Source organism: Chlamydotis macqueenii, chromosome 1 (assembly GCF_036417535.1).
Source record: "Chlamydotis macqueenii isolate bChlMac1 chromosome 1, bChlMac1.mat, whole genome shotgun sequence".
In the NCBI taxonomy this organism is placed as follows: Eukaryota; Metazoa; Chordata; class Aves; order Otidiformes; family Otididae; genus Chlamydotis; species Chlamydotis macqueenii.
The window spans coordinates 4,392,556-4,536,734 of record NC_141556.1 but is presented as its reverse complement, the minus strand read 5'-3'; the positions used below and the strand labels follow the sequence as shown (position 1 = coordinate 4,536,734).

Genomic DNA, 144,179 nt, shown 5'->3' with positions numbered 1-144,179 from the left:
CAAGAAGGCATGCAAAGCTTTATCTGTAGTAGAGAGTCAAATGGGTCAGGACACCTTCTCTGTCCCCCAAGCCCACTGGCATGGGCTGTCTGGTGTCCAAGCCAAGAAAGACACACAATGACAGACCAACCTCTCACATGCTAAACCAGCATGGAGAAGGTACATGTGGGACAGTGAAGAGGTCTCCACAGAGCTGGTAGTTGTGGACCGTGGTGGGAAGGATGTTATTCTAGTCTACATGCTGAAATAATTACAGAGAGAGGATGCCTGTGTGCCTCTTCTCCATCACGAAAAGAGATTGCATGCCAGACTGTGCTTATTTACCAGCACAGAGCCAGCATAGAGTTGTTCACGAAGGAATTGAATTTCATCCATGGAAAAAAAAAAAAAAAAGACTGAAGACTCCTTTTTCTTAAAGGTACAAACAGAAAGTCTGATTTTCAAGGAGTGGCTTTGTTCCTGCCATCTGCCTTTCTCCTCCCGTGCTGTGGGCCACGCGTGAGGGTGGGTTCATGCTCAGATCATCTATTGTGATCAAGGGGACACCCCTGAAACCCCCAAGATGGAAAAGCTTGCAAGTGTCCTTCTGCAGGAGGCATATAGCTGCATTTGGGGTGTCACATTTTTCCACCTCAAACCAGCCCTCGGTGGGCCCAACAGATAAAGCTTTGCCACAAGCCATGATACAGCTCGTGTGACAATTTTTTCTTCTGAGGACTCGAATGCAAACGTTTGACACGTGTCTGGTTTTCTAACCACAGAAACAATATCTTCTTCCTCTGGGCTCCGTGGGGAGGCAGAGGCTGGAGGGTTTCTCATTCTTCTCTCACCTCCCCTGACTCATTCACGCTCAGAGATGCTTGGGCAACAGCAAAATAAACTACAGCAGAAACCTCCTGAGCAGTTAGTCTGTGGTCTCCCAACCAGTCCCAGCTACACTGTGGGGCCGTGGTCCATGGGGCTCTGCAGGCCCAGCTGCCCCAAGTCCTGGTGATTCCACAGCTGGGGTCTACTCACAGGTTCCCATCTTCCCTCTCACGCGTTCATCCCAGGGAAAGGTAACGCAGAGCACAGCTGTATATTGGGGTCTGACAGGTGCTACTGAATCATCAAAAATAGTGTAAAAGGAAAACAACAAAAATGTGTACCCCTACCTCTTTTCTTTTTTTTTTTTCACTTGCCACAGGAAATAGGCATCAAAGGACTGTTCTGAGGCACCCGGAGAGAAAGGTGAAACAGAGCTGCTTTCATAACCAATTCACTTAGTGATTCATGATCTTTTGCTTTTCCTAGAAGGAAAATCAAAAATTAGGGTATTTGTTTATGAGGAAGCTAAAGAAGAACCACCCTCAGGGAGGCCTGGTCAGAGGATTTCAACCCTGTGGAAAAGTCTGTGATTCAGAGCATTCCTCAGACCTAAGGAGATTGAAATCCATTGCTCCACATGTCCAGAAGAGGCATTGGCTTGTTAGGCTACAAGGAACATATGGGAAGAGAGCTGATGCAGCACAGCATCCCATCTCAACCTCTTCCATGGAGAGAAGCAGTTCCATGCCAGCCAAACAGCCCAAATCATTTATGGCCTGCAAGGACTCAGCAACCACTAAGCTGCCATGCCCAAATTGGCTGTGGTCATGTCATAGAACCAGCTCTTCCATGTTCCTTGCACAAAGACATCAGATATTTCTCTTGGCTCTGGAAATCGAGGCTTGCAGAGTAGAAATGAGAGGTGACCATCACAGGAGGGACATTGACTCTCAGTCCCAGGCTAAGGTCCTTCCAGACCTTTGCAGCCACCATGCCAGGTGGGGCTGGTTCAGCCTAATGCCGAGTATGATGAGAAGCGGTGACTGAGCCTGGTGGAGGTGGGTTAGCAAAAGACAGGGAGATGGGCTCTGGCTGATGAGTGGGAGTGTGCGAGGAAGAGAATGAAAGGAAAAAATTAGATGCCCAGAAGTACTCAGCAACTTGGGCAGAATTCAACAAAGAAACTCACGCCTCTAAAAAGAGAAGTAAAAATGTTAAGATGTTCCATTTCTGCTTTTCCAAAGTGAAACACCGGGGCTTCAAGCAGCCTGTTTCCTCTGAAAAGTGGAGCTAACTGGGAAAACTAACAGATGGGGGTTAAATACTTGGGAAATAAAAGAAGCCGCTGAACCTGGGAAGGAGCAGAACATTCAACCTGATTTAAAGTGACCTCCTCTGGGTTGCTTTGTTGATTTCAGACAATGCTCCTTAATGCCTTCCTCCTCTGAAATCCTCTCTCACTCCCCTCCCGTATTTTTATTTTATTAATTTCGCCTACTGAGCCCAGTAGTTAATGACCACCCCAGCTCTGTCCACGTCTTAACTCAACTCAAACTCCTTTTCTTTGCTGCTAGAGAGGCAGGAGAGCAGCTGAGAGGTGAAAGCCCTCCTGCACCTGAGCCTTGGTTCTCAGAGAGCACGGAAGAGGGAGCAGTCCTCAGCACCACCGACATGGCAGGGCTGGGGGTGGTTGTGGTTTTGTTCAGTGTGGTGCAGAGCCCTACTCCTTGCTGCTGCACCACGTCACCGTGAGCCGTGCGATGAGGAGATGCTTTGGAGAGTCACTGAGTGAGCCCGGGATGCATTGGCAAAGCAATCAGAAGGAACCTGCAACGAGACAGCTCTTGTTCAGTAGTGACTTGGAGCTAAGTAATCCAAAAAAAGGTCTATGTCCACTTCAGGTCCTGGTTATGGCTGCACTCCTGGATACATCAGGCTTATCACAAAACCTCCTTGAAATGCAGTTCTGAACATATTCCTTTCCCAGACCCATATTTCTGTAATATCAATAGTACAGTGACAACAGTAACAAAAGTCAGCACTAACAGAAAGCAGAACTTCAAATTAAGAGAAGTATTCGTTAATTATCAAGGTTTAGTTAAACAGTTCAGTGAGATTCTGGAGTCACTGGCCTTCAGATCTCCAGTGCAATAATTGCATTGTTGTTGGTGGTGATGTTGGTAAATACTTGTATTGCGGGAGGCTAATCCACGTAGTTCTGCTTGTGGAATGTGGTGAATATTGAAAGGTTACTTATATGAAAAAAAAAAACAAACTGATAAAGTGGTGGAAGAAAAATCCATGTAAAATTATTGAATATAAAGCCACAACTACAAGAAGTCTCTGAACAGCAAGTCTTGCTCTGACCTACTACCGATTTGACTTGAACTCTTGTTTTCATGCACCTTCTTGGAAGTGTTTATGGGCATCTTATCTGTATTACTTCTGGACAGCTAATACCAGGACTCTATAACGAACCTTTTCAGCTTCTGAAAAGTTTTGAGAAGTCTTGCATCCCATGTTGGTTAGATATTATGACAGGGTAACTCTCCACTTGGTTATTCCAGCTGCCAGGTCATGTTTGTGGAAACATATGGATATGTCCTTGAGAATGAGGTGATCTACCAACACAGTTTTCACAGATGTTCACCTAATCTAATAGTACTGTTCCACAGTATTTGTGTAAGCACGTGCTATACTCTTGAAATCAAATAGCCATCCACATAAACTCTGTGGTACACTTCATGAGATGCTTCTAGGTAGTACTTGGCTCCATAGACAACCAGACATAGCAGGCAGGGATGGAAACACCAGTTGTCACTAGTATGGGTGGGACTGGAAATTTCTTACTACATCCTCAGCTGTGCATGGAGCTTCACGATGTCAAGTTCAGGTGTCACAGTTCTGGCTGTGCTCTGAGGGAAATGTCTCCCAGTTTTTCCTTAATGCATCCTAACCACATTGTCAAGGGTTAATTCTTGATCTGCTGATACTTTCTCTTTCTGACTTTTGAGTTCCTCCTTACCTTCACACTCTGATCTCCTATCAAGGGATCTAGCCTCCCACAAAGCAAGAATTTATTTTCAATCTTAGATTGGTCAAAAGTCTTCCGTATTTTCAGCTTCTTTTGATAACAGCTGTTTTAAAGCATCACTCTCACATGTCTTGTCTTGATGTGGAGTGCAGTACTCCTTCCATTCCTGCTGCACACTTTCATAGTTAGCTTCCTCTGCCTGAGTTAGCTGAAAAACATCAAAAGCACAAAGTGTTTTCTAGCCAGTTGCTCTCAGAAGTAAAGCAACTTTCTGCTTGTTTTCCTTTCTGTGGCACACTTAACATGGTGATACAAAACAAAGCAGTGTCTCCCCTCTCTCCTTAAATGTGCCGTTCATTTAGGGTTTATAACTGGGATCGTCTTCCAGGCAGTGTATTACTACTTTTCATTAGTTTAGTTTACTCCTTATACTATGAAACGTTCATTAATCACTCCCAAGGACTGTGCCAGGGCCTCACTTTCTTCAGAGTCTGAGTTTCAATTATTTCACATTGTGCAACCACCGTGCTTTCGTGCATGAGAATTACTGTGCAGTAGTGTGTTATCATACATTAGCGGCTCCTGATTAATTATCTGTGTTTCTATGTTTATTTAGTTCATGGTATCTTGCCACAAATGCAAAGCTCTTTGTTCCCTTTATTTAGGAGTAAGCTGACTGCAGCTACCTGAGGTGTCTTGCTCCTACCTGCTGGTTTTTGGTAAATGTGAAGCAGCTATATCTCCATGTTCATCCTACTATGCAAAGAATATTGCTTTCAGGACAACGGTTCCCATTGTTGGTGAAAAAATGTGTAAAAGCCACTTGGCATATTGATTGGCTTGTAACTGTTTGGTGAAAAGAGATTCGTGACCTGACTTCTGTTGCTATGTGTACTAGGCATGTACATGAGATTGCCACCAGAATAATGTTTAAGCTGCCTGCCAGCCCTGTCAGCCAATAAATCAGGGGCTGAAAGGCTCTACAAAGTTTGCAAAGCTGAGGATAGTTTCATTCCTTCAGGCATCTTCCTATTCCTCTGTCCCCACGGAGTTAATCTTCACAAGGACTCATCTCCTGCACATTGCCCAAGATCAGAAAAGCCAACAGTGTTTTGGGAAGCTTCATTTTTGGGTACACAGCATAAGAATCTTAATAAAGCCTCATTCTCAGGGGATGAAACTCAGCCTTTCGCAAAGTTTGTCCCTGTTGTACACTTATCTTGTGAGTACAAAAACCCACCAGCAGCTCCAAAAAATTTTTGGAAGTCCTGTCCTAAGAGGACTGTTTGAGTTTCCTTCTTCTTGTCTTGAATTTCCAGAGTTTGAACTCTGTTTTTCCAGACATCTTCAACACAATCAATTTGACTTCAGGTGGACATGTCTCTGACATTTCATGGCCAATCTATTTCAATGCTCGTTTAAATATGACCTCAGTGCTAGTGATCATGTCTATTTGATGTTGCTACTTCCTCTCTAGGGCCCATTCTTCTGAAACAGAACATCACCCATGATATTAAGATCAAAAAGGACAAATTCTTTCCTATTATCAGGAGAGAAACTTCATAAAGTTCAGTAAGTAAATGAGTCGTTTGCACATGGAAAGAGATTTTTCGTGCACTGCCCCTTTTTCTTGTTGCACCATTGCAAAGGCATATTGCAACTAGTCTTGGGATTTTGAACTCAGGATTAGCTCCTCACAGGCTAACAACAAACTTTTGCTAAGCTAGCCATAATTAAAACTTTTTTTTTCTACAACGTCCAAATGCACAGACAGTCTTCTAACACCTTTTGTTTTCTATGCTGTTGTTTGGTCTGTGACTCAGATGCGTAATTTCCATTAAATGCAATGTGGGCTGAAATGTTACGTAGCCCACTGAAATGCGCTGTGCTTCTCATCTACGGTAATCACTCTTATTTGTGCTGTACAAAAATATTTACAGAAAAACATAAGGCTAGGCTCATAGGTGGTGCAAGTCTATGTTCAGAGAAGTGATAGAATCACAGTAAAATAAGATCTCAAGAGATGACCTCCCCCATCATCTGTTCCAGGGTGGGATCAGCCCTACCTATTTCAGTTCTTTATAGAAATTTGCTTAATTACTCATTAAAATCTCACAAAAGTTTTTGTAAACGTGCAAGTTCACCCAACTTGTTAAAATCTCTAGTGATGGAGCATCTGCAACGCGCCTGCTGCAACCTCTTCAGAGCTTCTTGGCCACGGATGGTGAAGCGTTGTCCCCAGTGCCTGCCCCAATCCCCTCCTGCTGCAGTTTAAACCCATTATTGCCAGTCCTGTTCCTGTCATTGGAGACAGCGAACACATATCACAGAAACACCCTTCAGAGTTTTAGCGTTATAACTACCTTCAGTGTGGATCCTTTTTTACAAAGGAAGAATATAGAGTAAGGCATCACCTTTTTCCTTGTAAGTGCTTACTATCAAATAGGGAAAGGAGGGAGAGGGAAATGCTGGAACTCTGAAAGAGCAAGGTAGTGTACTATACGCTACCCCATAATACCTCTTTTTAAATTAATATATCTGTCCTGAAAACACTTGAACAGTTTTATTCCAGTAAGCTTGTGGACACGAAAATATTGCAAAATTCACTCACAGAAACATATTTCTTCTTTTTTTTTTAAGGATTATGGGCCATTCATGGGCTCCAGGGCTGATTTCTAAGGCCAAACAGCTGAAGTCTGAATTAATCTTCATATTTCTGCATAAATACGCTGGACAAGAAACTTCCCTTGAATTATTGCCTTAAAAAAATAGGAAGAATATTCCTACTTAGTTAAAAAAACTACATGAGTAACAGGTTACCAGAATGTGCCATTCTCCAGGCAATTTTAGAGATCGCATCATCAGTTTTATTTTGGCATGCCATGCTGTCAAACAGTCTTCAAAAATTTCACACTTGAGATCCGCCTCAAACATAAATTCTCTTTAAGCGCTGCATTTCAGGAGCCTGACAAAAAAAAAAACAGAGTCCAATGTGTTCTAATGAAGTTCAAAAGAATGTACAAATGCGTATACATACATGTATGTGTATATGTATGTGTATATATATATAAAAATTTTGCAGTTTGAAAGCCAAATTCAGTTTTAGAAAGTCTGTTCACTGTTTTTCTCTCTGTAAAGGAAAAGATGAGTCAATCACTAAGCCAGTGTTTGGGCCTGAATCTCTCCTCCCCAAAGGTGGCACAAACAGAAGCAACCCAAATAAATTATTCGGAGTTACATCAGCATGAAAGCAGAGCAACTGCGAGAAGAATAACCTTCTTCTGTGCATGAAGCTGGAGAAGTTTATTTTAGTTTCATTTATTCCCAGGCTTTTCAACTGGGAACGTTATTTATTTTTTTTAAACTTCATATGGTGTAACTTGAGGCTGCTATAAAAACTCCCCTACTCTTTTGAAAGCCAGGCTTCCTTTTTCTTTTGTAGCATTTGTAACCCTTGACTGTCTCACAGAAAATGCATTCCTCAAAGAGTTCTCACAAAAGTGATTGATTTGAGGTTGGTTTTCAACTTGATTGTGTTTTGTGTGACAGGCAGTGTAAGCAACATTGACTTAATCTTATCATCTGAGGCATGAAAAAACAGCAAATAAATTAAAGCGAATTACTTGCATTTGCTGCAAGCATTCACAGCTGTTTGTCCGTACGATCAGTTTTTTGGACTCATTGGCCCCACGTCCTGCAGGATCTGGGAGCCATATCTACACGGCTTTGCATAAGCCTGGCCCAGTTTTACTCTGTCTTTTTGGATCCAATGCAGCCCATGGCAGCCCAAGCTGCCAACAGATATCCAGAACTCAGCTCACACTGAGCATCGTGTTGTTACGCTGCACATTAGCAATCCCCAAAATGACCTCTGTCACCTTCCTCCAGCTACATCCCTGCACCGTTTAGGCCTTTTCTTATGCGGCTGGGATACACCCACTCTGTGGACCATATGCAGCACCACATAAGGGTAACTCAGGGAGGACAGATATTGCACAAACCTTTGCTGTGTACCTGCAAAGACTCTTCTAGCACTCATATTGTGTTGGCTTTATAGGCGTCCTGATGGCTCCATCATGTTTCAATCTATCCTCCGTTACCTATCACACTCCACCCATGGCCCACATCAATATTGTCACCTTGACATACATGGACCTGTTGATAATAGCTTCAAAAAGAAAGTGTAAAGAGGAGCTGGAATGAGATCTAAGCACATCCAGAACTGCAAGTCAGGCTTAAGTGGTGGTCAAAATAAAAAAAAAAATCTTTTGACAATCTTGTGGCACACGTGTCTGGCAGTTGTGAAGCCAAGACTTGGTGCTCCTCAGCATCTCGGTCCCAGGACGAGTGTCTGGGCTGAGCCAAGGAGATGGGGGAGCTGGGGCTGGCCAGCTGCAGCCCTTCCACCTGATTTCAGTTCAGACACATTGCACAGCAGACACAGGAAATCGCCACCCAAGAGCACAAACCAAAATATCTTTAGTTTCATTTTAGCAGTCCCAAAAGGCGACTGATACTCATTAAAGGTATAAAATTCAAAAGAGTGGGAAGAAGAGACATCTTTACAAGAGATGGAGTTGGCAGGAGCGTAATGAATTATCCTCTCCATCCCTCTATCACAAGGCAAGATCAGCTCTACCCAAGACTTTCTCAGTAAATGTTTGTCTAAGTTGTTTCAAAAAGAAAAAGAAATATTAGAGTTTACATCCCGTCCACATGAAAGCTATTCCAACACATCATTAAAAAGCATTAAAGCTTTTAAAAAGCATTAAAGCATCAAAAAGCTTTTCCAGTGTTTAGACTATTAATACGAGATGAAAAGTTCAATAGTATTTCTCAGTCACAAACTCTACAGATGTTTCTCTGTAAATGTTGTCACCGTAGTATCATTTCTTTACTTATTATTATGTTACTAGGATTGTCTCCTATGAGGACAGGCTGAGAGAGTTGGGGCTGTTCAGTCTGGAGAAGAGGAGGCTCTGGGGAGACCTGATAGTGGCCTTCCAGTACCTAACAGGGGCCTATAGGAAAGTCAGGGAGAAATTCTTTAGCAGGCCTTGTTGTGACAGGACAAGGGGTAATGGTTTTAAAATAGAAGGAGGTAGATTCATACTTTGTATTAGGAAAAAAAAATTTTACAGTGATGGTGATGGAACACTTGAACAGGTTGCCCAGAGAGGTGGTGGATGCCCCATCCCTGGAAACATTCAAGGCCAGGCTGGATGAGGCTCTGGGCAACCTGATCTGGTTGGAGATGTCCCTGTTCCTTGCAGGGGGGGTTGGACTAGGTGGCCCAAACTATTCTATGATTATATGATTCTATTTCAACTGCAGTGAAATCTGAAGATCTCAGATTAAGGTCAGGACAAAACTGAAGCAAACCATTAGTTCAAACTATCGATCACAGCTATCAGTCAAACCACAGCCATCAGCCAAACTGAATCAGCTCTTCTTGGGACACCCTACACAATCAAAGGCAAGGTCAGCCCAGGAAGCTGCTGGGCCTATCTTTCTTAAAAAGCAGTGATTCAGAGAGGAATTAGAAAGTGGGTCCAAATGCCTAACATAACCAGCCCCATCTGCCATTTCAGGCCAAAAATGTCTTATCCTCAGCAGACACAGAGAAGAGATACACCTCTTTCGTTGCCATTATTGGCTTATTTGAAAGTTGTTGGCACAACAACTCTGTGAGCAGTTGTTGCTTTGCTGCTCACTTGTCTTGATCTAAACGTCCTCGGTAGCTTCCATCCTTTGCCATGGCCATGTTCCCTACCCCCTAATCCTTGTTACCGTCCTCTAACCTCCTCCTCAAAAAACCTTGGAGCCCAGCTGGCACCCACTGCAGCCAAAGAGAAGATGACCTCTAGATGGTCCAGCCTTTGAATAAAGGATGCATTAAAAGGGCAGCATTTCCCTTCACATGGAGTCTGTGCTCAGTGGGACTTGTCCATTGCATCCAATCTGGCTGCATTTCTGCTGTTCAAGCAACAAACTAAGCTTTGGTTGAAGGCTTTTCCCTAATATTTTGGTTTTCTCTTTAGTTCCTGTTGCTTTGTTTTGTTTCTTTTAATCTGTCATCTCAGGATGATTCAGAAACTCACAGGACCCTAAGGGGATTGCAGCCACCAGGATTTATTTGCTGCAGCAGACCTGGGAGCGGCACAAAGCATCAAGCTGTGTGTTGTGCTGTGTTTCAGATCTCGCCATCTCTTCCTGCCCGTTGCTCTGGTTCCACCAGATATTCCCATCCCTGGAGCAGAGTTGACTGAATCAATGGCAAGACTGGTCCTGATCCTGCTAAATCAACCCTCTGCACCGCTTTAACCTATTCCAGCAATCTCTGTAGTGAAAGCCACTGGTCGGCTGTGGGGGAAAGTGGTGAAACCCAGAATTGTCAACTTCTGAGATGTTTGTAGTTCAGATCCACAGGTCTGAAGTTTGTCAACACGAGGTCACTGTTGGAGGGGCAAAGTGGAACCAACAGAGTAAAACTACTGTAAATTTTCAAATGGACACTTATTTTGAGGCAAGTAATCTTCTCTTGTAGAGTACGCCCGTGAAAGCAGGTTAAAGTCGAACCAAAATATATCAGCCTGCCAATGAAAGAAATGCATCTTCCCAGCAATTTGTATTGACAAGACTGCCTTAGGTGAATCAGCTTGGTAGTCAATGGCATCTCACATCTTTCAACCTTTGCATTGAGCTGCTCAGTCACAGTCTTTTCTCTCTTTAAAAAGAAAAAGCAATGTTGGGGAAAGATGTCAAACCTTGTATGACTTCAAATAGTAGCTGGAACACAAACAAGTTTCTACTTACAAAAACCTTTCTCCAAAAGACTTCTAAGCTGGACTTCTATGTCCACAACTTGTTTGTTTGGTTTTTTTTTCCTCCTTAAATCTATCCATTGCTTTAATAAAAAGATCACCTCTCTCTACAAACCTTGTGTTACTTATATCCTCAGGACATCAGGGCTACAGAAACACTCCTATTTAAAAAGTCAAATGAATAATACATTAAGAAGGGTCTCTCTGTAAATATGTCTTTCATGTCTTGTGTTTACTTACTTGTAAAAAAACATGAAAGAGAACTTTGCTTTACAGCTCTAGAGAAAGGTGTAGAGAAGGATGACAAAGATGATAAAAAATTGTGGAATAGCAGCCTATGGAGAAACAATTAAATAACCTTGGACTCATTTCCATGCTGAAGAGGTGACTGAGGAAGTACGGGAAAGGTCTATCACACTTCTATCCCTCTCCTAAATGGTTTTTGTTCTTTGACATCAAACAGACAGACTGCAAGGAGCATTCCCACAGCAACCTTCCTGGCTCTGTAGAGGCTGTGAAATGAAAGAGGGACTGGGAATAAGCTCAAGGGGTGGACATTTGCTTGCAGGCTTCACACCCACCTTTTATTCCTTGCCACATCTGTGGTCTGAAGACTCCCTTTAGATGTTGAAGTTGACTCCAAGTTCCTTCTTGCAAGTTACGTCTGTTTTTCAAACATTACTATCCCGTGTTTCCAGCCACTTCTGGCTGTGCTAAAACAATTTGGCCATGCAAACACTTCGGTTCCTCAAGACAGGCCAGTGGACCCGTGTAGCTGATTTTTCTTTAAGTCCCAATCATATTGTGCCCAGTGCCTTAAGGGGAGTTGTAATCCTCCAGCAATGGAAACAGTTCATTATAATAATTAAATCAGTGCTGTATCCTCCACATCACACCACTGTGCAGCAATTTAAGCCGCATGATTGCCAACTTTGCTTTCATGGAACACTGGCTTCAGGGGGCGGTTACAGAGAAGGAGTTCAAAAAATCCCTTTCAGCAGCTCTCATGAAGTCTGCCAGCATCTGGACAGCCCACAGTTTCCTCATTCTAAAACAACTCCCGCACCAATATCAAATTTTCATTTCCTCGAGGGGGAGGGAGGCCAGTGGATGTTTTGGGGATAGGAGGAAACTGGTGTGCTTAACTAGAACGTAGGAGGTGGGTAATCATAAAAGATCGTGGTAAAAATCATCAGTGAAAATACAAAAGAAGACAGAGTGTTATCTCCACCAGACATGATCAAGAGCATTGTTTGGATGTCTTGACAAATGTTTTGCCTTCCAGGAGAATTGTGCTGCATGTTTTCAGTTTACAACTGAGAAAACAATCATATTTCTAACTGCAGGTTGAAGAGGGACATATGAACCCAAGTCATATCCTGCATTTTTGAAGAGCATCAGATAGCCTTTGAGTGAGGGAGTTTGTATGAGTCCCTTCCACAGAGTGTCAACTCTGAAAGCTAATGATAACAGGTTACAGCAGGCTAGAGTCCAAAAGTGTGAGGAAACACCTGGAGATGAACATTTCGATGAAGAACACAGATTATGTTTTAATTGCCGCCTATTTTTCTGTATTTCAGTGGAACTCTCCTAAATCAATTATTAATCAATTTAATTCCCATAAGAAAGAGTCAAGACTTGTTTTATTTACCCCAGCTAAGATGCATGGGGCCGGTTGAGATGCCCAGGGTATCTAAGACATCCGTGTAAGGCTGGCTTACACACAACCTGTGCCTTTCTGGACATGTGGCTAGAAGCTCGTGTGACAGCACGGTACTCAGGCGCGTCTGAAATGGCACTAGACACCTATGGCAGAGCAACTGTCTGGCACCCGCAAAGTCCAGGCAGCATGCTACAAAATCAACTCAATTTTCTGCCAAGAATGTGGCATTTAAGTGCAATCCAGCAAGCGATAAGCCTGTAAATGTCGAGAAAAGTTAAAGAGCAGTCTGGCACTTCACAGCCAACCAACCCGTCCCCAAAGTGAAGTATTTGACTAACTTTTATTTTAAGCTTTTCCTTAGCAAACATAGCATATCTGAATACAAATTATCACAAAGATCAAGATGTTCATATCTGAAAATATCTCACAACAACTGTCTGCTTTAACCTTTGCATATTTTACATATTTTTTTCCTTATAATCATATTTCATTCACTAAAGGATTTCAGAAAGCACCAGAAGGCAATGCTTCTATAAAGGGTATCTGTTAGAGCATAATATCTGCTATAAAATGTAGCTGGGAATTATTAGAAAGTATCCTGAAATAAATATGATCTTCATTAGCCCTATGATAATTCAGAGGATCATATAATTTTGAAACAAGAAAATATATGCAAATAACATCTGTCTCGCACTAGAAAATTACCCCAAGCCTGGAAGTTCGAATCTGGATCTAGGTCTTACACCTCATGAAGTGTCAAGAACTCCAGGCTTGGGATCTTGCTGAATAAAACATCAGAAACAAATGAGAAATAAGACTAACAGCAGCACAGATCGGTCCCAGCACCCAGGGTCTCTGACGAGCCCAACACCAAGTCAGGTGTGGAGGCACAGGCATCAGATAAATTCTGTGATCGGAAGGAGGAGATCATACATCAAGTCTCTAACAGCTGCAAGAATTAAACACAGATGTGCTATAACCATCCAGTGGTCCTTTAACAGTATAACTGATATTTCTGTCCCATGTGTTCAGTGTAGCAGCCACTTTGACCAGGGACCGGGTGGGATATGGTGTGGACAACTAGAGGTGGATAGCCACTTCTCCACAGGAATGGGTTTACCTGGGAAGTTCACAGGATTTCAAATCCCTCCCTTTCCTTCCCCCATTAGCATGCTGGCAGAGCAGATAGATAGTCTTATATCACATTGATTTGCACACCATGGATTTACACCAGCCTGCATCTGTTCACAGGAGATATTTATACCCAAAGGAAACAGCACTTTGGGGCCTAGAAATGACACAGACTGGGGAAAAAAAAAAAAAAAAAAGTGAGGTAAACTTCTTGTATGTGGTGTCAGCTTGGTACCCATGGAGAATGAAGTCCAGCCTGGAACCTACTTTTCAAAAAAGGTGTGGAACAGAAAAGTGGCAAGAAAGATCTCAGAGGCTGAAAAAAAACATATTCTACAAGGAAAAGTAGACTGAATTGGAGCAATTTAGCATTAACAGAGACAAATTCTAAGCTGCCAAGTGTGTGCCAAGTCTCTGAAAGTTACTAATGGCAAATGAACTAAGGAAAATCATAATAGGCACAACACACAGTAGAGCTTCCTTCAATAAGGAAGTATTATTCTCAACCTCCCACAATTTGTATTTCCAGGACTGCATAAGCCAGAAAGGGCCTACTGGTTTTTAATAACCCTCCGGGGATTTTTATCCATGTATTTTCCTAAGTGCTTTTTGAAGCTGCCTAAGCTTTCGGTGGTCACAACATGCTGCAGTGAAGGGTTTTGTAATTGAATCACAGGCCTTGCACACTGCATGATGAACTACACCTGCATGTTTCCTTGAACTTATTTCTTTCATATAATTTGATGATAATTTGATATTCTTGTGCTGGAAAAGACTGTGGGCAATCATCTCCTACATGTTGTCTCAATGGCACTCATGATTTTATAGGTCTGTGTTATATCACAGTATCAGAGGTCAGAGGCTTCACTTGCATTGTGGTGTGTTTGAGTTGGATGTTAAGGAAAAATCATCTTTCTAGTGGTAAAGAGAAAGAGATGCTGAAATAGATTGCATGGTAAGAGGAGTGAGCTTGCTTGTATATGTATCGAGAAGGCAGACAATCAATGATGTTCATGGGGCGGTTTATCCGACTCTGAAGGACATGTCCATGTTCAGTCAATTAAATTGCACTTTAAACTCCTCTGACTGTTGACAAGATCTCCAATGACAACCATGGAGCCTTAGCAGCCTCCTCACAGGGAGTCAGCTAAAGTTAGGGGAGAAGCATCCCACCCATTTGAGTCAACCCGGGCAAAGAAGGACTGCCGAACTTCCATCTTTAGCAAAACTGCACCAATCGTGAAAAGCTACCGAAATGCTGCTACAATTATTTGAATTAATGCCTTCAAATATCTGCTTTTCTTCTGTGTTTTTTGATGCCAAGAGCACATAACACCAGTTCAACTCCCATATATTCTTCTGACATTGCAAATTGTGTAGAGAACTGCAAACAGTGGCTACGCTCTACCAGGTCATGGAGTAGAAATGAAGCCAAGACACTGAACTGTGGTAGGAAATGATAGTACCACTTGAGTTTCCTTGTGCTCAGAGCCCTGTAACAGATACTTTCCCCCTTGATAGTCTATCGCTGTGGCTTTGCCCACCAGGATGCTTCCTCTTATCCCAAACTTACAGGAACTTGAGGGATCCACAACTGGCCCCCTCCTCTCCCAGTTGTCTTCAGCATCTCTTCCATTTGAGTTTTGCCTTTCAGATCTTCCTTAGACCCCAGGCCAGAAACCCTCCAAGTTCCTGAAGGGACAGCCACTGACCTCAGGAGGGGTTGGCTCACCCAAAATTACTTCCATGGTGGAAATGACTAAAAGACCTTGGCTTTGACAGATATCAGCAGCTCAGCCAAAACACAATTGTCCTTAGCACTAAGGACATACCTGGATTCCACAGGCCAAGATCTACATGAGTATTAGGGCTCCTAAATCATAGCTACATTAAAAGCAGTAGAAAGATGAAGTCTCAACAGTTCCATGTCTAAGGCCTCCCACGGAGCTGATTCCTCAGTCAGTGCAACCACTATAGCTAATTCAGTGTCAGATGGCTAACTCACCATCTCTCCATTCCTTCCAGATACCTTTCATTACCCCTACATCTAATTAGCTAGATCTAAAGGAATGCTAAAATAAAATTTTTCATGGATAATGACCCCTCTTAAATCTATGTACCATAATACTGGCAATTAATTTGAACAGGCCATTTAAAAGCTATTGTACTGAACTCAGCACAAGCCCAGCTGACAGGCAAAAGCCTTTTATAACCTGGTACTCTCTGCACTATCATCAATTATCTCCTAATTAAACAACAAAATTCCCTTGCAATGCCCCAGTTAGACATCATTACTAAACATTTTGCCATCACTTAGTGGATTAATGTGGCTAATTAAACAGCTTGCATCATGGAGTCAAAATCGTGGCATGACACTTGAAATGAGCTGTGCAAATCTCTATAAATTGTTGTAAGTCAAAACCTGCTTGGCCTATATTGACAGAAAGGATTATTTTAAAAGTCAATAGCTTTATACTGCTATTGTTGGGGGGTTTTTTTCCATCCTGGGGGAATAAAAGCAAAAAACTCCCCACAAACTCCAATAACAAATTGCCATTGGAGATGTTGGCTTTTGCATGTTCAAAGAAGAGACAGCTTGTTTGCTCAAAGGTTTCAGGAGGATGAGAGTGTGAGGGATTTACAACAAGGGTTTGATCAAAAATCTCCTCAAAAAAATTCCATCAGTGATGAAATCTGAATCCTTCAGCTTCACCTATGTACTTGTTGGGAGGACCTCACTCCATACTGGTGCTCAACCTCACCTGTAACTGGGAACTCCTTCTGAAACTGCTCATATGCCACTATTTCCAGTAGAGAGTTTGGGGATTATTTCTTCCCATTAGCAGGCTAACCTGCTGCTGAGAATCACCAAGCCCAGGTTACTAGCGCTATGATTGTGTGAATATTGCCAAATCCAGTCTACTTCCAGGAAACTTGTGGATTTGCAGGTTCAGCCTCAGCAGCTGCCAGCTTCCAGATTGTGATGCCGCTGCCGCTTTCCAGTTGTTGCTCAGCAAGCATCCACCTTGTAGGATGTCTATTCTGAGTTATACTCTTCAGATCAACATCTATGGAAAGTCATTAAGATCTATTTAACCCAAAGGGAGAAGATTTTGAGTTGCAAACCCATATTGCATAGCGTACGTGTGTGTCCCTACTGACCCCAGGTGATTAGCTGGAGTTAGACATCTGAGACTGAAATTTCTCATAACAGCATCGGGCACAACGGATTCCTAATCCCCAGTGAGGAGCACATCACTAGTGAAATACTAATAATTTTTAATGGAAGACCCTCATTCAGGACAAAGTCTAGTGCTGGCATTTTCTGTTTTCAGTGGCTGAAAGTATGAAAAAAGCTCTTTTAGGATGTCTGAGATTCTTCCTTGGAGCTGTTCTGGGGACTGCTCAGATGTTCCAGTGACTTTGATGACTACGTTGACACTCAAATCCATGACAGCAAAGGGCAAAGCCAAATCACTGTTCTTCTACCATAGGAAGAAGTAAACCAACAACCTGCCAGTGAAAAAATATCTTAGAAAAACATGGTTAGGTGATACGCCAATAAACATCACGCTAGGTATTTTCATGTCCTGAGCTATATCTGACGATGCGCGGAGGGTTCAGATCTGTTTTCAGATAAGACGGTCACAGTGAAACTGAAACTCCCTGCATGATAATCAGTTCTTACTAATGTCAAGGATGTTGCCCGAATTATTATAAAATCTGAGGCACCTACCAGAAGCAAGTGTGCCCAATATTGTGTTGTCCAGTGGCATTTTACAAATACCCATGAAGCAGTTGGCTTACACACTCTCCATCAGGAGGCAGTCATTAAATCACTTGTCATTTGCAGGTGAAGACCTTGATTTTTCATTTTATCTGCCCTACTGGATTGAGCAGCAGCTGCTCTGTTCTTCTCTTTGTGTCAAATTGAGCTACAGAAGGATTCAAAGCGAAAGTCACACTCACACATGTATGAAAATGATCCCTTTGGTTTTCCTGTGGTCTACAGCTTGATCACCATACTGCCTTGGAAGACTGATTGACACACGACTGCATCTCTGGCAGGCTGGATGAAGGTATCCTGGTTATCCATCTCTATTCTGCTGTGATCTTCAGCATGGTCACCGCTCTAGAATGCCACCGCCTGACCCCAGACTAACACGGTCATATGTCACATGAGTTAGAATAAAACCTACTCATGTACATACAAGCACTTCCTGCCTTCCTTTCAGCCTCACGTACATCGTCATCCTCTGCTTATTATAGTGCCCAGTGCCCAGTCACAAGTGATCGCTTCCCCTTTCTCCCCGTACACTGCGGAGTATTGCACAAACAGAGAAAAGCAGTCCCTACCCAAACTGAACAAATTGGTCACAGGGAGGGAAAGCACATTATCTGAGCAGGGTGTACGAATGCTTGCTGAGAGGCTCAGCATCAGTCTGACAGAGAATAGGTGAACAGCCATGTGCAATAATAAAAGTGACACCTCAAAGTTTAGGTTCCAGGAGGAAGGCCAGATCCAGGACACTGTTAGTGAGCAGATTTGCAGTGTGACTTAGACAGTGGTACAGCTCCTCCAACATGCAGGTGACAGTCCTCTGCTTGGTCAGGGGGAGAGCTAGCACTGTCTCTAGTGCAAGGAACCTGGAGAACAAAGTGCGATGTTTGGGGACACTTGGGCAGGTTAGAAAGGAGCAGCCACCTCCTCCGCAGCCCCACAGTTCTCAGCAGGAACAGCAAAAGTAAAATTGCATCAGTTCTATTTAAGTGGCAAGAAATGTCTCTGGAACATCAGTCTGGGCTGGTGCTGTAGTTCTCAATCTTGTACCCTTCCTGCTCCACATATTCCAGATTATCTCCCCAAATAGACATGCACCTCCTGAAAGCTCCCTAGATTGTCTCTGCACATGTCTGTCTGTCTCTGCAATTTTTCTAATTTTCCCTTATGTCCATAAGTCTTCTCAGCTGGGAGACTGATGGTGACTCAGACACAGTGCTGAGGCACTGAAGCAAGGATTAAAGGTTCAAGCATGGAAGAGTCAGTCTGTCTACTTCCATGCTTTTTTCACATCAGAGAGGGAAAAATGGCTGTACAATCCTGAAATATTTTCCCTGGCTCAGCCATGTTGATGGTATCACAAAGCATGTTCCCTCTGTTCCAGTATCTGGGCAAGTGCAACAAGAATATTTGCAAAACCGACAGTGAGACTGTTGGAGAATGCAAATATACGCATGTATAAATACTCACATAGGTAGACGGGACACAAGGTTCTTCTGTTACTGCAGCTCTCCTTTGTTGTCTGGGCATCTCTTTTTTTTTATCTCTAAGCTGCTGCCACCTCCTGTTTGCCCCGTGGCTGCAGATGACTTGTCCCTCTCCTTGGACTTTGACGCAGGCACCTGTGGCGATATCCCGGGGTGTCTGGGCGCGTTGTATATATACGTAGGCTCTTTTGACAACCTGTGTAGGTGACGCCCTCGCTACAGCCCTGCACCTAAACATTTCTACAGCCCTGCATCTAAACATTTCTGCAAATTACACGTGGATGTGTATGAATATGGGTTTGCATGCATGAATATCTTGCCTTTTGTTGTTTGTATGCCTTTAGATTAATGCATAATGGTTTCACTATTCTAAGATTTCTGACTCTTGAAAAGTATGGTTTTTTGCTCTTTAACTAAGCTCTTAGCCTGTAACTTACATTACTCACTTAGTAAACCCCAAACATAGACCAGTCCATTTAACTTTTGATTCCAGCCTTTTCACTATCTCGCTTTCTCCCACAAGCACATTCCTCCTTGTCCCCAGAGATTCAGAAGAAAAAAAACCCCTTCACTGACACTGAACTAAAATTATTCAAGTATTTCTATCAATCCAGACTTCTAAAATGATTGGAGGTGTGCCTGCTGTGGTTTAAATGAGCACAACCTTGCTCAAGTCAATTAACTTCTATTGATGTACACGGATCTTTGACTTTACCATCTTGATAAGTTGGATCTGAATAAGACTGGCAGTTCCTCATGAAATTGAAATTTTACATGAGTTTCAGAAGCCAAAGATACAATTCCTAAAGGGAATATATACTGCCTTATCATCACAGTTATTATTCAGCATTCATATTTCACTAGCACCTTGGTATCAGCCATGGAGAAAAGCTATAACACTAGAACTTGTCCAGACCTGTAGAAGTGACAATTGCTGTCCCAAAGAGTTCAAATCAAAAAGAACTGAGGGAAGAGTGGGGCACTGCTAGAATTGAATTACAAAACCAGTTGCACGGTCTTCAAAATCCTAAGTGTACTGACATGACCTTCCGATTGCAATATGAAGCTGATTTCCCATTACTGAACTTGCAATGGCCTAAGAAATAACGTGAAGTGAGAGTTTGTGCAGTGACGTTTTTAAACAGGCACTGACTTTTAGGGAAAGCCCACAATGAATATTAAGCAAGCCCCTGCATTTCCTAGGGTTGGTGGGTTTCCTTTCTCGGTTATGTGCGGTGACCTTTTAAAATAATTTCCGTCACTGCATGATTCCTCTGGTTCTTCAGCCTAGTTCGTTCTGGGACTTCAAGAGAATTAAGTGTCTTCTGTGGCTAATAAATGGAAGCCTGGATTCCCTCACCTGGAAAAGGACTTTTGACACGGAAGAGTGCTCAGCAATTATAAGAGCATTTGAGTACAAACCAAAGGCATAAATGAAAAGAATTGCTGGTTTCAAGTCTTGCTTTTGAGGCATTTAGTGTTACAGTACCTTGATGCCTTACAGAGCACCCAGATTAAGACCAAATCTGCAAGGCTGTACTGAAAGATAAAACACAAAGCCCTCTTATTACCTAAGTCCTGCTTAAGCCTTCAAAATAGACTTCAAGTACAGCTGGAGTGCTGCACTTACCTCCTGCTTGGGGGACTTTCCACGATACAGTCACTTAATTTCAGGGTATGTCAGAGCTTTTTCTTACATGTCCTGAAGGAAGTCATGGGCCAGGATAAGCCACTTTGGATCAGACAGCAGAAAAGCGATTGTAGTTTCATTTTTCCTCTCTGTCTTTTGTTTTTCCTCTCGTTAGCAGGCACTATCAAGTAGGCTTCCAGTCATCTAATCCCTGCTCAGAGCTCTCTCTGAGAACCACGTGAAGCCGGAGGTAAAATTATTCATATACTCATGTTTATCATTGTCCGGAAAGCAAAGAGTTCAAACCAAATCTGCCAAAGACAAAAGAGATTGAGCTACTGCCGTGATGACCTACTTTTAATAAGTGAACCGTCCAGGACTGAGTGGGTGGGGTGAATGTGTCAGGTCCCTGGAGCACAGCTGGGAGATCTCCTATAGCAAAGGATGCTCCAGGGTCTTCTCACCCTTCAGATACTGACCTCTAAACAGAGACGTGACTAGATCACAAAGAACTGGCATGGTTTTCACGTGTTTACCAACACACAACAGTAGCACTGAAGATGCAGCAGCCCAGGCTTTATCGCATGCCGGGGTCCAGAGGACTTGTAGTCAGTTCTTAGGTTATCCCGAAGTTTCATTTTCACTGCTGTAGGGACAAGGACTATCTATGAAGAAGAATGTGGTCTAATGCAGATATCAACTTCTTGATATGATCTATCAGCCCTTCCTCCCTCACATCTGTACTGTCACAAAGCAACTCCTTGAAATAGCTAGAAGAGCTTGTTTCAAATGAGCTCAGATATTTCCGCACTGTACTGCAAGGTAAGCAGCAGCACCGGCATCCCCGAAACCAACACAACTGAGGCAACATCCTCTGTGCTCTCACCTACCCAAAGCAAGCATCCTTGCTGTGTGCTTCCCTGAATCACCACCACGCTGTATGCATGCTCTCCCTGTCCCCTCATTGCAGCCCTCTCATCTTCCCACCCTTCATGGCTTAGACAGGGTCCTGGAGATCACCTACAGCATTAATCTGTCCTTAATTCTCTTTTTCCTCCTCTGTCTCCTAACTTAAGTGGGGAGTTTTCGGTGCTTGTCTCTACCCTGCCAGACCCCTTGGCCACAGAGGACAGAAGGATCACACAAAGAAGAGAGGTGTATTTCTAAGGGGTTGATGGAGTGTCCTTCAGTCATTCCTAGGAAAGTAATAATGAGCAGTGAGCACACAGCCAAACCACAGCCATGAAGAGCTTGGGGATGTCCCTTTTATTTCTTCCCTCACTGAAATCCCATTTCTACTCCTGCTAGCAAAGCTGTAGACACTTTGGTACCTAGGTGGGTACCTAAGAAACCGTTGACTGTGGCCAGTGACAGAGAGGACCATTGCTTACCTTACTTTCATGCACCTTGCTAATATTTGACTTGCTTAGGACATTGCTTCAAGTTCCTCCTCCTGATCCTAGCTGAGACCTCTGTAGAACCTCTGAGGACCAGCTCTCCTGGCTGCCAGAGATGGCCTGAGGACACTTGGTTTTCAGAGGAAAGCTGACACATTTAACACTGTCTAATCTTGTTTTCTTCTATGCTGCTGAAAATTGAGTCCATCATGTCTCTTGCTGGCTGTCCCAAAGCTGTGGTCATTGATGGAAAAAGTATCCTGGACACTCAGCATCCTCTGGAGAATGGATGCTATGGTGGAAAGCCATCATTCTGAGAATTTTGTGGCTGTGATACAAAGGATGTGACAACGGTTCCCTTAACAAGAGCCTGATACGTTTCCATCAGCCAGCACTGATGGTAAATGCACTCTCATCAGATGTTTTCATAGCACTGAGAAGAAAAAGTTTTGACTTTTCACCTTAACCACTAAAAGAAAGCAAGCCAGCAAACCCACTCCTCACCCAAAATATCCACCACAAAGAAGTCAGGTCTGAAATGTTACCGTCAGCAGCCTTGGCTCTCCCCAGCTTACATTAACTCTGCAACAGAGAAGATACATTTCTGGGAAATTTAGAAGGAGCGTGCACACCACAGCACCCATCTAAATAACTCATTATTAGCAAAATTTCACTGGGAAATAACACCGTCTGCTGGCGTCCTTGTTTCTTTTGAATAGGCTGATTCAAAAGAATTAACAGGCCAGGTCATGTGAGAAACACAGAGAGAATTCAGAGAAATAGAACAAAGACCTTCATGGGTCATTTTTGCCTCATGCCTGCTCCTAGATAGGGTACAGAGGAGAGGTAAAAAATACAGAAAGGGCTGGGGTTTTGCTGGCCGTTCCCATCTGGGAGGTGGCACTGGTGCAAACCAAACGCAGGAGGTATATCAGTGCTCATTTTGTGGCACCAAGAAGGCTGCAGCGTGGCCTCAGCACACAGTGGAGTGGTGGGACGGCGGCAGAGCATCCCTGATGGCTGCTCAGCATCCCCGTGTTGGGTCAGCAGGGAGGCAGAATGGGCTAAGTCAGAGTTAGTGGGCTTAGCCCACGACAGTCTTCGATCTCTTCCTTGGTTTCCCGGCCCCATTTGCTAAACCACCTATGACTTCTCTCAAAGCCTTTCTTGGAAAAAGCACCACTGAGATTGTGAAGACCACTAATGAGCACCTGCCCATGCTTTTGGTGAGAGTCCCCTTGGTGCTTACATTTCCACCAGTGGTTCTGTGCACATCTACCAGATAGCACAGCTCCTGAAATCTCCTCCTTCGGCTAAGTCTTCACCAACTAGACCTACTTCTGACATTAATTCATGCCATGTCTTGGAGAAGGCTCTCCAATAGGACAAATCTCCACCTTTTCCCTTGCCAGGTCTTATCTGTCCTTTCTCAACATATGCCTTCCAGACAGGTCCAGGTGCAAAAGATACCTTGAGACAAGATGCCTGGGGACTTATAACATCGGGATGTGTGACTGGTTACCCAAGAGCTAGACATTGCCCTTCTATGTCTCTACACTTCAGTCCTGTGTCTACAAAAGAGTGAAAGTTTTTCCTTTTTAGACCACAATAAAGACAAATACATTAAAAACTATGAGGTGCTAACATACTGGATGTGAGACGTGTGCCTCAGACAACCTGATCTGTTGGGCTTTCCTCCTCTAGACTTCCCCAAGTAAAGGAGGCTATTTGCTGCCAGGAGTTGATCCCTTTTAGGAGTTCATACAGCACCCACGGGGTTTCTGTGTTGGACACTCAGCACTTCTGAAATACTAGTGACAATCTGCTTTGAGTTACTGCAGAGTATAGCCCAGGATCAAAGTTATCAGGTAAAACTTCTCACCTCCTTACCGTTACATGAGCCAACATTCATTTAAGATTAAAATCTGCATTATCATCACAGTGTCTTATTGCTCTTTCTGACAAACTCTTCGGTTTGAAAAATAGGAATCTGTGGCTATCTGTCTGCTGGAACGGCATAGATAATAAAAAATAAAATAAAAGCCAACCAACCAAACAAACAAAAACCAACCAAATGATTTCTGGACTCCTGGGAAGAGAGTTCAAACCTACCATGAGTGCAAGATCACTAGATCAAATGCAAGAGCCCTTACCAGCTGGGCTGCTGGAGCCCATTTATTTGAAGGAGGTGACTATGTCTCCAAGGAAAACATCTGCCCCACCTCAGCAGGCATTATCAGCATCTTCTAGCCATGATGCTTATCTCAGATTTCAGTTATGCTGCAGCTTAAATCTTGGTACAGACATCAGCCATGGGAGGACACCATGGTGTGAACTGTCAGCAGCAAGGCTCAAAACCCAGATCTAAAACTGAAAAAAAAACATATCATTTTCAAAACAAAAAAGCCCTGCCCAGCAGCAGCAGCAGATCAATCAACCTCCCAGTCATCTTGTCTTTAGAGTACCCTCTAGTGGGGTGCAAGTTTCTGTGATGAATACCAGTGCAAGTTACAAAGATAAATGTGAGCACACTTGAAATCCTGCTGATCTCTTAACCTCTGTGAGTCTCCTGGGTAACGTCTTCTGCTAAACCCAACTGAACTTAAACTAATATTCTTTTAAGTGGGAAGACAGTAAATACAGGGTATATGTAAATACACTACAGAGCCCCATGTCATTTGGTTGCCCAAAGAAGTCATGGATCCTCCATCCCTGGAGATATTCAAAAGCTATCTGGCCAAGGTCCTGTGCAACCAGCTTCATGTGGCCCTGCTTGAGCAAGGAGGTTGGACAACACAACCTCCAGAGGTCCCTTCCAACCTCAACTGTTCTGTGATTCTGTGATTTTACATATTACTACTGTTGCTTTTCCTTCGTTTTTCCCCATGCAATTAATTGATGTTATCGAAGGATCTAGGAATGGCAGGACACGTGTGCCAGCAGTTCTGCAACCCCCAGGCTGCCCAGTTTTTCTCCAAGAGTGGTCAACAGCTAATGCTCAGGTGTAGGAACAGGCCAACCTTGGAGCTGGCTTTCAGTGATGCCTGTTTCAGGGAGAGTTACTAGAGTTGGTGTCTGTGCAGAAGCCGGTGAAGGGGTATAGTTTTCACACAAGAAACGAGGGACTGCTCTCCAGGAAAGGGGAGGACCTTTAGCTCACAAATGACTTTGTATTTTTCTAGCAGTTTCAAAGCACCACACCTCTCACGCATTGTCAACTAGAGCGTGGGGTCACACACCACGAACCTTTTGGCTATGGAGCTGGCTGGGGAAGTTTTCACCCACTCCCACCCCTCCGCCACCCACCCCACCTCTTCCCCTCTACTGCTGTGTTCACTCAGCCCTTCACGCAGCCATGCCCTGAGAAAATTATGCCTCTTACAGGCATCCTTTTGGTTTTTTTTCTTTTTTCTTTCTTTCTTTTTTTTTTCTTTCTTTTTTTTTCCCCCCCAGTTTTGCTTTGCTTGTTTTTCTTAAATCCAGCCTGCTTTGCTGCTCTGGCTGAGGGCACGGTGAGGCCATCAGTTGAGTCAGCAAAGCGAGGAAGCCATAACCTGGGGTGGGGAGGCAGGACACAAGCAGGAGGGAGGCAGAGTGTGGGAACCAGCCGATGAGGGCAGGCAGCAACTTTGTTTCCCTCAACCTATGCCCTAAAATGCATTTGATGCATCTGCTTAAACTGATTATTTTGAATGCCACCTGCTGCTGACAAAACATAATATTGAGCCTGAAATAACTGAATAGGGACCGAGGAAAAGCTTTGAACCTTTACAAAATCACAGTTGAGCAAACTTTATGGATTAGAAATACATTTTGCGTTGTATGTTTGGTTGGTCCTTGGTATGAGACTGACAACTCTTGGAGGGTACTGCAACAAGACTAGTGCTAAGACCAGCATCGTAATTGATTCATAGATTGAAATGGACAATACATACCTCCAGTCAAGGAGTTCCAAGAAAGTAAAATCAGACTGGACCTTGTAGAGAGAGTCTCCCATAATTACTCAGCCTTTTCAGGGAGATATGCACTGTCACACAGTGTTTTGCAAGATTTGCTCACTACATTTCCTGTCCTCTTCTGCGGAGGCCGGGGAGCTCCCGAGTTGGAAGTGTGTGACAGCCGAGCAGGCAGATCTCTCTCAGGAACAGGTGGTTCGGGTGGTGTCGGACGCGTCATATAGTAGAAGTGATGAAGTGACCTCTCTGGTACTTTCCAACAAAAAGAAAAAGCCCAGTTTTAGTACTATTTTACCGTCAAAAATTACCTAACCTGCTGTATTTTCTTCTTTATTTTTCAAGGACATTGACTCATTAACTGAGTTTCAACCAATTCAAAACAAAGAGTATTTTACCTCCTTTTGCAGCAGCTATTAAACATGTTCCCTAGTTATTTTATTCCCACACCTCATTTAAATTAACAATAAACTGCAAATAATCGTCCTTAAAAACCAAAAACAGAGACCAAATACTTTGCGAATGAAACTCTTCAGAAAGGCCCATTGCCCAGGCAAAACGCTCAATCAGTTTAATTTTTTTTTTTTTTCTTACTGAAAATGTGGGTGGTTTTCAAATACAGGAAAGAAAACACGATGGCTTGTGGTGATATTTTCCACCAGAAAGATGCAGCTTTAAGGGCTTTTGGTTTCCAAATACCTACACCCACAGGAGTGGCCTTGTCTGTTGTAGAAGGCAATGCCTGATTAGCCGAACAAGTCAAGTTAAGTGACAATAATAACATACAGCAGTTGATGCGTGTTTCAGTGGAAGCTCTGTGTCAGCTGGGTAATTAATACGGCAGCTGCCTCCCAGACTACGGCACTGTCGGCTTTAAATATGCAAAAGTCTGGTGCGAAAAACAAGGGGAAAATCTGTTCTCCATGTCCCTGGTGGGTAGGATCTGGTTGGAGATGTCCGTGCTCCTTGCAGGGGGGTTGGACGAGATGACCTTTGAAGGTGCCTTCCAACCCAAACCATTCCATGAATCTGTAACATGACTTTGTCATTGCACAGCCAAATGTTTTGCTGCGAGACGATGCAAGCTGAAGCCTTTTTCTGCCCCTACATCAGAACTAAGTGGTGTGATGCACTGTTTTGTGTGTGGTACACAGAAGCTAATCCCGAGCCTAAATATTTGCAGATCTGTGATATTTCCTATAGGCAAAGTGATCCTCATGTAGACCACTGCTGTGTCATGCTCTGTCCCTCAGGTGGGAACTCACATAAAAACTCTTCAGTTGGGTCTGTTGTGACAGACGAGAGGTAATGGTTTTAAAATAGAGGGAGGTAGATTTAGATTGGATATTAGGAAAAAAATTTTTACACTGAAGGTGATGGAACACTGGCACAGGTTGCCCAGAGAGGTGGTGGATGCCCCATCCCTGGAAACATTCCAGGCCAGGTTGGATGGGGGTCAGAGCAACCTGGTCTGGTTGGAGATGTCCCTGCTCCTTGCAAGGGAGTTGGACTAGATGGCCTTTAAAGGCCCCTTCCAAGCCTAACTATTCTACGATTCTGTGATATGGCAGGGGACAATATCAGTGGGGCCAGGGAGTGCAGGAGAGACCCTGGGGCTGCATCGCCACTGCCGATACGCCACTACGATGCCAGAAGCTTGCACTCATCCAGTCTAAGTACAGGTGGCTACGATGGTCCTCCTACCACCATGATCCTGTGCAAATTGTAGCAACAGCATCAGCAACCAGTGGAACTGAGTATTTAAGCCTGGGATGGGTATGCATGGGTTTTTAATTATCTATATCTCACCCTCACTTGGGGTGAAAGAACCTCTTCTGCATGCTTTTAGTATCAACACCACACCCCACCTATGCCCAATACAACGCACCCTGATGCAGACAGGAAGGACAGATATGTAAGTTAATGGTATGTGAGCAATTAACATACAAAATTGTCTGCCTCATGAAATGTCTTTTTCTCTCCTGCTGGCAATAGGAACAGGTATAGTCGCCTCAAACTGTTCCAGAAAATAGGAGAGAACCACTCTTTGAAATAAATTAATTTCCTCTGATTTCCAAAAACCCAGCAGCCTTTCCTTTCGCCTTGCTTTGCCTCCCCTTTCTTCATTTTGATGCATAGTTTACATTTTAGGAACCAGCAGCAAGGGAAAAATAATCACAACGGTATTCAAAGAGCCATCCCAGTCTGTTCAAAGTGGATGCTTACAGGTCCTAAAATTTTTAAATGCCTTATTTGGATGATCTCAAACAAAACATCTCTTCTACAGGTCTGGCAGCTGGCATGTTCTGCACCTCTAATGGTGCATTGACCTTTTAGAGAAACACCATTCCAGATTCTTCACCAGAGTCTTAGGATCCACAGAAGGTACCTGAATCTGGGACCTGGCCTCATGTCATCTATGGGTACGTGCTTCACAGGGATAGCGTGCTTCTGTAGGGTGGGGGGATTTTGCACGATCTTCTCCGAACCCCTTTGTCACCCACACTTCTGGGGTTTCCTTTCCTTCTTGTTGCTCCTCTCCCAGGTTCCCAGGCCAGTGTCCCCCTCCAAATCCCCCTGTCCACAACCCCCAGCCTCATACTTAATCTTATGGCACAAGAGGAAGCCACGGGACCAGTGGAGCTGAGAAGCAATCCCAGGGGATGTCCCAGGCAAAACCCACCTCTGACACCCTCAAGTCCTGAAAGTGGTTTAGGAAGAGAGGAAACGGCCTCAAGTTGCGGCAGGGGAGGTTTAGGTTGGACATTAGGAAACACTTATTTACTGAAAGAGCGGTCAGGCACTGGAACAGGCTGCCCAAGGAAGTGGTGGAAGGACCATCCCTGGAGGTGTTCAAAGAACGTGTAGACTTGGCACTCCAGGACATGGTTTAGTGGACATGGTGGTGTTAGGTTGGTGGTTAGACTAGATGATCTTGGAGGTCTTTTCCAGCCTTAAACATTCTAAGATTCTATGGTGCACTGAACAGCTACCACCTGGCCTTCTTTCATCCAACAGCCTGGTCCAAGGTTGGGCCTGCCTGGAAGAGAAATGTTTCAAACACCTGTGGCCAAGAACATAACATGATGGGACAGATGAACAAGGAAAGACTTCCCTGCTGACTTCCCCTCTGAATCCCTCAGCAAGACGGCCGGCTAGCCACAATGACAAGGCTCTGCATCCTGAAAAAATTCCGATTTTCCTCATTATTTCATTCTTTTGGGTGAGGATTTCTTTGCAGCCATGGTTTCCATGACCGCAAAAGGGGGCTCTGTGCACACAGCCCCCAAAAGCAGGGCTGGACATGATCCTCACCTGTCCCTGTCCCCCCCAACCCCAGCCAGTACCAAGCCCCCGAGGATCGGGCCCTTTGGGGGTGGGGGGGGGAACACGGGAGGAGGCCCGGAGGGCGGAGAGGGGGATGCGGTGGGGCGCGGAGCGGGGTGGGGCCGAGGAGGAGGAGGAGGAAGAGGCGGTAAGGGCAGCCCCGGCCGCGGCGGGGCGGCGGCTGCGGTGGGGAGCGCTGCGCCGAGCCGAGCCGAGCCGAGCCGGGCTGGGCTGGGCTGAGCCGAGCTGGGCTTTACTGGGCGGAGCCCAGCCGAGCCGGGCTGGACTGGGCTCGAACCGTGTCAAAGCCGAGCTGAACTGAACCAGGGTACCCTGAGCCGAGCTGAGCTAAACTAGGCTGCGCCGAGCCGAGGTGAGCCGAGCTCAACTGAACCAGGCTGCGCTGAGCCGAGCTGAGCTGAGCAAGGCTGCGCCGAACCGAGCTGATCCGAGCTGAACCGGGCTGATCCGAGTCGAGCTAAGCCGAGCCGATCTGAGCGGAGCCCAGCTGAGCCGAGGCGGGCAGGCAGCAGGTACTGGGCGATGTGTTTGGGACCGGGGGGAGAGCGACAGCGAGAACATTTGGGGCACTCCTTGGTGCTGCTGGCATCTCCTTTTACCGGGGATGCTACTCAGCAACCCCTGCTTCAGCCATCGGTTCTTGTTCTGTTACGGGATTTTAAAGCTGCCGACTTGCCATCTAGCCGAAGATCCCTCTTTTATTTTTTTTCTTAAATAAGAGTTTAAAATTACTTTCACGTTCTACACCTTCGCGAGTGTTTGTGGTTTCACAATCACATTTTCCTGCCTTTAAAACAGTGTTGTTTTCTCCCATGTGCCTTCATGCAATACAAAGAGGAGGGGGAAATGAGAAAAACGATGAAAACCGACTATAACCCAAGTGTTATTCAACACAATAAACAAACTGGGGAAAATATAGAGGGAAAATACTTTCCTCTGCTAGGTTCTGTGATGTTTTGTAGGTGTTTCTTGGTTACAGCAGAATGCAATCAGGCAGCAGATAGAAGTCTAGTTTTAGGGGAGATATTGTTCTCAGTAGCCAGGTATATAATTTCCGGATGGAACTGGTAATATTCTACAAACTAACTCTGTGGGAAGTTTGAAAGCAGATTTGAGCGGTGAAGAGAAATGAACTGTCTCCATCCCTCCTCCGCTGCGTAGCGTTGTGAGCTGCATTTCCTTTTGAAGGAAGGGACTCAAAAACCCAGCCGGGCTGCTTGGTCTTCAGACTTGGGTTGTGTTCCCTGCATGCACGTTGAATGCTAATGAAGTTAAACTCTTGGGTGTAATCGGATCCTTTTTAATTGTAACAGCAATGCAAGTAACTAACTTCTCAGCCGTACTTTTCTCTAGTCTCCAACGGTGTGACACTTTGTAGGGGTGGAAAGCTTTTTACTGGCTCTTTCTTTAATTTCCACCGATGAAACAACAGTAGCAAAGAAAATGACTTCAGCAGCTGAAAGCCACACAATTGAGTCATGCTAATAGCAGATTATTTAGTAGGGTTACTCGGGCAGGAAGAGATAAAGTTTCACTGAACTTGCTATTAAAAAAAAAAAAAAAGGGGGGTGGAGAAGCAGAACTATTTGCAGTGAGTAGGGCAATGCTCTGACTTTTGTATTTTTGAACAGCCAAATCCTTGAGGTCCTGGACCTTTGTTTTTTTTTATTTTTTTATTATTATTATTATTATTATTATTGATTGAAGAAAGGACTCCACATCCCAGTTGAGGCCACCAGGCATTTCTGAGTTTCTGGGGAATGTACTTTGGGAGCTGAGTCGAGGGACCAGCATGGAGCACCTCCTCCAGGGAGGTTCCCGTCCCACCTGGTTGCGCTGGAGCAGGGCTGCATTCAGCTGGAGGTATCAGATGGCCTCCTAAGCTGCTTTCCCAGAGCTCATAGTCCCACTGAGTTGCCACTGGCTGAATGCCTGATATGAGAGTTGAATCTGGATCCCAGTGTGGGGATCTGGGTTGTTGCCTCTGTTTCTTCTTTGGTGTCTAGGCTGTACATCAAAGAAGACTTTGAAGTCCACCAGCCAAAACTCCCTGAGCCATACTGAATCCCTCATTCTCCTCACGTGACTTTTTGGCCAACCTCTGTGAGGACACATGGTGAATGAAGGAAGAAATGCTCAGCCTGTGCAGAGGTTTCTGAGTTGAAAGACTCCCTGCTTTAAGCCGAAGCCAGTCACACTGGCATAGGCAATGCAGAGCTTAGACTTTCTCCCCACTTCTAGGTGTCCTTTGGGATTTTTGTTTTCAAAACCCTATAAAGGATTCAGATCAGGATTCCTATCTTGAACCTCCATCCTGCATCTCAGTGGGCCCCTGTGCTCAGGCTGTTCTCATAGTCCCACTGCCACACTGGGTAAAACTTTTCTTTTTTTTTTTTTTCACATCAAAGAGAGCTATGAACAGAGGGTTATTACACTGCCAAGGTGGAGCTAACTAGTTTTTTTTTTTCTGCCTCAAATGTGTTTCCTCTCAAAGAAAGTCACTCACTTGACTTTCAGAGCTTCTCACGGATGCGCTGTGTGCCTCACCATCACATCAGAGCTGGAGGGCCTCAAAGAAAAGGTTTAGAGGGAGAGACAAGGAAGGAGGGATGGAGGGAAGGAGAGCCCCAGCAGCTTAGCTTCCCAGCATGACAAGTATTTATTTTGCCTCCTTGGGATCGTTTTCAGGTTAGTCTCTGTATATCCTCCTGCTTTGTTCTGAAGAGGGTGGTGTGGTGAATATAATTTCTGATGGCAACTTTTTGGTTTCTTCTCTTACTGGCTGGGTTTCATTGCGAAGAGCTCCGCAGCCGCCTAGGAAGGAGGACAAGTACTAACCACCTTCCCAGGCTTTGTCAGGAGGGCTGCTCTGTAGGAACTGCTCTTGGCTTTTTATGTATATGTTTGTGGATCTAAGTTAAAACACTTTTGGCTGCAAATTCTACTGTTTCTTCCCCATTTTGCTGAAGCCAGGATTTGTGTAAGCAAAATGTTGTTCTTTGCCTAAGCTTTGAAAAAGTGATTCTCAAAATAGAAAAGGAAGAGAAAGTCAATACAGTAGCATGAACATCCAAAATTTGTATGTGTGAAATCGTCTCTAGTACTAACCAGAGCTTTGATCCGGTCATCACAGGTACCTACAGCTTAGCGTGCATGCACAGTTCCCTCACAGGGTTACTCACGTGCCATCCGCCCATTCTCACACAGAAATGTTCGCTGGATTACATTTCTGATGGAGATTAGAAGGCAGTCTGTGTCAGCCTGCGCGTTCACCGTGACAGGTTGTTTCCATTCCACGGTGTTGTTCTCTCTTTGTCTGCACTTGCATCCTAACCAGAGCATCTGACTCCTGGTTGTAGGCTTGACTGGAAGGAAAATATTGGCAAAGGCAGTGTAAACTGCAAACCCTTCTCTCTAGCCAATTGCAAAGTGCTTTGTGTATCGTTGCTTGTTTGTGCTAATTTTGTGATTTATCAGGCCTGATGGAGATTTTTAATTTCTCACCCCCAAACAGATCACATCCAACAGCAGAGATAACGTTTATTAACTTCGATGATGTGTATGGAACAAACCCAGATTGCTTTTCAAATCACGCACAGCTGTTTTAGCAATGGATAATTCCTCTGGTTTGTCTTGTTCCTTGTAGCAACACCATTGCTTTGGAGCAGCTTGCAGGGGCATAACTATACCATCCCGTTTTGGGATAATTTAAATTCCACCTATGTATAAGAATACTTTCCTGCGTTTGCTCCTCTTGGGCACAAATGCTGAATGGAGGAAGTGTACGGTTGTATAGGACGTACCCAGGGCGGGATGAAAAGAAAATGGTGCAGCTTTCACGTAACCGTACCTTGTCTCTCTCACCGCGGTGCCATGTGTGTGGTGCGGATGTAGGGTTCAGTTATCTCTCAAGTGAATTTCTTGATACTTATCTGAGCCATACAGAGCCCTGAGATTTACAGGCGATAAACTCTACATAATATTTTCCTGATTTTTGTGAATGGTCATTTCCACAGCACGTTTGACCTGTTTTGGGCTGGATTGCTTCGCAGTAATCAGCTGCCTCGATATTATGTCTTTCAATTTGCCTGGCATTCATTCTAAAGAAGTGTATCCCCTTTTCCTTATTATTGTCAAGTACAAATGTCCCATTTATCTGCAGAAGATACAACACAGTCAGAGCATATGCATAGGAAATACCAACCCTAAAAGACAAAAAAAATTCCAGTTGATAAATGAGTGAGAACAGGGATGTTATGAATTTTGCAGCCATCCGTGTATCATACTCAGCCTGATTATGTTGCTCCTGTAACTTCTGTTACGTCTACTGAACTTGCCATTTCATCAGGGAAGTGAAGGAGTCTTAATGCTGAGACCATTTTAGGGCATCCTCACCCTGTCAAAGGGAGGAGAAGGGCCAGCGGGTACAGCTCATTCTGTGAGCACTTCGTGCTGTATCCTGTGTTTCTCGTGCATGGCCAAGTGTTTTGACCTACAGAAGTTTGACTGGCACTCTGTCACTAAGCTGCCGAGTGCCTGACCTGCATGTCAGTCTGGACCTGGCTATAAAACAGGGGTAAAACCTCCACGCTTTGCGTAAAGATTACAGAGAAAGTAGCTCTGAACTGCCTGGGAGGTGCTTGCAGACAAAAAGCGGCGTCTCAGCCAGCAGAACAGTGTGAAAAACCTCAGGATATGTACAAACCAGGCCGTGAGCTTCACTAAGCAGTGTTACTGGGGCTGTGTGTAGAATTCAAATGAAACAGAGCAGAAAAAAATGTTCTGCCCCATTATTTCCCATTCTGTCGCCCAAGGCCAGGGCACTCTTGCCCTTCCGTCGGGAGATGACGCCACTTCTTCAGGAGCAAAAGAGACTCTTAATGGAGAAACTCTATCTTTCAAGGCTTTTTTTTTTTTATTTTTAATTTACATCTCATCAGTAATGCCTGATGAATACCTGAGTTTAGAAAAAGATAAAAGCCCTACATCTTATCCCCACTAATTACGAACTAGAAAAACAGAAAAAAAAGCAATTAGAAGAAGTGTATTTTGGTGAGAAATATGTATCAGTTTACAAAGTACTGGTGCGTTGAAATTGTCTCCTAGCATAGACAGGCCATCTACAATGATGGAAAATTGAAACAGTTTTTGTCCAGGATTGCCAGACCATGAACAGTTAAAGGAAATAATTTAATGTGACATCAAAGAGAGGTGCCTATAGCGGATCTATATCTTCCATGATATGTAAAGGAATTCAAAGGTGGCGATAAAAATCTTTCTGTACTTAGCACATTATAATTATCAGCAAACATGACAGCAGGAGGACTCTCTTCATAATTACGGCTGCCCTGACCAGGAGCTAAGGATGAGATAGTGCATGAACGTGTAAAAGAAGTTGATCCTAAGGAGTTTACAATGTACGTAAGAATGAGTTGTAGCAAAGGTAGAAAAGCCTTGTACATATGGAAGTAGAAATGGTGAAAGAAGGAGATGGAAGGAAGGAGGAAGTCTTGCAACCTTGTGAGTTGCAAGGAAAAAATTTTTTACAGTGACTGTGGTGGACCACTGGCACAAGTTGCCCAGAGAGGTGATGGATGCCCCCTCCCTGGAAACATTTAAGACCAGGTTGGATGAGGCTCTGAGCAACCTGATCTGGCTGGAGATGTCTCTGCTTCTTGCAGGGGCATTGGAGTGGATGGCCTTTAAAGGTCCCTTCCAACCCAAACCATTCTATGATTCTATCACAGCTCTTTATGGGCATAGTGACATGCTCCCAGCTAAGGTGTTAGAAGAGCAAGGTCTAAGCTGGAAGCTTCAGGGTTACAGGTTCAGTTGTTTTTAGAGGATGAGAGGAATAAAGGTGTTTTCCTTTCCAAAACACAGAAAATGTTCCCTTTTTTTTTAGTTAGTGGAAGTAGTTTGTCCACAACAAAAATTTTTTTATTCTGAATGCTGTATTTTGTGTCATAGGAATTTAGTTAGAGATGGTACACGCTGTTCCGTTCAGTTCATTTCCTGGAGCTTCCAACATACACCATGACTTCTTTAAGTGGTGCAGAAAGGTGCTGGCTCCATCTCCAGAGTACCTGGCAATCGCATTCATGGAAGATGTGGTCCTGTAGATAAACCTGGTTGACTGAAAGAATGAGGATATTAGGGAAGCGTATCTATAGTTTCCATGAGGTGTTATGATAGACTGGCTGAATCAAAACATTCCAGACTTTGCACCTCAGTTTCCTAGAGGAAAAAAAAAAACATAACTTATCTTCAGAAATTTTTTTTTTCTTTTAGTTGGAAAAGTGGTTCTATATCAAATATGATAGAATTTTCTATGGCAATAAAAAAACCACTGACTCACCATCTGCTGCTCATGGAGAGTTTTATCATTTAGAAAGGTAGGAAAATTATGTTTGAAACCGGTTTGAAAAGGTCATTACAGGCACTGGTGGTAACATGGGAGGAGATGTGAGTGTGCCTGCAGAAGTGGATCACTGAGTGGAGGAGGAAGGGTAGACCTCAGACTCCTCACGACAGCAGTCTGGGGCAGGAAAAACCCTCTGTAGACAGACAGCCTGAAAAGAAGGCGCTGGTTACAACGAGGTGGTTAGAAGATAGATAGGTGTATGGTGAGAGGTGGGTGTGAGGCAGGGGGAGGCTCGTACATTCCTCCCTACTGCAGAAGGGTGAAGATTTAAGCTAGAGATTCACCTGTGTTTAGGTCTAGCACATTTTACAGAAGTGCTCTTCAGTGTTCTTGAAACTTTGGTCCTTTCCTTGGCTTCGTTAGTATCATTTCTGGCCATGAGGATTCCTGATTACACAGCTTGCCAGAATGACTAAGATGAGAACATCCTTGATCTTGCTCCTTGTAAGAAAGATAAGGACACCTCCAGAAAATGTGTCTGGAGCAGAGTGAGCTAGTTACCTCCTGTTAGGTGATGTATGAGGCATAAGATCTTTCCATCTGTTTCCTCTTCATGGAAAGGAGGCCTTATAGCCCCAGAACCAGAGCATATCCACTTGAACTCTGCCATAATGATCTAGTTTGGGATGTCCCTGCTCCTTGCAGGGGGGTTGGACTAGATGACCTTTGAAGGTCCCTTCCAACCCTAACCATTCTATGATTCTATGAGTCTATAATGTAAGCGTGACTTTTCCTCAAACTCCTACCTTACGGACAATATGGAGCTGCTGTTTACTTTCAGAGTGGATGGTGAGGTCTCCGAAAATCCAGGCAAACTTCGTGAACCCAAATGTTCATCTTATGTAGCTCAAACCAGTTCCCAGTCCAAACTAAAGCAATGGTGCATAGTCCTTTTTCCCCAGTGATTTATTTTCCTTGCTGGACAATTTTTGTTGTTAAGCAAAGGACTGAGATCTGCTTCCTGCTCTTTCCTGCTGGGCAGGATGTACAGCTCCACCTGATAGTTGGTGTGAGCCTCTGGATGTGTCCTGAGAGCAAGCGTGTCCCATTCTTTATTGTGTGTCTGGAGTTACTGGCTATGCTAATAAAACAACAGGGCTGAGCACTGTGCTGCGGTCAGCAAGACCATTTAAGTGTCAGCACAGTCCCAGGTCTGGTCATGGCCTCTTTGAGCAGAGCCCTGGCAGGCGCACTTTGAGCGGTAGCTTGTGGTAGGAACTGTTCCCTGTAAACAGGATGGACCAGGATCTTTCAAGGATGGGAGACATACCTAAGGTTTTTTTGGTTCACTCAGTGTGGGACATGCACTGCTGATCTCAACAGTATTGGCTTCACTTCACAAGATCAAAGTACCTAGTTTGGGTTTAGTTGAACCTTCGTGACCGTCACAGGACGGAAAGGAGATACGTCCTTGCCCTTAGGAAGGGATGTAGCTGTAAAGGGGTAATGAACCTAATGAATTGTCCTTGTGTGCTGCATATGGCAAGTTTTGAAACTTAGAAGAGGAGAGAAGAAATGGCTTTCCCTGGTCACCAGCATGGACCTGCTCCTCACCGCTCTGTCTGGGTCAAGTGTTGTGGACTCAATCACAACCCTAAAAAGTCATCTATGAGGGCATAGACTCCTCTGGACTCCTCTGTTTCTTACCTTGATAAGCATGAGGCATTTGAAAGATCCAGTAACAGTACAGCAGACAACTTACAGCCCAAACAATAGCTCTAAGTCAAACACAGATTCCTCTTCTGTCATAACGCCTGGAAATGTCATTGCAGAGCAGACACCCGCCCAGGCCAGGAGATGCAATTCCTCCCTTGTATGCCATTGCACCATGTGTTTTCTGGAAAAGCAAATAAACCCAGTGCATCCCAACAAGCAGGAGGGCTGTCGCACCACTGTAAATGCACGCATTTGCTGAGAGTGTGGATTTAATGCAGCTCATCTCGGGGATGCGAGGATCAAGGGTGAAAGAGCATGTATTCTGAAAGCAGAATGGCTGTAGGGCTTTGGCTGACTCATTGTTTTGTGAAGTTATTCTGGGGTTCTTTTTTTTCTGTGCGAGAAGAACCCCTCTAACAAATGTAATCATAGATTTGGACTGACAGTAAGGTTGTTCTTGGGTTTGGCAGGTGTATATTTGTCCCTCTCTGTCCTCACGGATGCAGTAACTCACCACTTTGAACCCAGTTCCATCCTTGGGACCAAGCACGCAGCAGCGGTATCCTCACCATGAGCTAAATGTCTCTGTCTGAGAGTCCAAATTTAACTTTAACCTAAATAAACTGCCCGAGTATGTGGCCTTAATTTTATTTATTAATTTAAAAACAAAACAAAAAAAAAAGAGAATTGCTAGTGGCAGCAGGATTATCTGCAAACACACGCTTGTAAGGCTGGAGCAACTTCCCTGAAACGTGCAGGCTTGTTGCAGCTTTGCCTTGGCACAAGAGAAGTCCTAATTCACCTTGGTCTTTTAATGACCCCGTGATTTTATAAATAGCAGGTAACAATCTACAGGGATACTAGTGACACCACAGCCAGCAACGGGATGGCTGTCACATTAACGAAAAGGCCAAGCTTTGGAGTTGTCTAGCTCTGCCGATCCCCGTGAACCTCTCTCCGGACTTGTGCAAGTGCATTGGGAGCAGAAACTTAACTTCTGTTTTGTTTCAAAACTAGACTTGCATATGATTAATTTTTTTTTACTGGGATCCAAGCTCCTTTTCTGCTGAGGAGGTTTTTTGATGTGGTCATTTGATTTTGCTGTGGAGTTTCTATGTACTGTCGAGCCTGCCGCTCTTACGTAAATCAGCAGTACAAGTCAGGAATGGCTGCGGTGCGAAAGAGTCAGTCTGAGCAAAAGAGGAGGCATTTTGGGTCCGATACGCTGAAAACAGAAAGAACAGCTGAGGCTTACAGAGATTTGTTCTGACTTGTGGATGGGATTTAGACAAGGTCGTACCCGACTTATCCACGGAAAACAGAGAGACAAATGCTGCTGTGGGAGTCACCGTTATTTGTCTCGAAGGACTGTGCGCGTGTTGAGAGCTGAATTTACCCAGGTTTTCCCCTCCCACCCTTGCTGTAACACTTGCTATTTGTTTTAATTTATAACCTTGGTGAAATAGTAAAATATATGCATCCTCCAGCTTCCCTTTTCAGCTCCCCTGTCCTCTCCTCCCCCTCGTACGAGGGGAGGGTGTTTGTCTGGGCAACTACAGATATTGTGATTAAAACCTTTGAACAAATTAGATAGAGAAGGTCTCTTGAAGACGGCTCTGTTTCCCCCTGTGCCCCCCTTCGTCAAAGCAAAGTGTTTCTCTGTAATGTACATTCTAGTAAAATTAGAAATTGGTGCTTTTACCAAATCTTATCATTAGAAAATTTGTTTATACTGCTTATGTCAGTTTTTCCAGTTTCTAGTTATTAGCGTTGTCCTTCTGCCTTATTTATAGACGAGATTCAAACCTGGTTGAAAGTAAAATGAAAGTTTCAGTGAGTTTTGGTTCAGAATCTGTTGTACTTTGGCAAAGTTGTAAACCATCACTGTGTCTTCAGCTCATTCATCTCTCTCTGCAATACATGTGCTAGTTCATTTGGGTCTCCATGCAGAAAAAGACCCATAAGCTGATCTCTGAATTTGCTTAACTGCTGGCAGGTGAGACACCACAGCTGGGAGCCATCTCCTCTTGTCTCAGAAACCTAAATGCCAGACAGACATCTCCACCTGAACTATCTGCCTGGTCTCTGTCGGCTGTGGGGAGAAAGAGGCGTTTGAGGTCACCAGGCATTTGACCCATTTTAGTCAGCTACATGGAGATAATGGAAATTGAAAACCCAGCAGGTCTCTTTCTTTCTGTCATTTATGAAGGGAGCCTGGGGTGAATAGTCCATATGCAGATGCATGTGGAGTAGGTAGTAGAGTGAATTTCTAAAGTTAGGTGTCGGTAATCCCAGATGTATGTTGATTTGTTTGGGCAAAGAGGGGAGGGAATGGGACCTCCAGTGCATCAGGATCAATAGATGGACCCATACCGCTGTGGGAGAAGTTGTCATACAGTAGTTCCTGGGGACCCGCAGGCCCTTTTGGCAGAGGACTGTCCTGGTTTAAACCAGGTTAAACCACGACCATGTTGTACCACAACAAGGAACTTGGTAGCAGAAGCATCACCAGCTACAGCCCCATATGCTTATGGTCCTCTCTTGCTAATCACACAGAGGGAGGCCGTAGTGGTGGATGAGGAGGGAGCAGAGGGCAGTGGCATGGTAGACAAGGAGGACGTGGTGTTAATTAGTTGGGCTTTGGACCACGGTACTGATGTGACCCTCTAAATTCAACCCTTTCAGGGAATGCCATATGTGCTTACTGAAGTCCTAGTAGCCACCAATATGCCTCTTCATGGACCAGCTCCCACTTGCACAGCTGCTGTGGCTCTACAGTTCTGTGTTAGACAACAGCTATGCTGTCACCTCAGAAAACGGATTTTTTTTCCTTTTGGGAGTGGTGGGGAAGGGATGGTGACTGATTGTAACCTTTGTCATCTCTAGAGCAAAGCATTGCCTTGATTTCTTTGGTCAATCCTTCCTTTTCTGTGAAAGGGACCCAATTTGTCCAAAATGAACAATCATCTGTTGCGTCTTGACAAATGCTGCTATGGCTGTAACTCATACCATCATACAGAGGTGACGCAGCTTTTGAGCTAGTCCCTGTCTGAGATTTTGTGAGCGTGCCAGGGCTACCTGTGCTATTGCAACCGGATATCTGAGTGCATAACTGAGATTTTCTCTGGCCCGTGGTGCACGCAGGAGGGACAGCACATCTTCCTCGCGCTCTGCATTGCTTATCTGAGCTAGGAGAGTGGTTCTGAGGTGAACCCTGCGTGGTTCCTGGGGGTTGTGAGCCACAGTAATACTGAGACGTCTAGTGTAGGATGGACTGAGCGTGTGTTTGCTTTGTGTGAGGCTCTGTGCCACCTCCTGAGCTCAGGCGACAGCACGAGGCAGGGCTAGTTAGTAGGGAAAACAGTGTGAGTTTTGGGGAAAAGGGGGGCAGATATTGTCTGCACGATCACAACTTAGCTCTTCACACAGATGAACCAACCCAAACCTGAAACCAAAACCAAAACAAAAAACTGATTCTCTGGCCTAAAACAAATTTGGCCTGTGTTTTGTATTACATTCTTCCACCCACTGTGTGTCCTATATCCACCCAGTCAGGGGGATAACTAAGGGCAGAAGCACAGAAAGAAACTGGCAGACAAATGACCTCTCGGAGAGTTGGTGTGAGCTAAGTGGTAAGTGGGGTGGAAAGATACGAAGAGGCAGAGATGGGCAGTCTCTCAGGAACCCACTTGAGGCTGTGATGCTGAGAACAGAGCACCAAGCTATAAGTGGGAAGAGGGCTTTCAGCCTACCTACAGCCAGAGCATCTTTATTTAAATAGAATTATAGTTTTAAATTTACTCTGGTCTGACTGAGGAAGACGGAATGATGTGTCAGAGTTTATTTAAGGAGGTGGCTGGAGTCCAGAGGCATTGGGAGTGGGAAAGACACAGAGGTTGGTGTTGCGATGGTGTTGACAAGAGAGGGCACAGGTGTGGCATCTGCAGAAGGAAGCCCTGAGATTGATGGAAATTAAAAAAAAAAAAAAAAAAAAAAACCTCATTCAGGATCATTTTGATGAAGCTGTGCAAGCGAAGGCTGTTGGAGCAGAGAACGAAGGCAGAAGCTGCAGGTTTGCCAGCTTCTGCTGTGCAAAATAATTCTTTCTGCTTTTAAGTTGTTTAAGAACAAACATGAAATTGCTAAGGTGTGGAGAAGACTGAATTATCTGAAATATCTGTAGCAATGTTCCTTGTAAAGCTTGAGCTGGGCCAGGTGCTTACAGGGGTAGAAATTCCCACAGACTTACTGGTAGGACTGCAGGGAAAGGAGAAAGCAGTTGAGAGCTGTGGTCCAGGGCTGGGATCATGCTGTTGATGTGCCTAAAAATGAAGTTATCTGGCAGTCTGGCATCTTTTTGCAATTCCTACCTGCTGTGCCTAATAGGAAATGTACAATGCTGGAAAGGAGCAAGGCGAAAACACTAATTCTGCTTAAATAATAGAGCGAGCTCTGGAGAAACATGGGACAATCCTAGATCAAAATTGGTTTCCTAAAATACATCTACAAAGTTCTTTGTGTCACACAGAAGTACAGTGAGAATGTCCAATGTGGACTCCAGTTACAATCCAAGGCTCTTCTGTGACAAATTTATCCACGTTTTTTGAGGAATATGTGGTAACACCAAGCACACAAGAACCTTTGTTCCTGACAGATGGCTAGAGAGATACGTCAATGATGATGTAGACATAGTTTGCCAGGAGGCAGAGGGATGAGAAAAATGCTCTTTTCCAGGCCAACATTTCTGTGATTCTGGGTCCAAATACCCTTAGCAGATTTCCAGATAGATGACATACCTCTACTGCTGAACAAGGTTAACCGTAGGCATGAAACTCTGCCTGGAGAAGGAAGGATGTTAATATGTCCCATTATGGTTCTGCACCATCCTTGGGACTTTTTTTTTTAAGGGAAAGGAAGTAAAAAATAGGTGAAGATGGTGGCACTGGCAGGAAGTTCAGTTCATGAACGACCATCCTGATACAAGATGGTGAAGTATTTGAAGCAACCTCCATCTGTGTCATTTAAAAAAAAAAAAAACACTAAAACAACAAAATGTAACAAAAAGTCTGTGAAACAGTGCCAAAATCTTACAGAAATACAGGAACTACTGGGCTAACGAACAGGAGGCCAAAGGAAAAGAGATATTGTAGCTGCATTTCAGTTCAAGATATTTTTATTTCCCTCATTACATTGAAAAGCTCTATGACAACATTTTGTGTGCGGTGTGTAAAAAAACTGGGCACTGTTGCTTGAAGTTTGTCCTGTGTTTGTTAGAAGGCAACTAAAACCTAAAAAAAGGAGTCAGTATTAAAAATTAAAAATAAATACAACAGGGATAATGACTTTGAAAGCATTTATTTTGAGTTTGTGTGGGCCAAGTGTTGCCAAAATTGAATGATACAGGAGATTAAATTAACTAGAAGCTCCCTAGGAAAATAAGAAAGGAAAACCAATAAGTTGCTTTTAATAATCTGAACCCAAATGTAAAAAAAAATGCACAAAAAAGAAAATAGTTACAAAGGTGATTAAACTGAATAGTTGTGTGTGTTTCACACAAAGCAAGTTTGCTTTCTTTCATGACCAGATATCACAAATGTTCATTAAATGTGTGGGGGGGAAGGGTTATGACCTAGCTTCAGGGCCAGGATCCGGAGGGGTTTATTCCCAATAGAGATTTGGTGGGTTTGCTCTGCTTCTCTTTCCAGTTTGTGAAAATAAGACGGGTTTATCTTGAAAAGTCTTACCTCTCCAGAGGGAGATAAATTCACATTGTCTACCGGAAAACAAAAGGCATATCTAAAAGATTCTCCTTTTGATGGGAGACTTTGTCTCCTGTATGAGGAAATTATGACAGGAGCTGGGGTGACAGCTCATATGTGCACTGCAGTTGTCTGCACACATTCATGTGAATTCGCCCTTAATCTCTTCACCGACAGCAAGGCCATGGTTTCCCAGTCTCTTTATCCCAACCAAAATGCAGTTGCTGCAGACCATCCCCCATGTCATCATTCCTGCTTAGCGCAGGCCCCCGCATCCGTGCCGTGTCAGTCAGATCAGGGAATGGATGCAGCTGCAAACTCCATTGTTAAGGAAAGAAAAGAAGAAGATCCCATACCGTGCACAGATGCCAAACTCCTGGAAGAGGTTGAGAACCTGCAGTGTGAAATGAGGTGGAAAGCTGAGCTGCATCTTTGGACATAGCCTGCGTTTAGGTCAGGTTAAAGCAATTGTTATGCGGAGACCTAAGGATAGAAAAGCACAAATTCCCTGTTTTTAAGACCCAGCTATACATGTGTCTGCTAGAATGGCTGTAGATTCCGTCCTAGAGTCCATGGACGTATGCAATGACCACTGGCATTCTGAGCAGCAATTTTTCTGCAGTTTCCCCAGTGGGGCAAATACCAACCATTTCACAGCTGCAAATCTGTTTACCTGGATTAATTCCACTGTAGCTAAATCACGTATAAGATCTGAAAATAGACCTGAGGCTCCAGTCTTGTCTTGTGCGCAACAAATGCAACAGGAAGAAACCATGTGAACTTATCAGAGTCCAAACAGCTGTGTTTGTAGGCTATATTTGAGACCAGGTCCTGTTACAGATACACGCGACTTGTTCTAAAAACAGCATCGCAAGATGGCCCAGAGACTTTTAAAGAGAAATGCCCACTCCTGTGCCTGCCATGGGCCCCGGAAAAGTTTGCATGGAAAGCATCACCTATTTTTGAAATCAAGTTGTTTCATGAACTTTTGGGAGGCACTCTAGTTGCCATTGTAGTTGCACTCGAGCTGCCATTGTACCAGTCCCATCAGAGACTGCTGGTCCTGCTTTTCCTCACCCTCTTCCTCTGTCACCTTTGTGAGATGCTGCAGATGGGGCGGTATGGAAAAAGGGAAAATTAAACAGCTATGCAAATTCCCCTCCTTTTCCTCCTCCTCTGATCCACACACTTGTAAAAGGAAAGGGAGAAATGTTGGGTGGCACTCAAGGGGTTTCTGAACTTTCTCCTTTATGACCAGGCTGGTTTGATTTCCATGGATATAACAAGTGATATGGGCACCCAAAATGAAAGTCACTCGAGAGTTGTTTAGATCCCTGTTCCCTACTCCATGGTTTGTGGCATATGAGTCATCAGAGGGCAGAGATAGGGACCCCAGTCATTGCTGTTGGCATTCGGTGTCACCCTTGAAATCTACAGGAAGACCCTGAGGTGTGTTGAGTTATGCTCGTGTGCAGGTATCTACCAGCTATATAAACAGATCTTTGCAGGGTCAGGACCTGCCTTTTTGGCTGGGAGATGCCTTTCAGGGGGTGAAGGAAAGTTCATGCCCTTCAGCTATAACTCCTAGTTACTTTCCCTCTTGGTGATGCTGATCCTCGGATTATTAACTCATTTTTCATGCACAGTTTTGCCTTAAAAAGGGAAGAGAACTGGAAAAATTCCCTCTGACCTCTTGAAAACAAGGGTTTGATGACATTAGGAAAGCAGAAATACTTCCCCTCCCCTCTCAGCTGGCCCTCATTCAATAAATTGCCATCTTTACTGCATTATGCACGCATCCATTTTCATTCAGCAACACACGAAATCATAAATCCTACTAAAGGCAGATGTCCTCAACACAGTTCTTCTGCCGACTAGGAGCAGGAGCTCATGTCTTCCTCTCTCCTTAACCACAATTGATTAAGGATATTAAGGAGTTCATTACTTCCTAGTATAATCCAGGAATTATTTCCATATGTTGCATTATTCTCTGGTGTGGGCAAAGCTCCCTTGTGCCAGTGAAGCGGGGTGCAGCGTCATTGAACCCCAGCTACACTGTATTTGGTGCTTTTTTGGAGGAGAGGATGCAGGAGAGAGGCCCTTTATAGAAAGATGCATTTCATCCTTAGTTTTCAAATAGCTTCCAGTATCCTTTCCACAGGGAAATTAAGCAGGCGCTCTCCATACCCATTGCAGCTGCTTCTAGTGTTAAATTAAACTGCTGCTGTTACAGTGAGCCATTGCTGAAGCTGGGTTTTGTTGTTCCTTAATTGTTTATGGCTGTGGATGCAAGCCAAGTAGTGATCCTGTAGTGGCAAATGCCGGAGATATGACCTGGAAAACAGATATTTGGGCCAAAGCCAAGGTGGTTTCAGGAAAGACAGTGGGAAAGAAGCAGGAAACCAGTTATCTGTCTGATTTATTGGGCAGAGTGAAGAAATTCACCCCAGGGCAGAGTGCTCACACGACGCTAGTACAACAGTAAACTCTGATTTTAGCTAGCTTTTAGCCAGCCTTTGCAAGACTTCTATGGACAGCTGTTGATTTGCTTCTGCTGACACTAGATATGCCAAACTTACGTGCTTTGCAGCTGGGTAGAAAACCCTCGACTGTTTGCTGGTGGCTGGAGAACATCTCACGCAATAGACTGGTTGATGTCAAGCATAAGTCTTTTAGATCTGATACAATGCAGGGGATTTTTTGAAATTTAATGTTTTGAGGAATCTGATCAAAACCAGATCTCTGCAGTGGAGCTGCTCCACGTGAACAGATCATCCCCGGGCATTGCCCTTTGCTCTCAAAGGAGAGAAAAGAGTTCATCATATGCTAACGGAAGGGTCTAAAATGGGTCCAGCTCATGATCTGAGGGTGCCAGTTTCTCTCCGTTCCTCTCGCGGAAGCCCAGGTAACTGCCTCACGTGAGACACAAGATGCTGTAGACATCTAGGATTAGGTGAGGTCTGTCCCACTCATGTTTTCACAGAATCACAGGCTGGTTGAGCTTGGAAGGGACCTCTGGGCGTCATCTTGTCTGGCTCTTCTACTCAAGCAGGGCCACCTGGTGCCTGTGGCCCAGGACCATGTCCAGATGGCTTTTGAATGTCTCCAAGGACGAAGACTCCACAACCTTTCTGGGAAACCTGTTAATTAAGTTCTTGATTGCACAGAGCCAAAATAAAGTAATGCACTGGAGAGGAGAGAGATGGTGTCTGGTATTTAAGAAAAGTTTTAAATGTCACTGTTTAGGTAGCAGATCCACAGATTGGAATATGCGTCTTGTAGCACATCCAACCAGAGATATTGGGAGCGGTGATGTGAGTATTTATCAGGACAAAGTGCCTTCACAGTTTTAACTGTGTTGTAACTACACTGATTTCATTGAAATGTGATGAATGCTAGGCTCAATCTTTTAGCCCTGATTTTGTTTCTTTAGTTCTTGGGCCAATAGTCTTGCTACATTTTGGTGCTGAGGAGTCATCAAAAAACCTTTGGCTTCCTTTGGCAACACTCATGTTCTTAGGTGCCCAACATGTTCACTAGTAATTCTGGCTAGCACTCTGAGTTTTTCAAAGTGAGTTTTAAAAGTCTTCGTAAGGGAATGCTTTCAGCCCTCCCTCCACTTCTCCCTCCCATCCATGGAACAATAGGCTCTCAAAGCCAAGGGTATGAGAACTGAGGATTAGGAAGAGGATACATAATTTTCTCTTGCCCAGTAGTCACCAGAAGTATTAGTGGGGTGTGGTATAGGCAGAGAGAATACATCTCCGTTCACACAAAGAAGATGCAGATATTTTGGTTGTTGGCCTTAGTCTTTGGGTCTTGTTAGCTTTCCACACTGATGGTACATTATATAGAAAACATGCAACTACTTGGATTTCCTTTCTGCTGCCAGAGACCCTTTTATTTGTTTTTCCTTTTGTCTTTAGCCTAAGTACGCTTCTTATTTTTTGAAACAAAGGAAATGGCTAAATAATTACATCAAACAGAGGAGGGAAATATATGTACATATATTTCTTCCTGTTAGAGATTTTTTTGCTACCAAATTTGATCAGATATCTCTGTTTCTGTCAGTTCTGGAAGAAATTTTTAGCCTTTTCATGCCATGGACCACTCATAAACTATTCATTGTACTATTATGCAGTGCCACATATGCCCCTCTTCATAGAGCAACCTGTGCCTGTATATCTGTAGGTCCCTTCCAACCCTAACTGTTCTGTGATTCTGTAATTCTAAATGCAAGTGGCTTTCCAGAGAAAGTTCATCAGGCACTTGGCTATCGTGTATCCATAACACCCTTCAGGGAGATGCCATCCTCACCCAGAGAAGAACAGGATTGTCCTAATCTTCTGCATCCAGCCCCAGGTGGTGCTTTGCCTTTCACACTAGCTTCTGTAAAACTGCAATATTGCCGATGGTTTCCCAGCTGAGTGCAATGCCACATACAGGGGTCCTTAGACAGTCTTCAGAGGAGGTCTGATAGCTGCTGGTGGCCCATGATCTGTGAATTCTTAGGGATACGCAGTAGACAGATTACAGGATATGTTTCTCTCTTTCTGTCCTATCCTGTCTTCTCCAGAAACCTAGTGGTTTTCTTCTCTTTTAAGCGCACTATCCAACACAATTTATGAGACCTTGCCGTTTTCCTGAACACTCAGCACAGTTGTTAGCTAACCTCCCCTGGAGATCAGATGGAAAGGAGAGTCGTCCTATTCTGTCCATTGTACAGATTGGCCTTACATAGGGTAATAAATTCATGGAGAACTCCTGGAAAGCCTCTCCTGCAAAAATATCTTATCAGAGAATAGCTGCAGTTGGCTGCATGGGCCGTCTGTTTGCAAAAGTGTCAGAAAGTGAGCGCTCAGCACTTGTGAATATTCAGTCCAGAGTAGCTGGTGTTTCATTCCCAGTGCTAACTGTAGCTGTTTGTCTCCATTTTATAAAACAGGAAGAAGGAGAAGATCTCACCATATCCAGGACACAAGCGAAGCAACAATCCGCTGCAACCTGGCCACACACTAACAAAAAGTTGTTCTGACTTTTACCATCACCCTAGACTTTTGCACAAGGGGCTGATGGAAACTCATCGCTCCACACTGCTAGGTAAGAAAGAAGACACTCAAGCAAGAGGCTACATCTTGGTTTCTCAACTTTTCCTGTCTCCTTGACGGTCTTGCCTCCTGTTTCCTTGAACAGAGAATCCAAGTTTTAAATTCAGCCCAGCCAGAGGAGCAGTTATCCTCATTCTTTCAGCCGAGAAAACCCTTTCCATGTTGTTCACAACTGTGATGAAAAGAGAAGGCTCTCTTGCCAGAGACTGAACGTGTCTGTCAGGAAAATACCATTTAGAGGTAAGAAAATGCCATTCTCAGCAAATACTCTGGATCTCCTTCTGTGGAAGGCTAGAGAAGCTTCCCTCAGGACAGAGCATTTTATGTGTAAAAAGGAGCAGAGACTGGGGCTGCATCCCACACCACAAGTCATTCAACTTTTTGATGTTGTAGTTGAACGAGATATTGTTATCAATATATTTGACAGATATCAGCTGGTGATAGAACTCATGTCTTTTAACTTTGGTGGTCCAAGACAGACATCTGCAGCTGTGTTCAAAGTGCCTCTTGCTCCCCGTCGACTAGAAGGGGAGCCGAGAATTACAAGCTCAGAAGTTGACACAAAAGTTGAGTGTTACATCCCAGTTCTTGGGCCCAGATGGCACAATGATGGGCACCAGCTACAGCAGTTAATAATTTCTGGCTTCGCTAAATCTTCTCTCTGGAAGCTCTGAAAGAGCTTACAGACAAGACCAACCCGAAGGCTTTGTTGTGTTTCCGGGAATCTTGATTTTATATGTTTCTGTTTTCAGCTGCTTAAAATTATCCTGCGATCCATTTTTATTTTTTGCTCCACCCTCTACACAATGTGGTTCATATGAGATGAATTTTCTCTTTATAGCTTCACTTATGAATATGGGTCAGCACCCAGGCAGTTGAATGCCCAAGATCATTTCCAAGCTGGATATAAATAGTACACAGTTATTTCACAGTTTCATGTTCAGCTTGTAGACTTCCAACAGCCTTGTATTCCCGAAACCCTTTCTATTCTCATAGCATTTGTTTCTTGAAGGCGTGACTCAACATAAATTACAACAGAGGTTATCCCAGTCAAGAAAGTCCCGATTTGGCTTCTGTGTATTGTCATTCTCATTCCTGACGACTGGCGTTGAGTCACTAGTGCTCAAAACTGCTCTTGTGGGTCTTTCCAGCCCTGTGATGAGTTCAGCTATGCGGTAAAGCCGGCAGCTGGGTTGCGCTACCTTACGCACGTTGAGCGGCGCTTGGTCAGTCCGTCATCTTGCTAGACAGTGAAGGAAGTCCGAGAGTCTCCAGTTGGATGGATAATTAACGGCCAGTTTACCCCTGTCCGACAGAGATAAGAGGCTAGTTAAAACCAAGGGGGTTTTTAGACTCTTCCCAAATATCGTCTGTCTTTTTTTTTTTGACACAGGACTTGTCATGTCTCCCTTTCTGCGTATTGGTTTATCCAACTATGACAGTGGCCCTTACCTGCCCTCCCAGGGGGAGGTGATTAACCCTTACTGTGCTGTGATGGTTAAAGAAGCCGTGGAGTCAGGTAAGTGGGGACGTGTTAAATATGCCTGTGAGCTTTTATAAGACACGTGTGCACCTTACTGTGTCATTTCAGGTGTGTAGGAAGCACACTGGTAAAGCTTTATGAAGGTTTGTGAAGTGTTTTTTTTTTGTGTGCCAGCACAGCGCAAGTTTGTGTTTGGCATGACCTGCAAGACAACCTGATTTTAGGATGATACGCAACAAATCTACGTCTTCAGTTTGAGATTATTATCAACGGAATTACAGGTCCCGGTGTCTGACAGAGCAGATGAGCTGAGCTGTATTCAGTTTCGCTTTTCTATGAGCAGTTGCTGGTTTGTCAGTGGGACTCCAGATGGATGAAATCTGTGTCCTAGAAATATCCTGGGAGGGCTGTCTTTGTTGATCACATTTTTTTGAGGAACTGACAAGTCCAGCAACTTCCATTATTTAAAAAAAAACAGCTCTCAAACAGCCCCAGTCTTTTCAGAGAGAGTTAATTTCTCTGTGTAGTTGCTGTACTCTGTAAAATGTTTGAAAGTGAAACCTCCTGCTAAGCTGTTTTCTGTGCCTAGATAGATGAACTGTTGCACACTTTTCCTGATTGAACAACATTGATGAGTGCTCATTGGGAAAACATTTCTTATATGTCTTATGCATTGAAAACAGTCCCAGTGAGAGATGAAAAGTTCTTCAGTTCTGCTTTTCAAGAATTACGAAGATCAAGACCCTCAGTGTTAGTGAATTCCTCGTATTGGCTGTTATTTATCTTATATCTTCGATAAATTCCTAATTTGACTGCTGCGATTCTTTAAAAAATTAAATCAACTCAGAAATCCCTTTTTATACTTTGAGAGTCCCCATGATTCTAATCTCCAGAGGATGCTAAAGCAGATTAAAAAAAAAAAAGAAATTTCAGAATTTTAAAATAATTTAGTGTTTCATTGGATTTTTTTGTTTGTTTGTTTGTTTGTTTTTTAAGAGTCAGCATTTATCATATTGAATTTTATCTTGGCTTAAGTGATACTTTAAATGATTCTGGAAGATGTAGTGGCTGGTAGATCAAAAGGAAAGAAAATACTGAATGACAAGATATCCCCAAGATCTCATTTTTTACTGAAAGTATTTTCTATTTCAGCTCTGTGCAGGGCTTGAGTGTTTGCTGTAATGAGGCCTTTGAAAGCCATAACTCAAATTGAAGTCTCTCAGTTCAAAAGTGAATAAAATCAATTTGGTCAGAACAGACCTGTATTTATTCGTCTTACACAGAGCTGAAGGCATCTTGTGACATCTAGCAAACTCAAATGTACTAACTAAGGGATATAATTGTTGTGCTTCTGATAATATATTATTATTATTATTATTATTATTATTATTATTATTATTATTATTATTATTATTATTATTATTATACCTCCACCAACCAGAAGTAAAAAAGTGTGTTTGGGGGGTACTTTTCTCCATTAGTGAGGACCGAATATGGGAAAAATGACATCCTGCTGTTAGAATTCTGTTTGCTGGGGTATAATTGCACTCGTCTAGCGACTGCTCAGAGCACGGTGGGGCAGCCAGAGGGACTCCTTGCCATGTCAGTGACAGCAGCAGGAACCTCCTGAGATCGATTCACCTCCAGACTCCCCTTTTAGGATGGGTTGAACCACCCTTGGGAGGTGTTAATCTGCTGCAGGTGGAGGGTGTTTAAGTGTGTGGATGGCCAACTTTACTTTAAGGTGACTAAGACAAGATGAGGCCACGGTGGGATCCATCTCCCTTGTAATTCCAGTCTTCTGCAAGGATATTGATATCTCAGGAAGTCAGCTACCTCTGCATTATAGCCCAGGGGAACAAACAGAGATTTCCGTGGTGGGATTCATCTTGAGGAAGACATCCATAATGGCTCTGATGAATCATAGCCTGGAAAAGCTCAGTACTCTCCACTGGGCAGTTTAGACATTCCACTCAGAGGTACACGTTCTACATTCAGTGAGATGAGCCCGACACTAAATGCCAGAAATGCTCTCAACAGGATCATCCCAAGGAGCTGCCGTGCTCAAAGAGGCTTAGAGAAGGCAAAAGGCAGTGAAGGTCTCAGGATAAACATTACATTAGCTGAGTATATTTAAAATAGCTGCATCCCTACTTTGTGGTTTTTTAGGGTTTTTTTTTTTTATCATAGTTTGCTTTCTGGTTCCCTGGTTTCACAAAGCACGTGCTACTCAATAGTAATGGGATTCAAAAAAATATTTGTATCAGTGCCCTAACATGCAATTTCTGGCTGAAGTGGCATGTCCAAGGAGCAGGAGTGAACCACCAGCACTGCTGGTAAGAGATGCAAACTATCCTGACTCCCAGACACACGGCCATTAAGATTTTTCCAGCGCAAATGATCGCTGTATAGCAGTGAGTGTGGAATACATGGCAGGGCATGCCTAAACCCAGAGCTGAATTCAGGATAGATCCAGTCCTAAATCCCTGCAAGCTCTGTACTGGAAGCAGTTTGATGGATGACTCTGCTTTGACTTTTGCCATGTCCTATTACGAATCGGATATATACCATGTTTAGTGTTAGCAAAGTGTCAGGGGTTTTTTTTGTTTGTTTATTTTTTTTCAAACAGAGCAGTGGTAGATGATAAATGTGTTTGGGGAGGGGGGAGGGAATTTAACTCTGACTTTGGGTTCATGTGACCAGCTGTGATGAATGAGTCAGAGGTCCCTCGGGGTCTGGGAGTGATGTACATCATCTGTGGACACGGAGGTGTCACAACAAGGCCACTCTAAAGAATTTCAGAAGCTCAGGAAAGATCTTTTATTTTTTCCATTTGCTTTTGTAAAAGGGACCTTGGTATTTTATGATATAATCTTTAAAAAAAAAAACAAAAAAAAAAAATCCCACACCTCCATACAGTTAGCAGTGTTATAGCAATTTATTACTGATGACAAAGCATTTCAGAGATCATAGGCGCCTCTGAGGTATTAAAAAAAAAAAAAAATCTGCCCTTTAAAATGGCTTCTGCCTTCACAAGCCACCCAGCCTGATGCCATTTTACCACCTGTCTTGGTGACATTTGCTTCGTGAAAGATCTTGCTCCATGTTTGAACTGCACAAGCCTCCAGGAAAAGCACTCCTAGCTACGGTGGAAGCTGCTGCCCGGGAAAGACAGATGCTATTTTATTTTTCAGGAACCCAGGGTTAGATTAATCCCTGGCAGAATTCCACAGACGTCAGCGGGGATGCACCGGGAGTGACTGTCTGATCCCATATATTGGCCGGTTCATTCACATTCCAGGGTTTGTTTATTTAAGCCTTATGTTTGGGAGTGCAATGCAAACAAAAGGACTTATTTTGCAAGTGCTGGGTTTCACATCCATAGAGTTTCACTGATGTAGCAAAGAAATAATGGTCCTTACTGAGATTTCTGTTCTCTGTGATGCTGGGAAGTTTATATCGCATTTTTATGTCTGATTTTTCCTGCTTTTGTTGAAAGGGTGCTTTCAATACATATTGGCAAGCTGGATGGGAATGAATTAAGGCTGCAGTCAACGAGCTCAGTATATAGAATCATAGAATCATAGAATCACAGAATGATTTGGGTTGGAAGGGACTTTTAAAGCCCATCCAGTCCAACCCCCCCGCAAGGAGCAGGGACATCTCCAACCAGATCAGGTTGCTCAGAACCCTATCCAACCTGGCCTTGAATGTTCCCAGGGATGGGAACTATGGGATACGATTGCCTAAATCTGCATATGTGAAAAGTCAACTCTACTTAAGTGATAGAGATGGATTCACCCGACATTGAGCTGCTCTAAACTTTGGGGAAACTGAATTTGAACCTAAAGTTTAGCTGCACAACTGCTTGTCCTACCAGGCAGGACAAGGTTGAGAAGTGGTTTTTGCTGATCTCAGCTTAGTTTTGCAATGCAAACCAGTGCTGACGGTCAGAGCGTGCTGCCACTTCAGTCAAGTTTATGTGATCGGACCAAGTGTAAAACTACGCTGTGAGAGTCGGGTGCAGGGTCATGGAGTGACATTTCAGCAAGTCGGTACTGGTTGCAAGATCCCGCATGCCTCTCCTCAGGAAGCTACTTTCTCGTCCTAAATCTATCTAGTGAATATAGCTTGTGTAGTGGCTCTGGCAGTCATTTCTCCAGGGTATGGGGCGGTGAAGGGAGATTTTTTGTCATAATGTCACAGCCCTGATATTTGTTCTCTCCCCAGTAAACATTCTCTCATTTCCTGAGATGAATATTACACAATCAAGAGTCACTGTTTCCTTTTTTCTCCTTCTGTCATGCCTCCAATAACTTTGGAGTCTGTTCACCAGTTTTAATCCATCCTGAAGGTGAGGCACAAGCCTCAGAAATCCTGGAGCTCCTGCCTGTGTAAATCAAAGCTGAGCAGAGAGAAGAAATCTGAATTAGTCCTCCCATCTAGGGAAGGATTTTCTCCAACACGTGTGACGTTCCAGGCTATCGGCTGCATGTGCTTTTCCAGCTGGGTGGGATAAGGGAAAGCCTGGGATTATTGGAAATAGGAGCAGGGTCTTTAGGAGACGAGAGTCGCAGGTCTGCTGCTCACATGACTGCTTTTTATTCTCTTATTCCTCCAGCTTTGCCATTTGATGGGTTGAAAATTTGCAGAGGGTAACTGTGAACTAGAATTTACCTTGAGTAAGTGTCCGGTCCTGTAAGAAATAAAATGAGCTGTATGAAATAAATAAAACTGGCTGAGACTCTTTTCGGAGAGAACTAGCTAGACATAACTCTGCAAGCTAATGCTAAGCCTCAGAGATATTCATTTTTTTACCAAACACCACTTTAAGATGTGTCTACTGTGAAGGAAGATTAATTAATGCACGAGGAAGAAGTGCAGGAAAAGTTTACGAGGTTGAAAACTGTGTGTCGCTATGGATGTGGTTGCAGGTCTGCAAGACAGTTCATGAAGTGACGTCCCTGAGATAGCTGAGATACACAAACTGACTGGACATGCCCTCTAGCTGAACCTTAGTCACAAATTGCACCCAGCTTTTGGGGGGATTGAAGCAAATCCGTTCCATTTTGCATTGCTGTGGGACAGATGATACATCTAGCTGGTTATCTCTGATGAGATTCACCTGATTAGATGTGAGTATCTATGGTGTTAGTCTGCATTTGAGATCTACTCAATAGAGTTAATGGAGTCAAGGGTGGAAATTATATTTTCTAAGGTAGATGTCTGTATTTGGTCAAACGAACACACCCTAATTCCATTGATTTATATTGAATATACTCGCTTCACTGGCTCTGAATGGAGCCAATGTTCAGACAGCTCAGATATGGGCATATACATTGTAGACACCTAAAGTTAAGCGACATAAATCCCATCCTGTGTTTCACTTCACACAGTAACCTCCTAAGACACTCTAACATAGTCCGTTACACACCGTGCCAGGAGAGGGACCTTGAAGTGGGTAAATAACACTGATTTGTCTCAGGGACTGTGGAGTGGTGGCCTTAGTCAGATGAGAAGCAAGTCCAGTCAATCCAAACCACTTCTTGTTGACAGAAAATGGCCAAGTGTACGTGCAGAAGAAGCCCACCATGTACCCACCCTGGAATAGCACTTTTGATGCCCATATCAACAACGGCCGGGTCATGCACATCGTCGTCAAGGACAAAAGTGCCGAAATGGTTTCAGAGACCACGGTGGAACTCAAGGTGCTGGCTGAGAGATGCAAAAAGAGCAATGGGAAGACAGAGATATGGGTGAGCATCGTTAGCTCCTCTTGCAGGATGTGACGGGGAGGTACTGTGGGGCAGGGGAATGGCGTGTGTCTGTGCCGGGCTGTGACTGTAACCAGCAAAGCAGCAGGAACAGGCTGCCTTCCAAGGAATAAGGTTTTGAGTCTACTTGAATATGACTTGAAGGAAAGGCTTCCATGCCTTTTTTTTTTTTTTTTTTTTTAAGAGCATGGCACATTTATAGAACCTGCTCCTATTATATTGAAACATATGCCCTCTGTTAACAAGTATTCTGGTTCAGGTGAGCCATACCCACGTACTAATCTTCGCTTAGGAAACCCACTTGGGACAAATAGTAATATGAGTGGCTAAATGTGAATTATTTTATGTGCTCTGGGGAAACCTTTAAAAATTTAATCTAATATCAAGTAACCGATTCACAGCTGCCTAACTTCAGAGTTATGTCAGAGAAAGTCCTTTAAAATCACTGGAGGTATAGTGGAGTAAATTTGAAGTAATAGTCTTTGTAAGGTTGCTAAATGTAAGGTTGTGTTCCTTGGTACTTCAAGAAAGAAAGTTCTTGATAGTAGTTTTTAAGATGTAGTATTTAGTAGTCATGCCATGAATAACAATAAAGGGGAGACATTTTGGAGAGAAACTGATTTCCTGGATTTTTTGTTTGTTTTATTTCTTATGCCAGTTCTCAGGCTAAGCTCTTTGGATTAAGCAGAGAGTAGAAAAGTCAAAAAGGTCTTAGTTGCTTAACAGACCTAAGAGCAAGATTTGGTAGAGATTTGCACATTTAACAATTAACTTGGAAGGAATCGAGATACTTGGGTATGGAATTGAAAACCAAAAGGCTCTGCTCAGCATCACTCCAGCCCCAGACTTCAAAGCCACTGCAGCCTGGTGAGGAGGAGAGGGGACACATAGGCTGGGGTACTGCTTGCTTGCAGCAAGAGTAACAGACCTGAGGTCAAGTGGAGTTGGGAGACCTTGGTCCTGTTGTGTCCCAGCCTGGTAGCGACTCCTGAGATCTTCTCTTCACTCACTCACCAGTACAAGTCAGGGAAAGTGGTCCCAGATATCCCACCCTGCAAGAGTCATGAGGGGAGAGAATAAAATTTTTCTCACTTTTCTGTGCAAGGGCACTGTTTCACCTGCAAGGTGGAGAGGTAACCTTGCTCAGGCTGTGCTGGAAGTGGATGGGGAAGGCAGTGTTGTGGTTCCCAGGCTGAAGAAATCCTTGAATGTAGGTCCTCTTATTCCTAGGTAAATGGATCCAGATTTGCAAAGGCACCTATGGACAGAGGTTCAGATAGGTGGGAATTTCCAGGTCCAGTGGGAAGGCCAAAAAAATGCCCCATTGCAAGATTCCCTGGGAATGACAAGTTGTCTCTGTAGATAATGCTGGTCCTGAGCTGGTGTCTAAAAACCTGCCTACAGCTTCTGTGGTTTGGTCACATTTATCTCTTCTATCCTACCACTTTGAGAGTTTGATAAGAGATGACCTAGCTTCTTTTCTCTGTAGTTGCTCCTACCCTGCCTTGTTGCCCCAGATGGGTATAAGTAACCCCAAAATTAGTGTCCATTGGCACTCCTCAGTTCCCACTAGGAAAAGGAGATAGCTTGATCCATCTGAAATGATTGTTGCTTCTTTAAATGACTGTTTAATGATTGCAGAGGTCTTTTTTTCTTGTTTTTCACTTATCTCAACCAGCTAGAACTGAAACCTCAAGGGCGAATGCTGATGAATGCAAGATACTTCCTGGAAATAAGTGGCAAGTGATTTTGTTTGTTAATTGATAGATGTGATTTCTGGTTATGTGGGGCGGACATGGTGTCTCCACTGAAAGCAGAGCCTATGTTATTACTGATTTATTCATAGGAACTATTGTAGCAACTTGAAATGAACACTCCAGAAAAGCAATTTTTATTTTATGGTGGAGGTGAAGATTGACTGTTCTGTGATTTGCAAGATTTTTGGCCGTTTGGCCACTAAAATGGTAGATTTTCTCATTACACCAAGTAAGACAGAATAGATACATAAGGAGGCAGCTCCCTCTGAAATAATTTTACTTGTCTGTAAGCATGTAACATGTGCCGTGGTGTGCATTACAGCGCAGATGTAAAGGCTGGGATACAATTTACGGTTGACAACACCTAAGTATTCCAATATCTAAGTGCAAGTTGGGCTTTAAGATCAAGAGCAATCTAGGCAAAACAGGAAAAGGACCTAGACAGTGATTCATCTCATCAAATGCAGGTTTCTGCTGCAAGGTGAGCTGAGTCATTCACTGGGCTCCATTGCCTGCTCCAGCTGGACCTTCAGGGACGTGGCAGCAGCTTAGTCACCCTGGACAGGGGACACACTGTCATTGACGTGTCTTCGCTGGGCACCAAATCCCACCTAGGAGTTTGATGTCCATGCAAAATGCGTTTTGCTTTGTTGGCAAAAATGGTTTGCAATCCAAATGCCCAGTCTCATTCTCCTGTCTTTGATGACAAATGTCATCACCCTCAAATGTGGGTTGATGCTGTAGATATCTACAAGGACCTTCTATTTATAGAAGTACTGAAAGCAGGCAATAGCATGTCCATACTGATATTTTCTTCATCCATTCCTACCTTTAATGTAGAATAGACTATCGTTGCCTCCTCATATGTTGTAAGATATGAGAGGCCGAAGCATAGAAAGTACAAGTTCTGTTTGTATTACAAATAGCAAGATCAGCATCAGATCACATGGAGACCCAGTTTCCACCACCTACCTGTGTAACTTGCTGTGTTGAGTAAAACAAAACAGAGATGAAGTGTGAGATATTGTGTCTAGATTTGTAGACACACGCACATGTGTATATGCATGCATAGTCAGAATTGGTTTGTTTGCTGTTCTAAAAAGTTTAAAGGTGAAATGTGAATAATGGCATGGACACAGAAAAGAACAAAGCAATTTTTGACATGGAAAAATAACAAGAAACAGGATATCTTAGGAACATACATATGTGCTTACTCACACACAGGTACATGCACACGTAGAATTATTTACATACCCACGTATATATATGTACATCTATATTTATGCGTGTGTGTTTGTGTGCATATATAGATAATTATTTTTTTCTTTAATTTCATCTTTTTTAGTGCATGGTTCTTCAGTGCTACACAAAGTTAGATTTTATGTTTAACTGCAAATTATCTCTCCTTGGGAAATTTCTTGTCTACGTTTCAAAAGTAGCGTTATGAATATTCAAGGGAGCGCAGACTCACAAGTTTAAAGTCATTTTAGTGTCCCTCTACAAATGATAGTTTAAAAAAAAATTCAAACAAGCCTTGTGTGGCTTTCAGAAAATGGTATTTCTTAAAAATATTCATTCCCATGAGTGAATCATCAGCTTCAGTCACTTAGTATTTTCGCAGCTGCCTTTTCTCAAGGTGCCTGGTCAGGACACGATACCCTAGTAAATCTTCTGTTTCCTTTCTCCCTAGATGCAAAAGACCTGGCTGACTGCGAGACTGAAGGCTTTTTCTCCTTGCACCAGCGCAGGGGAGCCATCAAGCAGGCCAAAATCCATAATGTCAAGTGTCATGAGTTCACAGCCACCTTCTTTCCACAACCCACCTTCTGCTCTGTCTGTCATGAGTTTGTATGGTAAATGAAAACAGATCTATGCATTTTCCCCAGAATTCCAGCAGGGCTGAACCCTTGGCATCTTACATGTAGAGTTATTGTGTCACTTTAAGGATGTGGTTCACTGTTGTTATTCCAACTGTGAAAACTCCCTTCATTTTTTAGTTTATTTTTTATAAATATTTTTGTCTTTGGCCAAATGCTCAGACATTTCTCATCAGCCCGGTTTGCTATTTGGATATTGTGAAATTCAGAATGTGAATATGTGCTGAAAAGGCTGTGAAAACCACAGAGAATCGCTCCACAGTTAGATTGAATGTAGATATTTAGATTAGAGAAGTTCTATAAAGACTGATAAAAGGCAAAGCTGATTTATTCTGTTTTTTTCATAAATGTTGCTCTCCTTTCTTCTGTGGAGGCTTTCAGAAAATTCAGAATTAACCATTTATCTGTTCATTTCAGGGGTCTGAATAAACAAGGCTATCAGTGCAGACGTAAGAAACTTTTTTTTATTTATTATAATTTTTCACTTGATCTTTTCTTAAGGTATTTTTTTATTAACACCATGACACACTTGTTCTTTCAGAATGTAACGCTGCCATTCATAAGAAGTGCATTGATAAAGTAATAGCCAAGTGTACAGGATCAGCAATCAATAGCAGAGAAACAATGGTATGTATTATTATTTGACTACTTTTAAAAAACTGAGACCTCATTCAGATCTCTCCTACTTCACTGTAAAACAACTTCTGATGAAGCACAAGGTGCTACTGAACTAAAAGCTGTGTGATCTGATCTGTGCCCTTTGTTTTTTAAATTCCCAGTGGTTTCATTACCTCCTACTTGTGATTTACTCAAATGCAGTTGCTGAATAAGTAGTTGCTGAATCAGAACTGACACTTTTCTAGTGTATGAAGCATAGCTCAGAGGGAAATCGTGGACGTGAGGTGGAGATTTATTGGAGGAAATTCTTCACTATGTGATGTTAGGCAGGACATCACACTGAATTTTCAAAGCAGTACTTTAACATCCCACTCTGTGTTGTCTGAGATTTCCAGACAATTAGTGGAAGATCTAGCATCTCCACTTATTTATTTTATTTTTCTCATATCAGTTTATAATAAACCTTATTTTTTGGTGGGGAAAATGGAACTTTAACTCTTAATAGGGCTATTCCCTCTTTGTATCTCACTGCTTCTGTTTGCTTCCAGTCTCACTCTGGCTCCTGTTCTCCTTTTACAGTCTTTAGAGATGAGATTCATCTCACCTATCTTCTGACATCTGCAGGGTAGATGTATCCAACTTTGTCATCGCCTTTGACTCCCCATATACTAAAAGAGGAATAATAGAATCATAGAATCATAGAATGGTTAGGGTTGGAAGGGACCTTCAAAGGTCATCTAGTCCAACCCCCCTGCAAGGAGCAGGGACATCTCTGACTAGGTCAGGTTGCTCAGAGCCTCATCCAGCCTGGCCTTGAACGTTTCCAGAGATGGGGCCTCCACCACCTTTCTGGGCAACCTGTTCCAGTGTTCTATAACTCGCATCGTAAAAATTTTTTTCCTAATTTCTAATCTAAATCTACCCCCCTCTATTTTAAAACCATTACCTCTCATCCTATCACAACAGGCCCTACTAAACAGCCTTTCCCCATCTTTCTTGTAGGCCCCCTTGAGGTACTGGAAGACCGCTATCAGGTCTCCCCGGAGCCTCCTCTTCTGCAGGCTGAACAGCCCCAACTCTCTCAGCCTGTCCTCATAAGAGAGGTGCTCCAGCCCTTTTATCATCTTCGTGGCCCTCCTCTGGACCTTCTCCAACTGGTCCATGTCCTTCTTATGTTGGGGGCTCCAGAACTGGACACAGTACTCCAGGTGGTGTCTCACCAGGGCAGAGTAGAGGGGGAGAATCACCTCCCTCGACCTGCTGGCCACGCTCCTCTTGATGCAGCCCAGGATGCGGTTGGCCTTCTGGGCCGCAAGGGCGCATTGCCTGCTCATGTTAAGCTTCTCATCCACCAGCACTCCCAAGTCCTTCTCCTCAGGGCTGCTCTTGATCCATTCCCCGCCCAGCCTGTATTTGTGCCTGGGATTGCCATGACCCAGGTGCAGGACCTTGCACTTGGCCTGGTTGAACTTCATGAGGTTGGCACGGGCCCACCTCTCCAGCCTGTCAAGGTCCCTCTGGATGGCATCCCTCCCTTCCAGCGTGTCGACGGCACCACATAACTTGGTGTCGTCGGCGAACTTGCTGAGGGTGCACTCTATCCCACTGTCCATGTCGCCGACAAAGATGTTGAACAGGGCCGGGCCCACCACGGACCCCTGAGGGACGCCACTTGTGACCGATCTCCACATGGACATTGAGCCGTTGACCACCACTCTCTGAGTGCAGCCATCCAGCCAACTCCTTATCCACCGAGTGGTCCGTCCATCAAACCCATGTCTCTCTAGTTTAGAGAAAAGGATGTCGTGCGGGACAGTGTCAAAAGCTTTGCACAAGTCCAGGTAGATGATGTCAGTTGCTCGTCCCTTGTCCACCGATGCCGTCACCCCGTCATAGAAGGCCACCAGATTGGTCAGGCACGATCTGCCCTTGGTGAAGCCATGTTGGCTGTCACCAACCACCTCCTTGCTCTCCATGTGCCTTAGCATGGTTTCGAGGAGAATCTGCTCCATGACCTTGCCAGGCACAGAGGTGAGGCTGACCGGCCTGTAGTTACCTGGGTCTTCCTTATTCCCCTTTTTAAAAATTGGGGTTATGTTCCCTCTCTTCCAGTCAAGAATAGGTTCTTCCAAAGAGTGATTCATAACAACACATGTCGACATCCATTTTGTGGTGGAATTAATAATTATTAGAAGTACCCCTGGTTTTCCATTGAGCATTAATAGAGTCTGGGTGTGTAGCTGAGATGCAAGCAGCTATCTGGTCAGACAAATCAAGCCTAGGGATTAAATTACCCTGTTACCACTGAATTGCACAGATGTTATATACCAATATTTGGTTTTGTATATCTGAATGATCATTATAGTTTTTCCTTGGTAGTATACTTAAGGATAAAAGGGCAGTAGACATCCCATCTTCCGTGGTACAAGCCTGGGGACTGTTGGTTTTCCATGCAGAGCTGAGATGTAGAGGGGTGAATTGCCAACCTGGCTTTTCTCTTGTAGTTCCATAAAGAGCGTTTCAAGATTGACATGCCTCACCGCTTCAAAGTCTACAACTACAAGAGCCCGACTTTCTGTGATCACTGTGGCACACTCCTCTGGGGCCTTGCAAGGCAAGGATTGAAGTGTGATGGTGAGTTCCTTGTGCACGTGGCATGAGCTGAGCATGGGAGTGGGATGTTGTCTTCAGAGTTGCAATCTAAAGAGACAAATCTCATTTATCACGTTTCTCTATGAGATTTGTATGAGATGGTATCCAAAGTGGTGAAGGAGTGGTCAAGGGGACCACTCTTCAAGGAGAATCATTCTTCAAGGAGGAGGACCACTGCCAGCATATAGAAAGATATGTGGTCCAGGAAATTTGAGTCACTTCCCAGAAAGACAAGGAATATTTCAGTGCCCACCTTTGATCTTCCAAGATCACTTATTGACTTTAATACTCTATTTCCACTGTCAGACAAACCCAAGACGTTTCACCATCCTCATAATCCTATAAAAACGGGAGATCCCATTCTGTAATTACGGTTTATCCTTGAGGTGATAGTCTGTGGAGTTTTGGTAGCCTGTAGCTGCAAAGGCTGATGAATCTGGAAATACAGACTTTCGCCCAGAAGAAGATGTAAAGAAACTTTGTCTCCATAAAGAACCAAAATATAAACTGAGTGCCATCTCATGAAATATAAATGGTGCCCAGGCTTTGAGGTGTTTATGTGGCTGATCTTTGCCCTTGGCCAACAGCAACACACATTCCTGCCTAATCTAATGTCAAACCCTTAACAGCCTAGCTATCCTCTGTTGTCCTGACACCTCTTGTTCTTTCTTTCAGCGTGTAGCATGAATGTCCATCACAAGTGCCAGACAAAAGTCGCAAACCTTTGTGGAGTTAACCAGAAACTAATGGCTGAAGCTCTAGCAATGATAGAGAGCACTCAGCAGGTAAATACTTTTAAGCTATGAGTGACCTGAAGACAGGAGGATCAGTTACTCAGTTTGTTTCAGTGCAAGAAATAAGGGCATTGAGTGGAGCACTGAGGGTAACAAGCTCAAAGCAAAGAGTAGGAAATGGATCCTTCATGTAATAGGTAGTTATAGCAGTACAGCAATTTCTGGAGGCTAAAAGTTTTCACAGATTCCAGCAACAATCTCCAATGTTCATGGAAAAGAAATTCATTCACGATTAATATGATAATTAATTCTGTTAACAGAAAAGCATTGCCTTTGAATCAGGATTTCTCTGAGACGCATGTCTCTGGAGATAGGGGGAATATTCTGAGAAGATGACTTTGCATGCCTGCACTCTTTACCTGGTATCTACTTCATCTCCGTTGCAGACAGGACAGGACCTGGATGGACTCTTGCCCTGATTTGGTACAGCTGTAGTTACCTTATGTTCATAACGGAGGTTGTGTAACAGGGTCCAAGGCATAGTGATAGGAACTTGGTTTGGTCCTTTTGCTGTCACTGCCTTGCTCCATGGTTGTCACTTAGCAATTCCTTCTGTGACTCCCTGGTCTGTTTGGAATGAAACTCTGGAAAGCAGGGACTCTCATGAAGAGACATGGGCCCTGGGTAGAGGATCTAGATACTACTGTTGTATAAACAGTGTATGAACACCAGAAATTGAACTAAAAAGAAAGAAAAATATCTTATCACAAGATCATTGAGTCCAACCATAAACTTAACACTGCTAAGTCCAACAGTAAACCATGTCACTAAGCACCACATCTACACATCTTTTAAATACCTCCAGGGATGGTGACTCAACCACTTCCCTGGGCATCCTGTTTCAATGCTTGACAATCCCTTCAGTGAATAAATTTTTCCTAATTTCCAATCTAAACCTCCCTTGGTGCGACTTGAGGCCATTTCCTCTCATCCTATCACTTGTTACCTGGAAGAAGAGACCAACACCCACCTCCCTACAACCTCCTCTCAGCCTCCTCTTCTCCAGACTAAACATCCCAGTTTCCTTAGCCACTCCTCATAAGACTTGTCCTCCAGACCCCTCACCGGCTTTGTTGCTCTTCTCTAGATGTGCTTCAGCAACTTAGCATCCTTCTTGTACTGAGGGGCCCAAAACTGCACACAGTATTCAAGGTGCGGCCTCACCAGTGCTGAGTACAGGGGGATGATCACTTCCCTATTCCTACTGGCCACACAGTTCCTGACACAAGCCAGAATGCTGTTGGCCGCCTTGGCCACCTGGGCACACTGCTGGCTCGTATTCAGCCAGCTATTGACCAACACCCCCAGGTCCTTTTCCGCTGGGCAGCTTTCCGGCCACTCTTCCCCAAACCTGCAGTGTTGTATGTGGTTGTTGTGGTTCAAGGGTGTCTCATCACCCTTGAATGCAGACAAACTCTTACGTTCTGCAACATCCTGGTACAAGGAGTTCTTCAGAGTGACATCCAGACCCTGATGTCAGGGATGAGGCTGAAGCATGTTCCAGCCTGTAGTATTTTTCCAGATTTCTTTTCAAAGAGGACTATTGGGAAGGAAGTTGTTAATTGAAATGTTATTTGTGTGGATAGCCAGGGACACGGACCCCTGTGCAAAACAGATCTCTGTATTGGCAGTACAACCACCTGTTAACTCCCACACACAACTCACAGAAGGCTGTGGATTCCTTTAAGTTACCAAACCCTTAAACTTTAGGTACTGTGATGCGCTTTTCATAAGCAAAGACATCTTCTAGATCTTGGCTGGTGTGACAGTCACACTCAAGAAGCAGGAGTGTCTATAAGTTCAGAATATTTGGCTCAAAGTTATTTGCTGCTTTCTGTAATCCAGGCTCGCTGTCAGCGTGACAGTGAACAGATCTCCAGGGATGGACCTCTTGAAATTGGCTTCCCAGTTCCTGTGAAGGAGGTGACACCGCTTCAGGCATTGCCAGTATCTACAACAGGAAAAAAAGGTAGTTTTCCTTAATGATATGGAACAACAGGCTTTGATAATTGTTTGTTTTGTACATGATTAGGTGGAGGTGACAAGCATGGGGAATTTATTAGCCAGTGAATTTTTTGTGCATCTTTCCAGCCTAGAGCAAGACATATCCTTTCTCATCCCAGGATATCAACACCTTTTCACAGCCACATCACTCAGGCGTGGCGGATACCCTGGATCCCGATCTGATTCCTTTTTTCTCTGTAAACCTGCAACTCCCCAGTGCCATCCCAGCCTCTGGTGACAGGAGACACCAACCACCACTCATTCAGCTAACCCCTAAACTCTCAACTGACCCGGTACTTCAGTGCAGCTGGTACCTGCACTAGCAATAATGTGTTTATTCCCCTCCTGGGACTTGTAGACTGTAATATCTGGGAACTTTAAAGAGAAGCTAAGCTCTAAACAGGAGGCTGGGAGTCCTTCTGATCACCATGGGCAATTCTTTTTCTGATTTCAGATTTTTGTGTAGAGGTTGACATCTAGTACCTTTGAAAATCATTGACAGATCATTGACAGGAGCTGATCTAGATGTCACAGCCCTCTGTGCTACAAAAGCAGACATTCAGGAGGGTGAATCAGCATTGATTAACAGACCTTTCACAAAGCTACTAGGGGCTCAGGAGCATGAAATTAAAATTACAGTCTCCTGCGGAGATCCCTTGTTTGTCTGCTTTATGCTTGGGTTAGAGAACTCTGAATATTAGGAGCAAAAATGTCACTAGCTTTCATTAGACTCATGTTGCCCATGTACAAGGTCATTTCAAGACTCCACCAGCGTCGTGGTTCATGATACCCCTCCAAGAACTGTACTGTAACTGCAGCAAACCTGTGATGACACTGACACGGTGTTTTTCTGCCTCCCACAAGCTTTAAAATTCATCTAGCAGAAAAAGAAAAGTACAAGTGAATCAATACTTAAAAGCTAGCAAGGACTAGGACAATAAGTTCTCAGCTCCAACCCTAGCTAAAGGTCAAGCTGAGACCCCAGGCCCCACCATCATCCACTTTCTCGATTAAAATTAACGCTGCCTTGTGTGGAGATAATGTCCTAGAAACTGAACCTACAGCAAAATGTCAGAGAGCACAAGTTAAAGCATGGCAGAGCCACATCACACCAGTGCTCTGGGCTTGATACTGTGCAGCACCAGGCTGTCGAGTCTCAGAGGCTGGTTGTGGTAACGTCTGAGCTAAGGGGATAATGCCCTTTGGCCCCCATGGGGAAATAAATGATGCATCTGTGCTTATTTTATTTTCTACAAGTAGAACTGGCTATGCTAATGTGAATCAGAAAACCCCAAATGGTTTCACATCTGGTTTACATGTGGGTCTGTTTGTCTGCTGAGTAGTCTTCTTGCTGTTCAGCAATTTAGGACAGGACAGCAAACGTGTACATGAGTGCATGGGATAAATCCAGAAAGGGACAGGATCTCTCAGAAGTTCACCTACATCCAAGTGAACAGAGTATTGAAGAAACTCTGAGTAGTTCCATTCCAGGACAGCTGGAGTGCTTGATCAGAGCTTCACATTTAGAGTAGAGCCCCAGTATGAAAATGCTATCCCATCTGTTTCACATGCTAGCTTTTTTTTTTTGCTAGAGTCTTGAAAAGGCCCTGAAAAAATGGCACCGCATCATAACGGCAACAAGCAAGAAGGAATGAAGAAGACAGGCGGCCAGAAATGAAGGGTTTAGTCATGTTTTGCTGCCATAAAACAGAAAGACAGATGAAGGAGTTTGTAAAGTGGGAGTAATGCCACTGAAGAAGGTGGAGTTACACTGGAGTAAAATGTCCTCCAGACAGAAAGCAATGTGGGAGCAGAGCCAATCTGCTTCAGAGATTTGGCCACCGTATTTCCATTTATTTGAAATATCCTTTTAGAACCCTAAGCACAATACCTGTAAGAGCTCTGGGGATTTTTTACTCGTTTCCAAGGGTTTATCTGTATGCTTTGATGTGTGTTGCAGAGCCACAGGGCATCTCCTGGGAGACTCCAGTGGAGGGCACGATGAAGGGGGAGTCTCTAATAGAGTCAGACTTGGGAGGAGAACAGCCCCAGGAGCAGCAAGAGCACCAAGTGCAGCTAAAACTAACCATCGAAGATTTTGTCCTGCACAAGATGCTGGGGAAGGGCAGTTTTGGCAAGGTAAGCATCAGGGGACTGAGACACCACTGTAGAGATCTGCATATTGCTCATTATGGCACTAAATAGCATGTGGTTTGAAGGCCACTTAGGAAAGAACATCTCTAGGAAGAACATCTTCAAAGAACCCTTGCTCTGGCATAGCTATGTCTTCTCCTTGCTTCAGACAAAGATCTTCCTTGCCCTTCCCTCTGCCCTATTAGTTGTGGTCTCATGAGTGCCCAGAACAGGAGAGGAAAGCAGCTGAGTAAAGCAGCAACTTCCCCTTCCACGTGCGTTGGCAGGGCCTGGGCATCCATAGAGAGTTGGTGGGAAAGTTCTCTATGCTGTCCCCCTTCATGCAGCTACTCCTGCCAGCTTAGCTGAGAAAGCTTGGAGGGAGGCGGAAGCATCAGCGGAGAAGTTGAGTGTGGATCCGCTCTCCTCTCTGGAGGAGCAGGTCTCCAGCTGGGAACAGTAACTGCTCTTTCCCAGCTCCGATCTGTGCTGGAGCGTAAAGTGAATTTTGCAGCAGCCAAGAATTTGTGCTTCTGAAACAAGAACCACCTGTTTTCAGCGGATTCATTAATCTTGATGAATTGAGGATTGTTCTTCCTTCTTGCAGATGTCCCCTGGAAGGGGGCTTGTGTTATTCAGTGCCAGTGCAGAGCTACATGAAGCAATTTCAGAGCAACTCACCATTGTGTTTTCACAGCCAATAAGAAGAATGGGTATCATTATGTATTGTGTTGTTGAGATCCTGAACCTTTCCAAGGTGGAAACTATGCCTTAGAGAAGGGCTGCTTTTTGCCTGCTAAGTGAGCTGGAGGAATTGCTGCAGCCAGTTCTGAAACTGGTGAAATATTTGCTGTGTTGGCTTTCTGTGTTTGAAAACATTTTGCATGTCTACACTTTGCCTGGGAAGCAGAGCTGAGTTAAAGCTCAGCCAAAACACCCCAAACTTCACAGCCCAGAGTAACCTGGACTCAAGAGCATAGATGTCATAGCAACATTTACATTGGAAGGAAGGGACCTCTGGAGATCATCTAGTCCAACCTGCTGCACAAAACGGGTCTAATCAGATGAGGTTGATCAGGGGCTTTTCTGGTTAAGTCTTGAATACTTGGAAGCAGATTCTGTACCTTGCTTCAGCCCCCTGTGTTAACACGGACTCTCCAAACTTGCAAACATCTGCATCTCTCTGCAGATGTGGGTGTGCAGAGGATGGGCTATTTCATGCCCTTCTGCAAAAAAAAACATCACCCACAAGCTTCCTGTGTAGGTGCTGCTCCTGGTGCCCTTATTTGCTTGGAGTGAGATTCACTTCCCCATAGAAGGGATAGGGCAAGCAGATCTCAGTGCCTGAGGGGTGTCTCCACCCTGCGTGGACCAGGGAGGTTGAGGGCCAGACTTTTGGGGAAGGGACCCTCTGCATGAGGTCTAGCATTGACTTCCTGCCCCTCAGAAGTCACAGCAAAAGTCACAAATATACTGCGTTCCCCAGGTTCCCCAGGAGAGCAGTGCCCTGCATAACAAACGGGGGTAAAAATGGTGCTTGCAGCATCTGCACTCTCAGCATTTCTGGCCATTCACCACAGAGACAGAGGGAGGCTCTAGGCTCTACTCTGCTACAAAGTGAAATGCAGCAGTAGCCAAAAGGGTAAATAAAACTTTTGTCAGGGCTAAAACATGTCTGAGCTTACTCAGTAACTAGTGTCTGGTAGAGAACTTCAAAGACCTCTTTGATGAGTCTTACGTGTTTATTCAGTCTATGGAAAACAGTGTTGACAGGCTGTTAGCATGAAGATCAGGACTGGCACTGCCTTCCAGGGGAGACTTCTTTGCTCTACAATCTCTAGAAAACCCTTCTCTGGTGCTCCACGGCTCAGTTTTCCTGCCCGTAAGAATAGATAGAGGTCCTAACTCCTCTGGGATGTGCTTTGCTCTTCTCAGAGAAGAAGTCCTGCAGAAGCACACTGGACCCAGCCTATCTGCTCAGGCCTTCTGCTAACTGGGAGGAAGGGGAGAAAGTCACATCTGAAATAGATCGGTCTAACTACTGGTGGACATCATTTTACACCTGCTGAGGATCTGGTGCAGGGCATTTGCATTTCGCATGTTGACAAAGCAAAATTCTATGTTTTGTTATTTAAAGTCAGAAAACAGGAAATGAATCTCATGAGCATTTGCATAAAGATGGTTTCTGTTATCAGAAATGTTTGACTTTCTGACATGTTCTGTCCATACAGGCATGTAGCCCCTGCTCTTGTGATCACCAAGACCTTCTCATCCTTCCCCAGGGTTCAGCTTCATAAAACTATTCTGGGTGCAGGGAACAAACTCAAAGTCTACAAAGTCTTAATGGCAGAATTGGGCCTTAAACATAATCTTTTTTAAGGTCTGCCCTAGTGAATTCCCCAGAGCTCAGCTTCCATCCTTGCATGACTGTGTTGTTAGCTCTGAGTGAAGACCATCACTCTTTCTGAGCTACCCTTTCCACCCTAGGTGTTCCTTGCCGAGCTGAAGAGCACAGACCAGTATTTTGCCGTGAAAGCCCTCAAGAAGGATGTGGTGCTGATGGATGATGATGTTGAATGTACAATGGTGGAGAAGAGAGTCCTCTCCTTAGCTTGGGAGCACCCATTCCTGACTCACGTCTTCTGTACGTTCCAGACCAAGGTAAGATAAGGATCTGTCACCTTCCTCCATGCACTGAGGATGCTTTCCTGAAATACAGATACTTGGTGAAGTGTTTGAGCCTGCCAAATGTTAGGGAATAGCTTGGACATGAAGTAGTGCTAAGGGAAGGGATCTTCAGGTCAACCACCTGGGAAGTGGCTCCAGAAATTTCATCTGCCTTCTCCACGTTAGCCTGAGAGTGGGCTGGGACATGAGGATTATGGCATCCAAGACTGACTGAGGTAGCTATGCAGAGACCTGCTATTAAAGTCTGCATCCTGGTACCCTGGGCTGAGGATGTGCAAAGGCCATGACCACAGCCAGGGTACAGATGTGCCCGCACTGGTGTTATCTGAACCTCTTGGACCATGAAGCAGTGTGCTAGCTTGCAACTAGCTTGGATCAGAGCTAACTCAAGAAACTCTGATTATAGAGAATAAACATGCTGTCACTCACTTTGGGAATCTTCTTTGCCCCCAGTTACTCTTAAATTGCATCAGACTTCCTAATTCATGGAGGACCACTGGTGGCAAAGACTGCAGTTCAGGGGGGCAGCAGAAAGCATCTCCACCTGAAATCTCTCTTAGGACTCCAAACGAAAAATGAAGTGACATTTTAGTAATGTGCATGTCTTCATGGCCCTACATGGGAACAAACCAGCGATTAGGTTTCCAGAGCCTTTTCTGCAGCCACAACCAGTCATCTTAATGCTATAGCACACACAATGCATAGAAAAAAAATATGGAAGAATATTTGAGAGGTTGTCTTGTCTGCCCAACCTACTCAAACCACGCCTGAGAGATGTTTTTTGCCCCTGAGCTCAAATTCAGAGCAGCATCACTCTCATAAGGCTGCTTGTTCAGGGGTTTGGTAGGATGCTCCCAGTCCCCACTTAGTCCCAGGATTTAGTGATACAAAATACCGCTCGGTGTGAGGTTAGGAACAGCTCAGCAAGAGGCTTGCTGCTTCTGCAGGGTCAGAAGAAACAAATATAACCTCTGCGGTATATCCCAGTCACCCCTGGGATGCAGCACCTGTTCAAAGGCAGATTAAATTTGTCATAGAGAATGTCTGGGAACAGCTGTAGGCGATGTGACACCGAGCCCAGGCATTCGTGTTTAACCCCTTCAGAACTGTCAGTGAGTCCAGCATGTCCTGGGAATGGATCCTTGCCCGGAGAGGAAAGGAATTAATTACCTTTTTTTTTTTTTTTTTTTTGAGCTAGATTTCAGAGGAAAATACAAACAACCCAACTCCAAAAGCAAAGAAAATCAAGATTTAATTAAAAAGGCAAAATATTCACAACAGTCACAGCTCTACAAGGGAGCTCATACTCCAGGGAGAGCTGCTTGTGCTGGCTGTAACTCCAGGTGCCTAAGGGGATGTTGACTGATGCTGTGCAGCAGCAGAACCATCTTGTCTGTGGTCCGGCCCTGATCCAGCCCTGGTCTGGAAGCTGGAGGACAAGTTTGGGATGAACACAGCAGTGGCAGCCTGCAGCTCTGGTTTCAGGCAGTGCATGCATGCAAGGGTCCACCTCCCTCATGAGATTGCAACAAAAAGATGTCAGGCCAAATGGCATTGTGCCAGAGGCCGGATGGGATTTACTGACCATTTAGGGTGGGACTGTGCTGTGGCTGAGGCACGGAAAACCTGCAGGATGGAAAAGCAACGAGTGCCTGAAAAATACATGAGTGCCAGGCTCAAAAACCCAACTGCTCTCTTCCTACACTGTCTTAAGGACAGCGTTACAATATAGCCCTCTTGACATACAGAAAGCATCTCCATCCATCTGATCCCAAGCCAACATTGCCACTTTAAAGTTATTTGGTCTCTCCATTTTGCCCTCAAGTGCACAGACACAGAGAAGCTGGAAGGTGGCTGCCCAGGCCAAAGCCACTCTGCGATGATTGATTTCTAGCTTACGTTTTTCTCCCCTGACCTTTGCAAGCCAAGCAGCAATCACTCGATGTGTGAAAGTCATTCAGAGCAGGAGAGCTGCGACGAGCCATGGAGAGTCTTTCAGGGCTCAAAGGACAGCGTGGTTCAGTCGTAATATCTTCTGGAGCAATCATTTTAGAAGCCAGGGCGCTGCTGTGTAGTCCCTCTCTGGACTTAAATATTGAAAACTTGAATTTTCAGTTGAAAAATTGTTTTTTTTTTTTGAAGGCATCACTGGATAGATAAGTAATTTCAAACAGAAATGCACATCTCGATGCCTTTCTGAATCTCTAATGCTTTGGCTTGCAAGGTTTCTGAGGTGCTTCAGCTACTGAATGCCTCTTCAGAGGACACTAAAAACAGGAATATTCCTACGCTGAAACAAGAACCTCAGTAGTCCCCATGTCTCCAGAGGGAAAAAAAAAAAGTCATATCATCTGTTGACAGTTCTTTGAGCTCTGGGATGAGTTTCTTCCTGGCCTCAACCCAGGTAATCAGTGAATGCTGAAATGTATAAAGCTTGACAGCCCTTCAGACAGGTTTTTGTAGGCACCAGGCGCCTAATGCTCCTTTTTATTCCCGTGGAGGCTGAACGATCAGTGCTTTTGAAACTCAGAATACTTGTCATGTTTTGCTACGTGAGAATAAATTCAAACGCATGGGTTTTTTTTTTTCCCAATCTGTTTTTGAACTTGACTCTTTTATTTTACTGCAGTAATCTTTGTATACAGATATTCAGCTGACATAATTATACAGTGTGGATTTTAACAACAAGCTCAGAGAGCTATTCTGTTTTATTAGATTTAAGGGGACACTGTTATGTTAAAGAGGAGGAAAAACATGTTTATAATTCTGTGAAATTCCAAAATTAGTAATGCCAAAACAATGACTAGCATTCCGGTGCTTATGTTTTATTCTTCTTTTTGCATTTCACTGATCTTGTGTGATAAAAATAGGTTTTCCCTTTTTGAAAGTCACTTTTGTTTCTAACCGTTTCTTTACTTCATTGACCAAGGTTTTATTCACACCCTTTACCTAAATGCAAACTGAGTCTTCAGGCATTTTGGCTTGTAGCACAAAAAACAGACAACTATCTCAACCCAAAAGAGAAATAATCTTTATTGCAATTTAAAAGTGAATGTTACAGAAACATTTATTTTCTGCCTTACTAATCTATTCTGTCTTTTAAAAGTCCTTGTGGTGAGCCATTTTCACATGCTCTGTTGTTTTAATGTGCTTAGTACTGACTTTAAAATCTCTTGCATTGGCAGGAAGGAGAAAAGGATTGTAAATAAGGAGTGTGATCCTAATTTAAAAATTCTTAGGCTCTGAAGTGTTTTCCAGTAGTATTTTCAGGAAATTTCTCATCAAAATGTTTCCTTGAAGGAAATTGCAATGCTTGCAAAATTTTCCAAGGGCAATTTCAGTTTTCTTCTATCTTTGTCTTACCTTTAGAGGGGCAGTGCTGAGTTATTTGACCTGAGTCAGAGCGTGTGGGTTGGCACATGCACGTTTCACGGCCGTTCAGGGTTCAGCTCCATTGCCTGGCTGTGTCATGGACCCTCTGAGCAGCCCTGGATCAGGCCCACATGCCCTCCCCAGGCCATGCAGGATCCTCTCTGACCACATGATGCTGATGCATTGCAAGAGAAGTCATCCTGTAGGAAGGTGAGGTTCCAAGAATTGACTTCCAGCACTGCTGAACCACTGAAGCACAACAAAATATTGCGTGGACTGAAGTAAAGGCACAAAAAATATTGGTCACAAGATGAGATGTCCTGTGAGGTCAGACCACTTATCTTTGTAGCCAGCATCTTGGTTTTGGCATTGACCAGGAATTAAGGCTAAAGAAGAGAGTACAGGATGATGCAGTGATTTTTCCGTCGTACAAACCATCCCATGCCTTGGTGTTCAGCCATTTGGGAGACGTGATCTTGAAGCTACATGGTTTCCAAGTCTCCATCCTCCTAGGATTTTTGGAAGGATAACTCAGCTTGGAAACATCTGATTCAAGGGTAGTTGCCCAAATTTGAACCAGCCGATGGGAAAGCTGGGGAAGAATTGGGAAGTTTAGGGAGGCTTTGAGGATCTTGTCTCCTCCAAGCGGCACACTGGAAAATTGGCAAGGTCTCATTCAATCCTGGACAAAATTTCAATGTGGTTCAGTAGAAATAGCAGCATCTCAGCAGAGCTTTGAGATTTCAACCAGGTTCTGCCAGAGAAGGTGTGAGCAGCTGTAATTATAACATCAAATATATGAAGCCTTTACAAGACACTTCTAGGTGGTGTCAGCCCATGTGGTGTGAACAGGTGGAGTGTACTGGCAAGGAAAAGAGGAGGCCAGCTTATATGCATTTTTTTTTAAGTGATAGATGTTTGACATATTAAATGCTCATATTCTAATTGCCTTCCTATTGTCCAGCTCTGAGGAAAATTGGCCCAAATACATTCAGCTTTACCTGAGATTTCTAAAAGTCTGCAATGTATCTCTTCAGCTCTTTCTCCTGAAAAAAATATGACTTTTTAAACTGAAAACATTACTTTCCCTCCCGTATTTTTCAGCTGATAAAATACTTATGTTTCATAAATTTGGCTACTTTTGGTTTAGTTTTTGGTTTGGTGATATTTTTTTTATCTCCAAATTTTCATGAAAGTTTTTATCAAGCCTTGAGAAAATCTCTTTCTGCGACCCCACCCAATCCTGATAGGAAAAGCCGCTTTCTCTTGCATGACAGGGCTGATAGTAACTCAGTTTACCACCGTAAGTGATGGACTCTGCCTGCTGTGAGCTGTGAGGAAAGGCCCTGGGATCCCAGAACTCAAGTGAAAGCAGCTATCGCCAGCCATGTCTACACCTTTATGTATACATATGCATTTTTATACATGTGTATAAATATATTTGTATGCTTTGTGCTAAGTAGTATTAGTACAAAGCTAAGCATTCCAAATGAGCCGTTTAACATGTAGTCAAAAATGCTGACAGTGCAAAGATTAGAACAAAAAAATACATCATGAGATCAGGGACCAGACAATTATTTGACAGCTGAAAGAAATGCTGCCATCTCCAGAAGATAGACTGATAATACACAAGTGAGATTTTTAAAAAGTATTTAGACCGGAGACCAAAATTAAACATGGGGATGCTTTAATCTGTAACAATTTGGCTTTGATCGTCCCCAGATGGTGCAAATGGCAATGTTAATACCACCTATGGTCACCTGCTAGCAAGGGCACAAGCATTGCTTTCTTTCCCACTGGACGGGATGCTGTGATGGGACTGCAACACTCGGTGGGTGATGTGGTGGAGAAGGGCTGAGAGGCCTTTGGCTCCCATCTATCCCATGAAGTAAAGTAGCTCCAAAGCATGGATGAGCATCCAGTCTGGCTCGGCTCAGCTGCATGGAAATGTCAGACACGCATCAGCTGCAGGAATTGCACAACATCAAACCTTTCTCTTAGCAAGGGCCAACTGCATTCAATGGGCATGCAGTAGGGTTAGGTCACTTAATACACACTGAGGAGCCTTCTCCATGGGGAGAGACTTACTATGGTAACTGCTTTAAGTAAGGGTAAAGCCACGCTGTCCTGCAGTATTAATTATTCCAATATTCATCCTCCTGGAACCCCTGGAAAAAAGAATTTTTGCTTTTCAGTAAATGGTGTTTAATTTTGTGTTTGTATGTATGCAAGGGCTTTCAAATGCAAAGAAAACAAAATCTGAAAATCTCTGCAGAAAGCCCTCCTCAGGTCTGGAGGGCTTCCAGCTGGTTTGAGGATTTTAGGAGCCTGTTATAGGATGTACCTTCAAAAGATCAATTTAAATGCTGCCTGCTTTATACTCATTGTTTATAAAGTTGAAAGCATCTCTGACAGAGAGTATTCATTCTCACAGCAGTTGCATGCAGAACAGAAGCAGGTCGGTTTAACTCCATCCTTGCCGTGTCCTGGAGAGACAGAGAGAGCAGGTGGCTCTGCAGAGGGGAGCTCAGCTCAGCACAGGCACTGAGAGGCTGTTGGGGCAAGAAATTGTGTTCTTGGAGTAATCAAGTCTTTCAGCACCTGGCAGCATTGAGTCAACCAGGGAACCTTGTTATTTTGTGTGCAGGATGCACACCCGTGTGCGTCTAATGTGTGTTGCAAACATGTGCTCCCTGCCATTCTAATTCTCTAACCTCTAGCACTCTCCTGAATTTGTGGTTGTTTCAAGTATGGGTTTTGCCACTTCCCATTTTTTTATGTGTTCTACAGCTCTGTAGATCTCAGGCTTAGGAAGCTGTCTCAAATAATTTGTTGCAGCTTGCACTGCTTGATTATCTCTTGCTGCTCATAATGACGTACTTAGGGCTGATCTCAAGCAATTTTTCTCTATGCACCATTCCAGACAACTGACTTTTGTAAGAAGCAAGAGGAACTTCCAAGTCTCAGAGCAGAAAAGTCAGAGTGATGACATCTTTATTTTCAACAGCGTTTTTGTATCACTCCATAGACCACAAACTTCAGTATTAATCACGCCTAAGTCAAGTTTGTAGTCTTCAGCTTCGTCGCTTCAGACAGCTCAGCAATGGAATTTATGTAATTATATTTGGATGCCAATTAATCTGAGAGGTTGTCCACCTTTTTTTTCCTCGGATGGCAGAAGGATGCTGCCAAAGTCCCCAGTTTCAAGTTAGAGCCCCCAGTTCAATTAAACAGGCACATCAAGTGGCTGCTCAAATCCATGAGGAAGCAGAGCGTGACTGCTTGTTCCACTGAACAAGCATGGACTTTATGTTATGCTTAAAGATGTGTGATGAGGTCTAGCCAAACTCAGTGGACTTTCCAGGGAAATCCAGGTGTTTTCTCCTTCCCAGTCCACTGAAGCCAAATTTGACTCATTTGAAGACCCATGAGGTTTCTTCTGTCCCAGTGTGATACATGTGGCTGCCGGTCTGCTGTTGGCTAAACCTCATCACCTCCCTGTGTACCTTCACCAAGCGCATCTGTTCAAATGTTTTCCTGAACAGGCTCCTGAGCTCCCATCACTTCCAAGTTTTATTCATTTCTGTACTAAATTGCCTGTCTCTATTTGGCCTTATTACTCGCTTCAACTGACTTATGTGCAGAGACCTCTATAGGTGCAAGGTCTTCAAACTGAAAACATGAACCCATTTGGTTTACTGGCAAAATTTGTGTTCTTTCCCTGGGAGGCCAGATCTGGCCCTGTGCTTGTTGGATGACAGGTGGGGTTTCCAGCCAGACGTCCGTTTAAATAAGAGTACTGTAATTAAAAGGATCTGGCTAAAGAAATTGCGCAAATTAGAGCAGACAGCTGTTATTTGAAAGGAACAAACATTGTTGGTTTTTTTTTAAATAGCCAGCTCTTGGCTTGCTGCCAGAGATGCTTACATTACATCTTATGGATAAAAATCTTCCTTCAACTGTTAAAAAATAAATGAAAATAATTCTGTTTCCTCCAAAAATAAATTGTGGTCGTCAATAGGCAACAAAGGGAAGATATTAATAAACTTTAGCATAGCCTGGAGATTACTAACTTCAGATACATGGAGAGAGGCTTTTGAGAAAAAAAAAATTGCTGCATGCATTTTATTTTATTCATGCATTTATGCACTGAAGTGGAGATTCCTGAAACAGAATTTTAAACTGGGAACATAACTCATTGCACAGATACTCTTCTTCCAGAAAAAGGTGCTTTTCCCTCTTTGTAGGTGCAAGTCAATGTGGAAGGGATTGGTCTGAATCAGCCCCCAGCTGCTGCGGGGGCCTGGTGGTGGAGTTATGGCTGATGAAGCAGCGAGGGGATCAGTGTGGCATACATCAAGGAATGGAAAGGAAACCTTAGTGATCAGTTCTGCTCTTTATCCAACACAGAGATTCCCCTCACCACTTCTATGTACCAGGAGGAGAGTTTCCTACCTCCTTGGTAGAACAGCTGATGGTTACATGCAGCTGGGGAAAAGGAGCGGACCTTTTTCCAGGCTTCTCTGACATGCAAGCACCCAGTGGACATCCAGAAATATGATTAATTTATGAATCTTCCCACTAGCAAGTTACATCTTGCCTTGTTTAACAGAACAGCTTTCAGGCTTAAAATCAAGCGTGTGCTTAAAACAAATTGCTGCATCTGACCAGTGTCTCTGACAACTTGAAAAAGTCAGAGCCATGTGCCTCCGTAAAAGATGTGCAGGAGTGCAGATAACACCAGCTTGAGATCACTCCACTGGATGGATAATGCCTGGGCTGGGGACCAGAAGAGGCCTGGAATTTACTTCTGCCTCTTCCACCAGTCTTCCTGGAAGGTTGTCCATCTGTTCTTCTGTTACAGAGTCACTGCAGAGTTACTCATCACCTTCTGGCAAGCCTAGAGGTCTGCTGGTAAAAATCAACAGCACCAGCTGGTTATTAAGTGGATTTGCAATGTTTGCTAATGCTGTTTATACAAAGCAGAGCAGAAAGTGTGAGTACAGGCTTACAGAACAAAGAGGAGAAATGAGGAATCTGAAAAAGAAACTGCTGTCTTTCCAAAACCCTCACTGCAGTCTTTTCCTTCCTCATTTCAAGTGCTTTCTGAATGGTTTTTTTTTTCACTTTTATCTCACCCTTTCCTAACCCTTATTGTGATCTTGTCTCATTCTCTAGGAAAATCTCTTTTTTGTGATGGAATACCTCAATGGTGGAGACCTCATGTTCCATATCCAGAGTTGTCATAAGTTTGACCTTCCGAGAGCAACGTAAGATGTTATCATTACCTTTTGGCTTGCAGATTGCACACATGGTAGAACCAAAGGTAGCACCTGGAGACACCAGGGATCTTGATTTTATTCTCAGCTTTGCTACTGTCCTGTAGACGAAACCTTGGGCAAATCACTTGACCTCCCTGCACCTTACTCAGCTGCAAAGTGGGGATAATGCTTGCGCTGGAAACAGAATCACTCTCTATCCCAGCTCTCACCAAACCGAAAAAAAACCACACACGCAGGTCATCACCCCAACTCAACGATGGACTTGGAGCAAGTCACTTCCTCTCCCTGTCCTCTTTCCCCTCCCACAGAAGGCTTTTCAGAGACCATTCACGCAGTGGATTTCAGTCAGACATGACCTTGCTTTGCATTCTTGGTCAACCAGGAAAGCTATTTCTGTCTGGAAGCGTTACAGACACTGCTACGTCCTCGTCAGCATTGCGTCTGCCTGCAGACTCATCCTTTCGCCTGCAAACCAGGGGCCTCCTCCCAGCCTGTGACCTGGCTCCTGAATTTTGCACTGACCTCAGCATAGTCCCTCAAACAGTTTTCAGAGCTGTGAGCTGAGCTGGACAGCAGCTGTCCCTTAGGCTGCCCTGCTTGCTGGATTAGTCCCCTTCCCAGGACTGCAGTCCCTCAAATAGAGAAGGGCTCCAGAGGGACCATTCAACCCAGCTGAGACCTTACCTCTGGAAGTGTCTCTGCTGTCTATAAACTGCCCCCTAGCATACCTAAGATCTTCTTTACATGGCCCATGGGTGAGGGTCATTTCATATCAACCTACGGGTGTCTATTATGAATTACAGCAGCCCTGGGGTTGCTCTTTGTTGCACTTGTTGAGTTCTTTCTCAGCCCATAATTGGAAGCCCCAGTAACGACATCGTAGCCCCAACTTCCACCCCAGATTTACTACCAGCAAAGAAATCCCACAGAGGCCTTTTCAGCCATCTGTGGAACCAAATATCTTGTTCTTTACAACACTGAGTGGCGTGTAGCCAAACTGCAGGACCTGCTGAAGCTAAAGTTCCCAGTCCAGTGATGAGAAGTGAAGCTGTTTTTTGTTCGAAGTAATGGGATTTTCCCTTTTCCCCTTTAAGGTTCAAGGTGTGGAAAAAGAGACAAAAGCTATCAAAAGTGCAAAAGTTAAATGTAAACAAAAGATTAATACACCAAGAGAGAATTAAAAATTTATTTAACTTTGATTAAAGTAAATAGAAGAATTAGAATAAATGAAAGGTGCTTTTAATCCTTCTACAAGCAAAAGGTATTCTGTAAGTCAATAATGAAACCACTATAGGAATTAATTTTTATCTAATAATTAAAAAAAACTCAAACCCTAACTTAAATCAGTGTTTAATTTGATTATTTTTTCAAAAGCGTTTCAATGTTCAGAATTAAGGGCCAATGCATGGAAGACTGAGGGAGCAGAGCTGTACAACACCGGAGGAGCGTGCCACCCTGAGGTTACGTTCCCTTCTGGGAGAGCACTTCCTTTGCACAATGGTGCTTCAGCCTTATGCTGCCTGTTTGCAGCAGGATGTGGGGTTGTCCTTTAGGCAGAAATGTATTGAGAACAAAGATCTCAAACTTGAAAAGACTCCAGAAAAAGGCCACCAAGCTGCTAGCTTCTTAATATCTTGGATAAGATTTCAAAACCAAGTCATACATCCGAGCAGTGAAGAGGTCTGTTTGAGAAGACATCGAGATTTGTCTGTGGTCCCCAAACTCAGATGTTCACCTGCCTGTCCCATTGCTGGGACCAGCCCACTGCTTGCGCGGCAGCTACTGAACATAGAAAATTACAGCTGCTCTTTTGAGGTCTGAGGTATTAACTGTAATTTGCAGTTTGTGGTCTGATGCATCACTGTAACTCATGGATTTACTTTAAACATGTAAATAAGGGAAATGCAGGAGTTGTGTGGATCTGGACACATCCTTGGGCGCTGAAGGACATGTCCTCAGTGTCAGTTAAATATTAAAAAAAATGCAGCTAGCCATGCACTGTGGCTTCCAAATCCCTGAAGATGAGTAGGCTCCAAATCCCTACCATTTCACAAAGTGGTTTCAGTGGGAGTTGTGCTCCTAGCTGTGTGGCATGTTTTTGGGAATCTCCCATCATTCATCCGTTAGCTGTGTAACCCAGTTACTCATAGCATTCTGGAGATACTCCAGACCTTCTGGGAACTTAATGAGGTTTTGGGTCCTGTAGAGACAAAGTTTCTCTCTTTTTTTGGTCTAGTTGAAAGTACTTGTTGGGAAACATCCATTCTAACTTGTGCCTTCTGTCACTCAGGTTTTATGCTGCTGAAATAATATGCGGGCTCCAGTTTCTCCATTCCAAGGGCATAATATATAGGTAATTTCACTCTTTAATATCCAATATGCTAAACCTTTTCTGCTTTCCCTGCAAGCGCTAATGGTAACTGAGAGACTGTTGCTTGGATGTACTTACTGATATTGCATTTCTATGCAGATTTCCTTTTTACAGAATCTGGCTGTTTTATTCTGAGGACATACTGTAGAAATGGCAGTTTTAAGCCCTTTTTGAGAATCCAATCCTATTTCAGTTAACATTAAAACAAGCCCTTTGATGCACTAACATTGAGTCATTCATATAGCACCCAGCGTAGGCATGCAGTTTAAGCTTTCCATGTATGAAGGTGAAGCTAGCCATGAGAAATTTGGTGTATCTGCTGTGCTGGTTGCCCTGGAACAGTGGCGACAAGCTCAGCTTGAGTAACAACAGCAGGGAGACAGTGATATAACTTAGCTTTTGGGTTATTAACAGGTCTGCTGTGCGCAGTTCCATAGGGAGATGGGATTCATCTTACCTACCATCATGAATCTGAGCTCATCACCCAAGCTATTCTTGCAGTAAGCAAAGAGGAGTGGGCTTTGTTGGATTCATCGTGCCTGTGTTGGAGTGTATATGAGAAGTGCCCACCTCTACCAGCAGGCTCTACAGGGAGCCAATGGGGACGAAGTGGGACACTGCAGGCAGCTGCACTCAGACAGAAGAGTCCTCTCCCAAAGTTACTGGTATGAGCTTAGTCCACAATGCATCAGTCTATCAAATCCTGAGGAGGAGATGTCCTCTACCAGAAAATTGCCCATTCCAGCTTCTGCTTGACTTCTCTAGTAGCCTCAAAGCTGCACGCGGACACTTTGATCTAATATACAAGTGTTGTGCTTTGGACCTCTGTAAAAGGATAGCGACAAGAAGGGCTGCAGAAATCAGGCTGCTTTCCCAAGGCTGAAAGGAGGAATTGAATTTCTGGGGAGCTCTAGTCCAGCTCATCTTCATGGCAAAACTTAATTACTACATTGCAGCCTCCTGTAAAAACAGGAAGCAAGTAGCTTGTCATAAAGAAATGAGAAAGCTCACTAAAGCAATGATGTTTGCTGAAACCAAAATGAGCTAATTTCAATGTTTGCCATCTAGTGCGAACATTAGAACAAATGCTAAAAGTGAATGGCTTGTTTACAATCCACTCTTCCATTAAAATGCAAGCTTTGATTCATATAAACTCGCCTTATTATTCATTATTAGTACTCATGTGGGAGCCATTTGTGGTCTTTATTGACCAATGATGGTGATTGCGCAAACATGAGATCAATGTCAATGACGTTAAGCTAAAATGATCTCAGGGTCTCAGCCAGTTTCTGACTCTAAGTCTTGTTCTGGATGGCTGAAGGGAAACGTTTACTGAAGTGCCCAAATCACTTAGCCATGTCTGTCATTTTTACTCGGGCTTCTCAGAAAAGTTGCTTAAAAATATCTGCAGGACATTGTGGGTGTGTGGCAGTTAACACTGACATTTTGTTTACAATTCACATTTTTATTTGGGATTGCTACACCAGTGTTGTGTCAGGATTTGGGACACATTTCCTCATGAAAGAAGAGAGATTCTGGAGCCTTGGGAAACATGGGCAAATTGGAATAGCTAGACATTGGGTAGCATCATGATAGGAAGAAATATCTCATTCCCAGGAGTCGGTGCGGCGTTGCTTTGGGTATAAAGGTTTGAGAGAAAAGACTTAGCCAGTCCTACTCCTTTTTTCATTGAAGACAATGACAATGAGGTCAGTTGAGAATACACAGCCATCAGTGTCTCAGTCAGAGCTAACTAAGCACTTAGGAGAGTGAATAGAAATCGTTTTTGAAACTGCATCGCTTGTGATGTAGTAAGAATAATTAATCCAGCTGTTCTATCATGCACCCACGCTTGGAAATGTTGGCTTAAATTTTAATGAATGAGCTGAGACGTTTTTGGCAGAAACTCCAATCCCTGGAGCCAGTGAGTGTGAGACTCATCAAAATAATGAAAGTGAACTGTAGGTGATGAGGTTTTTGTTTTACTTCGATCTACCAGATGAATAAAAGCAGTGCTGGCAGCTAGGGATTTATCTCAGTGGTGTAACTAAAATAAGTCATTCCAGCTGGAAATTGTGACAACATGAGTGTCTGCCACTTGGAAGGCAAATGTCTGGGTTGTCTCTGTATTTTTTTTTTTATTGATGACTCCCACTTTTTTTTTACGCCATATTCTAACAGCAGCGAACAATTGCCCCTTGAAAACAATTTAGTGTGTAGACGCTACAAGGTCCCTCACGCTGATTGGGGTCTGGCTGAAGCAAGACACGGAGCTTTGCACATCACGAGGCTGCAATTGTGGGCAATCATCTCAGGAGCACCATGCATTAGAAATTACTTTATTTGAGGGTGTCAAAGCCATTTCTGAAAAAAAAAAAAAACAAAAACCAAAAACATTGTAAAACTGTTGTCACCGGGAGGGTAGCTATATAGCAGCCTCGTGCTTAGGACTCTTGCCTGAGGAGTGGAAAATGTGTGTAGACTGTGAATCAGCAGAGGCTGGAAAAGACCGATTGTATCCTCAGCTGGGGACACAAGCAAATGTTGTGTCTGGGTGTTTTGGGAGCTCCTGAGAAGGAGCAGTGATTGATAGCAAAGATAGGCAGTGCAGGAGTGTGAGCGCTCTGAAACCAGGTAACCCAAATTCTACCTACATCCCAGATGAAATGCAGCATCACTGATTTAAACGTCTCCCTGAGTCATTATTTCAATGAAAAGCAAAACTTCTAGGTAGGAGATTTAAAAAATTTAACACAGACGCTGTGACAGCATTCCTTTCTTTGTGCCTTTTCCTTTCTTTCTTTACATGTTTTTCTGCGTTTCAGAGGTTGTTCCCACGTGAGGACCTCTTTGTTCTCTGTCAGTGGCTATGATTCATCAGCTCTCTTGCCTTTATTTCCTTCCCTGTGCATTTCTTTTTTTCTCTCTCTGGGCTCTTTGCTTCCCATGGTAGCTCGGAGCCTGAAACCTCTGACAACATCTTGGCAGTTATGTGTGAAGGGCTTCGTAAATCCACAGGGGCTCAGATAGTGCAGCCCAGAAGTGAAAACGTGGTGGATGTTCTGCTGATGTCTGGGGTTATTCTGACCCTCTGCAAACCGTGCAGGTCTTGTCAGTCCTTACCTCTTCCACCATTTGTGGAGCCTGCACTGGGAGAGAGATCTGGCAGCAGCTTCAGAGTGAGCACTGGGACTCCCAGGGAAGGAAAAAGCCAGCATTAGTCAATCTCTTCTTGCTCACCTTCTCCAAGTTGTGTTAAGGCAGAAGCACCAGCTGGTGCAAAGCCCTTTTTAACTTCACTATTCTGCATCTTCGGAGGAGGCAGCTTTTAGAAGATGTCTTGGGTAAAGTCTTCTCCGGCAAATGAATCAGTGCTGAGATGAGAGGAAAGAGGAAGAGAGGGATATTGAAGTCCAGGACAGCAGCTCCTCATTTGACCCTCAGCCTTCCTTTGTAATTGCAACACATAGGCACTACATAGAGGCAGATAGCAAGTTAAGAAATGTAACCTGCTAAAATAACACGTGTGGCTTTATAACACAGTAAACGAGCGGTTTCCTTCTCTTCCTTCACAGAGACTTAAAGCTAGACAATGTCCTGCTGGACAATGAGGGACACATCAAAATTGCTGACTTTGGGATGTGCAAGGAGAACATGTTTGGAGACGCGAAGACAAGTACTTTCTGTGGGACTCCTGACTATATCGCTCCTGAGGTAGGTGCGGGGTCCAGGGAGGTCAGCAAGCTACTGTGGGACGGAGAACGTGTCTTAGGACATGTCTGTCAGTCAATGGTGGAGGGTGCAAATAGTAATAACCTGCTTTTGAGCAGTTCCAGGCTAGAAACTGGATTTCTGTTTGACTCAGAGTCTGCATTGCTGTCTGGCATTGCATATTTTTGTGGCTAATTCTTTTTTTTTTTTTTTTGTGCAAATGGGCCTAGGAAGTAGTGACTAGCTTAACAAAGAAACACCATGCTTAATATGGAAATCTGTTTTGGGCCATGGTGGAAGAAGTTCCAAGAGGTAGATCCTGCAATTCCAGGACAGAAACAGCAAGAGGAATGGGAAGCATGTTTCCTAGCTAGGTAACAGTGGGCTTCCATGGCTGTACAGACTCCTTGATAGCTAGTAAGGAGCTATGGGATGATGTTCATCACAGCCTAAGAGCGAAAATAGACAAAGGTGGGACAAAAGGCCCACCTGGAGCTGATTCTCCCTCCTTATTTGTTAACCATCTTTTAGATAGAGAAGAGAGGTGGATCCACGATAAAGCAGAGATTGGGGTACAGCTTCCCTCTGGGATATGCTCTGATGCTTGAATAGGGCTGGCACGCATAAACATGGACTTCTCTCTTACTCAGAAAGATTCTTAGCTGGCTACAAACACAGCCTGTATCACAAGCACCCTCCCAGAGCTGAAGAAGGCACTATATGCTCTGAAAAGGCTCTGCCATCAGAGGCATGACCTTAAAACTGAGCACAGACTTGAAGGTTTGTCTAGATAGAAAACAACCAATAGCTACTCGTGAAAGGGACCGAGAGGCTTGGAAACATAAACGTGAGAGTGGTCATATATCCTGATCTTTCTCCTCTAAATGCCAGCAGTCAGAGGAGAGGTGTTGCTGTCTGGAGGACAGCTGGGGCCCCATCTGCTAACTCTGGGCTCTGGACCACCTGCTTCTCTGCTTTGGCTGTGCACGATGCCAGAGAACCCCATGTCACTGCACAAATCTGCCCCTGGAGGACATGCCTCCACAAGTTGCCTCCTGGTAAAGGAGTCTCTAAAACTAGAGATAATGGAGTTGTACCCTGGACAGACTGTGCTTGAGCTAACAAGGCAGAGCTTGTAGCTTCAGTTAAGGTCTTGCTCTGTCCCTTTGACTCAGAAAGGCTGGGGTTTGCATGGAGATGGTCTTCAAGCTCCATGCAAAAACATACCAACAGTTCCTCTTCTCCTTCTGCAGTTAAAATATACTGTTACTTGGTGGAGAAAACTGAACTTGACCTCCACGTGCCCACGCAATAAAACAGAGTGGTCACAGACATCAGACTTCATCTTGCCCATAGTGAGATCCTTTGCCCTTCCTCTTGTTTCTTTCAATTTTTCCCAGACAAAAACTTGTTCTTTTTTTTTTTTTTTTCCCTAATAAATTTAGATATTTTGGACTAAATCACTCTAAAAAAGAGAAAGCTCCCTTACCTCGATGACTTCACACAATGATAGATTTTACTATGGAGAGGCTTTGACTAATTAGGTGGCAAATTTGGGCCAAAGAAAACATTTTTCAGCTCAGAAAAGAACCTGCAAGTCACCCATGCATCATGTCCAACATCACTGTGAAATTCATTTATTTGCCTTTCAAGATCCCATTTCCTCATTTTAGTGTTTTCATGATGGATGTTGTTACTTTCTAAACAGCTTCTAAAGCTTTTACTTTTTTCCCCTCCACTATAATTTATTGATCCTTTGACGTGCACGAAAGGCTCGATTCTGATGTAGGTTACATCAGTGCTGACACAAGGGCTGGTCTCTTCCAATCAGTGGATTTGTATTGCCTAAGAGCAGGCATAACTGTGCTCTGCAATCAAGCTGCAATTGTTTTTTGTCCCACTTCAATATGCTTTTATTTTTTAAAAAGTGCTAAAAGAAAAAAAAAAAAGAGAGCCAAGTGATAATCCGTTATGTGATTTTACTTCATAGAAAAGAGAAAGACTAAAATAGCTCAGAGTTTTATTTCTGCACCACCATTTATTTTAGAGATTCAACGAGTGCATATAAAACATTTTACCTCTAAATTGGGAGCACTGCTAGAGTTTGTGGATCATCTCTCCTGCCAGAGGCTGGACCACTGGACTTTTTGTCAGTATTTCAATGTGAATGCGAGCACTGTAGTTTGTTACAGTCTCAGCACCTTGGCTACAACTCTGCAAATAAGGGGATTTTGGGTCAGTAGACAGGCAATTTTTTATTTCAAAATATATTTGACCAAAAAAAAAAGACTTAACCTGAAGTGAAATTTCTGAGTTTGTTTATTTTTTCCAGAGAACTGCAAAACTAATAAATCTTTTCCTTGACTGCCGTAAAACATTTAATTTCATTCTCCAGACATTTTATACTTTAAAAGGTAAAGCCTTATCAAAACAGAAGGAAAGGCTGGGGTGTTTTTGTTTGTAAGTAAGTGACTCAGGATAAATATATTTGGCAGTCTTGCTCTTTCCTTTTTTTGACTATGAGTGAAAAACATTGCATACATTGCCTTTTATATTCAAATAGGTTTTCTATCCTTTTTGCTTCTCCTCTTTTGGCATTTTTGGAGACGATGTATTAGTCATGAACACTCCACGTCAGCTTGTGTTTAGACTTCTGATATTAAGGTCCTGCTTTGCTAGGTGCCATAGGCAGATTAGAGCAGGATACTTCTCACCTAATGTGAGAAAATTTGTCTAAAAGTCAAGCATCTGATGGCACTTTGTAGTGTTGTAGAAGGGCAAACATCCCAGAAGACAAGTAATCCCTACCTTAGGTGTGTAAGTCAGTTAAATAACTTTTTTCATAGAATAGAATAGAATAGAATAGAATAGAATAGAATAGAATAGAATAGAATAGAATAGAATAGAATAGAATAGAATATTTCACTTGAAAGGGACCTACAATGATCATCTAGTCCAACTGCCTGGCCAATTCAGGGTTGACCAAGTTAAAGTATTTTGTTAAGGGCATTGTCCAAATGTCTCTTAAACACTGACAGGCTTGGGGCAACGATCACCTCTCCAGGAACCCTGTTCTGAGATTTGGCCAACCCCTCAGTGAAGAAATGCTTCGTAATGTCCAGTCTAAACCTTCCCTGGTATAGAGACTCTGAATAACTAAATTAATAAGACACGTAACTTCTAGGCAATAAGATCAGTCTGGGCCCCAGTGACAATTTACAAGCAATGCAGACAAGGTCAGAAAACAGTGGAGAAGTTGCTCACCTACTTTCACTGTCCTTCAGAGCCAGCAGTAAAGATCACCTCTCTAAAACATTATTTTTCAACTATCAACAGTTTCATATGTACTGATCTGGATAGTTGTTTTCACTGATATTAAGCCATCTCCATGGCCTGTCGTTGATACCTGTACCATAGCTATAGTATAGGGGATCACACGTGCAACCAGGCTGCGGGCTCAGGAGTGAAGATTGTGCCTTAAAATGAAATATTGCCCTTTCCAGCTCTAAAATCCTGATGAGGATCCTAGACATTATAGTCATCGCAGGTACCTTTACACATCTGTCCTATAAATATATATATATATTAGGAAGTTGTCTAGGCTCCTTGATAACTGAAGGAGACAAATAGGAGGTTGTATTTTATAGCACCTAGATACTTAGCTGGATGTCTAAAACTGAACTAATTCTTTTCCTTGACTATAAAAGGAGCAAGTTATTACTGGTTAGCTCTAGATCTCTCCATAACAGATATTTAAAGACAGGTGAGATTAATTTTGCTTCCCAGAGGGGAAGTTTGAGAACTTGGTGGTGTCTGGCCAGGTTTGTAGGGGAAGAAAATGCCACATCCCTTTTTAGGGGAGGTCATCACTCCAGCTAATACTCCCTGGCCCCCACACACTGGATATAGCCTTCACTTTATAACCAACACAGGAAGGCACAAACCATTGGATCAACTGAGGACAAATTCCTATTCCTCTACCTATAACAGTTGGTCTCAAGAGGACGGATTAGCAACCACTTTATCACATTTCTCTTGGGGCAGATTTTGCTAGGATAGATTCACATGATTTCCACTGACTGATAGTCCTTACACTGCCACACTTGTAATTTTAAAATACAAATTGTGTGAGTTAAATCAATTCCCAAATGCTCTTGTATAGCCATTTGTCTTCTTGGAGTTCACAAGCCTGATTTGAACCCTTGGCATGACTTGGAGAGCAGGCAAAAGATGACTTGCCTCACATTTTATGTTTGGCATCTCTCTGGTAGCCAAGGATTTGTTCAAGTAACTTAGGACTTTACATGCAACCTGTTATCTGTAGTGCAAAGGACTGTGTTGGCACCCAGGCGTGGCTGTGACTTGGAGCTCCAGGAACCACAGCATCTGCACCACTGGCAGATGCTCCGGCTCATGCTTCAGGCAGGGGGAAGCACCTCTGCTATCCAACTCAGTGCAAAGCGACTGTTGAAAGGTCAAGGTCTGGCAACCCTTCTGAAGTTGAAATAGTCGTGTCAGACATTTTGCATCTGTCTTTGTCACTCCTCTCTTTGGGCAGATATTGCTGGGGCAGAAGTACAACACCTCCGTTGACTGGTGGTCCTTTGGTGTCCTCCTGTATGAGATGCTTATTGGTCAATCTCCTTTCCATGGCCAAGATGAAGAGGAGCTTTTCCAGTCTATCCGTATGGATAACCCATTCTACCCTCGCTGGCTTGACAAGGATGCAAAGGACATTTTGGTGAAGGTAAGAATTACCACACATGAAACGAAAGTCTTTTTGCCAGAACTGTTGTCTTTGCTTAGTACATCTTCAGCTGTTGTTCAGAGAAACAAATTTAGTGTGTTAAGAGAAGAAAGAGTCACTTTCTTGTCTGTGGACCTCAAAGCACACCTGACCTAAGTCATAAGGCTATCTTTGTGTCTTCTTTTTCCTGAGCTATGGTGGTTGCTCATCATCCTCACATCCAGTAAGTAGGATTATAGAATATCAGATACCAGCAGAGATCAATTTCTTTGCAGAGCAATCCTCTAGGTGCAAGGCATGTTAACTCCTGGAAAATATATTCTGCCGAGTTTCAAACTAACGGTTACAGTGACTTCCATGGAAATGACAGGTTTGAAGCAGTTCTTGTGCCTTAGAGATATGAGGACATCTGGGTTAGACTGCTTTGGTGTTCAGCTTGATTTTCAGTAGATAGTCTTTTGCGTCTTTGCACTGAACTAAAGAGCAGGAAAACAAAGCCTGAGCTGTGTCCTGACGCGGTGGAGCTACTCAAGCTAGTAGTACCATGTCATCTGGATTTTTGGCCCTTTGAATCTCCTACATAGCAATACATAGTGTCCTTTCAGAGTGGAGCACTCTTCTGTTTCCTTGTAGTGGGCATCCTTCTCGCCTTTTAGTTTCCTTTCCATTAATGTAACAATTTTTTCATTACCCCCTTCTCAGCCCCATGCCATTTAGCATTGTAGCATTTCTGGTTTGGGATGCAAATTATTCTAAAGTTGCAAGGTAAAAATGCAATGAAGTCACAACTGGTCTAACAGGTTACTACCACTCAGTCAGGCTTTAAACTCACATTGAACAAGATCTAAACTAAGACGTTCTACTTTGCAATAGAGCATGGTGAGAGAGCATGTACAGATGTACAGAGGGTTATAATGGCTCAGCTGATGTGAAGTAACTTGTTTATCAAAAGATTTTGGTCGTAGTTGACCTACAGTCCCTACCTTGACTTTTGCATTTACAAAGTGACAGGACAACATACAGCATTCAAAACAAAAAAAAAATAATGGAGAATAGGAGATAATTTTAGCCTATGGGCTGTGCGTAGCAGGGCTCAGATGTTTAGGTGTCACTATAAAATGATAATAATGAGAACAATCAAAAGCAATTGTTTGGGAAAACATATTATAGCAGACTGAGATTTTGAACGTCTATTTCTGGGACATGCACTGCCATCTTTCTGCACAAACAACCTGTACTTCTGTCAGGATTAGAGATAGTAATCATCTTTATACCAATCAATAAACTTCCTTACTTAGGAAAAAGACATTTTCTCCTTTATGGCCTGTTCTCATTGCCAGTGACTCTGGGTAGTTATATATTCCACCCTGCTCTAGCTTTTACCTACTTTCATCAGAATTGTTCATCCACAGGACTTGTAGCCTGCAGTGTGCAGCAAACACAAGCAATCCGAATTGGGAATCTTTTGACAAAGTAGATGTCAGGTGGTCAGCATCTGAGGTAGCCAGTGGAGGGAAGCAAGCACTTCCAGGGTGGCTTTTATCTCATCTCAAGTGTGTAAGGAGGTCAGATTATTTTCGCCTAAGATGTCTGTTTTTCTCCATTAATTATAAACGGTCAAATACTGACACTCCAAGTGTCCAAAGCTATAGGAGGTGAAAGCAACTCCACACAGGTCAGATTAGCATTTTCACAAAATAGACTTATGTTTCAACCATGAAAAATTTCCTGTTAAGGAGAAGTTATCCAGACAAAAACTCAGAAGTGCAATCCAGATATTTCACCTATGTAACTGCGTATTTGCATGCTTAGACACATATGTTGTTAGGGCTGTAACAAATTTGTCCTCTCTCCCTTGTAAAGGAAAAATATGGCCAAAGTCTCTCAGTTTTGCCATATTAGGCTAAGAACTCAAACTGAAATTTACTAAGGTAGAAGAGTCTTCACACTCTCACCAACCATTCTTGAGTTTGAAGTCTGACACCCTATCTGGTAGGATTGTCCTAATGAATATACTGTTATTGATAAAAGACTAAGGTATTTATCTTTCTTCAACACTCCAGCTCTTTGTGAGAGAACCTGAGAGGAGACTAGGAGCAAGAGGGAACATTCGCCAGCATGCTTTTTTCCGGGAAATAAACTGGGAAGCTTTAGAAGAAAGAAGGATGGAGCCTCCTTTCAAACCGAGAGTGGTATGGATGCATCTTCTTTCAATTCCACTCGTCTCTTATCTTTCTTTCCTGAATCCTTCGTTCCCCAGATATTTAAACTCTCTGGCACATGCTAGCCCTAAAACAAAGCCAGGACCCACAGTAATGTTATAAACCCAGTGCCCCCTACCCAGGGGCACTGTCCAAAATCTTCAGACATAGGTCTTTAATGTCAGAGACCTCAAATCTTGTTTAGATTCACAAAGTTGGCATTTCAAAGGTGCATAAATGTCTGCTTCACACTGGAACTAGCAGTTTTAGGCACCAAGTGAAGGCTTTTAAAATGCCCTCAAACTTTCAGGGTTATCTTCTGGAGTTGCCCTACACATGCAGTCTCTCTGTCTAAAAGTAGATGGAGGACCTTGGTCTTGGGCAGTCAGAAAGGAAAGTGTTGCCTCTTACTTAAATGTCCAAATGCAGATTATGTTCTTCACAGGCTGTCTGGTATGTTGTGTACATCAGATGCAAGCAGCTGAAACCATCTACAATTTGGAGCTGCCACAGCCTCATTCAGTGGGCTACCTGACCCATCATAACTACTACTTTCTGATGGCTATAAGCCCAGGTCTGGCATGCCCATACTTGAGAAACCATAAATTACTCATCCCTTTTTCGGTTACTGTAGCAAAGTACTTATGTTCAAAAAATGTGTAGATGTGGCATTTCAGGACATGGTTTAGTGGACATGGTGATGTTAGGTTGATGGTTGGACTTAGAAGATGATCTTAAGGATCTTTTCCAACCTTAAAAATTCTATGATTCTATGATTAAAACACCTTCTCTTAACCACGTAAGAGTCACCCATTCTGTAGGAATTATCTTTCACTGCACTGCAGAAGGTAAAGAAGGAAAAGCAGTTCAGGTAATCGGGTGGTCATCTAGGTCAAGATAGTCCTGACTATTAATAACAGTCCTATTAAACTGTTAAAGTCCTATTAATAACAATAATACAATTTAATTTGACGAGTGCATCATACCTTCATTTTACAGTCCTTCATAAGTGTTATTTAATTGATGGGTTCAGTCCGCTGTGTTACAAAGCTGTAACGGCTCTGCCTGGTGGAATTAATGGATCTCAGGCTCAGTGCCTCCTATATAATATTTATTCCCATTGCTACTTCAATAGGATGGTAGTAAGTGATTAGCACTGGTTGCTGACTATTAAGAGCTGAGACAGAAGTTTACTGCAGTTTGACATGTTACTGTGCATCATTTGGGCTGGAGTAACTAATCATCATGCAAAAGGCCAAGAGCAAATGCATTGTGGGTTCTCTGGTTGAGCTGAGCTTGCTCCCAACTTGTTGAGCTGAGCCCATAGGAAGCAGCCTGATAGGGCCAGTACCATTGTAATCAAGATCTAAATATTAGTGGTTTGACATCAATCTTTTTTCCTTTTCTTGAAGAAATCTCCGAGTGACTGTAGCAATTTCGACAAGGAATTTCTAAATGAAAAACCCAGACTGTCCTGTGCTGACAGAGCACTGATTAACAGCATGGACCAAAATATGTTCAGCAACTTCTCTTTTGTGAACCCTAAAATGGAAAAAATATTTTCCTGAGATCTGCCTTCCTGAGGGATTCTCTGTATTGGTTTGAGTAACACTTTGTCAACTGAAGACTATGCATGGTTATTTTTATCAAGAACCCACCAGAAAAACACCTCAGTGAAAGTTTGTACCATGCCTGGAGGTTTCCAGCTTTTTCCAGTCCATAGCAGATACCAGCCACTCTTCACTAATGATGAAGCTTCATCGTGGTATCTTTTGGTCTCTCTTCTCTCTTTTCTTGATGTTCTCGAGCACCTGAGAATGAGGGAGTGACAAAACCTGTTCCCCACTACTTGTACACACAGCCAATGGGTTTCTTTGTAAGAAAAAAAAAAAAGTATATTTGAGCTTCTGCTGATGTCAGTGCCCATTTCTGCAATTCTTACCTTGACTTATCTCCTTCTGAAGGACAAGTGGTTTGCTCAAGGCCTGAAGACATCTAGGAAGACTTCAGGCTGGGTGCTTTGGTAACCTCCACTTGTACATGTGCAGTATTGTCCATGTGTGCGCAGGAGTTTTGAAGAAGCAATTTTCCTCCCTACACACTTTAAAAGTAACATTCACAGGTATTAGGATTCAATTTTGCTCCACTGGGACAAAGAGACTTTGCAGGTGCCCATTCCAGCATTTGTACCTCTCAATCAGAGGCCCTGGAGCTAAGGACCCAGCCCTGAAGGAGGATCGTTGCCATGGCGAGTGTCAAGATCAACGCAGAAAACCAGTGATTTACACTTAGTACTTGAGCGGGAAGGATGGGAACTTGCAGTCCAGCAGAAAGCCTCGAGAACTCCTGTTCTGAAGCTTTAACTGTCGTCGCACACACCAGGCTCAGAGCAAGATCCAGACTGGGCTTTCTGGAGTTTTATCCTAAAACTGCATGAGAAGGGTGGAAATCATTGTTTCAGCACCAAAAAGCTGGCCTTCCAGTCACAGCATTGATATATTTTACTTGAAAGGTAGTAATCAGTCCTTGCAAAGGCTGATATTCTTTCTGTTGCTCTAAACGATGTCTCAACTCTTTGGCATGCATTGCAGACATTGGTCAACAAGCTGCACCCAACAGTCGCAGGGCAGGACAGCACCTCAGGTGAGGGTGGTACTGTCCTTCACCTCGTGACGTTTTGCTGTGCGTTCTGTCTCTTTGCAGTCTGTGAAAATGTAGATGGGTTAAAAAAACCAAAAAATCCTGTGATCCTTCCATCATGGGATCCTTTTAGATAGTGATGCACTGTTTTCCACAGCTGGAGAGATGTAGAACCGCCCAGTTCTGCTTGCCACTGAGACATCTGTTAAATACCAGGTCAAAATTAAGTTGAAGTCCAAATAGACTTAGGCAGTCACCCAAGTTGGTGTTAAGCTCTAATTGAATTTTATACCTTCAGAGCTTCATTGCATTAACTCCTCCAGTCCACACAGAAGAGAAGCTCTAAAAGGTGAGTCATCCCAAAATCAGATTCCCTTCAGAGGTGCCTTTCTGGCTGTGCTGGACCAGGCTGCCAACTTGAACATCTCAACAGGATGAATGCAGCCTTGTAGGCAGTGCTGAGACACCGTCGGCAGTGACTGCAGGCACTGAATCCTGCAGGACCAAGAGGAAAAGTGCCTAACGTCAACAAGAAAAGCAGAGCGCCCTGAAAAAGGTTTCAGTCCAATGACTCTCATGAAATCCTTGTTTGTGCTGTATGAAATGCAGGGGGCATCTGTGCTCACAGTTTGTGCAGCTGGTCGTCGTGTTCAATGAGAACGGTTAAACATGAATTTTTTAAATGCCAGTGCTGTTTGTACAGTTTAATAAAATGTTGTGTACAATTGGAAAATGGGCATCGAAGTGATTAAAGAGGGACAAAGAACAGAGGTGCTTAGAAAAAGCTATTAAAATGGCTCTGTGCTTTCTGGGGAATATTTCCCAGGGGAATTTCAACCCATAAATATGTGGGATCAGCAAGCATTTGAACAACTGTAAGTACTCCACAGGTCAGTATCTAAAACACAGATCTGGCGCTGTGCAAAGGTATCCAAGAAGAGAGTAAAATGTTCCTTTTTACTACCAGAAGGTGACCTGGCTGTAAATGGGGTCTGGTATCTCAAAGGGGTTGCAGTGCCAGATGTGCAGAGGTCATTACGGTTAGAGGGTGATTCAGGCCACCTCCCTTTGACACCTGAATGAGGCTGTATCAGCCAAATCCTGGGAGGGCCTGACTCTGTCCACATGCTATGGATGGAGTTTGGGTGGCCCAATCCAGACTGGAGATTGGGTTTCTAAGCATTTGAAGACTGGCAGTATCCCACTCTAAATGTAGGGATGTTTTCTTTTCTTTGCAGCAGCACAATGGTTTGTGCTTGGCACCAAAGCCAGGACACCCCAAGAGCTTAGACTAAGGAAGGAGGGTGCTGAATCACCTCTTGTGGTTGAGTAACTGAAGAGCAAGAGGGTTTAACACCTCTCTGACCGGAGGCAGGGCTCTCTGCACTCCAGCTGTGGTCCCGTGTAGCTAAAGCAGCCAAACGTAAGTGACTTGTAAGGAACATGTTTGAGTAACTGCTAGAGCAGATGCGATGTTAGACTTACTGTAGGGCTTTTGATGCAGACCACAAGAAGAACGGCCTACTTCTCTCTGCAAGGTGTCTTCAGCTTAAAAACCAAATAAACTCATTGAGGATGGGGGGAGGGAGATGGAAAGAAGTGGGTACAAGCCACCACAAGCGTATGTGCTGTGCGTCTCACCAGTTCCACAGCCTGAAAACTCTCCCAGCTGTGCCTGTGGTGTACGAAGAGTGACGTGGTAAGCAGCAAGCGTTTTCCTGTGGTGCCAGCAATTGAGAGATAAGAGCCAATGAGGGCTAAAAGCCAAACACCCGCACGGAAATGAGCAGGAGCGTAGGTACTCACAAAGACGTTCCTTTGCCTTGGCTAGATGTGGCACTTTCATATCTGTCTTCTCTTTTCTTCTTTCTTTTTTTTTTCTTTCCCCTCCTCCATAAAATGTTAATTTTATGGCATAGTAGATGGGGCTTGCCAGGTTTGGTTATTAATTTGCTGAAGGCCCAGTCCTATTCAGGAGTCCCATGGGATCAGAGCACTGCTGTAGGAGCATGGCACCTGGAAACATCAAGGTCTGACCTCCAGCACCAACTGCCTCAGCTCGAGTTTCGGGAGTCCTCACCAGCTAACTGCTCCTTCCCTAGTCTTACTGCTTCACTTAACAGACACGCAAATTCCTACTTGTTGATGTCCACCAAACCTGCTGATAAACAGGTTAGGACAAGTGATAGTCACGAGTAAGTGACAGCCCTGATTTCAACTCTCCTCCAAAGACCTTCAGATTGCTTTCCCAGGAGGTTGGTTGGTCTCACAGCTCCTCAGCATGCAGCCTAGGGGTATGGTTTCCTCTCCTACAAGGAAGACCAAGCTCCATCCTGCATGCCACCACGATCTTTGCTGTCCACGCAGAAAGGAAAGGCAGCTTTGTCCAGTGGTTACCAGGCACATCTTGCAGTGGAGAGGTATCGCCAAAAGTCTCTGCTGGTACGGCGCCAAATGAGTACTGCAAGTAGGTATGCTCCTCGCTTTACTATTGTATTTCTACCCTAGACACTTAAAATCCAAGCGAGAGATGACAGCTGGGACCTAAACTGCTCTCTCACAATCAATATGTGGCCCGAAGTGTGCCCTGCGGTGTTGCGAAACCAGTGGAGTTCTCAGTGTCGACCACAGGAAGCTTTTCTATCTTGCTTACAAAGATGTTTTATCTTTGCTGTATCATGGCAGCCAAGACAGTGCATGCAGAGCTGGTGAAATACAGGAATTAATGTATTTCTGGCTCTTCTGTAACTGACACTTGCAAGGCAGCAGTCCTCTACTGTACCTGACATGATGAGGTCCACTGTAGTGTTTGATAACAGGCACGATGGAGTCCTTTATCCTCTATATTACCTTAATGTTTATATACACAAGGATATGAAATAACTGGAAAAAAAAAAGGAAAGTGAAAAAAAGAAAAATCATTATTGAGTTGTGGAAGATGAAACAAGCACAGAAAAGGAAAGTAGGGAAGAAAGGAGGGACACAGGTTGGTATAATCTTATGCAACACTTCATTCAATGATTTCAATTACAACTCTGCTGTTTTTCTTCAAAGCCATGAGTACCATCCTGGAGTGGCTGTTGCAGCTGAAGCACAGGATTTGTAGAGGTAAATTTATTTCCAAGTTCTGTTATATGTATCTCCTGTGACCAGGTGCAAGCTATCTTGCTAGGCTTTGACTTTTCTTCCTCTGTAAGGACATAGTTCATACTCTGTCTATGTAAATCGTTCAGAGCAGAGGCTCTTGGAGTGGAAGCCAAGCTCAGCTAACCACAGCTGCCTAAAAATCTGTCGTCTTTAAAGTTTATTAAAATTCAGCTAGCTGCGTTGAAGGCAATTGTATCGGTTTCCTCTATTATCAGTGTAAAGAGTCTAAGAGTATGATTCATCTCATCCTAAGGCAGATATTCAGAGTTGTCCACTGAACTTTCTCTCCCTTCACTTTCAAGAGAAGTAGGCAAGTCTTGCCCTGTGTGTACTGTTCATCACCTTATGTATCACTTTGGGGTTCAGTGGGGCCTTACTCTCAAGTAGATAAAGTAGTACCATTGAATAAATATGGAGAATATAAAAATGCCTCAACTGGCTGTGAATGAGGCTTGGTTCTCCCAAGACGGGTGCTGGGAGTGTCATGGCTCAGTGACTCAGCGAGCAACTCAACAGTGACTCAGTCTCTCTTGTGGCTCCCTGGTTTGGTAACTGGAGCTAGGAACAGTCAAGGAGCTGGGCCACCTCACCATCCACCCAGCTAGCCTAGACTTCTTCAGTTTGTGTATAAGACTGTTATGGACTGTGTTGAAAGCTTTGCTAAATTCAAGATAAACAGCATGAACTGTTCTCCCCTTTCACCAAGCTGATAATTTCATTGTAGAAGGATTTTATGCAGGTTGGTCAGACATGATTATCCCTTCATAAATCCATGCTGACTACTCCTAATCACCTTCTTGTCCCTAACAAATTCGGAAATTGCTTCCCAGAGGATTTTCTCCATCACCTTCTCAGGAATGGAGGTGAGGCTTACTAGCCTGTAAACCTGTTAGCATCCTTCTTGCCTTCCTTGAAGACAGAAATGACATTTGCTTTCTTCTGTTCTGCGCTCCACTTGAAGACTGTGCTCATGATATAGGTTTCAATCACTTCAAAACATAAAGCTCCTGCATGTCTGTTTATGTGACTGGATATAGCCCAGTTGTAATCTTCCTGCAGCTTAGATTAGAAAGCCCCAGATATTGAGCCATAGACATTTTTCACCATCCTGAGTCCGTGCTAACATGATAAGTGTGTTTGGGCTCTCCAGCTTCAGTGCAGCTCAACTTGCAACAGCACCCAAGGGTGACTGTGGGTAGTGAGTGATGCACTGGTCTTTAAAGCCATCCAGGACCCCAGTGTAACCGATACGTAGCACCCCAGAGCGTGGTCAATTACTTAGCCTGAGGTTTCTCATCAAAGCAATGATGTTGCCTCCAAAGCTCAAGTGGGTTGAAAGCTTGGGTAAATATCTTGAGTATCATAGGAGATGCTAAGCTAAAATGAACCTAGATGAATGGTTAAGGACACAGACTCTTTCTCATTCTACATTTTCACATGTTAAATTAAAAAATCCATGAATCTCCATTCCAAGAGGCAACTGGATTCTCTCTGTCTGGAACTCAGCTGTCGCCCAACCTCTGCTGCTCCACTGCTTAAACAAAAACCTGCCAGTATACAGCAGCAGGAGAGGTAAACTATTATTTTAATAATCAACTAGATGAAAACATGTAGTTTGAGTGGAGAGAAAATAAAAATTAAGCATTATATTTAATTTATGATGTGGCCCTTTATTTTAAAGGAACGTAAACAGAAAATATTCAGACATCAAAGGGAGAATCTCAGCTTTCACTTCTAAATCCTTTTTTATTATTGTTGTTAGCCTCCCAGTAGCAAAGGAAATGAGTTCTCCAGTAATCATTTCCATTTAATTTTCAGCTCCTTTCTGTTGATAGCATTGTGTATAACCTTTTTCTAACAGTTACTTTAAATTGTGTACTTTGATATTCTATTCAGCTGGTGGGGAGAAAAAAATCAGTTCTAAAAAAGCCATTTTATCTCTGCTGTACATGAGCTTGGCTGAGTAATGTGATATCTCAGAAAGTGTATTTATTTTAAATCATTGGTATTTTCCACCAGGGTGAAATTCTTCAAGATATAACCTCTCATTGCCTCCCTCCTTCCCCCTCAAAATTTCATGGGGCCAAAGTAGTGGAGAAAAATAGACAAAATAACAACTCTCTTTCAAAAGAAACAATAATCCACCTAGCAAATCAACTCAGTTCTGGTCATGCTAGGCATAATGAAAAGAGTAAAAAAACTCACAAAATGGGAAAAATGGAGCACAGTATTATCATAAGGATAATAAATCCCAGAACACAGTGGCGTTTTTGAGATAGTGAGGTAGAAGTCAGCAGTGACACAAGGTGACCTGTCTTGAAAAAGATTATGTTAAAACTTAATAATGCATTTTAGTTCTGCAGGAGATCCAGTGACACTGGAATTCAGACGGGAAGAGGAACATCAGTTGTTTCTTTGTGCTGGGCTGTCTCCACACCAAATCATACAGTTGGTTCTCTTTCTTTGGCTGGATTGAAAAGAAGGGAGTAAATAGAAAATCTCCACAAAAGCCCACAGCAGATTTAGCTGAAAAACAGCTGCCTTTGGGCCAAAAGCTGCACCTGAACCTGCTACTATGAGCCACTGCCTTAAGATTTCAATTAAAAGCCTTGGCTGAAGAGCAGCAACACTTTCACACACATGTGTGGACTAACCACTAATGGGAGCCAGGTGTATCAGCTCAGGCTGCTAGTTTTAGCTGCAGTAACCACCTTGGACCACTTCCCATATTCCAAATGGAGGGTCTTCAATGGACCTCTTGGGAGATGGGATGTGATTGTCTATCAGCACGGGACCATATGGGAGAATAAGGTCTCGTGCACCCAAAGTGTCCCAAAATTTTGGGTCTAGACTTAACTGAGAAGGTGACTAGGAAAGTTCAAGACGCAGGCTGGGGCGGCCAAGGGCGGCTGCAAGAGAAAAGATGCATTTGTTCTTGGTATCCCTGTGGTGTAGTGCTCTGAAATATACATTTCTTCCTTGCCGTCAGTGCCTAGCCAAACACTGACCCTGAATCGTGGTGAAACTATGACCAAGCTCTTCAGTTTTGGGAGGAATAACTAAGCATTCAGACGGAGGAAGGTTTCTACCATGTCTTACCCCAGGTATAGCTCTTAGTCTCCCTAGTATGATGCCTGATTTACACCAGGGAATCAGACCCAAACATCTGCCTGTTCCTTTGATTAGAGATTTTTTATTAATCTTGTGCTTCTTCATTTGAGATTGCTGCTACAGAGTGACCTTGGCCAGACACTAAAACAGAAAGGTGGAAGAGCAGTCTGGAAAGTGGTTTTATTTGAGTGTGGCTCTGCAAGCAATGCAAACCTTGTGTAATACGGTGAAGATCCCTTCTCTTCAGGGTCTGCAGACCTGAGTTGAATGTTATGTCCTTGGAATCCATTTTCCATGATAGCTCAAGTCATATTTCTGTCATCTGACTTTGGCTATCAGGATGTTAGGGTCTAGTCTAGCAGGTCAGGGAGATTCCCCGCATAGCCAGTGAAGGCATGTGTAGGGTGAGATTCATCCCATCCCAAATGGAGGATCAATCAACAAGTCGAATGAAACACTCTCCAGATTCCTGTAAGACTAACAGATGCTAAGAGCCTTTCAAGCTCCAAGAGTCAGGCAAGGCTATCTGTGTCTGTGACACACTTGCAGTCCAGGTAGCATGAAAATAAGTCCCATAGAAATCAGATCTGTGATTTATGCATGTTCAAGACTATACAGTATAGATGTAGTACCCAAGCAAGTATGACCTCATCTCCCTCTATGGTCACTAGGGACTCATTATTACTGTCAGAGAAACTTGTAACACAAGTCAGTTCATCTTTAAGTAGGTACGTAGTGATCTATGATTCTGTACCCACATCATTCGTACTGTTAACTTCATCAGCTGTTGTGACAAGGTCTCCATTAACTATCACAGGACCAGGAGAGCTGTCTCCCATGTAGGTGCCTCAAGTCAAGTTACTTTGAGGTAGGAGAGAATAATCCCCTTCCCAATGAGATCAGAACAAGATCACAACCTGCACTAATTAAGCTGGAAGCTGTAGAGGCAGCAGAGTGGCTGCATGGGCTTTACAGTCCATGTGAACTAACTAAGTCTTCCCCTTAGAGTATTAAGTATTTATTAGCTAGATAGCAGGCACCAAAAATACTGTGAAGTAAACCCAGCTGCTGTGATCTCTGTGCCATCTCTGGCTGTGTTTCTGGTGACAACACCAACAGGCTGCAGATATCACCCGAGTCCCTCATTACCTAGGCCCACAATCTCTGAATAAGGAGAAATCAGCACATCCTCAAGTGACCTCATCCAAAAACTTCAGTGTTGTTATTCCAGATTTAAACCACTGTAAATGAAGCCAGAATCCTTTGGTCTCTATCATTTTGGGTATCTCATGAGGCCTTGACAATGGCAGGGACGCAATGGACTGGAATCTCTTCCCTTTGTATCACTCACCTGTGCTTCTGCATCCCTCTGCACATGCAGGTGTTCATCCTCCTCTCACCTTTCACCATACAGAGGAGTGATTTCATCTAGCCAAAATTATTTCAGAAGCTACTTTGTACCAGCCATGCAGCGAAGGGGATGGAAATGCTCAGGTGAGGCCCCCTGGTCTGCTCCAGGCAAAGTCAAAAAACCTCCAGAAGTCACAGTAAATTAATTTGAAAGAATACTCATTCAAGTAGCTTTAATGGCTACCAAAATATTCTTCATGTCAGGGATAGAAGTCACTTTAATCTACTCCTAGCCATTGCATCTTCCTTAAATGCTCTCAGCAACATCCTCAGCAAGTTTAGGACTTGGATCCACAGCTCCTGAATGCCTGGCCATCTTTGGACTTGGAGATTTAGTTCATATCAGTCTTTTCTTGGGCTCTTTTTCTCTCATTCAGCCACTGTGTTTAAATTATTCCTTCCTTTTTACTCAGTCAACTGAGAATTTAAATCTGCTGATGTCAGGATCTCTGAACAGATGAGAGAGCAGTATTGATCATGCAGTTGAGAGCAGGATGTAAATAGCTTGTTAAAAGTAAATAATAATAATTTAAATGCTGTGTACAAATCTTTATAAAACCTAGTGAAGCAAATCAAATAATGCTCCCAGAAATCTATCTGAGTTTTTAACAAGGTGATGAAATTCAAGAGACTTTTTCACTTACTTATGTTAGTGCTGATGCAAGAGCTGATAGAATTAATAGTCTGGAACTGCTAGAGATGAGCCCGCCTTTAACATCCCAGCCGAATGAGATGTTTGCAGCTGATGTGTGAAAGGGAAAAGAGAATTGATGAGGGAGAGAGAGCAGGAGGACAGAAGCTCAGAGTGCAAGCCAGTTTTGTTAAGAGTAGAGAGGGAAATTTATTTTTTGCCATAAATTCAGAGTCTGGGCCCAAACTCACCCTGTTGTGTGTGACATTCAAATTGGGGTCTAAGGCAGGGCACGGTATAAAGCCATGGATGAAATGTATCCTTATTGATTTTGCTTCATGTTTGATATGTATACAGTCCTTCTGACCTGAGAGCATTGTGAAGCCTGTGCTCGAAATCCATCTGTCCTTCCACCCACTAACCACACAGTACCTGGCTACTCCAAATGGTCATGTAGGATAGGGAGAGAAATTAAAACTTTCAGGTTAGGCAACAAAGAGGGGATTTAGATAAAGAAAAAATGATTTTGAGCTTGCGCTGCTATTACCGCTGGTGTAAATGCAATACCTTCCTGATTTGCATCTATACTGATCAGTCAGAATCAGGACGAAGTCTGTTGTTTTCACATTAACCTATTTTAGCTCCAGCTCAATCAATAATCGAGAGATGGTTCAACAGCACAGCCGTGTTCACAGACACTCAAGCAGGCACACAGGGACATGGACCCATGCACCCACACTGACGGCAGGGCTGGCCCTATCCCCTGAGATGCCGGAGATGCCTCCTGCAGAAGGACATTGCTTCCCTCAAGTGTTCATCACTGCTGCTGCCAAAGGAAATGCGCTGGGATCATACTGCCTTCATCTCCTCAGAGACAACTGCCTGAACAGAGTAGGGATTCAAAGTGTACGGTGCTTCCCTAATCGCAGAACAATCTGAGCCGTTTGTCCTGAGCCCTGATTTTCATCGCGATGTGAGGTTGGGCACCATGATGCAATGAGCTAGAAGGAGATTCTGTCCTTGCTGCTATGATATTTTGAAAGCTTTCAGCAACTGGTTTCAGAGAACCTGAAATACCATAAACAGATTCTGTTGAGATGGTTTCAACTGAAATTTCTTACAGGTTCAAGGTGTTTTGGAAAAGTCCCCATTTAAAGAAAAATCAAGAGATCCCAAAGACTACCTTTTCAAACAGATTTACCCTTTCAATGTAGAAGTAAATATCTGGCTCCAGGACTTTCAGCAGAAGTTACAACCTAGGAATCTGAAATATGGACAAGCTGAATTAGACATCAGTGCAGTGAAGGAAAATTTCCTATAAACTCTTACAAGAAGGAAAAAAAAAATCAATTACAAAAAGTGAAATAATAACTTTGCATACAATTAATAACAAATTTGTGGAATTCACATTTAGTAAGGAGCTTAACAGCCCATCAAATGGTTTAGTAATTTTTTTGTGAAACTCTTGTGGGATAGGAAAAAAAAAAAAAAGAAGACTCATAGCTACATCAGAACTACAGCCCTGGTTGTACACAAACATCTCTCCAGCCGTGGTAAGAGGTCTTTGTGCAGGGAAAAAAAATCTAAGAACAGAGTGATTCTCTCAATGTTTCCTCCCTTGCAGCTCCAAAGTACAGAGTAAAGAAGGAACAGAATAATCAACAACAAAGATGGTTTTGTGAAAATGGCAATATAGGAGGGATTTGGGTAAAATTCCATTTCCCAGATTTGCCAGAGATTTCTGAAGTGATCTCAACAAAAGGCACATATTATGTCTGCATCACATTTCCCTTCCTATAAAACAGAGATGACAAGTCTTCTTTAAAACAGAGGTGTTTTAACTATAGGGCCATAACTCTTTGGACATACTCTGGTAATATGGTGCTGAAAAACACAGACATCTAAATTAAAAGACCAATAAAGGAAAAGTTAAGTCATGTTACTCCTGATTCATGCTAAAAAAAAAAAAAAGAGGAAAATTCCCACAATGAAGAATTTTCCTTTTGAGCAGAAGGATGCTGTGTAGCACACTGAGGCATGACACAAGCATTAAAGGGAATTGCTTCTATAAACAAGTTATTTGAAAAACTGAGAATCTTTTGTTTGTTTGTTTTAATTATTCACAAACAGGTGGTAGTTTTACTAATTTGTTCTTTATTCATATAGTTGGTGTAAACATATTTTTGTCTCTCTGATAGCAGGGCAGTAGGGTTCTCATTGCTCCTTCCTGGCTATTTGTGCCAGATGTTGGACATTAAATCACACACCAGCGATGATGACTGTCCCACTGCAGCATCAGTGGATGAAAAAATCCTTTTCCCTTTTTTTTTTTTGTTGGCAAATTATCTGCAAAAAGCTCAGCATTGCTTGAATAATAAAAAAGCTTTTACAGACGGCCACAGAAGTGTTTGCAATGAGAGTATTCTCATGAATATTTATTCTCACCAATTCTCCTGACAACTTAACTTCCCTCAGACATTCTCACAAGTAAACACTCAAACAGTCTCAAAAAAAGCAAATAAAAAGGTTTTGCGCATAAACACAAGAACACTCACAGATTGTTTATTTTGCAGCACTAGAAAACTCACCCAGAAGAAAAGCCCTCTTGTGTTCAACTCTTTAGATGCACAGATGAAAAAATTACCTCCTTCCTGAAAAGCTTGGTCTAAGTGCGTAAAAAAATGACATGATACTGTCCTAATTTTACAGACAAGAAACGGATGTTGACCACAATGGAGAGACTTGCCGTAAATTAGGTCGCAAATGGCAGAATCACAGAATTAACCTCTACTCTTTCTGGATTCCCATCCTTTCACAATGCCCAGATCTAGATACTTCTTACCAGGCAGTGATCTAGGGACTTTTTAGGGTATGGATTTTTGGCCTTACACACTTTCATGACTCCAAGCAATGTGCTACCCTATACAGGGTACTTTATATAACCACTTTATAGTTAGTGTCATAGAATCACAGAATGGGTTGGGTGGGAAGGGACCCTCAAAGGTCATCTAGTCCAACCCCCCTGCAAGGAGCAGGAGTGTCAATGCACTTCATATGCTAGCAGAGGCAAGAACTGGAATTATTGACTTTAATGAGCATGGACTATTTTGCCTCAGGCATATTCCACATTCATTACATGATTTTTGAAACAAAAGCAAACTCTTTTTACGGCTTGACATAGTAAATAGTATTTGAATGACATAGCACATCGGGTGCAAGGCACAGAGGCTGGAGGTATGGAGGGTGACATATTCGGTTGGGACACTTGTAACCACATGGCTCTTTTACGTGAGTTGAATCATTGCAGATTATGCCCGGTTGAAAGGAAACCGTATATTCTGCGGTGTTTAAAGATGTCACACTCATTGCAGAGCTTTTGGAAACCAGTGAGTCAGCAGGAGGAACACAATGCTGGTTCCAGCTATTAGGCAGTTATTTAAAACGAAACAAACAGAAACAAAAAAAAAAGCCACTTGTGAATTCAACAGATGCAGTGAATTCCCTGCTTTGCAAAGGCTAAAGTTTTTGCACAGAGGAAAGGGGCATTTTTATTAACATAAAGGTCACTGCAGTTCAATTATTCATTCAAATGAATTATTCAGTATTTTCTTTTAATTTCATTAAATGTGGATGTCTGTAAACAAATTCTGAAGATGCAGAGAAAATCAAAGACTAGCAAAAAGTAGTGCAATAATGGAGAAACAACAGAACAAACCTTATGGATGCACAAAAGAGCACAACCAGAGTTTAACCAAACCAGGGAAAGGTACACGAGGGCTCAAAATGCCATCTGACTTATTGTGAACCATGTCCCTTCTCATGTGTCTTTTGCCGTCCTTGTGCATGGCTGGCTTGTTACAGTTTGTGTTTCCAGTAGTGTTTAGACAACAGAAGAGCCTATGACCCACAAAACCCATCACTGAATCCTCTAGATACCCAGGCCCCCAGGTAAAAACAGGATTGAAGTCACTCAAGCCAGAATTAGCTTAAAGTCCTCTTCAGCCCATGTGTCTAGTGTTTCCCAGTGGTGTTTCAAAGCCTTCAGAGGTGCTATCTGGTCAGAAAAACTAGTTTCATGGTAGAATTTAGGTTTCAGACTGTAACACATTGCCTTGTTTTTCCAGGATATTGAGATGCTTAACTTCCTTTAAGTGAAAGCTGAAAACCTAAAGACACCTTAGATGATACAGCAAAAAATTTAATTACCCTAAGTTATCTGGCACAGGTCTGGTGTCTCCACGTCTGTACATCTAGAAAAATTCAAACAAGTCTTGGAGGGACTCTCTATACATAACTGGAACTTAAGATGTAACAGTTTGCATTTTTCCTTACATGGTAACTTACATATGCAAGGACAGAAGCTCCAGAGCTGCATGTCTAGCATTGGGTTGCTGAAGCTCTGGAGCCAGTTAAAATATCGAAATACTGGGGAGGAAAAAAAAAACACAATATCTTCTGTTCAATAATTGTCTGTGCACAGACTTTAAATTGTCACCAACTCATTTGTCAGTCACAGTTATTTGAGGAGTGTTTTGTGCAGCCATCTCATCATTTATCTTTGTAGCCTATTCTTTTGCAACAGCTGTCTTCATTTGTACTTTATTAGCCTGGTTCAGTGGTGGTTTCACTGTAAATCTTTCCTTTCTCCACTGGTCCTGGGTCCATAACACACTTCACTTCCAGGCATCTCTACTTGGCCAACAACTTGAACTAATAACTTCCCTGGTTAGAGGAAACATGCCATTTACAGGATAACTATGTACTATATCTTCATATAATGAATTCTCAGAGTTCAGCTGTTAAAAATTTGGTTTAATTTACAGCCCCACCTGAGCACAGATGTAAACCTAAATCCAAGACTCACGTCCACTGTAAGCTTTCCCGGTGTTCTGGTGGACAGTGGTTTGAGATGTACTTTTGTCTATTAATTTTGTCACTCCTGAGGTTATTCTCCTCAGACTGAGGACAGAATGAAATCAAAAGAAGTATTAAACATGCTAAAATTGCAAAGCTTTGCTCATTGTCAGTCTGAGCTTGTAACAGGGGAAGGTTCCTGCAGCTCTGAAGCCTGGTCTTGCAGATAACTTCTTATGAACTTTCAAGTTCTTGTGTGCCAGAGAAATGTCCTCTCTTCTCAGAACTCCTCTTCTTGATAACTACAACTACTTCTTGCCATGGCAATGGTACCAACCTTTTCTTCTCTGAAACAGAAAAACATTGCAAGTAGATCACCCTTGATCTACTATAGTTGAGTCAGATACAAAAACATCAGACAAGTTCAAAACAAAACAATGACATGGAAGAAGGCTCTCCAAAACAGAGCTGGCCCATAATCAATCCATTTTCAGTACAATTTCACAGAAATTTGTCAACAGTGTTACAACTAGCACATAAGATTGGGACATCCAGTTAGAGTCCTTCAATGAGAAGGCAATACATGGGATTAAACGTATGTGAGGAGACAGGCCAAGTCCAGTAGAACCTGGTGGTTCAAGGAATGTGTCCACAGAAAAAGAGCCTCAGTTTGTCACCTTATACTTTGCGTTCCCACACGTCCCCAGGGAAACAAATCACATCCTTTCCCTCAAGACTGTTGCTCTCTGGCTGACAAAGGAGACGGAGTCTTCCTCCTTTTTTTTTTCCTATTTTAAGTTTATTTCAAGAATTATTTTTCTTCTTTATCAGAATAAACCTGCAAGACAAAGCTTTGACAAATTATTGCTTTCACTCCTCCTAGTACAACCCGTAGCAGCTCCCATGCAAGGCAGAGAGAAATAGGAAAATCCCAGCCAGGCATGTGACTTAAACCCATGATGACTTGCAGGGACTATGACTCCACTTGAGGACAGCACCCTGATCCCAAGCCTAACTTCGGTCGCTTGGTTAATTACCTGTCTCCTAAAGTCAAGTGCTGTGATCTATCAACACGACTACTATACTTCCAGTGTGAAATCACTGGTAAGTTATTACGGACACCTGAAACACAAGTCTAACAAACTCTGCCATCCTGTACAGTCGGGAGAGAAAAAGCAATCAAAGTTCAAGCACCTAAGCTGAAGTTAAGACATAGCCCAGACTTAAGGACATATACAACAGGATGGTTTTGCAGAAATGTTCAGCAGAATTCATGAAATACAATATGATCATAAAATTAGCACCCCAGATACTGTATTGAAACCAATTTCAGTAAAGGAAGGATTTCAGTCTTTGTTTTCCTCCTCCTCTATATAAGACTTACAATCCGGTTCTGATTTCTTTTTTCCTTATCTCTTTCTTTGTACTCCATTCAACTTCTGGACCTATTTAAAACAAAATTAATAGACAGAAAAAAAAAGAGTGTCTACAAGGAAAGTCACCATGGTCAGGGCCCTTCCTGTGGTCGTGAGGTCCCATGTGACAATCTGCTCATTTCCAGCAAGCTCAACTCTTTGACTCTTAAGAAAAGTCCCATCAAAACTGACTTTTGAATTGCCCTTTGACTTGTGCTAAGTTTTGGATGATGGAAGCTGTCTGGAAGAATGCCAGGCAGCAAAGGTTTAAAACATTTAAAAAAAAATAATTCTAGTAACTGAATCATTGCAATCTAGCGCCCAGGAAGGTCTTCTGCTGTTTAATTTCTTTGTATGGACACAGCCACACAGATGTGATGAAATGTGCCCGCTTATCACAAAGGTGGTAAGAGCTCAGCTATTGCAAGTTTTACTTTACAGCCACCGACTAGATGGTTAGCAAATATGAGCTGGCAAGTCAATCAGTGTATCTGTACTGCCAAATTACTCCGTACCTCTGCTTTTGGCCAATGAGAACCTCAAAGGTTCACAGATTACCAAAGGGAGAAGAGGAGAGCTTTTCTAAAAGAAGTTGGTCCTTACCAAATTGCTTTAACATGGAGGACAGCACCAGCTACACAGAGAATGTGTGACCAATTAGCTTCTTAAATGGCTTTTTTCCCTGTTTTCCTGTGTTCCTGGAATCAGCAGATGGGGATTTTTCTTCGAACTCAAATCCCAGCTGACAGTAGTTATTGCCTAATTCCCTTGAATCATTTGCAGTTCTTCCACCAGCAACACTCCGATTGTCACAAACTCAGGCTGACTATAGGTGTAGATCACATGAATTGTGACCTAATGCCATTTGGTTGGAAATGGCTCTAACTTCATCACCTTCTTCTAAAGCTTTTTAGCAGAAAACAAGGAAGTTAAGGTAATATTTTTTTGGTCCGGGTGACCAAGCCTGCTGATCTGTGATTGCTGGCTGGCCATCCTTGTGAGACTGTGAGCCCAACTGAGGTAGGTCAAAGCATTTTTTGTCATGCCTGCCTAGGTGACTGTTACACTTAGAGCATGCTTACAGCATGTTGTATTTCGTGCTTACAAATTTGAAATCTGCTTTCCTGCCGAGTTTCTTTAATTAGCTATTTAAGTGGAGTTTTCTGCCAGCAAACTCATTTGCTAAAATAGGCATGGAAGGTAAACGCAGAAGAACACCAATTTTCAGTGTGTCTTGAAATTTGAGTGAATATCCAGGGTACTTATTTTACCGTGATTTCTATGATGTAATAAATCTGGGGTATTTTTACACCTAGAACCATGATTCATGAGTAGTGAAGGTGTCTGAGTCTGCTATATACATCCACTTCACTTGTACAGATGCTGAATCTGGTTGAGGTTAGGTGTGAAAGAAAGTAATTTTCATCTTACACTCGTTTGTTGGTTTAAATAAAATAAGCTGGCAATCATAGCTAATTTCCTGATGCTGAGAGACCATACCAATAATTGCCAACCCTAATATCAGAGAAGCCCGAAGCTGGATGAGCGACGGTGATCGCTCCTCAGTCCCATAGCATGGGAATGATGCATCCTCCTACGTCACCTCTGAGCTCAGGGGGAGCAAGAGCTGACAACCCTGCTAAGGGCAAGACAAGAGGGTGCTCAGACCCCTCTGAACTCTAATACAAAGAGGGCCACAATTGACTTTTTTATCTCCCTAACCTCCCTTGCTGTGTGTGCAAGAGATGTGTGGCTTGGGAATACTGCGATTTATTTATATTACAACCCTATCTAATAGCACTACACATTCCCAAACCATAAAACATTGCTTCTCCCTCCTTTTCCCTAGCTGCTAATATCAGAGGTGACCATGACACAAGGACTCATAGCATGGGAAAAGGCTGTCATCTCTGTCCTTCAGACTTACAATGACTATGAAAGCCTGGCTTCAGCAGAAGCCAGTGGTAAAACTCACGATCAACAGCAGACACGGTAGGCTGGGAGCAAAACCTTCAAGTTTTGCTAAGAGGGATCCCAGCCCCTATCAGCATTAGGTGGTCAGATACACAGTTGTCATTCAGCAACTAGTTCCTCTTCTACTCATCCTCCTCAATTCAGGTTAGGACCATACACATAGCCTTTCCCTCAGCATCTTTCCAAACTCCTTTATCCTTGAGGCCCATGTGGCATCAAACACCTTAATGGATGGAAATCATCTCCTTGCCACAGATTGATAGATTGTCCTCATGGATAGATCTGTTCAGCCCCAGCCTCCAATCATGAGTTTCCTCCTTAAATCCAACCCCATCCAGTAACAGTTGTTGTTAACTCTGTCCTGAGAATTTGGTGGCCACTCTTCAGCAAAGCTGGTTGGAAAAATCTCAGTTGAAGCAAAACCATTAGAGAGATTTATATTTTTCAAATAGGTGTAATTACAACTTGCCCTGTCCCTAGATTAGATAATTGAGGTCATTGCAATGTTGTGCCCAAACTGTGTGGCTGGGAACTACAGGAGAGGCTTTTACAAATGCTCTCCAGCTGCCGTAGCTTCCCCTAGACTTACATGGCCTGGTGGTCAACAGAGCTTGTAATGTCAGTGTAAAATCTCCTTCCCACTCATCAGAGGGGATTTTTGCCTCCTTGCTTGCTGGACAAGTTCTGCGGAGGTGACCATGCTGTAAGGTGCCCGCAGGCAAGGCAAAACTCGGCCTGGTTGCAATGAGCAAAGCTGCCTGCAGGTGCAGTGGTGGAACCAGATTGCACCAAGAAAGGTTGTTTAGGAAAATGGATCTGTTTATCACAGGTTTCCCATAGAACAAGATTTCTAGACAAAGAATGAGACAGGCTAGAAATCCTGAAATTATCTCTGCAAATGCAAAGAAAATATGAGGATAACACAAGGTCTTTCCCAGAATCTATGTCAGGGGATGCTCCCATGTACTGGGACCACCTTGGATGTTGTGATTTGGCTCTGTCCTGTTGACCTGCCAGCTACCAAAGCAAACCTGTGGGCAATCTGCCAGCTGGGAATGGTCCCCAGACTGGATTAAGTGCCCAATGTGGGAAGGGTTCAGAGGTAAATCTTAGTAGAAATGGGCCAAATTTGTGCAAGGGTATGTTCTAACATTTCACAAACATGAATATTGGCCAACGACGTTACCAACATGCTTGACCAGTTTTTATCTACATAGCTATACAGGGAGTGTTCATCTATACTCATGTAGGTATGTCCAGGGAGACCTGGTCCACAGTGGGAATTCCTAGTAACGCTTTAAAATAGACCACACAACAAACATAATAACAGTACATGGTCAACCTTATCATGGTTTCAAAACCACGGTCTCTAATCTCACAGTTTTCACAAACAACAGTTATGACATACAGATTTTGCAACCAGCAGCAAATCTGTCATTAATTCAAATCTGGTCAAACGTCACCTGATTTCTCTTGCCGATGCCAAGTGCAGATCTAGGTTCAAAACCAGGCACCTAAGTGACAGCACAGTCGAAATCAGGTAGGATGACATGCAAAAAATTGCTAGGAGCACCTTTTTCATACATGTAGGTTCACTGGGAAAGACTTAACCTGGCAGTGGCCCACTTTTCTGGCCAGCTGGTACATACTTGGCTTTCTCATGGAGATACTTTCACAGTGCAGAAGATACTGGTGTGTGAGGCCGGAGGATGGGGAAACAGAGCTCCAGCACCAGGCTGAGCCTGGGACAGTGCCTTTGAGGAGGGGCCTGCTCACCTTGTAGTGAGCCCTGTCCCAGCCAGCGTTAGGTGAACGTACACAAAAGAGCTTTACACACCAGCTCTCCTGCAGATTTTTTCCAGGCACCCAGAAAATTATGCTCTTTCCTTGTGTTGAAGGTGAATCCGTCTTTCCTATCACCATTTTCCCTAAGTCCTTTTCACTGACAGCCTGGTGATCAAAACATGTCGCTGATGTTGATAACCTCTTTGGCCAAATAGGTGAAATCTCACACCCTCAGGAGATACTTGCTTTCCTTTCTCCCTCCTTGTGTTCTTCTGTTTTCCTGCACACCTGTAGCACCTTGGTGCCTCCTTTTCTCCGTTACCCCTCCATCATCATATAGAGATGCTTACAACATGATTTGGTGCATCACAACAGATGTGTCTTCATGTTGCTCTGCGAATGAGTGAGACTTGATCCTGCCTGTGGGGAACCTGGAGGCAGGAGATACTCAAAGGTTACAAACTTGGGGGAAGAGACTTGGGAGATCTATTCCAATATGCAACTGTGAAATAATAGGAGTCATTAATTAACCTCATTGTACCAAATCAATGGCCTGGGGTAAAAGCTTTTGTGTACAAAGTCTCTTTTAAAACAGGATGAAACTGTCTTTAATTATTCCAAGAGCTGTTTCTGGAAGGGAATTGCTGGCTGGATTTAATAACTTGTGATAATCAAGTCCAGATGTAGCCCATCAAACGAGATAATGCAAAGCTTCTATGCATTGAAACTTCACAGGGTGGGAAAAATTCTCAGATGCCTGATTTTAAAGGGCTGTTCTAGTGCTTTGCTGGAGCGTATGTGGTAGGAATGACCACAAAAAGGAAGCATCCCCTGGGATATGACTGGCACACAGCTTTAATCAGTTCTGATGTGCAAACAAAATAAAAGCCCTGGCTGGAGACCCTGGGAGCAATGAAGGCTTGGAGCCTCGCCTAGGCTTTATGCCTCTGGCTTGTGTCAATCCAGGGTTTGCCGATAGTTATTATTTTTCTCAGGAGAGCTGCCAAAGAGATTGAGACTCTGTAGTGGTCTCCTCTCCAGAAGTGAACACAAGATGGTGCTGCCATCCGCCGACAGCCAGCCTTGCATGTAGATTTACACTGTTTCTTCTCAGGATGTTTAAAACAAGCCCATTTTGGACCCTCTGTTGATGAAGCTTGCCAAGAAATCTCTGGAATACAGGGAAGGACATGCTAAAACATCTCTCTGGCAGCCTGGCTCAAACGACCAGGGTTAAACCCCTGTTACACGACAGCCGCAAGCAAAGATGTCATGATATATTTCTCAAGGACTCATCTTAATTCTCATCCAGGGGAGAAAATTCCCTAGGGGACAATAACTGCTGCAGTTATCACTTGTGATGAGACAGTGGGCATCTCCGTAGGAGATGATACCTGCCACCCTTCGCCTAGATGAGCTGGGTTAATGTTACGATGCCCAGCAAAATCCTCATTAGTCCAGGCAGAAAATGCCAGATGGCAAAAGCAATAAAAGCTGAGCAAAAACTAGCAAAAAAAAAAAAAAAAAAAAGCACTGTCCGGGATTATACTGCAACCAAATTCAGATCTGCTGTGTCTGCAGTGTTCCCACAGCAGTCAGCGTTTGGGAAAGACTTCTCAATCCCCTGCAGATGCAATGTAAATTCCCAGGCCAGCCCTTTGCCTCTCTCTAAGGAAAAGCTCATGACTGATGTGTGTGAGACTTGAGCCACTGCTGACCAACATCAAAAAGAACACAGGGAAAAGAGCTGTGCCCTACTATGGAGATGGAGCAGATGGCAACTCACTGCTCCCAGAGTCGTGTGATTTTTCACTGGCAAAAAGATGTGCAAAACTAACAAATTTTAATGAGAATACAGGAACCCAATTCCCTAAGACTCAAAAATCTTCTTCACCCGACTTCCGTGGCTAAACCCCGTGGGCAGAGGACTGAGACATTTATGAACCACACAACTGTGGCCACTGCTCTTGCACATGGCTTCTTTGTGCCCAGTGACTTTGCCTTCTCCTCATTAGGGGCTCTTACAAGCCCTTAGAGACTTTTCTTTCTACCCAGACACTTGCTTACGAAATCCATGGGATGTTAAGTTCCTGGAAGACGTCCCCCTCTCTGCTGTGTGCGATTCAAACCAGCCAACTGGGTCAATGGTTCTTGGTGGGACATGCAGCCTTGTGTTAAGCCTCTTTCCAAACGAAATGAGGCTAAAGGGACATTTCTCTCCTCGTTGGGGACACACACTTAAAAAGCATCACATAGATGCCCTGTTCATGAGGAGGGAGAGGGTTGCTCTGTGTTTTTGGACTCTGACCCTTTCGCACTCCTAATTTCTTGGCTTCCCAGTGCAGAGTAGGTCATTTACACACGTATCTTTCCCACCCTCATGGGCACTTTGCTGTGGCAGAAGTGGGGACAGTGGTTTGCAGAGATGTGGCTTTGACGTATTCTCAGGTGTTTTTTTCTTGTCAAAACCCGAATGTTTTGCCCCTCACACAGCCATGCCAGTGGATCAGAGGAGGTGTCTTGTGTTGCCACACTGGTAGCATCTGAATTGCTGTCCAGGTGCATGTCAGCAACACGGGGAAGGCAGGCAAGCTGTTATTGACAATTGCACAGCAACCTGAACTAAACCAATCTTCTCCTCTCAGCCCCCACAAACTGGTTTGATGCCATTTCTAGAAGTCTCCACTTCAGGTTTCCTCCTACAAGGCACAGACACATGTTACTAAAAGTCAATCCTTCCCTGGTAGTGCCTGTAATTTTAGGCCAGGCCTTGAGGATCACTTGCAATTTGGCAGTGTGCCAGGTTAATAGCTGAGGGGTTGGGTTTGAATAAACCAAGTAGTAGAAAATTGTGGTGTGGCTCAGATGTACAGCAGTTCAGTGGGTGGACCTTGAATATTTAAATTTAATATTGGGAAAAAAAACTTTTACACTGAGGGTAGTGGAACAGTGTCCCAGATTGTCCAGAGAGGTGGTGGAAGCCCCATCCCTGGAAACATTCAAGGCCAGGTTGGACGGGGCTCTGAGCAACCTGATCTGGTTGGAGATGTCCCTACTCCTTGCAGGGGGGTTGGACTAGATGGCCTTTAGAGGTCCCTTCCAAGCCAAACCTCTCTATGATTCTGTAATACTGTGGTCAAATTCTCATTCTTCTTTAGATCTCTACTTAGCTAACCCTTCCCTGCAATTACCTTGACTTCTGGTAACAGCCAATGTACCTCTTTGTGCTGATTTGTCTTCATGGTCACTTGTTTGGAGAGATCTGCCATTCCTGAAAAGGCTGCTTGCAGCCTGTTACTTTTCCACTGTCACAAGCATCTTCCTTTCTGTCCCTATTTCTGTGACATCCTATACTTTTAAAACAAATAAAGCATGAATGGGGATGTGGTGAGAAAAGCCCTTTGCAGGCAAACTCACACAGTTCTCTAGTCCTAAACTCTGGATTTTTTAAAGAAAAAATTGTGAAGTAGGTGACCAGCTTTTAGAAAGGAAAAAGTAGACCAAGAAAAGCTACTGGGGTACAAATCACACCAAATCTGAGAACTTCTGGTGGCTGAGAGAGCATCTGCTTTTCTGGGTTACCTGCTGGTACCACTTTAGCTTGTCAGGGACAGATGGGAGGGATCATAATATGCTGGAAAATCTCCCATATCATGGCAATTTGGGTCAAGTCCTGGCCCTATAGGAAAGCTGATGCTGAAGGATAAGACCCTCAAGCTATATCGTGATGCAGGTAAGGACACTGCATGTTTGAGTCACAAGCTATGATAGTCATACCTAGGCATGTCCCACCTCATTCACTTATTAGTGCTACAGATCAGATGATACCAGCAAGGGTAAATCCTGGATGGAATACAAATCAGTGGAAAAGATGTGGCAAAAGTACGTATTTCAACTTTCAGTTGCCAAAAAGCAGTTCACTAGGAAGTTAATCTCCTGGCTGTGAATCCTCTCAATACCAAGATTGCACTTCATGTCCTACCACCATGTTCAACCCTTCCCAGCAAAAAGGGTGAGTGGCCTACAAGCCCGTATTATCCAATGATCAGGCTACAAGTCTGAAGGAATTATCTGGTGATCCTATGAAATAAGGATAAAACATGGAAGTTCACAATGTCTCTGAGCAAGGAAAAATGGATACCGGCTCAAAGACCATTAGCTATAGAGCTGGCCTGCTCACTAGCCTCCTAGGGAGCCAGGACTCACCTACCCCTGCAAGGATGTACATACAGCTCAGATCGAACAAGACCTGTTGGGGTAGAGACAGACAGCAAAAGTGATTGTCCAGGATGAGACAGAGCTGTTAACATGGGTTGGTCAGAAATTCAGGTCCTTATAGTTGCTCATTTAATTTGATTTATCACCACTTGAAACTTTTCTGCCAGATGCTAAGCAGGAATATGTTGTCCCAGCCACATCAATGGCCAGCCAAATGAGTTGAGGCATCTTTCCTCAAAGGTCAAGCACTGCTGTGCTCCCTGTCAGCAGATACCATCCATCTGGGAATACCGCCAGCAGCAAAATGATCTATCTCACAAGTCCCCTTGATTCTTAAAGGAAGGCACAGAAGACTGACTCTGCAAAGATATGGACATTTTCTGTCCAGGACCACACTGAGAACTGTCAAACTCATTCATCAGCTGCCTCAGTACAAATGGTAATAGCACTCACTTGCCAGAAGCTTGGCAGGGGTTCAGAGCAGTGACCTAGAAGTTAAAGGCTCTTTGTTTATTACTAATCCCTGGAGCTATGCAGTCCCAAAGCCCTTCCCTTTCTATGCAACACAAGACCAGCTTTCACAGCCGTACCCTGAGCCCAGTGAAGTCAATAGAAAGGCTGTCATTGTCTCTGGTGACCAATGCACTGCCCCTGGATTCTGCAAAATTAGACTGGCTTCTGCTTTTGTTGTAATCAATACAGGTATTACCAGTGTCCACTGCTGAATCCAAATGGGACCGTAGCATGTGTGCCTCAGGAGTCCCAGTGACCCTGAAATCTGTGGTCACCTTTTTCTGAATATTTCAGAGGATGCAGGTTAAAGGCTTAGGTTTTCAGCAGGTCTTTAATATTTTCTAGGTGCCTTTTACTCTCAGAAGGACTTACAACCAAGCCTGGATCATATACTCCTTGTCCTAGGCCTGCATAGCCCTTTTTGAAAGCTTGCCTTGCCTCTCTTGGGAATTGCTCCTGGTGTGATGTGAAACCACTACTGGAGTACAGCAACACCTTTTCTAGTGCAAAAAAAAAGAGATGGGAAAGGAGGGATCAGGCAAACAAACATCAACACAGCCCCTGCTAAAGCATTTCTCCCAATCTTTCCTATCAGCCCCCTTTAGGCACTGAAGGGATGCTCTAAGGTCTCCTTGGAGCCTTCTTTTCTCCAGGCTGAACAGCCTCAACTCTCTCAGCCTGTCCTTATAGGAAAGGTGCTCCAGCCCTCTGATCATCTTCGTGGCCTCCTCTGGACCCTCTCCAACTGGTCCATGTCCTTCTGATGTTGGGGGCTCCAGAGCTGGACACAGTACTCTAGGTAGGGTCTAATAACATCATTGATATTATTTAGTCCTTGATAAAGATTCAAATGATTCAGAGATTTGAGGTAGGAGGAGGGAACAAAACAAAACAAAAAAAAAAACAAGGTCAAAGAACTTCATATTGCAAATTCTGCAACTGATCCATGTCTGCTGGTCCTTTCCTAGAGGACTTCAAGTGATGTAGGGCAGCACCATACTGCCAGCGACACAACACAGGGGATTTGGAGCCTTTAGAGATGCAGCTGGCTTTCTTGACAAGATTAATGCTGTGAAAAATCTATATCCAGCGTGTTCTGCCCAGCAGCAGTGCCCCACTGCTCGTGACCCACTGCCTATTGCTTTTGCCTTTCTCCACACCTGCGTAGCTCTACTTGACTAAGCCAAGAGCTCTTTCCTCACACTCAGGTCCAAAAGACCATGTGTTTAAGAGGAAGAGACACAGTCCATATTTCCTTTCCAATGGCACTGTCCTGTATGAGTTGTTTCCAACATAAAAGTTAAAAAGAAAAGGTGCTTTTTTTTCCATCTCTGGATATCTCTTGCTCCTGCTTCCACCCACTGTGTCTCTTCAGAGAGGGACAGCCATGAAACCCTGAGCCAGGCATCCAAGAGAAGGAGGATGAATTGCCCTCTGGAGTTATCTTCTTCTTCTGGCTACAAGGAGAACCAAAACAGTTCACTAAGTTCTTACCTTTTCAGCAACAAAACTCAGGGGAAAACTAACCCACTGAAAGCTAAACCATCCCACTGACCATGACCAAACTCTGTATCTTAAATTTCTAATTTCTTCTGTAAGGCTAAGCTACAGTGTTTTGGGCCAGATTTTGCAGAACTTTCTTCGATTTTGGATAATTTTGGCAGGTAAAATAGCTTTTCTAGGGTGAATTGGAGCACCAAAAAAAAAAGTTTGTATATTGTTATTTTCTACTTTTCTAGAATTTTTTTCCCTGCAATTTTGAATGTGCAGAAGTTACAATTAGGTCCTTATTGGTTTTGTTTCTTTTCCTTTTTTTTTTTTTAAGAAAGAAAAAAGAGCGAGTGAATAATTTCTATGATGAGTTCCATTTGTTTAATGCAAAAGGGCACAAGACAGATGCTGGTGCCGGACTGACATTTCCCTTTACGGCAGTAGATGGAGCTACATCCTCAATAATGTCCCTTTCCAGATAGGAGAGACCAGAAAAGAGGGTTGGTGGTTGCGCTGGTCACTTCATCCAGAAGGGGACTAGGCGGACAAAGATCAGTAAGCGTGGGTGGAAAGAATGAAATAAATGCCAGAACTGGGAGCATTACCCACTTGTCCAAGGACTTTATTTACCAGACATTTACTAAGGGAGCTGTAATCCCTTTTCACATTGCTCGTTGTAACATGGGGACTTGCAGTTGCGCATATAAACATTTGCACATCTCCATAGCGTGGCTGCATCCAGCCCTGAGACCACCAGTCTTCTCCAAAAGTTGGTTTGCGCTCTCATGTTCAATGAGAGAGCTGAGGGTCTTCATTAAATTCCAGGAATTCCTTGTATAATCACCTATTAAATTACTTTACTAGCTTGCACCTTCATTGTCCAAATCTGGAAGACCTTTCTTCTCCTATCATGGATCCTGAGTTGTCTGTTTCTTCCCTTTTCCCATGCAACTGGTGAAGGCCTTCAGATCTTTTTAGTCTATACGTGTTAAAACTTCCTCTAGCATATGATCTTGCTTCATATTAAGGACTCCATAAATTCAGTCTTCCAGACCTACTACTACCAAGTTTTCATGCATTCTCTCCAAAAGAAGAATAGAGAGAGTTCTTCATCCCCCCACACTGGCAAAAGCCATAATTTTGAATATTACTTTCTTGAAGTGGTCTAAAAATGAATCATTGTGCAAGCACAACACCTTCTTATTATTTACAGGTAGGCAAATCCCAGAAAGCAATTTTAATAATACCGTGTTTATAATCACAAATACACTAGCAATGTTTCCGCAAGACTGAGCAGCTGCAGCCTTTAGGTTATTGTGAAAAGCATCTATGAAAATGTAAAAGACCATCTCAGCCTCCAGCAGATCCTAAGCTGGGTGGGGTAGGAGGGAAAGTTTATTTATTATTTCTAAATCCATTTTATTCAAATCAGGGCTAAGCAAGCTGTTCCTGGATGACAGAACCTGCCTGAATTTGTTATTTTGAAGCTTGGATTGGACTTTGTTTGTGAGCTCCAGCCGGATTTTTCCTCTACTTCAGGTTTTAATTTAAATTCTTTAGTACCCTGTGAGGACCGGGTTCATGGCACAGTCCTTCCCTCAATGGGGACATTATTGTGTTCTCTGTCTTCATTCTGGATACCTGTTTTCATTAAACTCCTTGGAATGAGTACTTTTGCAGCCTTTACCTCCCTGTCAACTTGAGTTTAAATAGCGTGGAGCATCCCAAAGCTACTGGGGTGGAAGGAATCACCTCAGCTCTCCAGCACCCTGACAACCAGAAACTGGGGATGGAGCTGGCAAAATCTGGGATTTTGGCAGGCTTAAAAAATTAGGCTGTTCCCATAACTGTGTCAGTGTCACTGGCCTCACAAAGTCCAGAAAAATAGATTTCCTGTGATGTTAATTGCACCTCTTCTCTTGGTCTCTGATTCACCTTGCCTATCTGAGACACTCCTAATTCGTGGATACAGAGATGCTTGCAGAGTGGATTGCCCCTCTCCAGTGTATTCATAGAATCATAGAATCGTTAGGGTTGGAAGGAACCTTTAAAGGTCATCTAGTCCTGCCAGACCCCCCATTCCTCCCTCTCTTTCCTTATCCCCTGTCAAGAAAGCAGGGGCAAAGTGATTGCTCCCTGGTAATCAAACCGCATCTATGCATTAAAAAGGCAGCATCAGGCTTAGGAAGCTTTTAATCTGACCTGAAACAAGTTGGGGCCAAGCAGAGGGAAGCCAGCTTCACTGTGCTCGTGGGAAAAGCTGGCAGATGTGTTTTGCCCTGTTAACAGGTGAGTAGGGCCAGGGCCCAAGCAAGGAGACCAGTTTGATGGAGTCACGAGTCTGCCAGACACTCAGGCATTTCCAACTCGGAGACATTTCAGTCTCCCCAAGGGAGGTTTAGAATCCTCATGAAGAGAGGAGCCAGGTAAGAGGGGGAAGGCACTTGTGTTTTTAAATCATTCCACCCACCACGGAGTAGGGGAAGCAGCAGGAACACATTTCATAACATCTTTGATGTTTTCCCCTCTGCAAGGAAAAAAATTTCTGTCATCGTTCTCACAGTCAGATAAGATCAAGCAGCTCAAGGCAGAAGGGAGGCACTGACTGAAGCTATTGTAACTCACTGAAGCTCTCCGGTCTCAGGTAGGAGCCGCGTGAGAGCATCACGTGCCATGGGAATTTAGGCAGGAGGGGCACCAAGGCTTGGCCTTGTTTATTGTTCTTGCCCGAGTCTGATCTGCAAGCGGAGAGGTAACTCAGAAGGACGAGATGTACCCTGCTTCCTTCCTGTGTCCACCCAAAGGCAATTTATACTCGAGCTGAGCCATGATCCCAGAGCAAAATAAATTCATGCATTCAGCTCCAAACACAGAGTGTGCTGCAATTAAGGAATCCCTCAGTGTAAAATGTTCCCAGTGCAGAAAAGGTTCACAGAAAACAATTAAGAAGGGCTTGTTCCACATTAACCCGTATTGGCACTGCTGGTTGTAGCTGAGGCTTTCTCCTGCTCTTAGGTGGTCTTCACCAATACACTCCTTGTTAGGAGGGTTTTCTGTAGGCTTTACACTGTTGGCTTGCCTTCAGTTTTAAGACAGTTTGTAAGAAAGCCAAAAATGTAGCTAGTGAGTCAGGAACGTGTTCCCTTCCAAGCAGTCATTCTCTCCTTTGGGTTTCTCCAACTATCCAGCTTGTGCTCACAAAGCTCCCTCTGGCTGGCAAGGACTGTGAATCATTTAGGATGGTCATGAGAAGGTCTGGGAAGGATCCCTAGCTCACTGATGCTGTAGGGATGGGCTGTGTCCGCCACGGTCCTGGTCTTTCTGTTGTCCAGGCCATGCTTTCCAGCACCTAAAGGGGACCTACAAGAAAGCTGTAGAGGGACTTTTGACAAAGGCCTGTAGTGATAGGAAAAGGGATAATGACTTTAAACTGGAAGAGGGTAGGTTTAGATTAGATACAAGGAAGAAATTCTTTCCTGTGAGGGTGGTGAGACACTAGAACAGGTTGCCCAGAGACGTAACGGATGTCCCATCCCTGGAAGTGTTCAAGGCCAAGTTGGATGTGACTTTGAGCAACCTGATCTAGTGGAAGGTGACCCTGCCCATGGCAGGAGGTTTGGAACTAGACTTTAAGGTCTCTTCCAACTCAATCCTTCTATTATTCTGTGATCTCATGCTCTCAGTGTCACACTGAAGATGCCTGGACACATGGGAGCCCCATGTCCCATCAGGTAGCAAAGGTGCATTGGTGGTGGCTGGGGCTTAGGGCAGATCTTGAAGGGTACTGCACACTGTGTCACCTGTGTCTACAGGACATGGGTCTTACTCATGGTGGAATAGCTCAATGCCTTAACATCTTACTCTGGAAATAAACTACAATAATTCATAAAACTATCTGAAAATGACAACACTGGCAATGAAGAGTTCCCTGCTCAAACTCAGTTTGTCTCTTGAAAATATTCCCCGAGGAATTCAAAACACTTTTTTTTTTTTCTTGGATTTGGAGGAAGAGGGAACAAACAAGAAAACTGGAGATATTTATTGCTAATGATCTAAGTAACACACATAAACATTGGGCTGTAAGGGAATGACTCAGAATGAAGATGAACCTCTTGCTACTGTACTCTGAAAGGCAGGACAAGCATCTGTCTGTCCTTCTGTACATTTGTCAGAGTAATGCAGTAGAGAATGCTTTCTCTATAGAGATTGAGCTGTCATCCTTCTCACTGTGATGGAGCTCATAAAATCAACCACCCATAGCTGTCTTCTGCGTAAAACCACCAAAGTTAGGTTCCCTCCACAGTCAATGAAAGCAACATGCCTAGCACACAATTTATTTGCTAGACATCTGTATTTAGAAAATGCAATTAAACATCCAGTCTGGACAGTGACATAACTCACTCTATATCAGGCACCTGCATATGACTAGCTGGATCCCTGCGTAGATTCTGTTAGCTACTTCAACTAAATCTCCATTGGGCTCCCAAATCACATGGAGACACCTCTATCCAGATGTCTACACTGGGTGTCTGCATCAGTAAGATGAATCTAATCCCTATGTTGGCTTTCCAGGGTGGAAGGAGTACCATGGTCCTGACCTCTGTGGTCTCTGACATGTAAAAAAGGTAAATGGAAGTTTCTCTTTCCTTGCAAAAGGCCTTCAGATTTGCAGATCACTCAGTGCTTGTTCTGTGAACACAACAGGTGGGTTCATCAGCACTGCAAAAATAGAAGTTGTTTTAAATACAACTTAGATTGTCTTTATGGTAGGTTGTGTTATAAGACTGCAACATGACTATGTGAGAACCCACCTTTTTTCCTTCCTTGAAATGGCAGCACCTAAGAAAATGTCTTGATATTCTCCTACTTGAAAATAAGTGGGGTGAAGCCTGGAGAGGTGAAACTGTGGTTTTCCCCTGGGACATTCAGTTGTTTGGAAATGGTGACTTGGCTTCTAAATAGGCAAGGTATTGGCTTCTAAATCTTCCAGGTATCCCAGATTGTGGAAAACTGGAGAAATTGCTGTCAGATCTGTTGCCACATCACACCATACCTTGGACCTGAAGAAGAAGGACCTGCAATGCATTTCTCCCCTAACTGTACACACAGCCCTGGGGTCCTGGTGTGCCTGAAAGCAAAACTTCAGGCAAGGACCTTTGTGATCTCCAACATTAGAAGAATATTTTCAGGCAACTGAGTTTTAATATGTGCATGCGGTCGTGTAACAATGCACCAGTCCATGGGCGCCAGCTACTGAAAAGCCATCGTTCTGCTTATCTGGATCTGGCTCTTACCAAGACTGCCACCCCTCCTTCTCAACGGGATGGAATTTGCTGGCACTACTGCAAGTCTATTCTGTCTTTTCAATAATTGCCACCGCAGTGCAACGTCCCAGGGTGTTGGCAGATACGCTTTAGAGTTGGAGGGCATTGCTCTGCAAGCTTTTGCTTTGAGAAAGAAAATTCCCCAGAATTATCATATTAGGCTCTATTCCCAAAACATGTCTAGACAGAGTTATTTAGGATGGGCTGTGTTATAGTGTCCTGCCCTAAAGAACTAGCTGCTGCTGAATTGGTTATTATTTGTTTATTGATGGTATTGCAAGTTGGACCAAGAGAATCGGAAATCCCCGTCTCCCTAGATGCTGTTTAGGAAAAAAAAAAGAAAGCTTGAAATATGGACTCTCATGCTTAGGACAGACTGAAAAAGACGAGCTGAATAAAGAGAGGAAAGAAATAAGTGCAGAAAAGGTGAATGATTATTTACTTATTAAAGACTTTGGAGCAAGCACATGTAAATGCAAGGACGGAACTCTGATGTTGTTGCCTGTATTATCTCTACCCAAAACTTCCAGAATTCAATTTCAGAGCAGGTCTTTGGCAACAGGGAGTGGGGAAAAGTATGATTATTTAGGTTTTGTGAATCTTTTGAACTTTCCAACTTAGAACAGAATGAAGCCAGATATTTTGTGAAACTCAGGGTATCATGAAATGTTCCTCCCTGCAATTTAAGACTTTGTTTGTACAAGCAAGATGCCCTGATTGGTTTCTTTGACTTTGTAACTGAATGCAAGACTGTGTTATGCAAGCTATAATTATTCTTATTTGGAAACAATTTTCTTTTTTACTTTCAGGGTTCTTTGGGGAATAGGAGGCAGCTCAAAACAGCACGGCTTTCCAAAGCTAAATATAATAAGTAAAATCTTCCCAAAACTTTAATTCTGTTCTAAATCTGTGTCGTAGCAATTCTGATGAACTTTAAATTTTGTAGAAAAATGTCTCTTCTCCTAGTCTTCCCTAGGGTACCAAGTGTTATCCCAGCACTGTTTCTTCGAAGTAAAACTCACTGGGGATTTAGTACAAATAAAGACTTTAGGATCTGATTGCATATCAAGAGAATAACAACGAGTTCTCTGAGACTGGAGAATCAAGCTTATTAACTTCAAGACTTACACATTTGACGAGTAAAATAAAGGGGTGAAAAATATCACACTGGCTGGAAATTTAATCGGAGCTTGATCGTAGTTTAAGCCTCCACACCAAGGGCTTGCCTAGACTAGATTTTTGGTTAAAACAACGTTCTCTTTTAGCCACACTTTGCATTCTGGTTTTGGTAGAAGTAGCACTTCTGTAGATAATCAGCAAGTTATTGTAACTACTACAAAGACACGGCCCTGAGAAGGTAAAGGAATAACTATTTAGTCTTTCAGTTTTGAACTATGCCGTACAGAATCATAGAATCATAGAATCATAGAACGGTTAGGGTTGGAAGGGACCTTCAAAGGTCATCTAGTTCAACCCCCCTGCAAGGAGCAGGGACATCCCCAACTAGGTCAGGTTGCTCAGAGCCTCATCCAGCCTGGCCTTGAACATTTCCAGGGATGGGGCATCCACCACCTCTCTGGGCCACCTGTTCCAGTGTTCTACAACTCGCATTGTAAAAAATTTTTTCCTAATATCCAATCTAAATCTACCTCCCTCTATTTTAAAACCATTACCCCTCATCCTACCACAACAGACCACACTGAACAGCCTCTCACCATCTTTCTTGTAGGCCCCCTTGAGGTACTGGAAGACCGCTATCTTCAGGTCTTCCCGGAGCCTCCTCTTCTCCAGGCTGAACAGCCTCAACTCTCTCAGCCTGTCCTCACAGGAAAGGTGCTCCAGCCCTCTGATCATCCTCATGGCCCTCCTCTGGACCTTCTCCAACTGGTCCATGTCCTTCTTGTGTTGGGGGCTCCAGAACTGGACACAGTACTCCAGGTGGGGTCTCACCAGGGCAGAGTAGAGGGGGAGAATCACCTCCCTCGACCTGCTGGCCACACTCCTCTTGATGCAGCCCAGGATGCGGTTGGCCTTCTGGGCGCAAGAGCACATTGTCGGGTCATGTTGAGCTTCTCATCCACCAGCACTCCCAAGTCCTTCTCCTCAGGGCTGCTCTCGATCCATTCCCCGCCCAGCCTGTATTTGTGCCTGGGATTGCCACGAGCCAGGTGCAGGACCTTGCACTTGGCCTGGTTGAACTTCATGAGGTTGGCATGGGCCCACCTCTCAAGCCTGTCAAGTTCCCTCTGGATGGCATTCCTCCCTTCCAGCATGTCAACGGCACCACACAGCTTGGTGTCATCGGCGAACTTGCTAAGGGTGCAAGAAGAATATGAGCATCCTACAGCTGTGAGATAGGTTAGGCTTCTAGGCCAAGGGATGGACGGATGATATTTTTAACAATGAAGGTCTCGCTCCAGATCCTGCTTCAGAGTCAAATAAGAATTGTAATAGGCAATAGTTTTATTTTTCTTTGGTCAGGATGAAACTAGACTCAGCTGAGCTTTCAGACTGTTTCCATGGGGTTTTCTCCCTCTACTGTACTTCTATAGTCTGAAGTATGTACACAGCCTCGCAATGGGTCCCTGCCCTTGGTCACTGTGCTCCTTGACCACTCTGCTCCTAATGGCACGAGGGCAGTGTTCTGGGAAAAGCTATGGCAAACAGAAGCACTGGGAATATCCTAAAGGTTAATCAGGTTGTCTTATATCAACCTCTGTCTTGTCCATCAAGCCACCGTTGCACTTCTGGGCACTATGGGATCTGTCTATACCAGATGACACTGCCATTGCTGGGAGAGCGACGTCTCCCAGTATGAACTGGGACAGACACAACCTGCCATGGACAGGGGCATGTGTGATGGTCTGAGCCACGCGAGGGCCTGCAGAGAGGGACCCAGATGGTCATTGTGTGGTGGAGGAGCGGGAGCGAGAGCTGCTGCCCACTCATTATCCCACCCACCCAGGAAATACAGACCTGTAGAGACAGCGTATGCTGACAAAGGCTCTTTAGCTGCTGAGGTAATTCTGCCATCTCTTTACAATGATATAAACTAGGCCAACACAAGCACTGCTAGCCTAATTGCCTCTGCACCAGGGATGTTGCCAGGACAGGTGTGCTAGCTCCCAATCATCTCCAGACTCAGTGATGCTCAACATCAAGATGAGGGTCGAGCCTGCCTGCAGGTAGGTGTCTGGTTGTCCTGCCAAAGTGTTGCTATTCAGTTTTTGCTTTCTTTCCCATTTTCACAGCAAGCAGTGAAAATATGAACCCCTCCCCATCCAAATCTTGGACATTTCCCACCACTACATGCTGCAGATGACTGCATGCACCCAGTCAAGAGAAGACAGGGAGCTCTGGGCCAGTTGTTTCATCCAGGCTGCTTGTTGTAGCTGCTCGCCACACGTCCGTGCTTTGGAAAGGACACTACGTTGACCCCCCCATACCCTCAGTTGCAGGACCAGGAATTCATGATCCAGACCAAGCAGGGACAGCCACCTCCATGTTGCCCCATGCCAGGCAGCTTTTCCAAACACCTTTCTGAGATGGTGAGATTTTCCAGTCCAGACAATGGTGTCTCATCCCTTGAGTACAGCCCCCCGCCAGAGCCGGCAGCGTAGGTATAGCCCCAACCCTCCGACCTTACCCCTCTGCCTCCCCTGGAACATGACATCACTCTAGACAATTTACTGTTAATCAATAGGATTTAACAGAGCCAATACAACCTTGAAAGAAACAGCTGATGCAGCTGTATCTCGTCAGCAGTGAACACCTCGATGTGAACGGAAGCATGATCTGCCTTTGTTGGCATTTTCTGCTTTGTCTCTGACTGGTATTTGCATCTCCTAATTAAAGAAGTATGGGCAACTGTATCAATAAATATATAGCGTTGCATGAAAGCCCTGGAATCTATCTGACAGCCCAGCATGATGCAGCAGCATTAGTAATGTTTGTTGTACCATTTCGAATTACCTCATTTGGAGTGGAATTACAGTCAGCCTGTGCATGTCCTAACCCAGATAGTTGCAGGCATCTGAGTTTTAATAGAAACACATCCACTGAATTGCATTTGGCTATCCTTTTCTTTATAAAAACTCTGAGTGCTCTAAGTTAAGTTAATCTGTGCCTGCTCAACTAGATACGGATTACTTTCTTATGTTTTCTATCAGGTAAATGAACTGTCAGGTTGTGATGATGAAGTGTTGGAAGCTGGCAGATGATTTATGTTTAGGGAACTGTAATTCAGCCTCCTCTTAAACCAGGACTAGGTCTTCAGTATTTTCTCTGACAAAATGTCTTCCTTCTCCACGCACAGAATGAGCTGCTCTTCCAGGACGGGTCAATGTTTCACTGGGGAAGGAAGGAGATCTATGAATGAAGCAAAAGTGACAGGACCAACTGCTTGTTATGGAAGGTGACTTTTCCTTGCTAGCCTCACCTCTGGAGAGGATGACTTCAATCAGTTCTGCAAGGTTTTCCATGTTATTTCCATATCACTTTTTTTCTAAGCAACCAGTGTAATCCCAGGCTCATTTACACACAGGTCACTTTAGTGGAGGGTAGTGTCACATGCAGTCCAGACTGGAAATGCTTTTCCACTGGCATCAAAAGCTGAATTTGGGCCAGAGATGACTTTACAATCTCAGGAGTCATCTTTCTTCTCCACTGAGTGTGGTCTCCTGTGCTCATGAAGCAGTGTGCCCTGTGTCAGCTATGGCTCAGCAGAAAACAGAGAAGGAAGGATTTGGATTTCTTGGGTTACCTACAACCTGGTTCTTAAAGCATCAGTGAAGGTGACAACTAACCCTGCCCTTCCAGCTGACAGTGTTTAAATATGTTTGAGTCTTAAAAGCAGGAAGCAAGATGCTAAGTTAGATTATCTAATCATTATCCCCAGTAAGGAGGGCAGCTGGGTTAGTACCACACTGCTTAGCACGACAGCCAGTGTATAAATAGGATCAGTACTTACAGATCAGGACACTGCTAGTGACCTAGGTTAAAGAATAACTAATGTATAAATATGCTACAACCGTGCTCAGAGCCCGCTTGAATTCCTTGGAGAGTCTGTGCAAAGGGCTGAGCACAACGAGCATCCGTAAAAAACCTTGTTGCAAGCACCGGGGGATCTCCAAAGGCAGCGCGGACGGACAGGAGAGGGCTGGATGCCTGCCAGCTGAGCAGGGTGGATCTGCGCTCCCCACTCGCCATCGACTCCCCCGGGGCGATGATGGAAATCGGCTTTTCCCTCCCCATGACCTGGAACAGATGCAGTACAGGACTGTCATGAGGACCGATTAGTTAACAAGATCTCATCATCCGCCCAGCAGGCAGAAACATGAAATGATGCAGGGATGTGCTCAGGCTGTGCTAGGAAGGTGGGGACGCTGGCATGGATCTGGAGGACTTTCTCTGGGTTCAGGCTTCAATGAAAGTCAAGCCAGCGTGTCTTCTAGAGCCCGCAGCACCATTCACACAGCAAAGGGACCTCATTTGATCCCTGGGACTGCTGCGGCAATCCAGAGAGATGCAAAGGGGAAGCTCAGGCTTCTCCCTGCCGAGGAGCAACAGATCTTTATCCTCTACACTCAGCTGGCAAAGGCAGAGAATAAGGGTCAAAAGGATCCCCAGTGATTTCAAAAGGCTTTTAGGCAGGTGAATGAGGAGCCAAAGCAAGGTCCCAGCCTGGCCCACAGTCCGCACAAGGCACCATTCCTTGGGAAGCCAAGGATCATGTTTTCTCTTCCAAAAGTTATAGGCATCAAGTGCATGTTATCACAGAGGGCTCAAGTTTGCCCTGAGAAATCTCTCTGCTTTTGCCGCGAGCTGTGGCCAATGAGCGCAGCCTTAGCTTTTGAACTTGTTTTTCCATCCTTTGCTTCCTCTCCCCAAAGGATTGCATAACCCCATCCATTTTTAGAAATACAGACCCAGGGTGCTCAGCAGATCTATCTGATACTGATCGTTTCAGCCTTCTTGACTTCAGAAAGCCAAACTCTCCACGGGGCAGGACAGGGCTAGACTCGTAGGAGGAGGGAGGATGAGAACAGGGCACAGGCAGCACTTTTTTGTGTCACAGTATGTGCCTTGGTGGAACAGAGGATGCATTATCCTGCCTGAACAGCATTTTCTGACCTTTTGACCCAAGAAGCATTTGCATTCATAAATACTTGAACCCCTGGGAGGTGAGGAAAGGAGAGGAAAGGAAAATAATGAGTTTATCAAATCAGGCATCGCTGCAAGGCTTGGAAGCAATCTTTCTTCTTTCTTCCAGTCCAATTGTAAACTAACTTGCATCCAAGAGGGCTTGTTTATTAGTCTTTGAAATTGACAGGTTTTGCCAAGACAGCTCCCCAGTCGGTGACTTTCAGTTGAGAGGACAGTGAAATGGATTCACTGGGTCATCCTGCTCCCCACCGTGCCCCTAGAAAGATGTTGACTGGATGGCTTAACTATGGGAGACTTTACCCAGTGCTGTTGCTCTTTCTGGGAGAAAAAGACCTGAGAAGGGTGTGTACCAGAAACTATCCTTCTCTCCACTTCCCCATGTAAGAGCCTGGAGAGATGGGGGAGCAGTCTGGAAAGAACTCAAGGTGAGTGAGGAAGAAGGACGCTGGAAGAACAGGAATGAAAGTCAGCATGTAACCAGAAAGGCTAGAGGACCATAGGACCATAGAGGAAAGGCTTCCAGGCCTTTCTCCACATCTTGAATATGAAGCACAATCCTTGTTCTCCCAAAAAGACAAGCAAAACTGGAAGAGATGCAGAGAAGAGCAATAGGAGGGCTGAGATATGGATCTGATCCTGCATGTCAAGAAATTAAGGGTTTCAGCTAGAAACGGGGGCGTTGCAAGTGGAGTAAGATGTCTAGAAGATCATGAGTGGCCTGAAAGAGGTGAATCCCTTAGGGAGTAAGTGATCACTGGTACTCCAGTTCTCTTATTAACAGAGAAAGGATGGGGTATTCAGACAGCCCTTTGGCTCTCCATACCACGACCGCTCCTGTACTATGTTGTGATGTGTGCTAGGCATTGCATGGAGCAATCCCGGTATAGAAAGTCCTTCAACTTCTACGCAGAGAAAGCAGAGTGTGGTGACCAAAGGAGAAAGGGGTAAAGGGTAAACTAATGTTTTTCTTTCCATTTATGTCTTCTTCCAGTGGGCTTAAGTCACTATCAGAAGCCATTTCTGTAAATGCTTGAGGAAATCTGCCTGGAGCAGCTCAGTTCAGATGATGCTCAGAGGGGATTTTCTGCTCTCTCTTCTCAGTGGCTGCCACCATCTTTTGGGGAGGTGATTTCCAACCAGTGCAGTGGGCATCTTCAAAGTGCCAAGTGTTGCTTCCTAACTCACTGAGCACTAGTTGCAATGCTTTGCTCTCAGTTACCTTCAACTTCAAGGAAGCATTTGAGCAGTGCTGGTGACACTTCTTGGAGTCCTGTGGTGACATTCACGCCTTGTTGGATTCAAGAGGTACTATGACTTTTGTTTAGGCTTTATCTAAGATAAGTCAGCTCAATGGTAAGCAGAGATCTAAGTTCAATTGCCTACTTTCTCTGCTGGTTATTTCCTCTGGGATCTTTGGTGCATGTCTCTATGCACTTCATTTTCCCAGCGGTTGAATGAGAATAACTGACACCTTGCCTAAGGAGTTGTTGGGGAGATACAATAAAGGTTGTAAAGAGTCGAGATAATGCTGTAACAGGAGCTGTAAAAACAGCTACAGAAAATGGAGAGCCTTTTATATCGCCATTGGAGTAGATGAGTAGTGCATGTTTGCGTAAGAGGCAGATGACTGTTGGAGCGTCTCAGGTTCACTGGGGTATTCCAGTTACAGGCAGCACCGAAGTCACATGATCTTTTTTTCCCAGGCTTTGACAGAGCAGCCAAAGGTTTACACACAGCTTCTGCTTTCACTTCAGACAATGCTGTCTCTGCCTGAATGCTCATCTCACGTCTGGGGAAGCAGCTCACATCTGAACCCATCAAATTTCTTTTGTTGCTGCTGGTGGTTTTGGGGGGACTTTTTTTTTTTTTTTTTGTAATCACATTGCAAAACAAACATAGCTTGCACAAAAGCAAGCCATAAGCATGAGGGTGAGGGAAAATCTGATTTATCATCACCAAAACGTTCTTCCCTCTCACCAAATTGTTCTTTCTCTTTGCAGGTTTAGCTGAGGTGACGGGTTCCATGCAAGGAGACATTCCTTAGTGCCAGATCAAGTGTTGGGAACCCGGACAGCAGTAAGAGACACAGGCCTGTCACACTTGCATGACTGCTATCAGATTTTGATTCTTTGGCCCCCGGAAATTTTGTGCATGAGTAATTCACCACGAGGGAATATGCCACAAAGCCTAGTTGCAAAAGGACACAGACACAAGCCAGGTAGCATCCCAAAACCGTGAACAGCAGAGTCAAAGTACTCCCAACGGAGCTGAATGGCAGCTGAGGAAGAGGTGCAGGCTTGGGTACAGCCACTAGATGGGGGCACAAGCACACATGTCCATAGGGCCCCAGCTGGACCCCAGGAGCATGAACACCAGGAGATGACACATCACCAACGTTCTCTGTCCCTTGGCATGGCCCAGGCCTCTCCAGGGAAATGGATGTGCCAGCCATCCACCAAGTTCATCAGAGTGCAGCCATACCTTCATCCATGGCCAAGATACCATGGCACTCACAGGGATAAGACTTGACTGCCTTATGGCTTTGAGGGCTTAGGCTGGGCCATAAACATCAGTAGGAGCCATAGAATCATAGAATGGTTAGGGTTGGAAGGGACTTTCAAAGGCCATCTAGTCCAACGCCCCTGCAAGGAGCAGGGACATCTCCAACCAGATCAGGTTGCTCAGAGCCCCATCCAACCTGACCTTGAACATTTCCAGGGATGGGGCATCCACCACCTCTCTGGGCAACCTGGGCCAGTGTTCCACCACACTCCTTATATCTAGTCCGAATCTATTTCCTTCTATTTTAAGACCACTGCCCTTTGTCCTGTCACAACAGGCCCTGGTGAAGAGTTTCTCCTCGTCTTTCTTATAAGCTCCCTTTAGATACTGGAAGGCTGCTGTAAGGTCTCCCCGGAGCCTTCTCTTCTCTAAGTTCGGAACAGCCGAATTCTCTTTGCTCTTGAGATCTGCTCCAAAAGACTACTTTGCTCAATATATTCAGCCAGGCGATTATCTCTCAGACTATAAAAAGGTGTCTGCCCACTTCTCTTGAGACATCAGCTCTCCAAAACCGTCACTGAAAACAGCCTGTGGGGTGCTCTCTGCTGTCTGCCTCTTGACGGGGTGTCCCGCAAATTAGTTCTGACTGAACACTGCGCTGCTTTTGTGGAGCCTGGAGGGATCGGAGTGTGTGAAAGCTCCCATCGACCTCGACATATCCTATGTGCCTTCTTGGGGAAGGAGCAAGTTCAAGGGGCTGTCAAACACATCAGCCCTGGAGCCTGAGCAATGAGCTAAATCGGCTCTGCAGATCTGTCACGAGCTGCGTTTTATACACATTTTATGCACGGATATATTCCTCACTCCAAAAGGAGCCAGACAAGAGGAGGGAATTGGTCTCTTACTGGGAATGTTAAGCTCTGTTTAGTGTTAATGTTTTCACAGAAACATAGGGACCTAAACAGATTCAGCAAATGATGTGTCATCAATTACACAGAGTTAAGCTTTACAAGGGAAGCAGCTTTGGCTGATGTGCATTCCTGATGACATATCCACGGAAAGGCTCCTTGAGCAGGCACCACTTCATACCCATCCTACAGGTTATGAAGGAGCCAGTGAAACTACGTTGGGGGCCACTTGGCTTCCTGACCCCATGGTGAGGCAAGACAGACCCTGCAGAGCAGAGCATCTTCCCTCCTCGGGTGCCTGAGGCTGCTCATATTTTTTGCAGAAAGTCAGTTTTTCCAGGAGCCCTCACACAACCAACCTGACTCCTGAAATGACAATTCTCACCCAAAATAGAAAGATCTCCATCACTTCTTGTGTCCCTAATGATCAACGTTGGTCCAGCAAGCCTTGCCTCTGCTCTGAGGCTTGTGAATGCATGCCACGCTCTTTGAAAACCTCTGGGAATTTAGTGGGATATGGCAACACCGTATGCCACGCAGAGATTATAATAAATCTACATCCCTTTTAATCCTCTGGCATCTCGTGGTCACCATGTCTAGAAACATTTGATCTGGGACTTTGGAGTTGCAAGTAATTCTGTCCAAGCATTTCCCAGTCTGCCTGAACCTTGATATCCTCTGCTGGCGGATGAAACAGAGGTTTTCAGATGATATTGTTTTCTCTGTGACTGAAGCTTCTTGTTCAGTGCAAGAAGAAAGTACCTCATTGTGAAGCCTGTCTTTACCACCAGCATGTGACAGAAATATCTGTTTCTCCTTTTTCGCCAAGGCCCAGCTGCTCCTTCGCTGATTGAAGGGAAATCCCTGCAAACAGAGCAAAGTCAATGACACAAACTCTGTACTCTGTGAGTCAGCACGGCAAAGTTCTCCTCATTTCCCCTCTGCCAGCCCAAAGCTGCTGAAAAGATGTTGTTGTTGGTGGTTTGGGGTGGGTTTTGTTTTTTTCAGCTCAGCATTTTCTGGAGTTTAATGCCTGACCCTGACTTCTTCTGTTATGCTCGTGGTGTCTTCATGTGCAAGCACTGAGCAAGTCCAGGTCTACTTAGCATCTGAATTTGGAAAAAAAACAAGCTGTTTTCAGCCCTCATGGCAGAGGACCAAGAAGTCTTTGTTCTGCAAGTTGGTACATTTTACTTCAGGGTGATATTAGAGACAACTTTTCTTCTGAGATCTTCTCTTGCCTAGAAATACCCTTTTCCTTTCCCCTGTTATTTTCTCTTTTATATTGAGATACAGTCTCTACTGGCTACGACATCTGAAGGTGTCGGCTACTGTTGAAATTCTGGCTTGACTCCCCTTCTTGAGGGACTCAGAGGGCTTAGCTCTACATTCTTGGAAAACATTTTACCGATCCTAGGCTCTCCAGGAGGACTGTCTGGGCTTTGCGCCGTAAGATTGACAGAGGCTTTCAACTTGATCCAAAGAGTTCCAGGTCAGCAGAAACAGAAAAGACTGAAATGGGCTTATTTGGATGAAGTCACCAGCCTCTGTCTCTTCTTTATATGCTGGGGAAAGAAAAAAAAAAAAAAAATGCTGATTCAGCAGGCACAAGAGCAAATATGAACAGGGGAAAATGCACAATGCATGTGCTAGCTGCACTTCTGCTCTTTATTTCTCTTTTTCATCCTAATTTCCTTGTTTCCTGTACCCAACAGGTGCATTTGAGAAAGTCAGATTTCCAAGACCAGCGGTTTTGGAAAGATTTGACCTTGTCCATTTTAAACACTTCCTATCCCAAACCACAAAGGAGTTTGCTAGCTCTGCCTGGAAACAAACTAAAACAAAGCTAGTATTTCTCAGGAAATTTGTTTCATAGATGAAAATAGATAGCGATGGCTTCCATGAAGGTTTGTGTGCTCAAAGGCTTATTTTTTTCCAGTTTCTCTTGTTCTTCCCTTGAAGAGAGTAGTGACTGAGAAGAGATTGTATCCACACACTCCTCCTGCAAGTCCAGAGATGCCATTCATCGATCCATTTTGTGCTCCAGCTCTAGCACCCAATGTCCCAGTGACCCACTCTTGGCCCTCCCTCTTGCAGACAGTCCATCTTGGCTTGTTGCCTGTGTTTGTTTCAAAAAAACCCTCTGTGAGAGCTGTCTCAAGATCATGGCAATTGCCCATCTGAAAAACCTTTGTTAGACATTTCTGGTAAAATGTGTGTGCCACTAACCGGCTTCAAGATGAAACTTTCTGTTGAGTCAATGTCCTTAAACTTGAGAAGACATTTTACTTCTATATCTCTTTGTTTCCCATCTGCAAAATGAGGATCTTGTTCCCTACCCTGGCCTCCTCTTGTTTGTACAGATCTAGGGGTAGTGGTTTTAAAATAGAGGGAGGTAGATTTAGATTAGATATTAGGAAAAAAAATTTACCATGAGGGTTGTAGAGCACTGGAACAGGTTGCCCAGAGAGATGGTGGATGCCCCATCCCTGGAAACATTCAAGGCCAGGTTGGATGAGGCTCTGAGCAACCTGATGTGGTTGGAGATGTCCCTGCTTCTTGCAGGGGCGTTGGACTGGATGACCTTTGAAGGTTCCTTCCAACCCTAACCATTCTATGACTCTATGATCAAGGGTTGAAAACGCTAGCGAAAACCTTGGCAACGTTATTATTTACCTACACAAACAGGGGAACTGGGGCTTGCAAAGACAACATTTGGCTCTAAGCCACTTCCGCAGCTCTACAGGAAAACAGTCTACGCACAGACACGGTGTTAGTCACACGAGGAAAACAAGCTGTCAGACAAGAATTTAGCTTTATCTTTCATCTCCACCTGCTACCCAAGTTTCATGTGTTTCTCTTAGGCAAACACTTTCAGGCACTACTGCTGCTGTTAGAGAAACATGGGAATATGTGAGTGCGTGAGGGACTGTGACTGCTGCCTTGTTCCATATTTGTTTCAAAACATAATGAAACAGTGCAATGCTCATCGTTTCAGGCAAAAAAAAAAAACACACTAGAAAATACTCAGAAATAATCAACATCCTTTTGAATATTACTTGCGGCAGCGAGGATGTCTTGTGTGTGCGTGAAATGTTTGTCTTTGCACTACTTTCTTCCATATTGCTGTACAACCATGCATTTCCTTTGCCTTCTCCTATCCTCAGATGCCTGTACTCTGCATCCGGCCTTCCGCACGGCTTCTGCGTGCACATCAGATGATTAAAAGTAAATGAGATGGTCTTCTGTCGCCACTGGCATTTGGAGCCACAGAAGCGTACTGAAGCCTTTAAAGGAAGCAAAGGGCACGGATCTCATCTCACACCAAGGCAGGACTTTATGGGCTCATTAGAAAATTGCCCGTTATTAATCCCGCTGAGTGTAAAACCGATTTGCTGTAAAATAGTCCAGCAGCAATCCTTTCGATTGATGATGCTAATTTATTCCCGTGTGTAGTTTGGTCCAAACCCAATCATGGTCAGTGTTGCTGGACCCTTAGATAGCAGGTGCCAATCTGCCACGTGTGAAACATCTTCGGCTAGAAACCTGAGATTTAACTGAAGCAAGAAAAATCAGCCTGAAGCTGAAACCACTTGAAATACCAAATCTAATTTGAGATGGAGCAAGCGGTGAGGAAGATGACAGGGGATGCAATGTGCTGTGGCGCATATTCGGAAGATTTTTCACACCCATATGAATATTTGTCGAGCCAGACCATAAATCAGACCCTGCTAAAAATTTTTATCTGCTTTTGGCTTCGGGCATCTGCTGGAAAGGACCCCTTGAGTCTAATTACGTTGTGCACATCTTGTGAAATTCGCAGCGGTTTTATTCAGTATTAGGCAACAATACACAATTCAGCCGTTTCCTTGTGCTATGAGCAAGCAAGAAGGGGAATAAAATTAACCGAGCACTGTGAGATCATTCAAAGCACCCTCATTCATTAAAAAATTTATCATTGCACCCTGACCCTGTCAGGGGACGTCAGCACAGCCATGTGACAGCCACTTGTCAGAGTCTGGAGCTGGAGTGTGAAGGCAGCAGAGGATTTCATCCCGCCTCGCCCAGGGCAGGTATTGCAGAGCCTGTCACTCCTCTGAGCAGAGACGCTCTGGCCGGAGCCCGATCGGGATTGTTGACTTTGCTGCAGACAGTCGGGCTGGGGCAGACTCAGACAGCAACAAACCCTTTATGAAAGCAGCTGGGAAAGAGAAGCAAAGACATCCAGTAACCGCCAGTTCCCGCTGGACAAATTTAACCCGTTCTGGCTGCAGTCTGGCCCCAGCATTCCCAAACAACCACTTTTCCTGATTTACACCCACTCAGCTCCTGCCTTCGCTTGATTAAACTCCTAAATTCAACATCTCCAGAAATATTGGGCTAGGGTCCATTCCACAGTTCACCCCACATTCCAACCCCCACCTTAAGATTATGCAGCATCGTTTTAAAAGCTGTTGTGTGCAGAAGGCAATTTCCCCACTCCCAGAGCTCCTTACCCTGGTGATAAGGACATGTCCTTGGCCGTAAGGTCTTATGGTTTACCCAGGGAACAAGCTACTTGGAGACCATGGGGAATAAGATCCAGCGTTGCTTCTTTTCTCCAAGCCATGGTAGCTCCACAAACTGTGAGCCAGGATGGCTCCAGTTGTAGATGATGACATCAATGAGTCAGAAGGGTTGGGGAAGACAGTAGGAAATTAAATCAGAGTAGAACTGAGGGAGGATGCAGAGCTACCTTTAGCCTTCAAACCATCTCCTTGGAACTTTTAACTTCTACAGTGCTAGGGACGCAAATGTTGCCTCTCAAGAGGACAACACACAACACAGTTTATTCTGAACTGGGGTAACTCAGTCAGTGCTAGACAAGCAGATGGAGGGACAGAAGGTGACATCCCAAACAAAGCCTGACACTCCCATAGACTATGCCTGGGAGGGAGCTGAGCCTGCATCAGGAGTGCTAACATGTTTGTGCCCATCTGTTGCAGATGGCACTGTACTGTTTCACAGCTTCATTTCACTAAGGGAAGATAGATTGGTGCAGCAACTTGCCCAGCCCTGCCAGGGCTTCTGCCCCAGGGGCAGGTGGCAACCTCTGAGCAGACAGCAAACCAAGCAAAACCAAGAGCGAAGTGTAGTGAAGTTGGCCACAACAATCACAGCTCGAGGTGAGATGTTGGATGAGCTGGACCACCAGTGACACATATCCATGCTCCCTGATGACAACAGCCTGTTTTCCTCAGCCGTGGTGATAGTCACAGTCCTTGTGGAGGATCCCAAACCCAAACTGCATGTGGGTTTTCGCTGGAGCAGTGCCAAAGGCCTGGGAATGTTCTCCCACTGTATCTGTGTGGGTAACAGCTTATCTCTCCCATTTTATTATGTCTAAAACAGCTCTTTCTGCCCCAGGACTGCAAAGAGCACACACATGCCATCCTGTACTCGTTGTCCACCCTCAACTGAGGAAGCTGTCAATGTTGCATCTTTTGCTGAAAGATGTAGAACCGATGTCTCTCTGCAGCAGGTCTTCGTTTTAAGTCTCGGCACAGTGCCTCCTCTTCCTTAACAAGGCGCTCAGTGAGATATGTGTGTGCTGGATGCTGCCTGGAGTCACACCAGACATCAGTCTGCAGGAGGCACTCACACAAAATGTGAGTTTCAGTAGGACACCAGTGCACTGGAGCTAAATCAAATGCACCAGGTCTTGAAAGCTGAATCTGACCTTATAGATGTATTAAAAGTTAAATATATTACCATATTTACCCATACACTGTCACATATATATACACACACACACATATATATACATGGGGTGCGTATGTATATCTATATATATACATATATGGATGTGTCCATGTACATCTACGTGTTTTTAAGAGGTTTTATTTATTTGTATCAAGCAGATGAGGGCTAACTGGGATTTGTCCCAGCATTTATCTATAAGCCTTTGAGGGATTCCTGCATTCATCTTCCCACTCCCTGCACAACACATAGATACGACAAAAATACGTTTTAGGACTTGTATCTACCAAAGAGATGCCACGTGCTGATAAGCAACTTCCTGAAAACCTCACGCCATGATCCAACCTGTATTAACATTGATAATTGTGATTATAAGAAGACTTAGCTTAGCTTATGCACAGCCTTATTAATCAGCAGGTTGCAAAGTGCTTCCAAGGAAGGTCATCTTCTTATCTCCTTTTTAGGATGAAGGGATGTGAAGAAACACATCTGCATCAGTGTACCTGAAATCAGGGAGCCCACCTGTTTCTGCATGATACTGGGGTCGCAGTGTGGGGACAAACTGTGTGCCTTTCATACTGTACCTTCCAAGGCAACAAATCACCAGACACTGAGTTTCCTGATGTGAGACAGGCTCCTGTCCCATCAGTTGGCATGAAGTTGTTGGTATATTTGCTTTCATAAGATCCTGTGCCTCAAGAGATATCTAGCATTTCTGTTAAAATGTCATGGAAGAGCCTGGCCTCCTCTTCTCCAGAAGAAGCCACCTTACATCAGGTGTAAATCTATAGCTCCTTCCCTCACCATCCTTGATAAGAGGAGAAAAGGCCTTCCTTGCTTCCATGCTAATTCATCATTGCTTGGCAAAAGCACTCAAGAGAGAGCTCTTGGGCACAGTAGAGAAATCCAATCATGTCCTGGGACATCTTGGGACTGGTGAGGTCAGCGTGGTAGGAACACACTGCTTGAGTGTGTTCCTCAAGGACAACAAGGTCCCATCTCCTTATGGAACCTCCACCTCCGCCATGGAGGACCACCAGGACAGCTGCACTCCCGTGCTTGGAGAGGGCTTTTGGTTTGACTTATTTACCTTTCCCACTTTCTTTCCAGTAAACTGGAAGACTTAACTGTCTAACAGCCACAGAAGAGTTTCATTTAAATTCACAGGAATTAATTTGCTTGATTAGTGCTAGCCAAGTCAATGGCCAGTGCATGAAGCAGTCAGTTATTTGGATATTTTTTGGCTCTGGGAGAGGTTAAGTGAGGACAGTGCTGAGAGCTGCTCTGATATTTGGCAGCCCCAAAGGGGAAGTCTGTCTCAGAGAGCAACCGCCTGTTTTTCAACTCAAAATATGTTTCCTCAGCTGCCTCTGAAAGTAAAGGTTAAACTTAATTTAAAGCGGAGCTTTAGCAGCCTGGAAAATAAAATCAGCAGGAAATAAAATTATTTCTCTTTGCTGCCTCTTCAAATTTCATTTTTTCTACCATTATCTTCTCTCCTGTCATTGTAATAGCTCCCCATCTTGCTATAACAGAGATTTTTTTTTTTCAGTCTCAGCAAACTAGTGATCCAGCACTTCCAGCTACCGGGAAGAGCTTCCAAGTTTCCTCACTAAAACACAGGGAAGCAATTCACCTGAATACCTCTTGAGCTTTCAGGTTTTCTTTTCCCTGACACTTGTTTCTCATGCAGAGGAATTACCATTCCCACCTCATAAGGTTGCTATGAAAAAAAAACCGTGAAGATACAACAGAACTAGTGGGAATCATAGCCTGTGGTAACTGGAAACTTGCCTGCGGTGGTGATAAACAAGTTTTGAGCTGGGATAATTTAAATTGTTGTATTTTACTGGGGGAATGAAAGGCAGGGCAGTTGATCTGCTTGCACAGAGTCACATCTGCAGCAGAGCGTGGGACCTGAACACATCTGGAGTGGCCAGGCAAAGGGGGCAGAAGGGGATAAGTGGGAAAATGAGATGACAGGTTTTTGTTTAACCTTAACGCTGAAGTCTATAACATCAGGAACTGTCAGATCCAGGATATCATGCAAGCAACAGATAAATCCAGCAGCCTTTGCCAGAGCGTGCACTGATCATGATTCTGGACACAGTCAGCATCAGCAAACACCCCACAGCACATATAAGACAAGAAGAAGAGGTTTTTTGAAGGAATTTCCCAGTGTAGAAAAGCTGACAGCAGGAGTAAAATAACCACATATACACATGCAAAAATAAAAGTAAAAATCTTAGAATTTGGCGTGTGTTCCCCTGCCCCGTATAAATAATTACAGTTACTCTCTGACATGGCGAGTACAAATGAGGAGGAGATCTTGTCACGGTTGATGTGTATCGCTCAGCTCGGCAGCTCCCGAGTCCATCTTCAAATCAGGGTGGACATAACGCACGATGACAGCTGGCCTTTCAGATCGGCGGCGAGCAAACCGCTCTGCATCTCGTTAAGACCGCGGTTTTGCCGCTCGGCTGTGGTTATTTGTAGGCGCAAAGGTTGGAGCCCGAGGTGGGCCATCACGACGGTTTCATCAGCCTGCCAGTGACTCAGTCCTGCTTTCCTGATTGAGCTGGACCTCTTTGTAGGAAAACATCCGGCATGATTTGAGGTGTAGGGATGGGACTCGGCGGATCAAATACAGGCAGCTCTATCAGCATCTGTGCTAGTTGCTCCCATTGTCAATGCAGAGAAACAGCTGTGTCCAGATTATGGGTTATTTAACCTAACCAGAGCAAATTAATCACACTTTCAAGTGCCTGATGTTTTCCAGGGATTAAGAGGTGCACTGTTAATGGTCAGCTCGGCAGTGACGTCTGAAGAGTAAACATCAAGAGCACAATTCAGCCACCTAAGCATTGTTGTCTAAGGAACAGAACTCTTCTAAATGTTGTACCCCCAGTTTTCCATGCCACTTCCCAAAATCATATTATTTCCTGAGGATTGCAATGAGGGTCAAGTGCTCACAGGGAGCACTGGACAGATGGAAGGAAACACAGGCTGGGAGCAGGACAGATGGGTTTTAAGTACTGCCTTGTTGGATTCCTACAGCTCTGTGGATTTCAGAAGGTAGGTCCAATCTGCCCTTATCTCCAGTCATCTCCCCACCATCCTTCAGCCTCCCTCACCGAGGACAGCATGTAGGAAAACAGCCTTCCAATCTCAGTGCAGGTGAGGTCAGCACTGGCTTTTCAGTGGAGATGTCCTGTCTTGGGTAAGGACGTCAACGCCTTGGATGCAGCAGGGTTGCTAGAGAAGGAAAAGCAAAGCTCTGTCCATTTACTTGCTTTTTCAAAGCAGTTTTTGTAGTCCTGAATGCATTCTCACCTCCTGGGAAGTGGAACATACCAGGTTAGGGGCCACGGAATACCTTCAATTCTCTTCCCTGATCCCTCCGTGCCTGGGGAAAAAAAAAAAGTTTTCCTTTTCTAGGACATAGATTCAGCTACAGCCCCAGGGAGAGCTGACCCAAAGACCTTGCTGTGACACTGAAAATACAGCCAAATCACTTGGCTTCTGATAGGTGTGAAGGCCAGATTAGATTATCATGATGCTCACCTCTGGCCTGCAAAGCTGCCTGATTATTTAAAAACCATCACTCTGAAGGGGACCAGTGAGCCAAAGTCTTCCACTGTTATCTGTTAATTGACTGGTCTGTCTCTCAGTGCCGACGTGTAAATAGATGACCAAGCCTCTCCCATTCCACCTGTCATCCAGGATATTGGTTATAATAATAAAAAAGAAACCATTGCCTTTCCTTTAGCTAAGTGAGAGACAGGATGGTTGTCATCACAGCATCGTGCCCAGAAACTGCCCATTGGTCTTAGGCACTGGGAAATGCTCAGATAGGTAAGGGAAGCTGTAAACCCTGGCAGTCACAAGTGTATTGGATGTGGCTGATAAAGTATTGATCTTTCCTTTGGACTTACAGTGAGGCCAAGGCAGTCTAGCGTCATAACACCAAGGGGAATTCATGGCTGCAACTCCTGGGACAACATGAGTCACCTCCATCCAGCCCAGGGCAGGTGACTCCAGACTGCAGGAGGGATTTTCCAGGCATGACTTCTTCTGGGTATTTATTTGAGATTGGTCAAGGCAGCCTCCATCTTGTGTCCATCTTGGGTACGGCATCCATGGGTCTAGCCTGAGACGTAGGCTTCCCTTCACAGTAGCATGTGCAGGTCTGAATCCCGACAGGATGCTTCCCAGTAAACAGCGGCCGAGCACATCCTTCATGCTGGTAAATTATTACCAGAGGGCTGAAAAGGGTTGTTTCTGCACTTTTTAGGAAGACCTTTCAGATTTGTCAGAGGGCTGTGCGAGTGTATCTCCGGGGTTTGTGTGATCACACCATGCTGTCAGCATAATACAGTCATAGCACAGAGGGGAAGAAGAGGTGAAAGTGTCCTTAGCCTTGACTGTCCCCCCAGTAAATTCTATCTGAACCAGTTCAGGGAGAAAAGTGTTGCTTTTGGATTCATCTCCTTCCGTTTCTTCGTTCAACCTCTTCTCTTAGACTCTCCTCTCCCTCTTCACTGCTGTTCTCAGCCCCCCACATTCCTGTCCATCTAGGAGATTGTTGATGTTGTTATTTTATATCTTCCAGGTTGCAAGTGAAGCTGAGAATCTGCTCTTCTTGTTGGATAAAGAGACTTTCCTGAAATGTCTCTGTAATTTTCATTTGTTTCTCTTGAATGCCCATGAAATCAAGCATGTCTGAGCAATCCTATCACTCCATCAGCTTGAGGATTGTCTACCCATTCCTGTGCATTAGGATCATGGAAAATGTCATTTCTGTACCACTGAAAGTTTCTACAATTTGCCTACGAATTTGCATGCCCACACGTACACAGCATTTTACTTTTTTCTCCCTTGGGGAA

At 43.9% G+C, this 144,179-nt stretch overlaps 1 protein-coding gene across 1 annotated transcript; it reads left to right on the top strand.

The window, feature by feature from the left end:
* Positions 1-29,428: 29,428 nt before the first annotated feature.
* Positions 29,429-94,858, top strand: PRKCQ (protein kinase C theta). Its single transcript, XM_086744688.1, has 20 exons — positions 29,429-29,567; positions 47,840-47,994; positions 48,088-48,242; positions 49,396-49,521; positions 55,042-55,241; positions 56,938-56,998; positions 58,707-58,869; positions 59,311-59,342; positions 59,435-59,520; positions 62,016-62,145; positions 62,839-62,948; positions 64,803-64,926; positions 66,922-67,100; positions 69,582-69,755; positions 78,333-78,424; positions 80,727-80,789; positions 84,383-84,521; positions 89,077-89,265; positions 91,329-91,457; positions 92,879-94,858. Exons 4-20 carry the CDS (start codon positions 49,404-49,406, stop codon positions 93,032-93,034), a joined length of 2,145 nt encoding a protein of 714 aa, XP_086600814.1. The 5' UTR covers positions 29,429-29,567; positions 47,840-47,994; positions 48,088-48,242; positions 49,396-49,403; the 3' UTR covers positions 93,035-94,858.
* Positions 94,859-144,179: the final 49,321 nt, after the last annotated feature.

Coding starts and splice junctions, on each gene's coding strand:
- PRKCQ (XM_086744688.1), top strand. CDS start 49,404: ATGTCTCCCTTTCTGCGTATTGGTTTATCCAACTATGACAGTGGCCCT. Junction 78,425..80,726: donor TTTGACCTTCCGAGAGCAAC/GTAAGATGTTAT, acceptor TCTGTCACTCAG/GTTTTATGCTGCTGAAATAA. Junction 91,458..92,878: donor CTCCTTTCAAACCGAGAGTG/GTATGGATGCAT, acceptor CTTTTCTTGAAG/AAATCTCCGAGTGACTGTAG.